Source organism: Stenella coeruleoalba, assembly GCF_951394435.1.
Source record: "Stenella coeruleoalba genome assembly, chromosome: 11".
In the NCBI taxonomy this organism is placed as follows: domain Eukaryota; kingdom Metazoa; phylum Chordata; class Mammalia; order Artiodactyla; family Delphinidae; genus Stenella; species Stenella coeruleoalba.
In genome coordinates this window covers 87,069,233-87,213,411 of record NC_137157.1, presented here as the reverse complement: position 1 = coordinate 87,213,411, position 144,179 = coordinate 87,069,233, and the positions used below count along the sequence as shown (strand labels likewise).

Below are 144,179 nucleotides of genomic sequence, written 5' to 3'. Positions count from 1 at the left end.
CAGGGAGACGGTAAAGGGATGAATTAAGAGAACAATTTGGCAGGGTTAGCCATGAAAAGAATGTGTTTCTTCTGCTGAGCTTGAAAGAAGGCAAAAAAAGATAACAGTTGAAAGTTAAATTAAGGTGCTGTCAGGGAGGAAATTAAAAGAGGCCACATTAATTAATTTAATCTTCTCAGAAAAGTAGAAGGAGAAGTCACCTGCTTAGAAATGGGGGCAGGGTTTTAACTATAGGCTTGCAGACAGTTAAGTGGTTTCAAATTGGAAATGTATCAATGAGAGAAAAATATAAAAGTTTCTAAGCTGCATTGCCTATAAGTCAATTACCCATTTTCAGTGGCATGACTATACCGAGAAATACACTTGACTTTAAGGGGTAGAAAAGGGTACAATGTCAGTTATTTATTGCCACAAAACTTCAGTGGCTTTTGTGAGTTTTTATCCCTGACATGTTTGGGAGTCAGCTGGCAGTTGGATGATCTCTATTAGTCTTGACCGGAACAACTGGAGAGACATGGTTTGGTTCGACATGTCTCTCATTTTCTAGCAGGAGAGCTTGAATAAGTTCCCATGGTGATGGCAGAGGCACCAGAGAGCAAACCCTAACACATAAGCCCATTTCAAGTCTCTTCACGTGCTATGTCTGTGAACATCCCATTGGCCAAAGCAAGCCACATGGCTGAACCCATTGTCAAAGAGTGGGAAAGGTGATCCCACCCATGGTAGAAGGGCACTGCAAAGATGTGGATTTACGGAGGGGTGACTAATTGTTCACTGTCACTGAACTTTTGCCTAGTAAATAAACAAAATGATGACTATATGTGTTTCATCACAGTAAACCCACATCTCAGGATTAAATATTTCAACATTTGTGTCTTTAAAAATAATACGTTCTCATATTGGGAGTAAGCTGCCAGCCAAGGTGCATGTTGTAGTTAAAGCAAAGATTTTTCAATTAATGTATTATGGTATTTTGGAAAATTTTGAGTATTACACAACTGTCCCAAAATTACCATAGTTACTCTGTGAAGAAAAATAAACGCAAAGGAGAAAATAATTAACTCAACAATACAGTACAATTACAAACAATATCACTCTGACATGGTGTGGGTATTACGTATTCTTGGTTGCATTGCAAACAAAACCAAGCAAAACAAAACAAAGTGGTAAGGGGGAAAAAGGGTATGATTTGGACAAATGAAAATAAGTTTATGTTTTAAAGTCTACACTAAATGACAAGCTTGTAACTAATTTTTTATAGAGCTTTGAAAAATGTTTTGTAAAATATAGAAGGCGTTAACAATCTGCTCCCACAAGCCATTTGCTCTCATGACTCCACAATGGGTAAAGACCCTTTGATGTCACCACTACCTCCCCACTGTTAAATCCCATCACTAGCACTTGACATATTTGATCACCCACTCCTCTTTAATACACTTTGTTCACTTGTCTTTTGTGATACTTTATTTTCTTGGTTTTCCTCCTACTTCACCAAGGTTTCCTTCTCAGTCTCTGCTGCTAGTTTCTCCTCTTCTCCCAACCTTTTTATATTGGAGGACCCCAGGGCTTAGTCCTTGGAATTCTTTTCTTTATCCATCCACATTTACTTTCCAGGTAATCTTATCCCATCCCATCACTTCGGGTCATGGGATGATTTCTATGCCTCCTACCCAGACTTCTCCTCTGAAGTCCAGCTTCCTTTATCCAGCTACCTACTATACAACATCTTTATTTGTATACCTAGTAGCCATTTCAAATTTAACACGTTCAAAATCAAACTCCTAATCTTTCAGTCCAAACCTGCAGAATTCCCACCTCAGTTGACAGCAATTCTGTCCTTGTAGATACTCTTGTCAAAACCTTAGAGTTATTCTTCTTTCTTTTTCACTCCACATTCTTTCTATCCATTCTATCAGAGAAACTTGTTGACTTCACTCATAAAATATATCCAGGATCCAATTGCTTCTCACCACCTCCACTGCTACGCTCTGCTCCAGCCATCATCTTTGACCTGGATTACTGTGTTAGCCTCCTTACCAATCTACGTGCTTTCACACTTGCCATTCCACAGTCTATTCTCAACAGTGAGCCTTTTAAAATCTAAGTTAGATCATGTCACTCCTCTGCTCAAAACACCCCAAAGGCCCCCTGAAGGCAAAAGCCTTACAATAGCCTATACGGTCCAGGTGCTATGGCCCCGGTTACCTTGCTGATATCATCTTCTACCCACCGTCTTGTTCACTCTTCTCCAATCATACTGGCCTCCATGCTGTTCCTTGAATGCACCAGGCAAGCTCCAACCTGAGGGCTTTGCACTGGCTGTTCTCTCTGCATGAAATGGTCTTTACCCCTCCTTCAAGTCTTTGATCAAATATCATCTCCTCATGAGGCCTTACCTAGTACAAAACTGTACTGCACAGCCTGCCTCTCCTCAGATACACACACTCCCTGACCCCCTCTCTGCTTGATTTTTACAGCACTTATCACTTTCTAATGTATTATGTTATTTCCCTATTTATTATGTTTATTTCTTCCACTAGTATAATGTAAGACATACATGAGCAGGGATTTTGTACCTTTGATTTACTTATACATCCCAAACACCTAAAACAATGCCTGGCACAGAACAGACCCTCAATAAATATGAGTTTAATATATGAATTTTAACAAGTGAAAAAATTAGTTCAATTACCAGGTGCATCTCTCTCATACGGCAAGATAGGTATTTTGTTAAATAAATGTCATTAGAGATCTTTCCATTCATATTTATTTTATTATTCTCCCTACTTTGGCTAGAATCTGCATCTCTTAATAGTGTTTTTAAACAGCAGTATTTAAAAATCTATCTGTATTTAAAATTTTCTTTCATACATAACACGTTTATGAAAAATACCTCCACTAAGTTTGCTTCCTCTTTTTGTATACAAATTGCAGCTAGAACATAGCTAAAATGTCTTCACTTCCGATATTTTTAAATGCAATTTATGTAGAAAAGTTTGCCGATCATACATTTTAATTATATGCTTTCCAATGTCTGATTTACTCTCTTTAATTGGAGGAATAGTGTCAAGAAAGAGTTGTCTTATCTAATAGTGACAACTGAGCTGTCATTGCTATCTTTCTGTTTGTGAGCTGAAAGTGATAGATGCTGGCCACTGAATGAACTCCGCCTGGCAGACAGACGACCTACACGTCACACACTCCAGTGACTCTCCTCCTGCAGTCCCCGCATGTCCAAGTTTTTCCCCCTTCCTCGCCTTTCTTTTTTTTTTTTTTAATTAATTAATTAATTTAATTTTTTGGCTGCGTTGGGTCTTCGCTGCTGCGCGCAGGCCCCCTCCAGCTGCGGCGGGCGGGGGCCACTCCTCGCCGCGGTGCACAGGCCTCTCACCGCGGTGGCCACTCCCGCCGCGGAGCACCAGCTCCAGGGACGCGGGCTCAGTAGTTGTGGCACTCAGGCTCAGTAGTTGTGGCTCACGGGCTCCAGAGTGCAGGCTCAGCAGTTGTGGCGCACGGGCCCAGCTGCTCCACAGCATGTGAGGTCTTCCCGGACCAGGGCCCGAACCCGCACCGCCCGCACTGGCAGGCGGACTCCCAACCACTGCACCACCGGGGAAACCCCCCTCGCCCTTCTAGTATCTTGCCTGGTTCCACTTTCAACAATGCCAATTGCCAGCTTTACATGCAGTCAGTGCATGGACTGCAACAGATTGGGTTGCATGCCTCATTCCTAAATGTCAGGTTCCCACCTTGAAAACTCTGCATGACCAGAAAGGATGGATGATGGCAGATGCAAAGGAACCTTAGGCCCATGAGGCAGTTGTCAGCAGCATTTTATCATCCCAGATCCTTATACCTCTTCTCTCTCTTTTCTCTGCTTCCAACATCTTGCTTTCCTCCTCTCTTTTGTTCATTTCACCCTCACCTTTCTCACTTCTTCCTTCTTCCTGTAGATAGTTGTTACTTTAAGGACATCTTATTCCCTCAGAATTTATAATGCTTGCCAAAAGTATTTCCTTTAAAATGTTTATAGCCTGTATTTTTATGCTAGGACTTAAAATCATTAGTATTCCCATCCACTGGAGGCAAATGTGAATGAAGTAAGTCCCCTACATAAAAACCTTCAAGTTGCCAGCTTTCAAAGATGCAAACGTGTTACTACCTAGACATCAATGGATCCTTTTTTCAAGAGGGTAGATAGAATTGATTCCAGCGAGGAACCAGACCCTGTGCCATCAGCGTCAGGCATGAGTGAAAGTGCAGCCTGCCCTCCGTCTCCTGTTGCTGACGATCCCTCAGCTCTACCATCTCCCACCTCCTCTCCCTCCTCCAGTCAGTAACTCTTCCTGCCTGTTCACTCGATGCCAGCCCCCGTATGCCAGCTGTTGTACTGTACTACTGTGCTTTTCAAGGTACTGTACTGTAAGATTAAAAGTGTTTTATTTTTTCTGTTTGTTTTTTATGTATTATTTGTGTGAAAAGTATTACAAACCTATTACAGTACAGTACCATATAGCCAATTGTGTTAGTTGGGTACCTAGGCTAACTTTGATGGACTTACGAATAAACTGGACTTACAAGTGTGCTTTCAGAACAGAACTCGTTCGTATGTAGGAGACTTATTGTACTAGCTAGGAAGGGGATCACCAAGACCATGGCCAAAGAGCTGTATTTCTAGATCTCCTTTGTCCACTATGGACCCCATCATGCACCGAAACAAAACAAAAAATGAAGACAGTTGAAAGCAGAAAAGAGTGATTTGATTCAGGGGATGAAATCCTAAGTACAAGGAACAGCCTTATTACTTTTCAATAGATGACTGTAGGCAATCTGTTCCAGTCCCATTATCTCCATATAAGATTGTAGCATCTACTTCCTGGGAGCATGTGTGACAATAAAGCTAACACCTTGGAAATAAGCCTATAGACCTTACAGTGTTTTAAGAACATACACAATTATTGCTAAAGATCCCAGAAATAATTAAGCCACCTGCTTTAAAACATGGATTTTAAAAAAATCAGCTGGGAAAAAAAGTGTCTATCTTATATATGATAAACAAAGAACCAATGATAAAGCTTAGCTGCAAGATTATTTATTTATTTTTTATTTTATTTATTTTTGGTTGTGTTGGGTCTTCATTGCTGCACGCAGGCTTTCTCCAGTTGCTGTGAGCAGGGGCTACTCTTCGTGCAGTGTGCAGGCTTCTCATTGCAGTGGCTTCTCTTGTTGCGGAGCATGGTCTCTAGGCGTGGTCTTCAGTAGTTGTGGCACTCGGGCTTAGATGCTCCGCGGCATGTGGGATCTTCCTGGACCAGGGATCGAACCCGTGTCCCCTGCATCTGCAGGCAGATTCTTATCCACTGCGCCACCAGGAAAACCCAGCTTCAAGATTTAAGAAAAACTGTACTACAGTACATATGTGAAGATATACCATCCCAGGATATTTCTTTAATCATGAAATACTTCAAACATCAAAAGTGTAGAAAATACTATAACAGTTACCTATTGACATATCACTAATACAAACAGATGTTAACATTTTCCATTATATGTTTTAGATATTTCCCTTTATATGAAAAAACAAAATGTTGCACCTAAAGTTAAAGACCTACTTCCCTTCTTTTCCTCTTTTCTTCCTCTCAAACAACCACTTTGCTGAAATTGTTGTGTATCATTTCATACAAGTTTGGGGACATTTACCTCCATAAAGAAAATTCACTAATATTAGTGTATTTTAAAACTTTACATACACACTAAACATAACCTTTTAATCTTTTTCCTCTAAAAAATATATTTCTGAGATTTATCTATGTTGGTACCTGCAGTTCTAGTTTGCTTATTCGTATGGCTCTATAACACGATGTTGAAAAACAATTATACATGTGTCTCCTTATACACCTGAATTTCTCCCTAAAAACGCATAATTGCTGGGTGACAGCACACAACAATCCTCATATTTATAACACCATTGTTAATACATAATTTCTCCAGCAGGTGTCATCAGAATTATTACATTGTACTTATTATATAAGTCTGATATAGTATGTCATAACTTTTAACTGAATACTAGCAACGTTGAAACCTTTTCAAATTTTCATTGGCATTCAGTTTTTTTTCTTCTGTGAATTGTCCATCATGGCCTTTGCCTATCTTTCTATTGGGCTGGTTTTCTTTTTATCATTAATTTGTAGAATCTCTTTATGTATTCTGGATACTAATACTTTGATGGTTATATGCATTACAAATTTCTGGCCGTTTTTATCTACTTTTTTCACGTTGTTCATGGTAACTTACAGAAGTTATTATGTAGTCAGATTTATTAGTATTTTCCCTATTAGTTTGTGCTTTTGCATCATATATAAGAAATGTAGACCTGTATAATTAAAATATTATTTTCCCACGTTTTCTTCTAATTATTTTATTATTTTACTTTTTTAATTCAGGCTTTTAGTCCATCTGGAATTCAATTTGTATATATGTACAGATATAAACTTTTTCCATATCAATTATTGTCAAAATACCATTTATTTAATAATCCACCTTGTTTCGGCCAAACTTTATTACCACAGTCCTCAAGTAAATAGGTTGGGCTCCAAACTTCTTTTTCTTTTCCATTCCATTCTTTTCCTGTGTCAACCCTCACAGATTTTATTCTTATGAATTTACAGAAGTTTTAATATCTAGTCAGGCAAATCCACCATTTTTCTTCTTCAAGATTGTGTTGACTACTCTTGGTCCTTTGTATTTCCACATAAATGTTAGGATTAGCTTGTGAAATCCCATTAAAAAGAAACTGATGACTTTTTATTTAAAATGCATTGAACTTATAGATTAATTTGGGATAAGCTTCCATCTTTATGACTTTGATTCTTCCCATTCGTAAATCATGGTATCACAATTATGCTACATCTCTCCAATATTTGTCTTCTTTTAATAAAGTTTTATAATTTTCTCAATAAAGGTCATAATAACCTTTCATAAGTTTCTTTTTCTAAATACCAGTCTGTTTTCCATTATAAATGATATATAAAGCTTTTATAGAACATTTTCTAAGGGAGACAGCCTACCAAATGATTAACAGGACAAGTTTGGATATTGAAACCAAGAGACTTGAGTTCAAATCCTGACTTTGCCATTTACAGGGTGTATCACCTAAAGCAAGTTATTTAAGTTGTTTTTGCCTGTGGGAGACAGTTCACTCATCTACAAAATCAAGTATTCTAATAATGGCTGCCTCATAGGATTGCTGTGATGATTACATAAATAAACAGGGGAGGGGGGATGAGATGGGATGCAAAGCCCTTAAAACAGTGCCTGGCACATATAAATGCTTAACAAACATTAATTTATTCACTCAGGATGGGCTAGGTTATTAACAAGTAACTAAAATCTCAGTGACTTAAAGCAACAAGTTTATTTCTTGTTTATGCTGTGTGTCTGGCAGGTATTAGGTGGGCCACTGCTCTCTTTTGTGCTCACCCCAGGGCCCAACTGAGAGAGCAGCTGTTATCAGGCAAATTGCCATGTTCTAAGGAACAATGAAAAACTGTAGCCAGTAATGTACTAGGCTCCCAAAGCTTACACCTGGAAGTCACAGGCATCACTGTGCTTACATTTCATTTGTCACAGACAGTCATATGATCAAAGCTAACTTTAAAGGGACAAGAAAGTAAAATCCTGCCGTGTACTAAGAATCAAAATGATTTATTGAACAGCGTTAATGGTTATCATAGTTACTATAAATTGTTTGATCACTGGTTGTAAAAATTGAATTTTTAAAAACTCTTAATCTTAAGTCCTATTAACTTGTTAAACTATCTTATTTGTTTTAATATTTGGAGTTTCTGTTGGATTTTCTTGGTAAATATTCCACTCTTTATAAATAATGACACTTTTGTGTCTTGTTTGCCATCCTTATGCGGTTTATCTCATATGTTTGTGTGTTGAGGTATGTTGTTGTGCTGGCTAGAACTTCTAGCATAAATGAAGAAATGTAGTGGAAGTAATAACTGACAATGAAAAGGTGTGTATTGTCAACCTTTTCAATTTTTGTGAATTTCGTCAACGTGAAGTATCTTTCTAATAGTTGGCATTTCCTCAATTACCAATGAAGTTGTGCTTTTTTTTAATGTTCCTGGCCATGTAACTTCTCCTTTGTGAATTGTCAATTTACACCCTTTGCTTATTTTTCTATTGCACTGTTTGCATTTTTCTTACTAAAATGTAAGAATACTTATATGTTCAGATAATAATGCTTTATTGGTTAAATGCATTTGAATACCTTCTTATAGTCTATAGCGGGTATATGATTTTTTTAAATTTTTGAATTTTATTTATTATTTTATACATCAGCTTCTTATTAGTCATCCATTTTATACACATCAGCGTATACATGTCAATCCCAATCGCCCAATTCATCACACCATCACCACCACCCCTCGTTGCTTTCCCCACTTGGTGTCCATACGTTTGTTCTCTACATCTGGGTCTCAATTTCTGCCCTGCAAACTGGTTCATCTGTACCATTTTTCTAGGATCCATATATATGAATTAATATACGATATTTGTTCTCTTTCTGCCTTACTTCACTCTGTATGACAGTCTCTATATCCACCACATCTCTACAAATACCCCAATTTCGTTCCTTTTTATGGCTAAGTAATATTCTATTGTATATATGTACCACATCTTCTTTAACCATTCGTCTGTTGATGGGCATTTACGTTGCTTCCATGACCTGGCTATTGTAAATACTGCTGCAATAAACATTGGGGTCCATGTGTCTTTTTTTTTTTTTTTTTTTTTTGCAGTATGCAGGCCTCTCACTGTTCTGGCCTCTCCCGTTGCAGAGCACAGGCTCCAGACGTGCAGGCTCAGCGGCCATGGCTCACGGGTCCAGCCGCTCCATGGCATGTGGGATCTTCCCGGACCAGGGCACGAACCCGCGTCCCCTACATCAGCAGACGGACTCTCAACCACTGCGCCACCAGGGAAGCCCCCATGTGTCTTTTTGAATTACGGTTTTCTCTGGGTATATGCCAGTACTGGGATTGCTGGATCATATGGTAATTCTATTTTTAGTTTTTTAAGAAACCTCCATACAGTTCTCCATAGTAGCTGTATCAATTTACATTCCTAGCAACAGTGCAAGAGGGTTCCCTTTTCTCCACACCCTCTCCAGCATTTGTTGTTTGTAGATTTTCTGATGATGCCCATTCTAACTGGTGTGAGGTGATGCCTCATGGTAGTTTTGATTTGCATTTCTCTAATAATTAGTGATGTTGAGCTGCTTTTCATGTGCTTCTTGGCCATCTGCATGTCTTCTTTGGAGAAATGTTTATTTAGGTCTTCTGCCCATTTTTGGATTAGGTTGCTTGTTTTTTTTTTAATATTGAGCTGCATGAGCTGTTCATATATTATGGAGATTAATCCTTTGTCCATTGATTCATTTGCAAATATTTTCTCCCATTCTGAGGGTTGTCTTTTCATCTTGTTTTTAGTTTCCTTTGCTTTACAAAAGCTTTTAAGTTTCATTAAGTCCCATTTGTTTATTTTTGTTTTTATTTCCATTATGCTAGGAGGTGGATCAAAAAATATCTTACTGTGATTTATGGCAAAGAGGGTTCTTCCTATGTTTTCCTCTACGACTTTTATAGTGAACAGTCTTACATTTAGGTCTCTAATCCATTTTGAGTTTATTTTTGTGTATGGTGTTAGGGAGTGTTCTAATTTCATTCTTTTACATGTAGCTGTCCAGTTTTCCCAGCACCACTTATTGAAGAGACTGTCTATTCTCTATTGTATATCCTTGCCTCCTTTGTCATAGGTTAGTTGACCATAGGTGCATGGATTTACCTCTGGGCTTTCTATCCTGCTCTGTTGAACTATATTTCTGTTTTTGTGCAGGTACAATACTATCTTGATTACTGTGGCTTTGTAGTATAGTCTGAAGTCAGGGAGTCTGATTCCTCCAGCTGCTTTTTTCCCTCAAGACTGCTTTGGCTATTCAGAGTATTTTGTGTCTCCATACAAACTTTAAGATTTTTGCTCTAGTCCTGAAAAAAATGCCATTGGTAATTTCATAGGGATTGTATTGAATCTGTAGATTGCTTTGGGTAGTATAGTCATTTTCACAATATTGATTCTTCCAATCCAAGAACATGGTATATCTCTCCATCTGTTGGTATCATCTTTAATTTCTTTCATCAGTGTCTTATAGTTCTCTGCATACAGATCTTTTGTTTCCCTAGGTAGGTATATTCCTAGATATTTTATTCTTTTTGTTGCAATGGTATATGGGAGTCTTCCCTTAATTTCTCTTTCAGATTTTTCATCATTAGTGTATAGAAATGTAAGGGATTTCTGTGCATTAATTTTGTAGCCTGCCACTTTACCAAATGCATTGATTAGCTCTAGGAATTTTTCTGGTGGCATCTTTAGGATTCTCTACGTGTAGTATCATGTCATCTGCAAACAGTGACAGTTTTACTTCTTCTTTTCCAATTTGTATTAGTTTTATTTCTTTTTCTTCTCTGATTGTCGTGGCTAGAACTTCCAAAAATATGTTAAATAATAGTTGTGAGAGGGTACATCCTTGTCTTGTTCCTGATCTTAGAGGAAATGCTTTCAGTTTTTCACCATTGAGAATGCTGTTTGCTGTGGGTTTGCTGTATATGGCCTTCATTATGTTGAGGTAGGTTCCTGCAATGCCCACTTTCTGGAGACTTCAATTTGTTAACATGGTGCATCACATAGATTGATTCGCATATACTGAAGAATCCTTGCATTCCTGGGATAAATCCCACCTGATCATGGTGTATGATCCTTTTAATGTGTTGTTGGATTCTGCTGGCTAGTATTTTGTTGAGGATTTTTGCATCTATATTCATCAGTGATACTGGTCTGTCTGTAATTTTCTTTGTTTGTAGTATCTTTGTCTGGTTTTGGTATCAGGGTGATGGTGGCCTCATAGAATGAGATTGGGAGTGTTCCTTCCTCTGCAATTTTTTGGAAGAGTTTGAGAAGGATGGCTGTTAGCTCTTCTCTAAATGTTTGATAGAATTCACCTGTGAAGCCATCTGGTCCTGGACTTTTGTTGGTTGGAAGATTTTTAATCATAGTTTCAATTTCATTACTTGTGATTGGTCTGTTCATATTTTCTATTTCTTCTTGGTTCAGTCTTGGAAGGTTATACCTTTCTAAGAATTTTCCATATCTTCCAGGTTGTCCATTTTATTGGCATAGAGTTGCTTGTAGTAGTCTCTTAGGATGCTGTGTATTTCTGCAGTGTCTGTTGTAACTTCTCCTTTTTCATTTCTAATTTTATTGATTTGAGTCCTCTCCCTCTTTTCCTTGATGGGTCTGGCTAATGGTTTATCAATTTTGTTTATCGTCTCAAGGAACCAGCTTTTAGTCTTACTGATATTTGCTACTGTTTTATTTGTTTCTATTTCATTTACTTCTGCTCTAATCTTTAGGATTTCTTTCCTTCTGCTAACTTTGGGTTTTGTTTGGTTTTTCTCTTCTTCCTTTAGGTGTAAGCTTAGATATTTTATGTGATATTTTTCTTGTTTCCTGAGGTAGGCTTGTATAGTTATAAACTTCCCTCTTAAAACTGCTTTTGTTGCATCCTATAGGTTTTGGATCATCGTGTTTTCATTGTCATTTGTCTCTAGGTATTTTTTGATTTCCTTTTGATTTCTTCAGTGATCTCTTGGTTATTGAGTAATGTATTGTTTAGCCTCCATGTGTTTGTGTTTTTTATGTTTTTTTCCCTGTAATTGATTTCTAATCTCATAGCGTTGTGGTCAGAAAAGATGTTTGATATGATTTCAATTTTCTTAAATTTACTGAGGCTTGACTTGTGACCCAAGATGTGATCTATCCTGGAGAACGTTCCATGCGCACTTGAGAAGAAAATGTAATTTGCTATTTTTGGATGTAATGTCCTATACACATAAATTAAGTCTCTCTGGTCTATTGTGTCATTTAAAGCTTGTGTTTCCTTATTAATTTTCTGTTTGGATGATCTCTCCATTGGTGTATGTGGGGTGTTAAAGTCCCCCATTATTATTGTGTTACTGTCGATTTCCTCTTTTAGAGCTGTTAGCAGTTGCCTTATGTATTCAGGTGCTCCTACGTTGGGTACATATATATTTATAATTGTTCTATCTTCTTGTATTGATCCCTTGATCATTATGTAGTGCCCTTCCTTGTCTCTTGTAACATTCTTTATTTTAAAGTCTATTTTATAGGATATCTGTATTGCTACTCCAGCTTTCTCTTGATTTCCATTTGCATGGAATATCTTTTTCCATCCCCTCACTTTCACTCTATATGTGTTCCCAGGTCTGAAGTGTTTCTCTTGTAGACAGCATATATATGGGTCTTGTTTTTGTATCCATTCAGCAAGCCTGTGTCTTTTTGTTGGAGCATTTAATCCTTCACGTTTAAGGTAATTATCGATGTGTATGTTCATATTACCATTCTCTTAATTGTTTTGGGTCTGTCATTGTAGGTCCTTTTCTTCTCCTGTGCTTTCCACTTAGAGAAGTTCTTTTAGCATTTGTTGTAGAGCTGGCTTGGTGGTGCTGAATTCTCTTAGCTTTTGCTTGTCTGTAAAGCTTTTGATTTCTCCATCGAATCTGAATGAGGTGCTTGCCGGGTAGAGTAATCTTGGTTATACATTCTTCCCTCTCATCACTTTAAGTATATCATGCCACTCCCTTCTGGCTTGTAGAGTTTCTGCTGAGAAATCAGCTGTTAACCTTATGGGAGTTCCCTTGTATGTTATTTGTCATATTTCCCTTGCTGCTTTCAATAATTTTTCTTTGTCTTTAATTTTTGCCAATTTGATTACTATGTGTCTCAGTGTGTTTCCCCTTGGGTTTATCCTGTATGGGACTCTCTGTGCTCCCAGACTTGGATGGCTATTTCCTTTCCCATGTTAGGGAAGTTTTCGACTATAATGTCTTCAAATATTTTCTCGGGTCCTTTCTCTCTCTCTCTTCTCCTTCTGGGACCCCTATAATGCAAATGTTGTTGCGTTTAATGTTTCCCCAGAGGTCTCTTAGGCTGTCTTCATTGCTTTTCATTCTTTTTTCTTTATTTTGTTCCGCAGCAGTGAATTCCACCATTCTGTCTTCCAGGTCACTTATCCATTCTTCTGCCTCAGTTATTCTGCTATTGATTCCTTCTACTGTAGTATGCATTTCAGTTATTGTATTGTTCATCTGTTTGCTTGTTCTTTAATTCTTCTAGGTCTTTGTTAAACATTTTTTGCATCTTCTCCATCTTTGCCTCCATTCTTTTTCCGAGGTCCTGGATCATCTTCACTATCATTATTCTGGATTCTTTTTCTGGAAGGTTGCCTATCTCCACTTCATTTAGTTGTTTTTCTGGGGTTTTATCTTGTTTCTTCATCTGGTACATAGCCCTCTGCCTTTTCATCTTGTCTATCTTTTTGTGAATGTGGTTTTTCATCCACAGGCTGCAGGATTATGGTTCTTCTTGCTTCTGCTGTCTGCCCTCTGGTGGATGAGGCTATGTAAGAGGCTTGTGCAAGTTTCTTGATGGGAGGGACTGGTGGTGGGTAGAGCTGGCTGTTGCTCTGGTGGGCAGAGCTCAGTAAAACTTTAATCCGCTTGTCTACTGACGGGTGGGGCTGGGTTTTCTCCCTTTTGGTTGTTTGGCCTGAGGCAACCCAACACTGAAGCCTACCTGGGCTCTTTTTGGGGGCTAATGGCGGACTCTGGGAGGGCTCACGCCAAGGAGTACTTCCCAGAACTTCTGCTGCCAGTGTCCTTGTCCTCACGGTGAGCCACAGCCTCCCCCACCTCTGCAGGAGACCTTCCAAGGCTAGCAGGTAGGTCTGGTTAAGTCTCCTATGGGGTCACTGCTCCTTCCCCTGGGTCCCGATGCACACAGTACTTTGTGTGTGCCCTCCAAGAGTGGAGTCTCTGTTTCCCCCAGTCTTGTTAATGTCCTGCAGTCAAATCCCACTAGACTCCCAAGTCTGATTCTCTAGGAATTCCTCCTCTCGTTGCCGGACCCCGAGTTTGGGAAGCCTGTTGTGGGGCTCAGAACCTTCACTCCAGTGGGTGGACTTCTGTGGTATAAGTGTTGTCCAGTCTGTGAGTCACCCACCCCGCAGTTATGGGATTTGATTTTATTGTGATTGTGCCCCTCATACTGTCTCATTGTGGCTTCTCCTTTGTCTTTGGATGTGGGGTATCTTTTTTGGTGAGTTACAGGTCTTCCTGTTGATGATTGTTCAGGAGTTAGTTGTGATTCCGGTGTTCTCGCAAGAGGGAGTGAGAGCACATCCTTCTACTCCGCCATCTTGCCAATAAGCTCTATAGCTGGTATATGATTTTTTAATAAAGTCTTTTGTATAGTCAATATAGTCAAAATATAGTCATAATGTCAAAATTCTTTCCTTCATGTTTTGAGTTTTTGTGTCTTTTTAAAGAAATCCTCACTATCAAAAGATCATATAAATATTTTTTCTGTATTTTCTTCTAAATGGCTTTAATTTTTAATTTACATTTAGTGTCTTAATACACTGAGCCCTATGTGGTGGAATATTTGGGGAGGGGGTCATAAGAATAAAGGAAAAACAGTGATTTACTTGATGCCAACATATCTGACCATTAAAAATGTTTTAATGAAGAACATTAATCACATCTCTCAGAACCCCTAATCTTCTGTGGAGCATAGTCTGGAAAATTCTGGAACAAATTAATTCTATCTAAAATGTCAAGAAAGGAAACCAACAATTCAGTGCCCTCTAAGGGGAAAGCTCTATTCTAGGCATGTCCCCATAACTCATTCATCCTAAAAAAAAAAAAAAAAAAGCCTAATATTAATCCTATTTTACAGATTCCTAAGATCATCTAACTGTGAGAATAAAATCTGAGGCCAGGTTTCTGAGTTCAGAGTTCATTTCCTTCCATTTTCTTCCCACCACAAAATCCTTGAGTATTTTCTGAAGCTGAAAGATAGTCTGATACATTGGGATTTTAAGACAAATTTAGACACTGGAAAAGAGAGGCAATGACTCTGGCAGAAAGTTTGCTTGCTTTTAAATATATATGTAATACATACAATGGAATATTACTCATCCATAAAAAGAAATGGAATTGAGCTATTTGTAATGAGGTGGATAGACCTAGAGTCTGTCATACAGAGTGAAGTAAGTCAGAAAGAGAAAGACAAATACCGTATGCTAACACATATATGGAATCTAAGAAAAAAAAATGTCATGAAGAACCTAGGGGTAAGACAGGAATAGACACAGACCTACTAGAGAATGGACTTAAGGATATGGGGAGGGGGAAGGGTAAGCTGTGACAAAGCGAGAGAGAGGCATGGACATATATACACTACCAAACGTAAGGTAAATAGCTAGTGGGAAGCAGCCGCATAGCACAGGGAGATCAGCTCGGTGCTTTGTGACCGCCTGGAGGGGAGGGATGGGGAGGGTGGGAGGGAGGGAGACGCAAGAGGGAAGAGATATGGGAACATATGTGTATGTATAACTGATGCACTTTTTTATAAAGCAGAAACTAACACACCATTGTAAAGCAATTATACTCCAATAAAGATGTAAAAATAAATAAATATATATATGTGTGTGTGTGTGTGTGTGTGTGTGTAAGCCACGGCTTTTTAAAGTATAACCCAGATTTTACAATTATTTTGAAGTTAAAAACATTTATCAGGATTCAAATCCTGTAGACCTCAGTTCAAACCTGTTATACCAAGCAAGCTATTTTCCTATCCTCAGTTAAAGGAGGATAATAACAGCTACTGCTCAGGACTGTTGGAGAGATTACATGAGTTATATAGAAAAAGCATCCAGTACTCTGTCTCGTACCTAACAGGCACTGAAGTATTAGTTCCATTAAATCTCAATTGCATTATACATATGAGCCCACAACACTCCCCCACACACACCAAAAGGTCCCTACAACCTAAGGAATGTTGGAAGCTATTATTGTCCTCTCTCCTTTTTCTTGCTTTCCTTTTCTTTTTCTTCAGCCATTGTCTCTTCTTCCCAGCCTCCCGCTCAGGCAGCACTGTGTTGGTAATACTGAACTTATTCTATAAACAGGTATCCTGTTATTAATTATGATGAGGTTCAGCTCAGTAGAGCTAAATTACTTTCAGAAGGCCAAGTCAGTGCCAGAATGAGTCACCAAGAAACTGAGACTCTTCTTCCTTCCCTCTGAGCTTTGTTCCCACAGTGGCCACAGCTGCCTACAGGTTCTTAGAGGCTGGAGTTACTGAAGAGGGACGGAGACAGTGACCTCTGATGTCTTGTTGCTTATCCTCCCCCACCATCCCAGCAATGAACAAGCTGGCATCCACAGGGAATTAGTGGGATCATATCAGGGCAAAGAAAGACGTCACATTGATTCTGTCTCTGGTTCTCCTCCGCAAACCTGTTTCTTTCCCATCAGTTTCACTCTCATTCTTTGTCTTTCTCTTTCTCTCTCATTTCTCCTTTGTTAAGTGCTTCTTCCCTCTCGCTGCTATTTTCCTCCTCTTTGTTCTCCATGTGACATCTACCATCTCCATCCTATCCTCGTTCTCCTCCTCATCTCCTCCCCCTTCCATATTCCATTCAAAAATAATGATAATGATAAAGATAACAACAGTAATAAACAGTTGTCTGCTGATTGTACTGCAAGAACATGAAGTACTTTCCGTTAGTGATCACAGGTGGCTTCCCAAGTCCTGCCAGGCTGGTGGTAGAATTGTTGGCCACAGTGAGGCAGGTGGGGGAGTGTGGGTGGTACCCAGTAAGCAGCCCACTTGAGTCACTCTACTGCCAATCCTTCTGACAAGGAAATGTCTAATGCAGGCAAATGCATGGTAGCTCATTAAGTCTGTGTTGCTAATGTACTCCAGTCAATCACAATGCAGTTTCCAATGGAAAATTCCCAGTCTATGAAAGTAAAACAAATAAATGAGACTGAATGGATGTTTTAACTAAGACTGTGACATCATCTCTTGATTTTATGTCTGTCCAGCTTTTGTTCTGTGAATGAGTAGGCTTGTGCTTTTCAGAGCAATGTTGTAACACACACATATGCTAACAAATTATACTGGAATGCCTGATGAAGCCTGCATCTACCCAGACAAATCATCTGGTAGAGATACCCAATGTAGTTAATTTAGTATAAGTTCTTACCTTCTCACATATAGCAATTTAAAAATGGACTCAGATGCATCATTACCTCAAACTCTTTACTTAATTCTGCCTATAATTTTGCCTTGATCTTCTAATTTATATTTACTCAATATTTTTATTTTAAAATCTTGTTGTTTTTAGCATACTTGTTTATCTTTTTTTGTATAAGCACTTCAAATCCCTTGTGGAACAGTTTGAGTTTAAAAATAAATAAATGAAGTAATGAACTCTGTCTTTACCCAATCATCAAAACTATACATCTTGATCTCTACTCTCACTTTTAGTTCATAGGTTTTTCTTTCATTTTTACTGCCTCATTTATTATTTGACCTCATGATGTAGACTGAATGTTTGTGTCCCCTCAAAATTCATATGTTGAAAACGAATTCCCAATGGGATGGTATTTGGAGGCGAGGCCTTTGGGAGGTCAATAGGTCATGAGGATTGAGCCTTTATGATGAGATTAGTGCCCTCATTAAAGAGACTCCAGACACTCCTTCACCCCTTCTGCCATGTGAGGACACAGGAACTGGGAAGCAGGCCCTCATCAGACATCAAATCTGCCAGCACCTTGGTCTTGGACTTCTCAGCCTCCAGACCCATGAGAAATAAATTTCCATTGTTTATAAGCACCTTGTCTATGGTACTTTGTTACAGAAGCTCAAACACACTAAGATACCTCATGAGAGTATTTGATTCAAAGATTTCATTAGAAGACAGACAAGCTTCATTTTATCAGGGTTATGTGAACCTTTTTAATCTACACTCATGTAAGTGAAGAATAGATTTGGAAAAATAGCAACACACACTAGCTATTCATTGGCTACTATTCTAAGCGAAATATCTGGGAAGTTCTGGCTTGAAAGTACTTGTTTTGATATGAATTATCCAGGTGAAGTATTTCAAGCCACATTGAGCTTAAAGGCAGGAATTCAGCAGACACTGTTGTCAGCCTTCCCTTTATTAGTTCAAGGCTCTATTAATAAACAAATTAATCACAAGGAAGAAAGTTTCCTCACAACCTATTGGAAGTTTCTATTGCATATTGAAGCTTTGATTTGGAAAATTAATTCATCGGTATTCATGGACTAAAGCTGAGAACTGTTATTTATATCTTTCTCTTCTACATTCTTGAGGGCTACAGCATCTTTTTCACCACTGAGTCCCCTGGAATAGGTCATGGGCTCTGTGGTATAGTGGTCAGATTACAACCCCAGCTCTGCCAGTTATAATCTGTACACTTTAGGGTAACCTGCTTAAACTGTCTATACATCAGATTTTTCATCAGTATAACAAAATAATAGTTCTTAGAAACTAAAACAATACCTGCATACAGAAAACGTTTGATAAATCATAAATATATGGATGGAACAGTTAAATTTCTTCATAAGTGAATAACATAATAGCTGAATTATATGTCTGTATCTCTAAAATTCTCGAATAGGGATGCATGAGGAAAGGTTCTAATTAGTGATTACTGGTTATCCCAGTTGGCATCATCAAGTGGTTGATGACACCTTCCCAGGCATAGACATGGTGCCCATAAAAAATGACTCAGTATCCAAAGCTGCCTTTTAGATTTAAGCCTGTTCCAGCCATGGCAAGCATCCCAACAGTAACAGCTTTTTATTGTATTTCATGATCAATTGAGCTGTGTATATGGACAATCCCTACGTGCACACGTGCAAACACACCACACACACACACACACACACACACACACACACACACACACACAGAATAGCAACATGGCCAAAAGACTAGATTTTGCCATCAGACCCAGACTGAGGTTTCTGTACTTCTACGTATTAGCTAAGTGGCCTTTGGCAAGTTAAACTCGCTAAACCTCAATTTTCACTTGTAAAATGGAGACAATACCTACTTTAAGGGCTGGTAAGTAGAAAAACAAATGAGACAATGTATGTTAATCATTTAACCTAGTGCCTAACACACATGAAGCATTCATCAGGTAGAAGCTGCTATTATTATTGTTGTTGTTGTTATCATTATTATTTTATCATCCCAAATTCTGAGAGATTTTTCATTAAGAGGTATATATAAGATTGGTTACAAAATAATTTTATTTTAGTTATGAAAAACAAGTTTAGCAATTTTAATCTTTTACAGAATTTGTGATGCTGCACTTGCCATCTTGCCTGCCCTAAAACCTAAAAAGTAGATAAATTCATATTAATTTGTATTGTGGATAAAAGCTTGAAGTGATAATTAGGTAAGAGGCTGCCATGATGTTTCTAGATGACTGGGTTGGAGTGACTGGTTGTTCAGGTGGCATTATTATTAATAATGGTGATAATTATTAAACCCTTTAATGTCCCATAATTACAAATGAAGTTGCCACTGAAATGCCACATCAAAAAATTTTTATTTTCGTTTATGAATTCCATTACTTTGTTCACCATTAAGCATGGTCCGTAGATGTCAGTACTCATAATGATCCTTCTTTTCATGCACATTTTGCTTTGAACAATTTCTTCCAGTACATTTGGTTGGAAGGTAATTGGCCTGTATCATATTTCTATGTGCCTTAGAAGGACGGGAAGGGACTTAGAGGGAGAGAGTGAAAGACCTCACTACATTCAACACAAAAGAAAGAGGGGTAAAGGAGACTTTATCAACAGACTAATATTTTAGAAAAGATTCATTTGCCTGAAAGTGTTGAAGAAAGAGACCTTGGTCCTTTAAGGGAATCTAACAGGCAAGTGTGAGGACAAGTCAAAAAGCACAACTGAATCTCATCCAGAGGAAAATATCTGAATATAAAGGAAGCCAAGCTGGGTTTGGAGAACTATATAAAGGAAATGTAATGTAATCAAGTCTACCTGGATATTTTCCAGGGTCAGTTCTGTGTTATTGTGGTAGCAATTTCATTAATCATTTGTATAGCTACAAACTTGATACTCACTCGGTGTACATTTATTTTTTAAGCCAACCTACACTAGCTCCTTGTTTCACTTTACAAAAAATTTTTAGGGCATTTTCAACTTCCGGTTTGCAGATTTAATCTCTGAATAAAATTCTGGAAGACACTTCAGATGATTTGACAGCAAAGAAAATGCTTTACTTTATATCTGGCTTCAAAGAAGCCAGTTATATCATCATCCTGTTTTCAGTGTGTAATAACTTCATTCAATAAATCTTTCATTCAATAAGCATTTCCTGAATATTTGCTAGTATCTTATGCATGTCATTATTCATGAAACCAAGTATAATCTGATCCCCTACACTACTATTCCAAGGCTAAAACCTTTCCCAAGAGTCTTGATATTTTCAGAAATGCAGAATGTCTTCTTGCCAACTACTTCAAACATTGTTCACCTGGTGTGAGTTGAAGACACTTCAGTCTATCTTTATCACCTGTACTCGGAGGGTCAGAATGAATAAAGCACAAGGGAAGAAACAACAGAAAGGGTGTTAGAAGCTGAAGCTCCAAAATGAGGATGAGAGAGAACTGAAGCACTGACACAGATAATTCAGTCACTGACTCCCTTCCTGTTGAGTACCCATGGGATCTGGAAGCTCTCCAAAGGCTTGAAATATCTTGTCTTAAAAGTGGTCCAGTAAAGTCATTCTCACCAGATGAAATGCAGAGAACACACAGTTGCTGGTGAAGAAGTAGAATTTCTGATGGCCTTACATTTCTCAGGGAATAAAAGGTAGAAACACCAAGTGTTTTGTGATCCTTTTAGGGTCTTCAAAACGTTTCATAAAGCTACTTCAGTTCCAAGTAAACGTTTCTTCTGATAGCAGATTAGAAGTCCATGAGTCATGCTTTGATGGTAAGCATACCATTCATTAATAATGTACATAGTACTCACTTCCTAAAACCATTTCCCTAGTGGCATAAAGATTTTTCTTAAGGGATTCATTCCAGGGTTCTCATTAGCATTATCTTTTATGACCTTAATGAACATCAGTGCCTACTTTATAGTGTGGAGGTTATTGTCAAATGCCCTATGTATGCAAGCAACTAAACTGAGAGAAATGTTTAATTTCTGAGGCTCTACTTACTACTCTGCGTAGGTGTTTAACAAATGCCTAAAGAAGATCTAGCATACAAAGCTCAGACTTCAGAGTGAGAAATAGTTTATAATTTTCAATTCCAAATTAAGCGTGAGCCTGATAAGACTGTTTCAAAATATAAATCTTTTGTTTTACAGGTAAAATACAAAAATTCCTGGGTAAATATCAGTTTTATAAATGCATTAGTAATTTGGTTATGTTTTCTCTGTGTTCCTGAAGTAGTCTACTTAATCATAGAACATTTTTTCAAGAATGTAAGATTCATTTTTCATATTTTAAATAATTGCAACCTTAATAAAGCCAATGTTTGTGCTTTACCTCATTTATGCTGAGGATTTTTAACAACTTATTGTGACTTAGAAAGGTCTCTCCAGAAAACACATGAAATTATTTTCAGGATTAAGTAAGGAATTCTCAACTATATTTACCCTTTTTCAGCCATGATGGCAAAAGTGTTTAGCTTGCAATTTCAAGCCCTATTGATCCCAAACCAATAGCGACTTGTATTTAAAGTAAGCATCTCAGAGGAATAAATTAGAAAAATATAAGGAAATATGACCTGAAAATACTTGGCACACACTTTTTTCCCTTCTTGGAAGCTGAGTGCACTATATGTATATGACCAAACAAATGAATTTAGATTAGCAGTTATTAAATTAGAATCAATGGTAACTCTGAAACTGTATGACAAAGTATGAGCGTGTGCATGCATGTTGGGTAGGGGGAAGGAGAGGAAGAGAGAATACACAGAGATGGAATAATTTCTACATATCAGGCCTTGTTCAAGGCACTGGAAATACAGTGTGAACAAGATAGGGTTCCTGACCTCAAGTAGCTTATATTCTTGTCAAGGAATACAGGCAGTAAGATATATAAACAAATAAATCAATTTCAGAAATGTATCCCTAATTTAGGATCTAATTTGACTTAAGTTCAAAATAATGAGACCTCAAAATCAAAAATGGCCAAAAAAGAGGCCATAGAATCCACTGTGAGGATGAGCAGAAAAGATAGACAACAGTGTTAGGGCATCAAAGACTCAGCTTTAGAATTATTAGATCCAACACATAAAAGAACATGTACAAATGTTACAATCTTTTAAAATGTATGGTCCAAAAAATGATCAAGGAAGAAGTAACAATCAGAAATCACCATAAAGAATTATGGGAGAATCAACATTTAGAAATAAAACATAAATAGGGTGAAGATGGAGTCTCAGTGAATGAGTGGGGCATCAGAACAGAGCAAGATGGTAAACTGGAAGAAAGATTAAAGATGTTACCTAGGGTGCTGTACAGAAAGAAAAAAAGAATTGTATGAAATAATAGAAAAAGGAGATATTCTAGCATGCATTCAACTGAGTCCCAGAAGGAAAGAACATTTTAAAATGCAGAAGAGATAGGTTTGAAGACACAATCAGTGCAAACATTTTCAGAATTGATAAAGGATATATATACAAGAAGTTCCACATACACCAAACAGGATAGATAAGTGAGATCCACATGGGGACATTTTTTATAAGGTTACAGAATGCCGAAAACAAGAAAAAAAAATTTGAAGCAGATGGAGAGAAAAGACAGGTCATTTACTAGGAATGATAATTATACTGATAACTAACACTGTTAGCAACAAAGGAAGCCAAAGACTGAGCATTACTATCTTCAAAGTCTAAGAGAATGTAACTGTCAATCCAGAATTGTAAATCCAGCAAAACTATCATTTTAAAATGGGAGTAAAATGAAGATATTTTCAAATGAACAAAAACTGAGGGAGCTTACCACCAACAGACCTTCACTGAAGGAAGTTATGTAAGTTATGTACTTCGTGAACAAGTTATGTAAGTTATGTAAGTTATGTACTTCGTGAACAAGAAAAATGATCCTATAAATGTTATACACAGTTAACATAGATTTTTGTGTTGATGGTTGCACAGCTCAGTGAATATATTGAAAATCATTTAATTGTACCCTTTAAAAGGGTGAATTGTATGGTGGAAGAATTATATCTCAGTAAAGGTGTTTTTAAAGATTCTTCTTTGCAACATAGACTGTGTGACTTGAAAACTTGGCAAAATGAGTATCCAGACTTCTCTTTTAAACCGTTAATCTTGCTGGGGTTTAATGCATAAAGACAGTTACACTGATGTGCATCTCAGTTTGATAGTGGAAACATACCTAGAGTTGCCTATGAATCAAGAATATTTTTTAGTGAAAGCTTATAAGGTTTTAAGCTCATACTTTACTAATTTAATTAATTAATATATATAACCGTTTTAAAAAACATAGACTAAAATAACTTCTTAACAGTACTGAAAAAATATTTCCAAAGACAAAACTGTAAAACAAGTTCAGATAAGTCCCAATTTTTCATTCCTGTTTCCCTAACTATTCCCTCCCTCCCACGTTGGTAATTAATATTTGACTTCTATTTCCCTCATTTCTCAAAAACTGGTATTTCAGAGGTAGAAGACTAATATATCCATATTTCATTTATTACACTGAAAAAGCACAGTGACTTTTAGGTGTCTGCATCCAGAACAAGTTTGAGAACTATCTTAAATCTAACCACAGACACTGGACATAAGTGTCTTCCAGAGCCTTCAGGAACCAGCTAAAGACAAAGCCCTTTTTTTTTTAAATTAAGACTTTATTTTTTGAATTACAATATGATCCTGCAATTCCATTCCTGAGCATATATCTAGAGAAAACTGTAATTTGAAAAGATACTTGCACCCCAACATTCATTGCAGCACTATTTACAATAGCCAAGACATGGAAGCAACCTAAGTGTCCATCAACAGATGAATGGATAAAGAAGATGTGGTATATATATACAATGGAATATTATTCAGCCATTAAAAAAGAATGAAATATTACAATTTGTGGCAACATGGATGGACCTAGAGAATATCATAGTAAGTGAAGTACGACAGACAAAGATAAATGTCATGTGATATCACTTATATGTGGAATCTAAAAAAAAAATGATACAAATGAACTTACCTACAAACAGAAATAGACTCGCAGACATAGAAAACAAACTTATGGTTACCAAAGAGAAAGGGGAGGGGAGGGATATATTAGGAGTTTGGGATTAACATATACACACTACTATATATAAAATAGATAAACAACAAGGACCTACTGTCTAGCACAGAGAACTATAGTCAATATTTTATAATAACCTATAAGGGAAAAGAATCTGAAAAAGACTATATATAGATGTATAAGTGAATCACTTTACTGTACACCTGAAACTAACATAACATTGTAAATGAACTATACTTCAATAAAAAATAATTATTTTTTGAAACAGTTTTAGATTCACAGGGAAAAAATGAGCACATAGCACAGAGAGTTCCCATATACCGCCTTCCCCTCACACAATGTCTCACTTTTTAACTGAAATATAGTTGACATACAATATTAGGTTCATTTCAGGTATACTACGTAATGATTTGACATTTGCATACATTATGAAAGGATCACCACTGTAAGTCTAGTAACCACCTGTCCCTGTACAGAAAGTTATTACAGTATTATTGTATGCTGTATTACATATTCTTTATGCTATATATTACATACCCGTGACTTATTTATTATATAACTGGAGTTTGTACCGCTTAATCCCTATCACCTATTTCGCCCCCACTACCCTCCCTTCCGGCAACCACTCATTTGTTCTCTGTACTGTATCTATGAATCTGTTTTCATTTTGGACAAAGCCTTTCTTTTGATTAAAGGAGAGTTTCTGGTCAGTTTGCCCATGACGAGAGACATTTGGGGGTCAGTGGTACTTTGAACTCCACCACCAACGCTTGCAACAGTGTGGAAGGAAAATACGTTTCAGAGGCAGGTATTTCCAAGCTGTGATACTTTGAGCAAGTTGCTTAACATATCCATGCTTATTTCCTTGTTTAAAAAAAAAAGGGATAATAGTGTTCACTGTTTCAGACTGTTCTAAGGATTGTATTACATGATGTAATGATTCAGAACCCACAAGAGAAGCAGCATGCTGTACACATGAGGTACTCTAAGACGGAGGCTAAAATTCTAATGCAGGACCACAGAGGCTGTCAACTTCATTTCAACTATGATCAGCAGGTCAAGGTGTGGAGGGAGAGTATCATCCCCTTCTGAGTTAGGCTCCTGCTGTATACAGAATTAAAAACTCAATCTCTCCACTTCTCTGAAAGCAGTGTTATCCCAGAGCATCAGGCTATGAAATCAGTTTAAAAAAGTGATGCAGGGGATGTGGCCAATTCACAGAGCAGCACAGACAAGGCTAAATGCAAATGGAAGACAAACACTTTTTAGCTGATTTGAATCTTTTCAGTGTTACTGTTGAAAAAATAAATGCGCACGGTTATTCTTCCTCATCTGCCGTTAAAATGCACTTGCTCCAAAAGGAAAGTCTCCCCTTGTTTAGCTCACAGAAAATGTTAGTTCTCTACTTAATCTTACTGTACAAAACCTTGGGCTTTCTTCAACAGCCAACTCTCAACGTGCATTGTAGCTAGCAAGGCACTCATGGAATAGCTCTATGAAATCTCCTGGGAAATGTATCAGTGGATTTTGCTGTACAACAGTAAAACTTGCTGCCACACATCAGGAAGGAACATTGGCCAATTATGGTCCTAAAATGAACTGCTCGCTGCTGCTTCTCCATTTCTTAAGTGAACTTCCTTTCCAGTTTATTTTCCATATGTGACAATTCTAGGCCACGGCAAGCTGTGCTCGTTCAGACCACATTTGTTGGAAAAGGTGCAACTGAACTTTGCAAATGGAATAAAAAGAGATCAACTATTAATCTGGGTTCGCATAGAAAAGAAACAGGCTATTTTTGCTTCTAAAAGCTTTTTAAAAAGACTTCACTCCCAGAAGCTGCTCTCTTTGTAAGCAAGTTGGCTGGCACAGGTAAAGAGACCAAAGGTAAGGATCCTGCCAGAGGGAGTCTGAGGAATGGAAAAAAGTACAGGGATTTACTCAGGACTGACTCCAAACCTCCCCTTCTTACCCTGTCTCTCCAGCCAAAGCTGAGAAAAGGTTTTGCAATCACCATAGTAATTCAGGCAAAAACAAGCCTTGCTGTCTATTTATGCGTGAGTTCTGCTAGGCAGGCTTGAAATAATATAGTCAAAAGTAGGCCAAAATTTCATAAAAATACAGAAAATGTAAAACTGGCTATCTGGCAGCCCCAGTACCTAGAAACACCAATTTGTGTGTTCTTCCGGATAATGTGACAAATTTGTGGTTTTTCACTTAAAGTCAGAAAAATCAAGGATGATCTCCTTGGACCAGTTCCACTATGGCAGAATCCCCCAATTACAGGAATAAGCCGGGACTTGTGGTAGGGGTTGCCATGAGAATCAGGAGCACAAGAGTCATCATCCAATGAGAGAGGACCTCCAACTCCAGAAAGGGCTTCTACTGGTGGGAAGCCAACAAGACTTACCCTGAGACCCCACATTCCATCCTGACAGCATCACACTGGTATCTGTATTTCCTTTTTATATGTGCTCCCATCACTAGCCACCACAGAGGAACTAAGGCAGCTCAGGAAACCACATTTCTTAAATTTATAATCAAAAAAGTTTTTAATAAATACATTATGATAGTGTTACCCAAACTGGTACTTGAGAAGATTTTAAGTGACATGCAAATTAACTTTTTTGAAATTTTACTTGTATTTTACGTACATTTTTAAAAATACAGCACATAGAACCTATGATTTCATAAGTACTAGTTATTTAGAACAAAGTTAACTATTTTTTAGAATTTCAAAATGAGTTTATTCACAGCAATAGTAAGTAAAGAGTAGCACAAGTATTAAATGTAAAATGGCAAAAATGTGAAGCTGGTACATGTATGCATAATGAGAAGTATTACGGGGAATGCATAATGAGAAGCTAGTATCATGAGGAGACTTTTACGTTTCTAGTCAAGCCATAAGGTCCTGGCCCATGAAAGAAGCGCCTTTGGTTTTCCTATCCCACAAAGTTTGCTGTGAACTATTTTTTTATGGGTTGACAGACCTTGTTTCCTCAGCTGTGCAAGGACTCTGGGAAGATGCTCCCCACGGCCTGGGAATCCCTGAGAGGAGGCTGCCACTCATCACTGAACTGGGAGGATACCCCTTCTCTGCCATAATGAATGCCACCGCCCTTGTCTCTCCCTGAAGGAAACACACTAGCCTCAACAACGTAAACAGTTCTTTACAGAAGGGATGCCCTCCAAGGTTCCAAAGCTCTAGAGATTGTATTTGGGTGGGGGGCAGGGGAAGAGCCTTCAAGTCAGAAATTAAGCCCTTAACGCAACCTTCTCGTTCTGGTTCTCTCATCCTGCATGAGAAACCAGACCTTCCAAGGTCCTGGCTCCTTAACTCTCCCTCCCATGAACCCTTCCCCCACCCAGTGTTCCCCACTTACATTCTCCCACCCTACCCACACACACCTTGCCCTCTCACACAATTCTGACAACGAAGAAAACCTAGTCCAAGTTGCTTCTTCCTAGACCCTGTGTGTGTGTGTTGAGTGGGGGCGGGGGGCGTTGGGGGTGGTGAAAGAGGGTGGAGGAGTTCTCAGATACCAAGCCTCACTATGAATTTCCTAAAATTGTGTTACAAATTTTGTGCTGGATTTCCTTTCCATCAAAGTGAAAGAGGGGGTGGAATTCACTGTGGTTCCACAGAGGAAGGTCTTCCTAGGCCTTCATCTAGCATGGCTTTCATATTGAGGACTTCGACAACATTCTCTACAAAGAATGCCACGTGGTTTTCCTTTTGCTGTTGCTTACACAAAATTCATCTGTGTAAGCTGAAGTGTGCTTACACACGTCACTGCAATTATGTGTTTGTATGTCTGTCTAGACTGTAATTTCTTGAGGGCAGGTCATAGGTCTCATACATTTTTCTTCTACCTTTAATGTCAAGAACCATACCAGGCTTTCAAAGTGTTTGCTAAGTGAATAAATAATCTTAAGAAGAGGAATGTTTGAAGATGAAGGAACTGAAATGATAGGTTGAAATAGGAAATACAGTTTTCTTTTTGAAATCAACAATTACATTATTTTCAGCTAGAAATCTGCTGTGGTGCCTTAAACAGCACATAGGAGTGCTTTTACCCAAGGTGCCCAGATAACTGTCCATGTCAATCAAAGTTATAATCTGTTTGTTCAGCTTTCCCCTATGTCACGCTGTACAAGTTCAGCTTCCACAGTTTCCATATGACTGTATTTATCCCTCTAATTCATTTTGGACACAATATGGGCCCAGGAACCTATAGGGAAAAAAGGAAATGAAACCATGAGGCAGGGTGACCTAGATTACTTTTTACCTAGGTTATCTTTGGGGACCCTCGGGTCTGCACTATATCTAGGCCACTCGGTCTGAGTGACAGGCAGACCAGTGGAAGTACTAGATTGTCTTTAGTTAGTAGTTATATATCTTAATAAATCAGTCTTTAAAAAAAAGAGGCTCTGGAGACGTGTGACTTGGAATATGGTCTGCTTAGTGACATGTGCTAAAAAAAGAAGTCAGGATGTTTGGTGTAAGTGGAGACACTGTTACATAAGGCTTTTTGAGGATAAAAGTATGAAAAATAATAGAATCTCCCTCTTTCCCTTCCCCTAGGATACATGCACAGCAGTAGGTTCTTATGTTAAATGGTTGGTATTAGTTTGCTAGGGCTGCCATAACAAAATACCATAGACTGGGTGGTTTAAACAACAGAAAATTATTTTTTCACATTCTAGGTGCTGAAAGTTCAAGATCAAGATGCCAGCAAGCTTGGTTTCTTCTGAGGCCTCTCCCCGTGGAGTGCAGACAGCTGCCTTCTCACCGTGACCCCACACGGTCTTTCCTCTGTGTGTGCACACCCATGTGTGTTCAAATTTCCTCTTATAAAGACCCAATCAGATTGGATTATGACCCACCCTAACAGCCTCATTTTAACTTAATCACCTCTTTAAAGACCCTGTCTCCAAATAGTCACATTCTGAGTTATCGAGGGTTAGGACTTCAACATACAGAACAAGGGGATGGGGGGGGGGGGACACACAGTTCAGCCCATAAGAGCATACTATAGTCTTTGAATTTAAAAGCCATAGTGCCATCCTAATTAGTAACTGACTTGACTCCTCACTGCCCAAACATTTAGGATTATATTGAAGTTTAGGGAGGAACTAAGCAATGAGGAAATTAAGAATCATTCCCCAAGGAAGCCAAAAAAGGTTGCAGATTGAGGATCAAAAGTTTGGATTGTTTTAAAAAACAAAAAATCTCAAGTTCACACTAGACCTGGGGCAACAAACTCAAATGCTTTCTGGTTGGAACAGATAATATCAATGTGGACTGCAGCCTAGTTTAAAAAGAAAGGGCAAATGGAAGACAGGGAAAAGAGCAAACTGGAGAGTCTAAGTCATAAAAAGAATCAAATTCAATTTTCCTCCCAATGCATCAGTCAGTTTGTGAGCCCTGAACAAGACACTCTTTGCTACACATTCAAATGTTCGCTAAACAGATGTCCTTCCCATATGTCCCATGACATTTCATCCTGTCCTTCTTGCTTTCCTCCAGCCCTGTCCAGATTAGTTCTTCAGTTTTGTGGCAGCCCAGGGCCTCAAGCTGCTGACCTGAAGGTGGAGTGTTACAGCTGCCAACTGTTCTGTTCCCAATCAGTGCTGGCCGTGAAGGCAGCTACTCTCCTATAAGCATGCTCTTGCCTCATTTCCATTCTCCTCAGGCTTGGTTGTCATAGGGACAGCAGTGTGCTTGAGGCCTGGGTGAAACTCCAGGACCAGAAAAGTAGAACATATGCAAACCTGCAGGGTCTATGAAGCGTTGAGTCAGAACCAAACGACCAACAGAAATTGAAGATTCATGAAAGCCATGGGGGAGGATAAATTGGCATATTTGCAATCTAAGTCAGTGGTTTCTAACAGAAGGTGGATGAGGGGATATTTTATTTTATTTTATTTATTTATTTATTTATGGCTGTGCTGGGTCTTCATTGCTGCATGAGGGCTTTCTCTAGTTGTGGTGAATGGGGGCTACTCTTTGTTTCAACGCCCAGGCTTCTCATTGCGGTGGCTTCTCTTGTTGTGGAGCACAGGCTCAAGCCCGTGGGCTTCAGTAGTTGTGGCTCACAGGCTCTACAGCACAGGCTCAGTAGTTGTGGCGCATGGGCTTAGTTGCTCTGCAGAGTGTGGGATCTTCCTGAACCAGGGCTTGAACCCATGCCCCCTGCATTGGCAGGAGAATTCTTAACCATTGCGCCACCAGGGAAGTCCAAGAGGATATTTTAGATTTAGGAACCATTTCCAAAATACACATGCCTACTACCCCCAGCCCCCAGTTAATTTTAATCACAGGTTAGCAGCCAATAGAGTCTCAGGGACTAAAGGAATCAGGCAAAAGTGTAGACTGAAGCAATTTGATGAGTCATAGCTACCTTTATAATCCTCTCAGTCTGATAGTATTAAGAGATAAAATTTTTCCCCTTTCCTTAGGTTTCTTTGTTAAGAGAACTGCTCAGTTAGTGTTCCTGGCCTAGCTTCACTCTTTTTTTTTTTTTTTAAACATCTTTATTGGAGTAAAATTGCTTTACAATGGTGTGTTAGTTTCTGCTTTATAACAAAGTGAATCATTTATACATACATATATCCCCATATCTCTTCCCTCTTGAGACTCCCTCCCTCCCACCCTCCCTATCCCACCCCTCTAGGTGGTCACAAAGCACTGAGCTGATCTCCCTGTGCTATGTGGCTGCTTCCCACTAGCTATCTATTTTACATTTGGTAGTGTATATATGTCTACGCCACTCACTCACTTTGTGCCAGCTTACCCTTCCCCCTCCCTGTATCCTCAAGTTCATTCTCTAGTAGGTCTGCGTCTTTATTCCCATCTTGCCCCTAGGTTCTTCATGACCATTTTTTGTTTGTTTTTAGATTCCATATATATGTGTTAGCATACGGTATTTGTTTTTATCTTTCTGACTTACTTCACTCTAGGTCCATCCATCTCACTATAAATAAGTCAATTTCATTTCTTTTTATGGCTGAGTAATATTCCATTGTATATATATGTGCCACATCTTCTTTATCCATTCATCTGTTGATGGACACATAGGTTGCTTCCATGTCCTGGCTATTGTAAATAGAGCTGCAATGAACATTGTGGTACATGATTCTTTTTGAATTATGGTTTTCTCAGGGTATATGCCCAGGAGTGCAATTGCTGGGTCATATGGTAGTTCTACTTATAGTTTTTTAACGAAAGTCCATACTGTTCTCCATAGTGGCTGTATCAATTTACATTCCCACCAACAGTGCAAGAGGGTTCCCTTTTCTCCACACCCTCTCCAGCATTTGTTGTTTCTGCATTTTTTGATGATGGCCATTCTGACTGGTGGGAGATGATACCTCATGGTAGTTTTGATTTGCATTTCTCTAATAATTAGTGATACTGGGCAGCTTTTCATGTGCTTCTTGGCCATCTGTATGTCTTCTATGGAGAAATGTCTATTTAGGACTTCTGCCCATTTTTGGATTGGGTTGTTTTTTTAATATTGAGCTGCATGAGCTGTTTATATATTTTGGAGATTAATCCTTTGTCCATTGATTCATTTGCAAATATTTTCTCCCATTCTGAGGGCTGTCTTTTGGTCTTGTTTATGGTTTCCTTTGCTGTGCAAAAGCTTTGAAGTTTCATTAGGTCCCATTTGTTTATTTTTGTTTTCATTTCCATTTCTCTAGGAGGTGGGCTAAAAAGGATCTTGCTGTGATTTATGTCATTGAGTGTTCTGCCTATGTTTCCCTCTAAGAGTTTGATAGTGTCTGGCCTTACATTTAGGTTTTTAATCCATTTTGAGTTTATTTTTGTGTAGGGTGTTAGGGAGGGTTCTAATTTCATTTTTTTACATGTAGCTGTCCAGTTTTCCCAACACCTCTTATTGAAGAGGCTGTCTTTTCTCCATTGTATATTCTTGCCTCCTTTATCAAAGATAAGGTGACCATATGTGCATGGGTTTATCTCCCGGCTTTCTATCCTGTTCCATTGATCTATATTTCTGTTTTTGTGCCAGTACCATACTGTCTTGATTACTGTAGCTTTGTAGTATAGTCTGAAGTCAGGGAGCTGTTTCACTCTTAATCACTCCACCTTAAGGGAGTTGGAAAGATTCAACTTATTGGTGAATTTGGGAGTAATAACCTGCGTGTGCTGAGCCCAGCTCTGTCTTTCTTCCTTTTTAGGAAGCAGCTCGTCCTAAGACAGCATAGAATCATCTGCCTTATGGTGGGGGTAAAGGCAGTGTGCCCGCCTTGGTCCAACATTGCACGCATCTGTTAGCATCAGCCTATCTATTTCTGGGGTTCACTACTAGTAAGGTCGCTTTGTTAAATAGAACTAGAGCCACATCCTCTGAGCCACATCCTCTAAACCACTGTCAATATCGAAGGTAATATTGTGTCCTACATCTGTCATTGTTTTCTTTTATTTATCATTTTGTTCAGAGCCCGAGGATATAAAACTCCCCAACAGTGAAATCAAATCTAGAGAGTCTTTTGTGGTAATAATGACAAAACACAAGATTGCTCTGTGGTGAACCAGAGTATAAGGAGTGGATTTAGTGCTGTTCCATAACAGGTAATTTCCCTTATACTGATATGAGTAAACACAAAGGTAAATACACACACACACACACACATACACACACACAATTACATACATAGCATGTCCTAGATCAAAATAGAGTCTGTATGGTTTCAAGTCACAAACTAGTGGTTCTGTTTACTAAAGTCTTCACAACATTATCACTTAATTCCATAATATCTACCATCAAACATCTTTGAAATTCATTTCAAATTACAAAACATACACTAATTTGAAAACTCATCCTCAAAGATCAAACCATACATCATACTTAAAGGTTTTTCTTACAGCCTTTAAAAGTTTTCCAAATGTTATCAAAGCCAATCAAATTTTTCTGAAGTTAGTATGCAAGAAATAAATGTAAAAATCCTAGGAAATCTATTTGAAACAGTGACTTTCTTGATTTAGTCAACAGACAAGATATTTATAACTATTTGCTAAAAGGCAGAGTGACTGGGAAATTCACTTATGTCTTTTTTTTTTTTTAAATCACAGATAAGAAAAGTAACCTTCCAATTTGGGGAAATCAAGGGAGTTGTTGACATTAGGAATGAGAAGACTATGTAGACAGCTCTATATAGACCTTTGTTTTGGAAGGTCACGTCTCTCAGAAGAATGAGGCTGAATTTCTCCCCCAAAGAAGACATTTTGGAGGTTATAGGTTCTAGGGGTAGAGAAGGGAGCTTTTTGACATGAATGAATCTGGGGAAGAGAAGTTATAGGCTCCCTGTAACAGAGAGAGAGCAGAACTCCTGCTAAGTACTGCCCCAAAGTCAAACAGTTATTCACATAGGAAAAACGTGTGGGATGCCTAAAGATGGCCACTAGGAAGATGACTGCCCCATGTCAAAGTCTGCACTGAGAGATGCCTGTCTCTCAATAAAATGGACCCTCCACTGAGAGCAGCCACACAGCTGACCACAATGGATATCTCTTTTTCAAGGACTGAGTAAAATCTCTAGGTTCCTGTAGTAAATAAGGGAGTGAGGAGTCTAAATTATAATTGGTGTTGCTCTTCTTGATAACTTTGATGAATGGGAACAAAATAAAGAAATATTACACTATATCTATTATACTAAATTACTTGTTAATTTGTAAAACTATGTCACAGAGTACCCGCATTCCACTGTGTCTATATGCCAGATTGTGTTTTGTCAACGTGGTGTTATCACTTCCCTCTGAGGCTGGGGATGACATCTCCCAGGATACCCTTCCCATAAACTCCTGGGTTAAAGCTGGCCACAGTGACAGAGGTGGTAAAAGTGCCTAAAGGGCTCCAGCTTTAAGCTCTTTTCCCAGCTTCTGGCTGTGTCAGCCAAGAGTAACCCAAGCCAACCACCAAATACTAGACTGCATTTCCCATAGAGGTGGCAGCTTCCACAGACCTCTCCACCAGCTCCGCCTTTACATTCCCCTTCAGTGTAATTCATTTTTGCAATTCTGCTTAAAGCAGATACTTGGGCAGATTTCCCGCTTGAAGGATTTTCCCACAAGTTTTGACCCACACATTAACACTAAAGCTTCTGGCTTTTGTATTACTTTTCCTGATCCTGATTCTTCTCATCCAGATTGCCAACTTCCTGGCTCCTCCCGCATGTATATAAACTCTAATTTCTGTGGTCAACCCCATGGTATTTTAGTGGTTGGTTTATTAAGCATCTGCTGATGGCCCCAGTTTAGTACTGAATGTGGTTTCAGAAGAACAGGGTCATAGGGAGGGGAATCTGACATTTTTTTCCTCTGGTCTGATTAGATATAAAGGCATTAATGACCTTGTTGCTCTTATTGAGACAATAATAGTCCATGATATCCAGTGGCAAAAGTCACTTACATTGTCACCTGAAGTCACCAGCAATTGAGTGCCTATAAAAGTCAAGGCTTTGGATGACCAAATTGCTGCAACCGTCAAACATCATAGCGGAAAGAAAGAGAATAAAGACTATGGAGTTCTTTGTCTACCAATGGAGCTCGGAGAAAGAAAATGATCATCTCTGAGCTTAAAAGTCCCTGATCATGATGCAGGTAAGGAGGCAAAAAGCATTTATGATGCTCCTGAAGGAAATGCTCATCTCCTGTATATACAGGATTATTTTCTGAAAACTAAACCCCAAATCTGAATCTGCAGGTGACTGAATTACAATGTAAATTAAATTCATAGCTTTAAGAGGTTCCTTATGTTAAAGTTAAGATGCTGATTGGGGAAATAATGGGGTCCTGAAAGATTGGGCAGATTGAAGGAAGCTGAGGACCTTGAACACCTGAATTCTGCTGAACTCCCCCTTCTAACAGAAGCGGCTCTTCATCTCCCCTCCAAGGGGAGTAGCCTTCCCTTATCTGAAGAGACTGATGACATGTTCTGATGGCGGGTCCTTGCAGGGGAATGATGATCTTCCTCAAGACCCACCTCCATGACCTCTCATTGCTTCTACACTTATAAGTAGCCTCAAATCCTAGTAGGACACAGGAGACTGAGTACAAAGCATGGCCCAGTAAGAGGTCCCACACATGCCAGAACAATTATCAGATTTTGCCAGTTTATAATGATGGAAACCTGGGGAATAAAAATATGTATGAAATGGATTTTATTGTAATGGCAGCAAAGCTAAACCATCAGAAAGTCCCCACGGCCCACCCCAAGTTCTTTGAATTAATCGTGCCGTCACTAGGACTGAAAGAGATGGGCAGACTACAGAAGTTTAATTTGATTTGTCTTGTGCTGGTGAGCAGAAGTGTGGCTTCAATCACCTTCATAAAGTTATGGCTCCTCAACCAATTTCCAGACTTCAGTTTCTTCCCAGACCCAGAGTCCACTGATGAAGAAAAGGCCAGGTCCCCTTTAAGAAGATCCCCTGCTACCCTTTTAAGATGTGTACTGTAAATCTTCCATTTACATTTTCCTAAAGGGACCAGCAGCCATTTACCTAATTAACCATTTTCCAGCATACTGTGCATTGGGCAAAGTAATTTCCCACATTTTTCAGAGATTTCTGTTCAGTAGCTCACATCCAACATGAATTCCAAGGGACCCAAACACAAATATGGTCTACCAGTCAGAGTGCAGAATTACAGAAATCAGGTGGAGGGAATTCTGGCTTGGATTCCTCCCAAAGTAGACCCAGTGATTCCCCATGGCTACTTCCCTAGTTCCAGAATGTAACTGACAGAATAACTCTTATGAACTGAACTGTGTCCCCTGCAAAATTCCTTTATTGAAGCCCTAACCCCCTGTACATCAGAATTTGACTGTATTTAGAGACAGAGCCTCTAAAGAGGTGATTAAGTTAAAATGAAGCCATTATAGAGGGCCCTAATCCAATCTGACTGGTATTCTTATAAGAAGAGGGGATTCGGACACACAGAGAGACACCAGGGATGACATGCACACAGAGGAAAGGCCATGTGAGGACAGAGCAAGAAGGTGGCCACCTGCAGGTCAAGAAGGGAGCCTTCAGGAGAAACCAACCAAAACCAACACCTTGATCTTGGACATCCAGCCTCCAGAACTGTGAGAAAATAAATTCCTACTGTTTAAGTCACCTAGTCTGTGGTGTTATGTTATGGTATGCCTAACAGACTAATACAATAACCATACTGATTCCCTAAGGATGATTAAAGGAAAGAGCAAGTGAAAACTTCTATAACAGCCTCTACCTACAGACAGAGTAAACCACATTCTCAGAAGGATCACAAAAATTAGTGTCACCATCAAGGACTTGAAGGATGAAGGATGATTATTCCTACAAAATCCCCATTTAACTCACCTCTCTGGACTGTACAGCAAATAAATGGATCTTAGGGAATAACAATGGGTTATTGTAAACTTATTCAGGTTTCAGCTGCCATTGCAACTGCTGTTCCAGATGTGATTCTTTTTCACCTGGAGCAAATAAACACAGACCTGAACTCCTGCTATTATTTCTAGGGGTTCAGTGGTCTGGGGCATGTTGAGATAAGCCCTCTAAGATGGGCATGTTGCTGATCTTGTACCTCCTGTTACTGAAAAAGAGGTACAACAACAAATGAGCCTTTTCAGATTTTGGAGTCAACGTACATACATCATTTGCACAGGCTGCTCTGACTAGTTTGCTAAGTAATCTATAAAATTATCTGTTTTGAGTGGGAGCCAGAGGAAGAGAAGGCTCTGCACCAGATGCAGCTTATCATGCAAGTTGCTCTACTGTTTGGTCCATATGATCCAATAGATCTAATGGTGCTTAAAGGGATGCTGTAGGAAGCCTGTGGCTGGTCATCATAGGCGAATCGCAATATAGGTCTTCAGTATTTTGAAGCAGTTAATCTTTGCTTCCACTTCTACATATAACTATTCTCCATTTAACTATTCTCCCTAGCTTGTTCACGGGCCCTAAAACAAACTGAATTCTTGAACATAAACCACCAATTAACTATTCATCTGAGCTACCCATCATGAACTAGGTATTTTCTAAACCACCAAAATTGTGAAAATAGGGACCAGGTAGCTGATAAATGAAAAATGTGAGCCTGCTCTACAGTTGGTTTTATATAAATACTGGTACAACCTACAAGTGGCTGGTTACAGCACTGTAGCCCATTCAGGGATGGACAGTGGTGAAAGGAAGCCGTCCCAGCAGGCAGATCTTTGAGCAGAGAACTGGATATATTCATTTTGCCTGGAAGGAAAGATTTCCAGAGGTATGGATCTACGCTCATTCATGATCAGTGGCTAACCATTTCTCTAGATGACTGGAGACTTGGAAAGAGCACAATTGTGACATTGATGACAACAAGGTCAGGGGAAGTTATTTGGCCAGACCTCTCAGAATTGGCAAATAGTGTGAGGATATTTGTGCCTCATGTAACTGCTCACAAAAGGAATTTTCCTCACAAAAAGGAATTTTGGCAGACAAGGCTCTTACCAATCAGATAGAAAACATGACCCAATCGTGAAGGTCAGTCACTTTTTCTCCAGTCACTTCTGTCATTGCCATATGGGCTCCTGCGCAAAATGGCAATAGCAACAGGAGTGGAGATTCGCAAGGGTTCAGCAACATGATTTTTCACTCAGCAAGGTCAATCTGAGACCATAATCTGCCATCCGCCGGAACCAACACTGACCCCTCAATATGGCAACTAAGAAGAACTGAAGGTACATTGATTAACTGAATATGACCCATCATGGAAGAGGCATCAATTTGCTTCATTTCTTCATGTGGATTTGCCGTGCCTTCCATACTTTTGGCAAAACTAGTTTCCGTAGATGCTTTATTCACCCTCATAGTATTCCAAATAGCATTAGTTGTAACCAAAGGACTCATTGCACAGTGAATGAAATGTGGTATTAGGCTCTTAATTAAGGGGTTCACTGCTCTCATCATGTTCTCCATCACTATGAAGCAGCTGGATTGATAGAATAGTGGAATGGCCTGAAGACTCAGTTATCATGCCAGGTTTTAGAGTGGGGATATTGCTTTTAGGAGCCAATATATGCTCTGATTCAGTGTCCAAACTATGATACTCTTTCTACCATAGCCAAAATTCATGACCTGGGAATCAAGAAATACATATGCGAGCAATTCCTCTCACCATTACACTTACTGATTCATTAGCAAAATTTTTACTTCCTCATCTCCACATTTTTGGGCTAAACTGCTTTAGGAGTCTTAGTTCCCAAGGGAGGACTGCTTCCACCGGAGGACACAGCTATAGTTTCACTGAACAGGAAGCTGAGACTGCTATCTGGACACCTGGGCTCTTTATTCCACTGAAATAACAGGCAAAGAAGGGGGTTACTGCACTGGTTGGGGTGGTTGACCCTGACTATTAAGGGGAAACTGGATTTCTCTTACTACTATGTAAGCAAGGAGGAGTATGCCTGGAACCCAGAAAATTCTCTGTAGTGACATTTAGCATCTCACATACTGTGGTAAAAGTTCATGGACCACAACAACCCAATACAAGCAAGACTACTGACGTCAGAGATCTTTCGGGATTAATGCACTGGATTATAGGGAAACTTGGCCAGCTCAGATTCTTTCTAAGGCAAAGAGAATATGAAATGAGGAGTAGAAGAGGGAACTTTTAAATACCACCATGTTACCAGTGGCAGAAACTAGAACTGTAATGGTTATAAATATTTTTTCCTTGCTTTGATATGAATATATTCAAATAGAGATGAACCAAGATTTTCCTCTCCCATTTACCTACTATCTAACTTAAAGTACTGATAATGACTTGCACTATATATCAGGATTTAATTACAGTTTCTCAAATGGGAAGAATGAGGCAGTTAGAAGAGGAATGAACATTCCCAAAATATGGATAAAATGGTACATGAGACTTTTCTCTTTTGAAGGCAGGATTACCATGTTTTTGTTTGTACAAGGGATAGTTTCATCACATATTACAGAAGCAAGATTCTTCTATGGTTTTTATTTGAAAGCTAAATATGGTTTAAAAATGTATATGTAATGCTAAATTGAAAAAGGAATAGAGTGTGCTAAACTATGTTTTGTCTATTAGTTTATTCCTTTCTTATCTATGACTTGGAACTAAGTATGTTCTGGATTAGAGTTGACCAAGAGGGAAGTTTGCAAAAAGTTTAGTAGTCAGAAGTGAAACAGGGACCATTACTTTCAACAAGCCATGGCAGTCAGACACAGTGACAGACAGACGTGGAGAAGTCCAGAGAGGTCCAGATTCCTGTGGTCTTCCTGACTCCTGGCCTGCCCACTGATGGGGGTCCCAAGCCAACTACCAAATGCTTGACTGCTGTTCCGATGAAGGCAGCAGCTTCCACAGTCTTCTCCATGAGCTCCCCTTTCACAATTCCATGCCAGTTACCAGACACACAGCTTTTGGGATTCTCCTACAAACTCCAACTTGCATATTTTCACCAAAGCTTCATGTTTGAGCTTCCAAACTGTTTGGTCTTAGAATTCTTTTATACTCCTAAAAACTACTGAAGACCCCAAAGAGTTTTAGTATACATGGGTTATATCTACAAATATTACAAATTAAAACTGAGACTTTTTTAAAACACAAAATACACACATTCCATCTCAATATGACCTCAAGCCATGTAACCTCTGAAATTCCCCACCATACACTAAAGAGAGACTGAAAGAGAAAAAGGAAAATACATCTCAGCACTGTTATTAAGATATTTTTGACCTTGCAGACTTCCTGAAAGGATCTTTATGACCACTGAAAAGGTCTCAGGGATGTCAGGGTGTCCCCAGACATCACTTTGAGAACCCACATTCTGGGCCATTGTGATTAGCGTCTTTCTGATCTTTCATTCTCCTCTTCAGTTCTTCCTTCCTCTCCCTGTCTCACATTTGTGTGAGTTCTAATTTCTATAGACAACCTCTACTTCCCTTAATTCTTTTATTAATTTCCTAGGGCTGCTTTAACAAAATATTATAGACTGGGTGGCTTAAATAACAGAATTTATTTTCTCACAGTCCTGGAGGCTGGAAGTCCAAGATCAAGATGCCAGCAGGATTGGTTTCTTCTGAGGCTTCTCTCCTTGGCTTGTAGATGGCTGCCCTCTTGCAGCTTCTTCACATGGTCTTTTCTCTGTGAGTGCACATTCCTGGGGACTCTCCTATGTGTCCGAATTTTCTCTTTTTTTTAGAACATCAGCCTTATTAGGTTAGGGCCTACCATAATTGCCACTTTTTTTTTTTTTTTTTTTGGCTGCATTGGGTCTTCATTGCTGTGCACGGGCTTTCTTCAGTTGTGGTGAGCAGGGGCTACTCTTCATTGTGGTGTGCAGGCTTCTCATTGTGGTGGCTTCTCTTGTTGTGGAGCACGGGCTCTAGACGTGTGGGTTTCAGTAGTTGTGCCATGCGGGCTCAGTAGTTGTGGCTCGTGGGCTCTAGACTGCAGGCTCAGTAGTTGTGGCTCACAGGCTTAGCTGCTCCATGGCATGTGGGATCTTCTTGGACCAGGGCTCGAACCCATGTCCCCTGCATTGGCAGGCGGATTCTTAACCGCTGTGCCACACAGGGAAGTCCCGCAGCCTCATTTTAACTTAATTACCTCTTTAAAGGCCCCATCTCTAAATACAGTCACATTCTGAGGTACTGAGGGTTACAGCCTTAATATATGAATTCGGGGGAATACAATTCAGGCCATAACACTACTTTTGGTCACCATGTGTTTCTGGCTACATTCTGACTGACACACTCCTAAAATCTTTGGCCAGAAAACCTATTTTATATGAACAGATTCACAGTTTAGCCAGACAGAATGAATGTTACAAGTCAGGACTCATGGCCCATTGTAAACACGCTTTGTCATAAAGAGGTCTTTTGTATACAAATAATCTCCAGACATAATAAATAAGGAACCAGAATCTAACTTAGAACTCCTTCTCTTCTCTCCTCATACTAATTTCTTCTCAACCCTTTTAAAATTCAAATGGTGAAGTGATATGGAAACTATGATCAAATATCAGCCCTGAAGCTTATAAGAAATACTTTGTTCATGTTATTAAATTGTGGATTATTGCTTCTCTGCATATTTATTTACCACTGAACCAAAGGTTAATTCTCTCTGTTTGTAAATTAAATGGATTTGTAATTAGAGCCTTTGTTTAATTTGCTTTAAAGATCATTCCTATTTATGTGTGGACCGCAATTCCATTTTTAAATGTAATTGCTTCTAAATCCCAGAGGATGCTAATGCAGATTCAGACCAATACATTCCAATACCAGAATTATGATTAAGGGTCAACAATGTAAAATCTTATAAAGAAAGCTTAGTGCAACTTTGTCTGTGGCTTTTAGGTTGGTGGCTTCTGACTACATGTTGCTGAGAAGTTAACCTCCAGAAGCCCTAGGACATTGTATACCTGCCACTGCTTCCCCAACCACATGCATCGTAGAGAGTGTCTAGAATACAAATTTTCAGTAAGTCAGTCTTTTCCCAGGCAGAACTCAGGAAGAAGGGAAAAATTAATTACAATCCAAGCAGCTTCAATTTTTCATCTCTGTATTGGACACCTCCAAAAAGTCATCTCCAAAGGTTAGAGGGAACTTAGATGGAGTCAAGGATATTTCAATTATGTTGTAGCACATGGCTCAGCCGTGTCCTGAAGCAAAACGTTTTATCCAAACTTTTCACATCGCAAATTCTGCCCTAAGCCAGTTCCCAGGCTGGGCAAATGTACATACTGCCCATTTCTGAAGTCACTGTATGTCACTGGAAAGGAATGAGATGAAGAAATTTGTTTTTATCTGGACTCTTCTCAGAGAAAACTGGTTATAGATGGAAAGAATAAGCTCGGAAGGTGGAAGGTTAGAGAGGGCTAGACATCGTAACAGCCTGCTAACCCTGCCTCCCTTCTAAGGAAACGATATCTGATTAACCACAGGGTTTTTTGTGTTTTGGTTTTTTTCTTTTGCTAAGAAGGGAATGCAAGTTTCAGGCCAAAACTGACTTTCTGAGGATTATTTTAGAAAAGCTAAGAACTGCCATAGCTAGTTCTCTTTCTTTATCCTTCTCTGACATCTTATTCAGTTATTTCTCAAAATAATAGTTAAAGGACCATTCAAAGAAAAGTAATTTGAAAAAGTCATTAAATTATTACAACCATCAAGGAGCTGCCATTTCTCAGTTGGGCTCTGCCTCTGCTGCCCTCCCCACAGCATGAAGAGATTAAAATAGGCCAAGTCATTCCCTAAAAACCATGTGCTATATATCAGTGTTTGTGCCTCCCCCCACCCAAAATTGATATGTTGAAATCCTAGTCCCCAAAGTGAAGATATTAGGAGGTGGGGCCTTTGGGAGGTGCTGAGGTCATGAGGGTGGAGTCCTCATGAATGGGATTAGTGCCCTTATAAGAGAGATCCCTGAGAACTCCCTTGCTCCTTCCACCATGTGAGGACACAGTGAGAAGTCTAAAGTCTGCCACTGGAAGAGGGTTCTCAGGAGAACCCTACCACGCTGGCACCCTAATCTTGGACTTCCAGCCTCCAGAACTATGAGAAATAAATTTCTGTTGTTTATAAGCCACCCAGGCCATGTTATTTGGTTACAGCAACCCAAACAGACTAAGACAATATGCAACCATCCCTACCTCAGCTTCATACATGTTAAAGACTCTGCTTAAAGACTCACAGCACATTAAACAAGCACTAAACTGAGATTTCAATGTCAAAAATACTTTATTAAAAAACAGCTATGTGACTAGACCATGTTAAGTGTTATGGAAGTTACAATGAGAAATATACAACATGGTCCTTTCTGTCAAAGAATAATACAGGACAATCCTGACAGGAAGAAAAGGTAAAGCAATATAATTAGTCAATAGGTTTTTAGTACCTGCTTTATGCCCAGCTGAAACCTGTTCAACAAGTGAAAAATGTATAGGACATGGTCCCTGTCTTAAGAAAGCTTATAGCTCATTGAAGAGATACAAGAAAACTCATTTAAAAAAATTCAGAACAGTTAGGCATGAAATTTTGTGCTTTGATTATAAGAACAACAGATATTCAGAGAAAAAGGAAAAGGGGGGAAAAGGCTGAATGACAATCATAAAAGGCTTCTGAAGGAGAGAAAGTTCAGGAAGGTCCAAGAAGGATGGGTATGGTTACCCATGTCTGGTTAGAAGACAAGGAGAGACTTTATTTCAGAAGATGGAAATTGATTGAATAAAGACAATAAGGCCATTAATTTACATTTGATGGGGGAAATGAAAGGCATGAGGAAGAAAGGAATGAGAACATCTGATGGGCAGAAGCAACGGAGTGAAGTGCAATAAAGTGAAGGTAAGAGGACAGGAACTATAAACCCATCTTCACTCTGCCAGGCACATGCAACTAAACATCCTGAGTCCATCCAATCTCCAGGCAAGGCTCCCCGGAGTCCCAGAGGAATTTATCATCAATTCAGAATATCAAATATCAGGCTTGGTATGGAGTGAACATGGGCAGATGGCTTGGACCTTGTGCTTAACACAAGGCTTCATGTTGAGACACTCCTCCAAAGGATTATTTTGTTTAAAATTTGGCTCCTCTGGAATCCTATTCCATTCCTCAACTCTCCTCGTCCTTCTTTGGGCTCTAATTCATGGATCTCAGGCTCATTAAGTAGAACAACACTTCTTGCTCTATCTTTGCTGTGGGATTTGAAGCTGACCTTTCTCATAGTTACATGCTACAAAAGTCAGATAATTTATAATTTGAAAATCTATGAATAGATAATGTGATACATAAATGCTACGTCTTTTTCAACTAGTTGTAGGAAGTTGGTATTCGATGCTTATGCAAATTTACTGAATTAAAACTGTGTAATTTATGAGAGGAAAGTTGAATCTAATCTTTTCTGCTTGGGAGTTTGAAAAGAATGAAGGAGAAATCATTGGAATGAATATGGATTTGTTTTGAACAACGGAGACTCATATGTGGAAATGATTTATAGGTCATTCAATTCAGATTCCTAACAATGTTGAATTGCTTCCTACCATAAGAGCTCAGAGGTTAAGTTCAGACTATGTTAAACTATGATTCAGCTGCTACCAAACATCAAGGAGAACTTGTATAAGTTCTGGGCAATATAGTTTAATATAAAGTGGTGACCTGACTATAGTCAACAATATTGTATTGTATATTTGAAAGGTGCTAAAAAAGTAGGTCTTAAAAGTTCTTATCACAAGTAAAAACAAAAATTATAATTATGTGAGGTTATAAATACTAACTAAACTTATTGTGATTATTTCACTATATATATATACATCAAATTATTATATTGTACACCTTCAAGTTATATGATGTTATATGTCAATTATATCTCAATAAAAATGGAAAATAAATAGATAAATAAACATATGGCCTTCTTCTGTAAACTACTACCTATCCACATCTAAACATATTTTCTGCTTGCAATTACATATAAAGTCCCTGCCTTAGTCTGGCTTACTGAATCAGTATTTTAGGATACAGCCTGTCCCTGGGGGAATATATTTAAAAGATAAGGCTTGTATAGCACAGGGAGATCAGCTCGGTGCTTTGTGACCACCTAGAGGGGTGGGATAGGGGCGGTGGGAGGGAGATGCAAGGGGTAGGAGATATGGGGATATACGTATATGTATAGCTGATTCACTTTGTTATAAAGCAGAAACTAACACACCATTGTAAAGCAATTATACTCCAATAAAGATGTTAAGAAAAGACAAGGCTTACTATTATCTGTCTTAGCCTTGGTCCAATAAATTCAGATAACCTCATCCCTACCCCATGCCCTACACTTTAGCTGCCACATCAAAGCAAGCTACAGATGATTAAGCTTGTTGGAGACAATTCCCCTGCCCTTCCTCTGGCTTCTGTAAAGGTAAACCCAGCTGATGCAACACCTTGTTATGTAATCCCCACGTGAAAGCTGAATGAATGAATAAATAAATGAACAATCTTAAATCCAGTCGTAAGCCCAAATCTCATGGTGTCAATAGCCAGCCTTAGATATCCATCTTTCAGTGGATTTCCATAACTTTTAAAATAATAACCAAATCTTCAACTTGGCATACAGGCCCTATTAGTTTGGTCCTGGCTACTTGTTCAGTCTGATCATATACCATCCACTCACTTCTGTGCTCCACCTTACACAAGCCTTCTTTTTCTTTCTCCAATATGTCCTGCTTCCTCCAGCCTCAGATTCCTCATAAGTATAGCACTACTTACTCAGCAGAAACTCTTGGTTCCCAACCCCCTCCCATCATTTTCCTGGCCAAATGCAACTCTCAGCTCTCAGCTCTCAACTCCAATGTTGCTTCCTCAAGAACACCTTCCTGATGCCCCCAAATAGATCAATTCTCCTTGATACATGCCTTTATATTTCCCCTGCAATTTTTATTCAGAGCACTTATCACTGATTATGATTAGCCATGGCCGTAGTGCATATTAGGGCATTAATAATTTTATAAGACTGAATGAAGAGCATGCTGTGTGTGCCATTCTAGACCTGAAGTTTCTGTTGAACACAGATACAGCAACCACATTGGTATGGGAAAATGCTCTTGGTTTTGGTCTTGGATCATTGGAATTCCTGAGGTTTCAATCTTAGAATAATCAGATGACTTATCAAAAGAGAGAAATAAAGTATGTGTGTTTAACTATGTATGTATCATTTGAGAAATATGAAGATTTGAGGAAAATGGAGACTACCAGCACCCAGACCCATTGTGGCACAAAGGGATTGTCCACCCCACTCAACTTCTTTTCATTCCATCCACACTCGCTCAGATGGAAAGGGAGCTTTGAAAGACCAAGGAAAGAAGCAAAGACATCATAAGTTTTTTTTTAAACCAAAGAGTGTGTGGAGATTAGTAAGACATTTATTTTGTATCTCTTAGATGTTCTTAACAATCTAGAACAGCTAATCCACTATTAAAGAGAATTGTGTCCGTCAGTATGAGCTAGGTTATGCTTCAGTAAAAATCACCCCCAAATCTCAGTGACTAAACACAGCACAGATCTGTTTCTCACTCCCTCTTTCATGCCCAGTGTGAATCGACCTCGGAATCCTGCTCATTATAATCACTCGAGGACTGAGACTAAACAGAGGTCCATCTTAATACACATTTCCTTGATGAACCACAGCATGGCACGGGGCAACAAAAATCATGCACTAGCTGGTAAAGTTACCCCTGGAAGTGACACACATCACTTTAGCTCACATTTCATTAGCCGAAACAAGTCATGGCCATGCCTAACTACAAAATTAAGACAGTGTAATCCTACCACCTGCCAATATTGAGATGAAAAAATTCTAATGACTAACACAGCAACCATAAGAATTGATAACAGCCATTCCAGTACAAAACAAAGGTTACCATGACCTTGGTTTTTCTTTGCACCAGCAGAACTGGGACTTGTGCAGGGTAGAAGAGACCACGGAGAGAAAGAACTCGCAGAAATCCAAATAAGATTAACTCAGAAGTGGCAACTCAACAGGAAAAGGAAAGAAGTAAAATGGTTGCTCACATCCACCTGCTTCCTCTGGATGACATATGTGTTTATGACCAACTAATGTAAAATTGTTTCTTTTCTAGAAATACATTGCATGGGCACACACATAACGGAGGAGTTAAAATAAACTATTATAGTGCGATTATCATTATTCAAGGAAAGGTATTTAGGGGGAGAAATGACAATGTTTTTTTAGTAGAGATCTGAAACTTCAGATCTTCAAAATGCTTCAAAATGTTGAAAACATTGAGGCTGTATAAAAAATATTGAAGGTAAGGGAACCCAGTAAAGAAAAAATTTTAGAAGAGAAAGTGGGTCTCACTAAGAATCCTACTTCCTTCAGTGAGAATGAGGCAAGATATTTTACTGATATTTAATCATATCAGACCACCCTTCCGTTTTCTTTCCATGTTACCAAGCAGGTAGCCAGATCCTTTAGCTCTCTCGATTCAAGTGTTTTGCTGTGCAGACATCACAGGACTGACTTCACTGAAGATATCATGCCAGTGTCTTAGAGGATAAGGCAAAAAAGACCCATGACTTGAGAACAGTGTAAAGGGAAGTATATGGATAACAGAGGCACACCTCTCCCAAGAATAGCCCTGCTCGATAGCAGTAAGCTGAGAAGGTAATGAAACTCAGACCACTGCTATGTAGTCACTCAGGGACACTGAGCCCTAAGTCAAAAGTAATGATCCCCAAGTTTGGAACAAAAGCAACACAGTTGTTAGACTTGGAAGGACTGTGGACAACAGGCATCACAGAGGTTATCAATGAGACAGGAGGAGCTTCCTTGATATTCTGGTGCAGCCTAAAATGCCTCAGAATCGTGTACAACCTGGTGGTGTAGAGTGCAGATGATACTAACAATCAAATTTTCTACCAGCCCCAACAGGATGGGAGCTCAAATGCAGAGTTAAGTTGATTTAAGGGAAAAAGAAATGTGTCCATTCTTATATGCTAGAGTAGATAGCTTAAAAACCTATACTCATCAGTAAAAGGAAAGATTATGGACTTGGACCAGACTTATGTAGGCCACTAGTGAAAGAGAGCTCATTCTACTTCTCACCATATATTTTTGTCTAACTTGAGATTTGAAAAAAAAAAAAAATAGAGGTGGACAGGGATATCTCACAGATACGATGGTGTTAGTTCTGATCTTAGGATAAGTGTCTAATGCAATACCTAATGCCTGAAGGCTATCTACCCCAAAAGCTGCCAGGGCTTATATCCAAAGTGCTAGAGAGCCCAGAGAACAGGGATCACCATCTCTGGGAGAAGGAAGACAGGAAAGTAAACAAACAGTTGAATAATAAATGATACCCCAGGTTGGACCCTGGAATTAGTATGTCACCTATCACATTCTCTCTAGGATTTTAACATTTATGTTGCCTTATTAATAAAGATTTTATTTTGCCTATGGACTGGTAATCTCAGATATTCTTAGTAACTACCAAAGGCTAACTACTATTCCTAAAAATCAGAGCTCGGTCTTGTCCTTACAAACTGTCCATGGTCACAATCACTTCTTCCAAGTCCTATCTAATGGAAATAAAATGACATAACCCATCTACTTGGAGTTGGTTAAAGATTTACAGATGTGAAGCAAATGGTACAGGGGAAAAAGCACTTTAAATTTAGAGACGGAGTTGTCAATCTGTGAAGCTTTTCATTAGAAGTTTTAGAGCACTTTCATCACTAATTAACAAATAAATGATATGTCAGACAAGCAAATTTAATACTGACAGAACTAACAGATACACATACCAAAAGCTATTTAACACTGACTTCATCTCACTTGAGCACCACTATTTCAGTGTTCTGTTCAATGAAAACTGACACTTGATGTATTAGATCAATTATCAAATAGAAAATAGCATGAAAAATAATTACAGCCAAGGGCTCACAGTCAGTCCCCTAGCCTTCCTTTTGCAACTTCCTTCTTCCCAAAACAAATCATTTGCTCCAGCCCTATTCTCTGAACATCTTGCCAATCCTCGCTGCCTCCCTTATGCTTTTGCTCATGCAATTTCTTCTGGAATTGTCCCTCCTTACTTGTGATTGCTTTGAGGACAGAAACCAACACTTGGTCATCCTTGAACCCCTAGAGGCCCTAGTATGGCATCTGCATATAAAAAGTTGTATGATAAACACTCACTCAAGTGAACTGAATTTTGACTGCTGACTTCAGTTATTATTATAGTGATCATATCACAGGGCAAACACGGGTTTACCAAACTATACTGCAGTTCTTTCTTAATCTGACGAGAAAAACCAGATTTTCAGGAAAAGAAAAGGAGTGAAAGCAAGTAGGCAGGCTAAGACAATAAAAAACTGGACTATAAAAGTCAATTCCATGGAAGAACAATTTTCATACTCTCCTTATTGAGTGTGGTGGTCAAATGTACAAATGTTAAGGAAATATTCCTATTTAGTTAATAGTGCATGATGGACCTCACCAGAATTTGTCTTCATTCTTTTGAGGACTTTGTAGAGGATTTTTTAGCTTCTATTTTAGAAAATTTGGGCTCCTTTCTGTTGAGACTGCTCCCTTTCTTTTAGATTTCACAGATCTCCAAGGCATACTAGAAGAGTGAATCAGTTCTGCTTAGAGTGAAAGGACCTGGGTAATCAGGCAAACCATTCCATTTATTTGAAGGCATTCCTTAGATGTGTGAAATAATTTCAATAAGCCCATGTTCATGCCAAGATTGATACGGGCATTAAGCTCTTATGTTAGTAACGGTAAGGACAATTTAAGTATTCCATGTATAGTCCTCTCAGTCTTAGTGTTTTTAAAAGATGTAAATGCTTTATGCTTAAATAATAATGATGTTGATAATGATTATTAAATGCCTCCTGTGTGCCAGCCCCTATGATGAGCACTTACTTACCCCCCCAATTCAATTTAAAACTCATTAATACTAACAAGTATTAAGATCCTCTGTCACAGATGGGAACACTGAAGTACAGAGAGGCTAAATAACTTAGCTGGTGCCACATAGTCCACTAACAGAACTGAAATTGGACCCAAAACAAATTCCATAGTGCCCATTCTTTATTAGATTACTTTAAATCCCAAGTTAACTAAATGCCCTACCAATTAGTTGACACCTGAGATGGTAGCAGAGTTTGGAAAAAGCTGGCTAATTTACTATTTAAAATCCCCATCAAGAGGATTTTAACTGAAGGTAAGAAAGCAAATGGGAAGTTTAGGCAAAATTTTCTACAACTGGAAAATCTGAGAACACACAGCCACCATTCTGCCAGGTCGCATTAGCACAGCTGGGTAAGGAGGGGGCTCTTGCCAGGCTGCTGGAACCAGACACGCCCAGCTGAGATGGGAAGAACAGCTGTGATAGGAAGAAATCTGTAACTCACGAAAATCTTACTATCTGCTACCCAAGTGTGCGCACAGAGCTGCTGGCTGGCATCATATTGAAAAGTCTTTATTCTGCTTTCCAGATCTGTGTTAATTTGATCCCAGACTACATAGAAAAAAAGCAAAGCAGAAAGTTGATGATTAACCAGCTCTTCTCCACTGGGTAAGCATCCAACTGTTCAACATTTTTAGCAGTGATTTGAAAACATAAATAACACCCCAAGCATAGTTTCAGATGCCCCAAAACTGAATGAGAGAGCTAATATAATTAAGACAATATATTGAGATATAAAATTATGTTAACAAATCAGAACACTAGGGAAAACAGCAAGATTTAACAGAATTAATTACAAAGTTGCATATTTGAGTCCAAAACTTGCAGAAATTGAATAGAGAGTGAGGGAAAGGGAGGCTTGGATAAACTTTCTGTGTGAAAAAGCATTGCACGGGAGGTAGGTTGCAGCTCATAATTAGCCAGAATGTGCAAACAGACTTAAGTAAATGAGTACTAGCCCAGGGTCTGTATCAAAGGAGGTAATGGTGATGGAAGACTGTGTTCAGTTTAGATGCCACTATTTAAAATCAAGTCTATCCAGAGTAGAGTAACCAGTATAATGAAGGCTTTGAAAACCTGTGAACATAAGGCAAGGCTAGAGAAACAGAGGAAGTTTAGCCTGAAGAGGAAAACACTAGAGGTAAATTTGCTAACACTCTTCATGGTGTAATGGGAAGTAAATGGTCTAGAGACCAAGGCAGAATTCATTCCCAACCCTAATAACTGAGAATCAGGGAAACGATTTAATCTCAACCTCGCAGCATCCTCAGCGCATATGGTTTGCTTATTCCTAAATTATTTAGGCTTAATACATTGGGTACTAAAAACAGAATAAAAAGCAAGCTTTTGACCTTAGAGAGCTAACAACTTTGTGCCCAAGATAGACAAGTTTCAGTCCATTAACATACAGAGTAATGATGCTCTGGGAGTTCAGAGGACAGGCAACTCACCCTGAAACAGGACATTTTGACCAGGACTTCTTGATACAATTGTTTTTCATGGTGTATTATTTTCCTGGGACTGCTATAATGAAGGACCACAAACCGGGCAGCTAAAACAACAGAAATTTATTGTCTCACAGTTCCGGAGGCTAGAAGTCCAAGATCAAGGTGTCCACAGGGTTGGTTCTTTCTGAAGGCTGTGAGGGACAATCTGTTCCGTGAATCTCTCTTATCTTCTGGTTATTTACTAGCAATTCTTAGTGTTCCTTGGCTTGTAGATACATCACCCTGACCTCTGTTTTCATCTTCACACGGTGTTCTCCCTGTGTCTCTCCATGTAGTCTCTCCTCTATGTATGCTGTCTCTGTAGCTAAATTTCCCTTTTTTATAAGGATAGTCATATTGGATTAGGGCCCACCCTAATGACCTCATCTTAACATGGTCATATGCAAAGACTCTATTTCCAAATACGGTCATATTCACAGGTACTGGGGGTTAGGACTTCAACACCTTTTGGGGGGATGGGGACACAGTTCAACCCATAACACATGGCTAATTTAAAATAGGCATGTCAAAATACCTTTTTCTTTTTTCATTTTATAAGTATCTAAGCAGAAGTTGTAACAAAAGTTACACTCCCATATTCGCAGGAGCCTCTGATCCTTCACCCTGACCCCAATCCTTGCTCCATCATGGACCCATCCTCCATCTCTGACTCTATTCCAGTCCACACTCTCATCTTCACCCCATCCCTAAACCATATCCCCTCTCTCTCCCCACCCCCAGAGGGGGAGGTCAGCAATGCTTGTAAAGGTCACTAATGGAGTAAGAATAAATGTTTTTCCTTGGGATTCTTTTAAGTCAAGAATTTAATGGTTCACTTTTTTAGGCTCCATCAAAGTGAATTCAAATCAAATGATAGTGTATAAAAATGTTCCTGGAATCAAAATGTCCTCAGGGTGGGCTTCTCTGGTGGTGCAGTGGTTGAGAGTCCGCCTGCCGATGCAGGGGACATGGGTTCGTGCCCCGGTCCGGGAAGATCCCACATGCCACGGAGCGGCTGGGCCCGTGAGCCATGGCCGCTGAGCCTGCGCGTCCGAAGCCTGTGCTCCGCAACGGGAGAGGCCACAGCAGTGAGAAGCCTGCGTACCGCAAAAAAAAAAAAAAAAAAAAAAAAATGTCCTCAGGGTAGAATTTACCAGAATAGCCAAGTCAAAATATTGCGTAACGAATTATGTGGTGCAAGAGAGTCTGGGATTAGCTTATTTGTGAAGGCCATACCAAAGCTGAGTGTAGAAGGACAAACAGGAGATTAATCAGCCAAGGAAAGGAACATTCCTGGCTGAAGGAAGAACGCAAAGGTACGATGCTGAGAAAGCAGGAAGCATCAGAGAACCTCAAAAGGTGTCGCATGGCCAGGGCACAGCGGGTGAAGGAAGGCAGGAAGAGGCCTCACTGCCAAAGGCCTAATACATCGTTCGTTGCCTATTTATTTTAGTATTATTTCACTTATCATTGCCGTGGACAGTGAGCACAGGATTGGAGGCAAGGAGCACCAGGCTCATACGTGTAGTTTTAAAAGAGCACTTTGGCAACTGTGGGGAGGTTGGCTTAAAAGGGTGAAAAACTGGAGATGGGAAGCCCAGTGGGAAGTCTGTGTAATAATACAGGTAGACGATGATGAAAACTGGCTAGAAGATGGCAAGCATGGTGAGGAGGGCAAGCCTTGCCAGCTGTTTATAGAAATAATCCGGCAGGTAGAATTGACAGGAGTTTTTAAAAATTGGTATACAATTTTTAAAGGTTGCTTTCCATTTACAGCTATTACAAAATACTGGCTCTATTCCCCGTGTTGCACAACACATCCTTGAGCCTATCTTACACCCAATAATTTGTACCTCCTGCTCTCCCACCCCTATATTGCCGCTCCCCCCGCAACTGGTAACCACTACTAGTTTGTTCTCTATATTTGTGAGTCTGCTCCTTTTCTGTTATATTCACTAGTTTGCTGGATTTTAATGAAGGAAACTACAAGAGTGGTTTCCAACTCTAGCTGCACATGCCAGGCATCTTGAGAGTCTTTCTAAATGCAGACTCTCTGGCCCTGTCTCGGACTTAGTGAATCAGAGTTTCTGCTGTTTAAGCCTTGAGAATTTGAAGATCCCTCCAGCCAGTCTCTGTGACTAACAATTTAAGGGCTGGCCCCCAGGAGAAAGAGAAAACACTCCCTGTCGGTTCAGAATCAGGTTTTAGTGCCACATAACAAAACTATATCACAGTTAAACTGTTTAAAGATAGAACCATTACCTCTGAACCTTGTCGCTGAATATATTTCAGCAGGAACCAGTAAACCAGTTAAGGAGAGGTAATGGAAGAGTTTTTTTGCTTGCCAGAAGTATGAGAGTGCCTTTAAGGCACTCCAGGGCCAGAGAGCTCTCCAATGCACTGAGAGGAACCAAAGGCAGTCAGAGCAGCAGACAGGCACTCAGAGGGAATCTGTGCATCCTGGCCCTTTGCGAGCTCCCTTTTTGCTCCAGCTGTGGCTTCAGTCACTGTCTCGCTCTGCCCTGGTTTGGATTCCAGGTTCTGGCCTTTGGATCTGTCTCTGTTTCCATGACAACCCAGTCCTGTTTGAGCCATGCTTGCTAGCTGGCTGCTACATCTGGATTCACCCAGGAAACCCCACCCCGTGGTGTCAACTTGTCACCATCTCTGAGGCTCCATTTCGGTCTGCCCACCCCACACCTGGTTTCCAGCTCCATTCAACCCTCCTTAGCTTCCACCATACTCATGCCCACACTCAGGACCCTGCTTCAAGCTTGGGGTACAGACCACCCTTCCCACCCGATTCCAATGCTGGTCTGCTGGACACATTTCTACGTGAGACGATGAAGATCCAGTAGCTTCCCAGTGAGTCTTGGAGGAGGGAAAGTACAGCCATTAAAAGTACAAGCTCTGAATTCAAATCTAGACTGTGTGACAATAAGCCAGTTACCTAATCTCTCCAAGTTTCCAAAACAATTTAAACATGATAAATACATCTAACCCACCCCATAAGTTATAAAGTATAAGCAGCAGGTCAGCTTCACCAACTCAGGATAAACACATGGCCAAGACTCTTTTCATTTAGAGTTAATAACTCAAGCACCCAGATGCTCTTACCAACTGGATGTTCAATGTCTCCCTCTTGTTGCTTAACTCATCTCCAATGCCAAGTAGTCCAAGAATGCTGAGGACGTAGTCAGTCCAAAGAGGACAAATCTAGGTTAATCAGAGAGACAGCTGGAGCTGCCCGTTGGTCCACGCACCTGCTTCTGTCACACGGTATGACATAAAGGCTACTCCTGTGTTCTCTGATGGACGCTTATTTACCATCTCAGTAATGGCATTGCTGGATCCAATTTCTGCCCAGGACTAATGATGTCTCACTCTTGGGCTAACAGGTTACTCTGCTGCAACCAATCCTTCCTCAGACTCTTGCATCTGGGCCTGGGCACTAACCCAGCTACCATGTCCCCTCCGGGAGCTCCTTTTCAAGGCCTTAGGGCTTATATTAGTTTCCTGGGGTTGCCATAACAAATTATCACAAAGTGGGTGGCTTAAAACAACAGAAATGTATTCTCTCACAGTTTAGGAGGCTAGAAGCATAAAATCAAGGTGCCAGCAGGGCTGGTTCCTTCTGGAGGCTGTAAGGGAGAAACTGTCTCATGCCTCCTAGCTTTGGGTGGCTCCCAGCAATCTTTGGTATTCTTTGATTTGCAGCTGCATCACTCCACCTCTACCTCCATCTATACATGTTTTCTTCATTCTGTTATTCCTGTGAGTTCTCTCTTCTTCTTATAAGTCATTGGATTTAGGGCCCATGAGTGAGGACAACCTCATCTTAACTAATACCTGCAAAGACTCTATTGCCAAAGCTCACGTTCTGGGGTTCCAGTGAACATGAATTTGGGGGGGGGGCACTATTCAACGCACTACAGGGCCCCTTCTTGATAGCAAAGCTTGAAGACCCATTTCCCGAATTTCAAATCTCTGAAAGAAGAGTTCTGATACCCCTTCCTCCAAGAAAGTCCACTGGACTCCCTATGTACATTTTTCTTTTATCCTCCCTGCTATACTGAGGAACAGCAAACAGGTCTTATACTTCCAATGTTTCACTTAATAAGAAAAATCTGCCCAAGAAGTCTTACCAGACCCCTCCTAGGATTTAAAAGGGAGTGGCCTAATTTTTATCTCACTTCGAGTGTGAAGTACGTACAACGTCTGGCACACAGACAGCCCTCAATTACTGGCAATTATTTATTTTCCCTGAAGGTAACCGAAAATGCCCTAAAGATACGGAGCATCAGAATAAAACTTACTTCTCTGGAGGCAAAATATCTGCCCTCTTTAGTTTAGGGCAATTTGAGTGGAACTCTCGATGAGGTATGGCAGGCTCTGTATCCTTTATATAACATCTAGCTATATTTTACATATCGTTGGCTCAGGGATCAGACTGATTGTGTGTTTCAGAGCTCTCTGATACTATGAACATTTAAGGGCTCTTACTAGTGCTAAACTAGGATAGACAGGATGTGTTCAGAGTGGAGAGAAGTGCACATCAAGGGCCTTTGTCTTGTGAAGACTGTATGTTCGCATCTACAGGCTCTATGGAACCACAGGCTGGTTGCAACAGCAGCATCTTGGGGTCCTTCTGTTAGCAAACAAGCTCTCACTTAAGACTCCAGTGTAAATCTAGATCTATACCATAAGTCTTCCACATTCTCTCCACATATACTCCCCAGCCTACTACCCTGCTCCCTGCCCCAAGACCTAACATTAAGTTCTTTTATCCTAAGCCTTCCAGTTGGATTTAGAATAACAACTGGAAGTCCCAGCAGGAGATCCGAAGGAAGAGTGAGATGGAGTGATTTGTTCCCCTGGCCCCTACTCTGTGAGATCTCCTAGGGTTGGCTATGTCCTTGACCCAAGGTCATGGTTCCTCTTGAAGTGGCCTCCACAAGACTCTTTCTGTATTGCCCACCCCACCCCACCTTCAGGCCTAGAAGGGGTAACTGCCTCACTGTTTTTATAATATGAGCACTGCACAGTTGTAAATAGTTCCTTTATAAATAAAACATCTTAAAACTCATTCCTGACCTTTACAAGGTCACTACTTAGATTTGGATGAAATACATAGGTTGATTCTCAGTTATTTTCATCTTAAATATTTCATCAAGAATTTTAGGACTGGAAGAGATCACCTAAATGAGCTCTTCAGTTAATAAATGGTGGATCAGAGGCCCAGTGGGGTTCAGTGATTTGCCCAAGGCCATGCTACTTAGTGGGAGAGCTGAGCCTAAAACCCAAGCCGCCTAAACCCCAATCCAGTGGTCTTTCAACCCATCTACCTGTGAGCCTAGAAGGAGGATAACTATTTTCCTAGACAATACCAGCTTTCTGTAGTTAATAGATACTCAAAATCAGCACCACCCCCAGTCACTTTATGAACTTCATCTTCCATTGTTTTCTTCCTTTTTTCCTTAGCATTTCCCTCACACTTTTTGTTTCCAGTACTTTCCCTCTGCCCTGGGAGAGAAATAAACATTTACTGAGTACTCACTATGCACTAGACACCATGAAATACACAAGTAACACATGCTAAATCATTTGTTGTCTCACTTAACACTCTCAGCAACTATGAGGTATTAAACCAATTTTACATATTAGGAAACTGAGGCTTAAAGAACTTAAGTGTCCAAGGAGGCACAACTAATACGCAAGCTTCCAGTCCGGTGTGTTGACTCCAGAATCTGTACTCTCCCCATGACGCCACAATGCATCCTGCAGGTAACTGAAGCCCTCGTGCTGCCTGGTGCCTTCCGGCCCTCCTCCTTCCCCTGTCCTGCCCTCCTCCCTCTCCTGTTCTCACTGAAGCAGCATTCCTCCGGTTTTCAGATCAACACAGCCATCTTGTGTTTGATTCCATTAACCAATAACAGAAAACTAGGAATTTCAAGAAATCAGTTCCCCATCTCTTTTTCAGGTTTTATATTTTTTAAAGGATGCCTAGAATCAAAACCTAACGCGGTCTCTACAAATGCAGAAAATAGTCAAATTGTAACTGATGCCATGTACTAGCATCAATTCTTATTAGGAAAGAAGAAGCTTTTGTTGAAAAGAATATTTAAATGGAAAGATTAGAAAAAGATCTTTTCTTACACATTCATTTAATTAGAAGTTCACACATTCTTTCTCAGGGCCGTGCTAGAAACTGGAAGAAACAAGCAAGTGTTACTTAGAATCCAGATTCTGCAAATGGAGGCCTCCAAGACAAAGAACACTGCAATCACGGTGTGAGAGGGGCAAGTGAGGAGGTGAGGTTTGCGACCGGCTCTCAAGTCTGAAAAGAGGGAAGGGCTGAATTTGTAAGAAAGTATTATATCCCACTGCATTCATTTGTATGACTTATTTTCAGCACAACGAGTAATTATTTTTACAGTTTTCTCTCCTTTGTCTTCTGCATGCTTCACGAGGGCGGGTACTGTGTCTTACCCATCTTTGCACCTTCCACATCCCAGAGTCATTATTTTATATATAGAAGATACTCAGTAAATGTTTTCATTGAATAAGCACTCTACCTTTTCAAGTAACAGACTCACTTAATGAGGCCACTCATAATTTTACCTCTTACGTTGTGCATATTTCAGAACCATATTTTCAAAGGTAGAGGTGAAAATTAGATTTCACAGTAGAATCAGAGGTATAATGGGAGGCTATTGTCAAAAATAATGAAAATAAGTGTCAAAGTTCATCAGCTTCTGAATTCTCTTCTCAATGACTTTTTCCTCTTTTGCGTGGGAGAACCTTGGACCTTAGCTGTTATTTTTTCTTTTTTTTCTTCAAATACCTTTAATATAAAACATATTTTTGAGGCACAGTACTATTCTTGATGCATTCAGATGACTTATTTGTCAGACAAGAAAGGGCTCCTCAGGCTGCTATGAGGCTATTGTACACACCTGTACATTTTAAGTAGATTTCAACACAATGGATATTAACAGCTGTTCTCAGAAGCACTCACTGTTTGAGGGGTACTTATTCCTGCTCCTTTATAGGATTTTGTTTCCTTCTTTTGACATTGTATCTACAATAATACCTCCAGTGGTTGGCAAATTAGGGAGGAAATTCAGCATTAAAATTGTTTATAGTTTGTTTCTCAGAAAAAGAAAACCAATAAAGAAAGAAGCAAATTTCAAAGCACGAAGAGCTTATAATGCCATCTTTTTAAACAGCACAAGTACACCCTAAATCGTTACCTAGCTCTTTAGAAATAAGCGTCTATAAGTGATTCAGTTGTTTTTGTGTTTTTATCTTTTTTATATTTTTACTATCAGTTTAAATAAAAGCAAGCTGATCTTTTCTGAGCTCTATATTCCCACTAACTGAGCATTAAAGGCAGTCTGTACCATGGCTTACTTTGTTGAACCCACTGTATCAAAAACAAGATTCCTCTGTGGACTCCATCAAATAGAGTAAAACGGGGTACAGAAAGATTAGTGAGTTAAGCTGAACAAGGCATGGTTCTGATAGGCCTTTTTGGCCCTTTTGAAGTTAGGAATCAGAACCAGTTTTCTACAAACAGTAGGCTACCCTCAATGAGATGATGTTCAAACATCTGCAACATGTAAGAGTTCTAATTCATAATGGCGCTTGTAAATTTGGCCCTGGCAAATAGAAGGGCCAGCCGCCCACTCCCTCAGGACATGTAGGCCACTGTAACTGATTATGATGACTCAGCAGGGTTCCAGATGTCATTTCTCCACTCACTGGCTAGAATCATGGCACCCAACTTTTTTTTCTGTAACTCTAAATTGGACCCCAAGGAGGCTTTGCCACCCTTCTGTCTTACAGTTAAACTAATTAGGAGCTAGTATACTTCATAACCACTGAGTGAAATTTGTACATTCCTATAGTTATCATTATATGAAAGCAATCTTCTAATATTTAGGCTCAGCAGGTGAGACACCTCAGGTTGGCCTGCGGTCTCTGACCACCAGAGGAAAAAGAGGAAGTGGGAGAAGCCAACATACCCTCAGCGTGTGGCAAACAACGTCCCAGACTGCTGTGGTCCTCCTCCCCACTTAGGATGGGGATGGAGAAAGGAGGGCAGGAAGAGGTCTGCAAAGGACTCTCCTGCCATCCTTCACTCTCTACCTAAAAAGCCTCCCACCCCCCACACCCCCACCTTTGGAGACACATCTATAGACTCTAGACAGAGCTAATTTTCAGTTTCTGAGCCAGAAAACAGGGCAGACAATCCAAAAATATGAGTTATGTATAATATAATCATATTTTCTGAATCAAAATTGAAACATACTGGTCAGACACATTGGTCTAGCTGCACATGGTCAAACAAGAACACAGCATAGAGTATTTTTTAATCAGTTCTAATATACACATAGTTTTATTATTCTAACATCACTGAAATAAGGATAAGGATGTGTCTTGCAATCAATAACATGTTGGTTTAACGTTTTTTCTTGATTAGTGGTACAAAAAATAATGGTGTGTCTTACAATCAATAGAATCTTAGATGTGATCAAATTGACACCAGGATAATCCCAGAAAACCCAGGAAAAACAATCTGTTTTTACACATGTTCAAACCTTGCAGTTCTTTAATCCCAACTGGATTTCAGAGGCAGAGTGTAATGGTCTGTTTCATGTGTCAACTTGCCTGGACTCTAGTCTCCAGTTATTCAATCAAACATTAATCTAGGTGCTGCTGTAAAGGTATTTTGTACATATGAGGTTAACATCCTCCATCAATGGACTTTAAGTAAAGGAGATTATGCTCCATAAATCTGGGTTGGCCTCATTATATCAGTTAAGGTTTTGAGAGTAGAGCTGAAGTTTCCCTGAGGAAGAAGAAATTCGCCCCCATCAGCTCCTCCCAGAGTTTCCATCCAGTCCTTCCTGTCAGCCTGATGTACAGATTTTGAACTTGCCTAACCAGCTCTTGCAGTCACATAAGCCAACTTTTTGCAATCAAACCTTTTATATATATTCTACAGTTCTGCTTCTCTGTTGGAACCCTGACTGATACAGAGGATCGGTGGTATTTTTTTTTCTCCTAATATTTTCTCCCTTTTTGACATTTACTTAACTGAAAAGGTAATATATTTCCCTATTCCTTATATTTATATAAAAGTACACAGTGAAAAGATTTCTTCCAGCTCCCTTCCCCATCCTGCCAGCTCCTAATCTACCAGCTGTCACATGTAACCACTATAATTATTTCTTTGTAATTCTAGAGTTTTTTATGCATAAGCAAATAAATACAGATATACATCTCCTCCAACTCCCACAAATCTACAAAAGAGAAAAAAGGGTAGCCTGCTACATACAATGTTCTGCACTCTGCTTTTTTTTTCCTTAATATTCCTGAAAGGTATTTCCATTTCAGTATGCAAAGAACTTTATACTTTTTCCTCAGCTGTATTATATTCTATTGCATGTCTATACCATGATTTGTTTTTTGTTTTTGTTTTGTAGTACGCGGGCCTCTCACTATTGTGGCCTCTCCCCTTGCAGAGCACAGGCTCTGGACGCACAGGCTCAGCAGCCGTGGCTCACGGGCCCAGCCGCTCCGCGGCATGTGGGATGTTCCCGGACCGGGGCACGAATCCGTGTCCCCTGCATCAGCAGGCGGACTCTCAACCACTGCGCCACCAGGGAAGCCCTATACCATGATTTGTTTAATCAGTCACCTATTGGTGAACATTCAGCTTATTTCAACACATTTGCTAATATTCACAAGGGAATATCCTTAAAAATATTTTAAAATATAAATGGGCAGACAGCTAAACAGATAGATAAATAGATAGAACTGTACATAGTGACTTATGTCTGTATAATCATTGTGTACTTTGAGCAAGAGTACGTGTAGAAGAACACACAAGTGGAATTACTTAAAGGGTTAGAGGGTACATGCATTTTCAATTCTGAGAGATTGTCCTAAATTGTCCTAAATTGCCCACCATCATCAAAGAAAGTATTTGGTTAGAAAGTGCTTGTTTTTCCACAGCCTCAGCAACCCAAGTGTGTCATTGATCTTTGGAATTCTTGCCAATTCAATAAATTACAAAGGTACGTTTCAGTGGATATATAATTTATATTTCACTTAATAAGAGTGATATAGAATATCTTTGTAATATGTTTGAGTCCTTTCTACTTCCTTTGCTGTACAACCTCTGTGCATATTTTTGGACTAGTTTTCTACTGAGTTGGTCTTTCTGTATCATCCAAGGGTCCTTAGATATTAAGGAGGTTACTTTTCTATATGTGACATGAGAATACTAATATTTTCACCAGGTTGTCTTTTGGCCCTCTTGATGGTCCCACCATATAGAATTTATTTTTATGCATTTTGATTTATCAATCTTTTCTTTTTATAGACTTCAGATTTTGTGTCATACTCAAAAAGGTCTTCTCCACACCAAGGTTCTAAAGACAGTCACTATTTTTTCTTTCTATAGAATGTTTAGGGTTTCTTTTTTTACATTTAACTCTTTATTATTTTTTTGATGGCTGACCAGTTGTCTCAACATCATTTATTAAATAGGCTACTTTTTCCCTACTTATTGAAGATGACTTTATCATAGAATTTCTATATATATTTGGATTTAGGATGTTCCATTGGTTTATATGTCTATGAACCAGTACCACATCTTTTAGTTAGTAAAGCTTTATAATATATTTTAACATCTTGGCAGGGTTAATTCTTCCTCACCTTCCTCCACCCCACCATTGCTCTTCTTTCAGAGGGTTTTCTTGACTATTCTATTTGTGGCTGCACAAGAACTTCAGAAACAGTTCTCTGTTCATCCCACCTTGGCCCCCTCCCAGATATTTCCATACTGGTTTGTCTTATCACAGTCCTAAAATTCCCCCATTAGATATAATGACTCAAAAAGCCATAAGCATTAGACAACGGTCTCTTACCTTGTGCTGTGAACTGGGACAGCCACCACATCTCTTAGGGTTTTAGTTTCCCCCCTGACAGAAAAGGGACACAGATAAGGAGAAAAAGTTTTACATAGATGCTCTCTAAAATACCTTCCAGTTCTAAAGTTCTTCAGTTCAATGTCAAACCTCTTGTTGGGTGTTTTAATTAGCAGTATGCTCATTTCTCATAAAAAATGCTTGCCTTACAATTTTATATCACAAACCATTGGAATTTTTGGAATCATTTGCCATAATTTGCAGTAGAGTAGAAGACTGAAATGAAATGACTTATTTCTCCTACAGATCAAAATTTAAACAGTAGAACTTCCACTGAGTCCTTTTTTCTAAGCCATTTACCTCTTCTAAGTGCAACATAGTATAAGCAAAGGATCCGGCACCCAAAAAAGTACCAACAAACAACAGAAGTTTCAGAAGTTCTGCTTCTATTTTTGTTTTTGCTTCTTTTTCTCTTTTTACCATATCTGTAAATTGATAGCTAACCAGACATTGTAAGATCAAAGACTCTAAATGCAGTTTAGTCTCCCACATGACTGAGTGGCCACTGAGCACATTGATTACACATCACCGGTGAGTAACTGGGACAATACTCCACTCTAAATTGCATGTCATGGATGAGGCTGAAAAAAGGAACCAATAAAAACTTTAGTTGGTTGCGTTACTCTGAAAGGTACATTCTTTTTTTAATCTTGCCAACAGGTTGGCACACTACTGGTCTGTGACACCTAAATAGCACCGTAGTTAAATGTTTGGTGGCTTCTGATCAACTACCTGATCTATGAACCACCTAGATCCATGAATTAAGAAGCTGAGAAGCCTCTCTCTGTCTACCTCAATGCTATTCATGACTGTTTTATTAACAGGTTTTTCCTTCTCCCTTTTCCTCAATGGCTCTGTTAGGTGGACTCTCTTAGAATGTGGGCTATAAAGCACAAAACCAAAGAGAATAGTTTATTTTCAGGATAGTATTTTTATCCTTTCTGCAGAATAGTGCCTTACATATGTAATATGCCTCCTTCCGAAAATGATGCATTCTTAAAGTGATTGACCTACATAAAAGTCTCATCTCAGCTTTAAAAAATTCCTGTGCAAAAACATAAAGCTAGGATAGAAGGATCTGCATTTATTTCAATAAGTCAGAAGTTACTTGGGCACTAATCCTCATGGGAGCTGCATACAAATACCTGGACATCAAAATATCCTTGACTGGGCTGACTTTTAATTTGGGAGTTTACTAGAGCCTGCAGCTATACTGCTGGAGTCTGTGATAGTGTCAGATTCCATAAATGAAGCATGGAGGACTTGGTTAGCGGCCTGGGTAGAATGCCAAAGAATGCCCTGGGGACATGCTAATTCAGTACTCAAGGTAGCCTACCCTTCTGTGAGCCAGTACTGAACAAGCGCCCTGTAAAGGTGTTTGAAGTACTGCAGGGCAGTCTCAAGTTTTTGCTGTCAGCTCCTCGCACTTATTTACAAAGCTCTTTTCTCTGGCATTTGCAGGGCAGCTGCAAGGATAATAAGTTATAACTGCCACATCAAATTTCCCTGCAAGCAGAGACTGCCTGGCACCCCACCACCAGCCAGGGTTTCCTTGAACCCCCTTCCTGATTGGTAAGGGAGGCTGGTGAGAGAACGAATGTCCAGGGAGAGGACCCCTCCAACACTTCCAATGGGTACATGACAGGAATAACTAGAGAAAAGAATAATGCACTATGACCATCTCTTACATCTTTTCATCTCTTCCCAAGATTCTGCTGAAGGATGAAGATGTTTAGAAGTGCCACCCTGCCACCATCCAGGCATTGCCACCACTCTAAGAGTGGAGAGCTGGGGGATTACTGTAGGCAGGGAATCTCATCAATGGCCGCAGCTTTCTCTTTAGTAGGTGGTGGCAGGAAACTATTCAAGAACCTAAGGGAACCCAGCCACTGCCATCGTCATGCTCATCATCTTAGGAGCCCCAGGTCCTGAACTCATGCATGTGCATTCCTCACAAACCTGTTTCTGAGAAATATTATTTTCTCCTTTTTACAGAAGTAAGAACTGAAGCTGAAAGAAATTAAGATACCTGTCCAAGGTTGCTCAGTTACAAGCAAGAGAGCTCCCATTCAAACCTATGACCATCTAACGCCAAAGCACAGGAGATGGGAGGTAAAATTACCCATATCTCAGTTTCAGCTGAGTTTCCAAAGACCAAGAATAATACAAGTGGCAAGTACTGCCCAAATCCTCAAGTGAGATTCTAGAGCACCAATAAATGTAGGGCGTGCTGGGAAAGTATTAAACCAGTGCTGTCAGTGTTAGCCTACCTCACACCCCAAGGGTTTAATGAATGAAGACACTAGAGAAAATGTTTCTTTTAGAGAGACTTGCTGGGCTACCATGGCACCTCTCCTCTCCTTTCCTGGGGACTGAGGAGGAGGGTGGGTCCCCATTACCTCAAGCTGAAGAGAGGAACATCACAAGACACTGGAAAAGTCAGATGTGTGTCCCCTTTGACTTTGAAAAATAATAGCTCATTTCCACTAGGGAAAACTAAAGGAAAAAGATGGCAGTTGTTAGAAAAGGGCTATACTGGGAGTGAGCTGTTCTGCTACAGATGCAGGAAAGGGGTAGGTTTATCTGAAGAAGAGCTGTTTATATTTCCTCATAAAACGGCCCCTTTGCTCCGGATCTGCTCTCTGGCTGGGCCAGCTCTGGAGGGGTCAGAGCAGCTGCTTTCCAGGGGAAGGAAATGTATCAAGAGCCAGAAGCTGACCACAGCTGCTCTCCCACTGCTGGCTGACAAGCCTGAAGCAGCCTTGAGCTGGGTAAGTGAATCTGAAATACATTGGGCTTATTTTTTATTTTTGTACAACAGTGGACTAGACAGGAATCATCTGATTATTAGACTGATCTGGGCTTTTAGCACTAAAACAAGGGGATAATTGATTCATCTAAAAGTGGCTTTAGAACTATGAAACCTGCTTGAAATGTCATACGGGAACCAGGGAGAGGGAAGAGCCACCGAGCCTGTATAAGAGGCATTTCTGAAGCGAGTCAAAGTTACTTTATGCTTTTCAGCTGCTCTGAGCCCAGCTCATTCCACGGGTAGCTTATACACGCTCAATGCTGCCTCTTATGAATTATGGAATGCCCTCTTCCTTGGCATGCTCTTTGGGGGGATTAAGTTTCTAAAGGTCTGCCGGGTGATGTATGGCATGCACTGTTTACCCTACAGCCCTCCATCATTTTGTTCATAGCTATCTGGCCACCCTACCCCACCCCACCTCCACTTACAAGAAACTAGCAACTCCCAGTTTTGCACACCTGATGAGTATATAACTCGGTACATTGGGTTGGGCATCACAAAACACTTTTTGCATTTCTTGGTTGCGCACTGGTCATCACATCTTTGCTTCCTATGTTTCAAATCAATCTTCTGGTGCCTCAGTCGCAAGTCCTATGACTACTTGAGAAACAGCCAGAAGAACTCATTAGGTCTGAGTACTCTGAAATCCCGAAGCAATTATTTCTTAAGCGCTACTCCAGACAAGCAATGGAGGCCCAGGATAGGAAGCAATTTGTCTCTCAGGAGCACTCATGCAGATGACACTTCTGCAGTTGTGAGAGAACAAACAGGGAGCGGAGGCAGGGAGGAAAGGGAACCGTCCTCATAATAAAGTACGTACAAACTACATCTGGACTTCAGTGTGCATTTTGCATTTTTTAAATATGGGATGCACTCTAAGCTTACAGATTCAAAACTGTATCTAGATATAGCCATAAAAATACGTTTGTCAACATTCTGTCATGCTTTTTAATTTCCAAAAATTGTCATTAAAGAGTATAACTTGCCTTCTCATTTGAAGATGAAACTCCTGATGGCACCTAAAGAATGGTTTTAATAATATTTTGGGTAAAATGACCATACTCACTGTATACAATGTTAAGTGATAAAAAGCTACAAAATTGGACATGCAGCATGTATATGTATATGGCAGCATCTAGCCATGTCCCAGCTTGAGGATCTCAAACATGCTGAGTTCAGACACCCCCAAATACACATGTGACCCACAAGCCCACAAGGCATCCAGGGTTCTCTGCTGAGTCACTGGGACCCAGAGCAGACACTGTCAGCACCCCAGCAGCTTTCCTCAGGTCATATAAGGCAGGTTACACTGCTTGGCTTCCAACTGCCTTTGGGCTTTCTCTGGCATCCAGAGTCTGCTCTGCCTGCACCTAGAACAGGCTGGGAGTGACCGACAGTTCACATTTCCATCTCTACCAGTGTTCCACCAATGACTGTAGAGTGGTGATACAAATAAGCCAACTCTCTCACCCCTCCAGAGAGACAACTCTGAGACACATGTTATGTCCTGACTGTTTGTGTTCTCCCAGCAGAATTAAACTCCAGTTACCCACAAAGCTAACTGCCTTGATAACGCAACATTATTGGTGTTTCCTTAAGATCAACCCCAAAGATTGTACCAAGTCTTCATCTCAGGTTGTACTTCTGCGGAAACCCATACTGAAACAGCTCGTGACAGAAATGGTTCTAGGAAGCAGATCCTTATCATGGACTCTGGAATTAGATACTGATAAATTGTAGGGAGTGATAACTTAGCTGTGGAATCTTAATAAGGAAGACTCTCAACAGTGGTGAATTGGGATGAGATTAAGGTGTACTCACTTATGCAATATCCACAGAATTAGAGAGAACTTATAAAGACTGTGAGGTTTTTTGATTAGTTAGTTGTTGTGAAACATCATTGATGCAGTAAAGGAAAAGTATTGACAGGCTCAGGTCAACCAATCAGAGCACACTGAGGAAACGAAAAGATGGCCTCCGTGACAGCCTTTAGAGACACTTAACTCTTGCAGCTAAAAGAGCAGCTGCTGAACATCAAGCCTAGAATCTGAGATTAGCCATTACAGTGAGAGACTGAATTCAGAGTCCAGCAAGTCTAGAGAAGACCCTAGATATTGAAGGAGTGGGATTCAGAAAACTGAAACAGGGACATCTGGTTAGACGCACTTGAGAAACTTGAACCCCTAGGTTCCCCTAAATCTTCTGGGCTGGCAGAAATTGTCTAATCCCCCTGCTAAGATAGCAGCTTTCTCTTGTCTACAGATCATGCAAAATCCACACCTATGGCGGATGTCCCACAAGATAACACTTGCCTCCTGAAGATTTGCTCCCACCTTCTCTGATTACTTCCAGGCCAATAACTAGGGTTAAGTCTCAGCATTATTAACCGTGGGTCTCTCTGATTGGAGGAAAGGGATTATCTATGAAAAGAACTGTAGGACCTGGCTACTATGTCATGCCAGGAATGGGAGAACATGCCTGGGAATGGATCTTAATGGTACTGAACCAAAGGAAGCAGAAAATACTATTGAGTAAAGGAAATATTTATAATATAGGAGTACTCTCCTGTGACTCAGGATTGAACATCTGGAAGAGATAGATACCTGTAACCTATTCTAATACCTTGCTGGAATAGCTACTTGAAGCTAGGAACAAAATGATGGTCTACAGTAAAGGAGATGGAAGTCAGAACTTCCTTGGCAGATGTTTAAGGAAGGGGGTCCAAGGTTGGTCCAAAGGTGGACATGCCAGGATGTGTCTATTATATATAAAATCAGAGGACTCATCAGTTGTATATGTTCCCCAGGAGGCCAGAGAACACTCTTCATTAAAGAAACAGTAATATGCTACTGAGGTGTACAAGACATTTTTGAAAATTTCAGTGCTGGATGTTCTCTGTAAACCAGGATTGATGATAGGGTTAATGGTATGCAACTGGACTCCGTGGTATCAATGCGGATGAATGGATTCTAGAAGTGCAGAGGCCAAGTAGCAACACTAACAATAACCATTACAGCAACAAGTCTAAAATGGCATCAGAGAATCCTGACCCACAAAGATCTGTGGCCATGGCTAATATATCACAGTATTCCTTGGATGAGACTGATTCCAGATCCAAGTCAATTCTCAGACCCAAAGCCCACTGGTTGAAGAAGAGTCTGACTTCTTGAGGAAGGACACCGTGATACCATAGCAATTATAAACATAACAGATTCCCCAATCCTTCTAAAAAGGGACCTATGGATATTCATTACAATAAAGATAATGCCCACAGGACTTCCCTGGTGGCGCAAGTGTTAAGAATCCACCTGCAAATGCAGGGGAAACGGGTTTGAGCCCTGGTCTGGGAAGATCCCACATGTCGCGGAGCAACTAAGCCCGTGAGCCACAACTACGAAGCCTGCGCTCTAGAGCCCATGAGCTACAACTACTGAAGCCCACACACCTAGAGCCTGTGCTCTGCAACAAGAGAATCCACCACAATGAAAAGTAACCCCTGCCCGCCGCAACTAGAGAAAGCCCGTGCACAGCAGCGAAGACCCAACACAGCCAAAAATAAATAAATAAATTTATTTTTTTAAAAAAAGATAACGCCCAGATTATTTGAGAACAGTTGGCTACATGGTCTGAGCTGACACTCTTGAGATATTAGGAGATTCAAAACATCGCCATAGTCCCAGTGTTAGAAGGGGAACTTACAGAGGCAAAGCAATAATTGGAGATCTGGACCAAGAATCCTCTTGTGGTCATTTTCCCAGTCTGAGTGCATAATTATGGTAGATACATTTTAGCAGCTGGTATAACCCTCACCTCTGTTCTCTAACCTATGGAATAAGAGCTACAGTAGTAAGAAAGGCAATCTGTAAGTCTCTAAATCTGTCCCTTCCCCATCCAGGACTGTGAATCAAAGTAATACTACATCCCGGAAAGAACGGCAAATTAGAGTCACCCTCAAAGTCCTAAAGGAGGCAGGATGGCGGTCTACAACTAATCTCCCTTTAATTTACCAGTTTAGTCCACACAGAACCCCCATGGGTCACAGAAAATGATAACGGATAATGTAAACTTAACTAAATGGCAATCTTAGTCACTAGAGCAGTGCTGGATGTGGTATCTTTACTAGAAGAAATTAGCACAGACTCTGGAATGAAGCTACAGATTTGAAGGAGTTCTTTTCGATTCCTTGCAGGAAAGAGTATCTGAAGTAGTTTGCATTTGCTTGGATTGGAGAGCAGCTCACATTCATTCCTACCATATACTTCACGCCAAAAGCTATTGGCCTTTCAGGATGTTTGAACAACATCTTAAAGGCACAGCTGAGCTGCCTGCTATGGGATAATAGCCTATGAGGTTAGGATGCAGTACATATTTTGAACGAATGGCCATTATCTGCTGCTCTGTGTCAACAGTTAGGATTGAAGTAGGTCCGGGCACCAAGGAATGAGAGTAAACGTGGCCCTTCTCACCATTAGTCCCAGTAAATTATTCAAGGAGTTTGTGCTTACTGCTCCTTCAGCTTTAAGGTCAACTGGACTAAAGATCCCGGTTCCTGGGTGAATGGAAATACAGTAAAGGACAAAGTAAGGGTCCACTAAACCTAAAGCTATGACTGCCTCCCAGGCATTTTCATCATTCATGCTAATAGATCAGCAGACAAAGTGAGTTATTGTACAAGCAAGAGTGACCGACTCTCATGGGGAGCTGGGATTTCTTCTACAAAACAGGCACAGGGGTTAAGTATGTTGGGGACTCAAGGGATTTAGAGGGCACCTGCTGAAAAAAGAAGTTTAAGAATTGGTGACTGGTCGCCACCTTGAAGAATGAATGACAGAATGGAATGCACTCATCATGGAGCATGAGTGGATCTGAGCAGTGCCAAGGGGCAGACTGTAGCAGAGATTGTCAGTGTACCACCCATACACCCTCAAACTTTACCACTGTAGTGCACAAAGCTGACTTCCAACTGTCTAATGACCCTCTCTGGTGGCCAGAGCCTCTCTGTCCACACACATGGCAGGTCGGAAGTGTCAGAGAATTAACAACCCCCAGGAGAAGCATTCAACCAATGACTGAAGGGAATTGGGGTATAAATGCCACAGTTCCTTTCCCATGGGGGGAGGAGAACTCTGAGGCACACGTTCTGCAGTTTCCTGGAGTTCTTCAGTGAGTTTCCAGTTATCTACAGGGGTTACTTGCTTGACTATGATCCCTTTCTTGGCTGTCATCTCTCCCCTATTTCATCTTCCCACCCTCTTACCAGGGTTTCCTGGAGTCATCCTCATATAAATTACTTGTACTCCAGTCTTCATCTCCGGATTTACTTCTAGAAGAAGACAAACTAAGAAAGACTCCCAGGTCCCTGTTGGAGGGATGTCCACACATGATACTCAAACAGGGACCAAGCGAAGTCTTGTGTCATGGACAGGATCACTTCTGCTGGGCAATGAGTGATAACGCTAGCTACAGACAGAATGCAAACCCTTCTCTGGCCCTGCTGGAAAGGGTTGAAATGCTGTGGGAGGCTACAGGAGGCTGGGTTATCAATGGGCAGAGACTCAGGTCCAGTGCACGTCCTGGTAAGTTCAATAACGCCCCTTACAGCATTCCTTTGTCAGGTTCACTCAGCTGAGACTTCCCAGAAGTCAGGCCCTCTCCTTCCTTGGACAAAATTTCCCACCTTAATAGGTACATCTCTGTTACTCTTCACATCTCCACCACCATCCCATGCCACACATCCCCACAGCCCACCTTTTCTCTTCAGGCTTTCTTGAGCAGCACTTCATCCCTCCTCAAAACTTACACTCCTCTTCTCTTTTATAATATGCCCAGAAGCCCCATTAAACCTGCAATTCATATCTTTAACTATTAAGCAATTAACAAAATTAAACAATTAAAAGCTATTTAACTATATTTAAAAATAGCTTGCCTTTTCTTGAGTGTAGGGAAAGTTTCATCTTCAGCCCCTTCCAGAAGATAAGAAGAAATTGTTGTGCACCATCTTTCATTTGCAGCAAAGAAAAAAGAAATAAATCAGGACAGTCTAAATGGCCACGTTCTGTTACATATGTGTAAACAAAACACACCACAACATTAATAGGTTCTATTTCTTAGTAGTAAATTTACAAAGGGTTCTTATTTCCTTTATTCTTTTCTCTGTTTCCCCAATCTTCTGAAAGATACTACATGTACAATCTCAAGAAAATGCAATCATGTGTATCATTTTAGAGTCCATAGATTGTGGACTCTGTGGTTTTTCAAATAATTTGTCTATATTAGGAGGAAGGAACTAACAGGCCCTTGTTAACTTCGATTTCAATTTATTTCCCATTGACAGTTTTTCAAATTTAAAACACGTACACACAAGTAACTATAACTCAAATTCCGTGAATTAGAATACTACTTACCTATTTACAACTATAACAAAACTTGAAATTCTTTTTCTCATGTGTATGCATGCAAACATAAAATCAATATCTAATCTTACTGAGTATTGAATCTATACACAATTTTTTAAATTACTATCTGGCAGCCCCAAAACAATTCCAGCTTCAGTTAAATTTAAAGATAAAACTTATAGGTGGAGTCTAATACATGACACAAATGAACCGATCTACAAAACAGAAACAGACATAGAGAACAGACTTGCAGTTGCCAAGAGGGTTGGGTGGGGGAGGGATGGACTGGGAGTTTGGGGTTAGCAGATGCAAACTATTATATATAGAATGGATAAACAACAAGTTCTTACTATATAGCACAGGGAACTGTATTCAATATCCTGTGATAAACCATAATGGAAAAGAATATGAAAAAGAATGTATGTATATGTATAACTGAATCACTTTGCTGTACAGCACAAATTAACACAACATTGTAAATCAACTATACTTCAATAAAAAATCTTTAAAGATAAATTCAGCAATATGAGAGCTGATTCTGACCAAGAATGAAAGACCTTATTAGAGGACCATGGTTAAGCACTGGAAATTTGCTCCCTTATAAAATTTCTCATAAAATAGCTAAAGATCATCTTGCTTGAGAAGAGCAATAAAATAAAAGCTACTATCCTTCAAGACAGCCAAAGGTATCTTTCTGAGCTGTTGCCTTCACTGCTCAAGAACATACTAGACTATAGCTCTGAGGCACAGGATGAGCTTCTATGAAATCTCAACCATTTACATCCTAGGCATAAGGAAAGGACTAGAAAAGAATGAGTAAAACTTGAAAGCTTTTCACTACATTCTGGATTAAGTTCCTTCCTTAGAACTGTCTGAAACCATTTAACAAAGAAAGTATGTAAGGAGATAAAAATTCAAAATAAAATAAATTAAATTGAGTACAAGTTAATTTACCATAGCTCACAGTAACTAAGAGAGACTATTTGAACAACAAAAACAAAGAGCCATTTCCGGGATAAGCTGCTAGACACATGTCAAGTATCAGGTTGAACTACATGAAATTGCCCAGGTTTGGCCATTTTTTCATCAAATGACAATTTCATATAATTTCACCTAGTATTTTCTCTTACATTTTGCACAACTACAAAACTCAGAAAAGTAATATTTGGTTGTTATGCTGATTTGAAAAACGACATGCAAAACAAAAAATGACCATACTTTATAATCTTATCTTCATAAAGTATGGTAAGCTAGCTGAGAGTAGAAGGACTCAAGAGAAGTTGATATTCAATTTTCAACTAATGTTCAGATGCACATGGTCAAAGACTTATCTGATTCATATAAATTCACATAAAATCAGTCAGAAAACTTGAGTTAAAAACGAACGTCCTTTTCCCCTACTACTTGTATTAACTATTTCAGTTGTTCTCAGTCTGGTCCAGAGCACCATATTAGACACGAATAGGAGGAGAAATTTCTCTCTTTGAGAAATTCTCCAATGGTATTGTCTTCACAACAATTTTTCAAGTAATATGTTAGCATAATATTTGTTGAGATTATGATGCAGTGATGTTTGAGGTGGGAAGCAGTGTGGAGGAGGGGGAGGCACTAGATAAGCCAGATCCTTGACACACATTTCTTTGCTTGGTCTCCCATTAACTAGTGACGCACACCACCAAGACCGCCTGCCCAGCTCCACTCCCAGAATCTCTCCCGGGCTTTAGAATGTGGTTTCATCTCTGTCTGAATCCTTTACAGGAAAAAGGTAATATGGATCCTTGAACATACAAGGTATTAGGAATATTTTAAAGGGGTAACCATTTATATCCTCCTTCTTAAAATACTCTATTTTCTTGGAAACCTTGACATCAACTCATTTGATTTTCCTTCGACCTCTTTGGCTCTTTTCAAATTCTCAGAGCAGCTTCCCCTCTCTATCCAACCTCTGAATGTTGAGGTTCCTTGGGGTTTAGTCGTGTGGTTTTTCTCTTTTTCTTTTTCTCCCTGATACCTTCCACTCCTGTGGCATTAAATAATATCTATATGAAGACAATTCCCAAATTTATATCTCTAGCCAAGATCTCTCTTCTGAGATCCAGATCCACTGACTTCTTAGCATTTCTACTTGGATTTGTCTCCCTCCCAAGTAAAAATTAGAAACTGAACTCTTAATTTTTCTCCCCAAAATTCATCCTTATTCTATATCCTTCATCTCAGTAAATGGCACTTCAATCCCACCAGTTGCCCAAATCAGAAACCTGGAAGTTATTCAGCTTCCCTTTAAGCCTATCACAACCATCACTAAGTTCTATCAATTCAATACAATGTGTGAGTGTGTGTGTGTGTCTCCAATTTTATCTACCTTTTTCAATGGCCATGGCCATTTTCTAGCCATGTCACCATCAGCTCTCACCTATACTACTGCAGTAGTACCACCTTACCAAATTGTTCTTCACAAAGCTAAAAAGAGCAAACCTTTAAAAGTACAGACAAGGTCAAATCAATGCCAAGGGTAAAACCTTTTGACAGCTTTTAGGGTATTAATCCAAGACTCTGCAGGATTTTGATTTGGTCTCTGCCCTTCTCTCCAGCCTCATCTTGGGCCTCTCTCCCCCATTCTTGGCCCATTCCTAGCCCACCAAGCAACTGACCTGCTGTTCCATCACCTCCAATACTCCCCTTGCTATTCTGTTAGCTAATATCTTAGGCTTCTGCTTAAATGTCACTTTCCAAAGAGGATTTTTCCTGATCCTCCAAACTAAATTAGGCTCCTCCTACTATGCTTCCTCATAGTAACCTACATTTTTCCTTTAAAAGACCACAATTTTATTTAGACTTATGTGTATTTAATATCTCTCACACTATTCCACAAACGCCTTGAGGGCATTTTATTCACCAATACACCCAGAGTCTAATAGAGTGCATAAAACGTAACTATTGTTTGATAGATATTTGGAATATCTGAATCAGCTTTTGACATTAATAATTTATTTTCTGACACAATAGCTGTGTTAAAAAATATTAAATTTCTTGCTCTTGCCAGGAATTGCATCAATTCAGTTTGATGTCATAGTTTACTTTTGCTGATTGGAAGCTCTGTTTGGCCCTTAGAAATAATGATTTTTTAAGGGGAAAAATACGTTTTTATCATCACAGTTAATTTATTATCATAAACGCAGTTTGAGAAATGAAGATCTTTCAAATGTCCATAAGGAAAGCAATAACAAAGTAAGGGTCCTGGCAATTTATTTATTTTTTTAACATCTTTATTGGAGTATAATTGCTTTACAATGGTGTGTTAGTTTCTGCTCGATAACAAAGTGAGTTGCCCGCCAGTGCAAGATGGTAGATTGAATACATATATTTACCATCCCTTCCTGCAAAGATCTAACTGAAATGACAATAATTTATGCCAAAAACAAAGAGAACAAATTCATAGCAGCCCCAAGAAGAAGGAGTGACATTAACAGATTTGAATGACTTCTAGAAAACAGAAAGCAGGTGGAATTATGCAGATGGAAAAGAGGGGCTGGGGGACAGACTGCGGTCAAGAACATGCGGAGGAGAAGGCAGCAGGGGAAGGGGAAGCCACTCTTCCCAGCTCAGCTCCAGAGAAGCTCCAAACCCCGAACTGAGTGGGAAGGGGGCAGAAATCAGGTGATCAATCAAAGGACTGTCTCTAGAGCATGATACAGCCCCCTCCCCCAACTTGCCTCCACGCCCACGTGTGCAAAGTGACTGGCAGCAGCAGCATTTTGCCCTAGACTAAAATCAAAGAAATGCTCTCTAAAGAAATTGAACAACATGCCTGGAAAGGGCAGGGTTCCTAGAGTGGATGGGATACCACAGAATTAGGTGCTTCTTATTTAATCATCCAGTGGCTATATACTTCCTGCTCACACATTCCAGCTGACGCCTACACCCACATACTATACACTCACAGCCAGCCTTCCAAAGCAGGGGAGAGCCTTGTAGGAAGAACCACCCTACAAAACATACCAGCTAGCTGAATTCATCCATTGAATCCTTTACTTAATTCTTATCACGTCCAAGCACAAATTATATAGTATTATGCTGGGCACTGTATAAACATTTCTGGAATGGGGTAAACAAATTAACGAAAGATAAAATAAATCCCTCAAAGAGATTGTTGCCTAGCTTTGGGCTTACAATCATCATTCTCCTAAAACTTTGTTTTGCAGTTGACAAAACTTGCAGCATTTGCATGTTTACTACCTGTTCTTTCCCACAGCTTCAGGAACATTACTTTCTCCTCCTTTGATCCTTTTCATTTTATTCTCTAGTTGTGCTTCCTCTTTACATCAACTATGGAAATTCCTCCAAAACATATGGTTATTCTCTCTCTCTCTCTCTCTCCCCCCTCTCCAACCCTCCTCATTCATTCTTTATCAATTTATTCTCTTTCTTTCATTTGCCTAAGCTCCTCTCTAATGCCCCATCTTCTGGGTATTTCACTCAGATGTCCCTTGTTCACTTGAAAACCATCACCTGCCATCTGTGAGATGGTGACGTCTCACAGCAATGCCACCTTCTTATAGTCATTTATGTGAGATTTTGACTCACTTCTAATTAACTTCTCTCCTTCATTTTCTATACCCAGCCAATCTTTCAGGTCTGTCAACATATCATGGAAGTATTATATGATTTAAACTTGGCCTAATTCCACAGAAATATTTGAGATGGCATGTAGAAAGCACATGAACAAAATAGTTCATCATAAATTTAAAAAATCAGAACTAAAGAAAGTAGAAATTAGAATACAAATACAATATTGGGGAGGGCTAAAACACAGATATGTAGATTATAAAAGCATATACAATTGTTCTAATTTAGTAAAAAATTGGTTTTGAACAATATGATGAAGAAAATGAAATGAAAGATGTACATTCATAGTTTTCAATGTCCAAATATGAACGTTGTTTTCATAAGATGATGGGGTGTGGAAGAAATTCGACAAATAGCAACCCTCTCTCCTACCCAGGTTTTCTATCAGCTGAGAAATTAGAAGAAAGGAACAAGCCAGTGAAGCTAAAATAACAAGATTACCACTGATAAAGCTGCAGTTTGAGAATGTGACCTATATCTTTAGACGAATAGGCTTAACACACTGAACCCAGAATTAGGTCGACTCCCTCTGCCAGTCCCTGCCGTGGCCCCCAGTAAAGGCAGCAGGGCCCCCCTTTACCATTCAGCTTCCAGAACAGCGGAGGACAGTTGAGAGCACACTCTGTGGACAGACACACTCCCAAAAAGAAGAGCGGAGAGAGGGAATGAGCTACCCTTGCCCAGTTCTTCCTTCCAAAATCACCCATCCGATTAACTCACACCTCCCCAAAGGAGGAGCAGGTGAGGGGCAAAGAGATATATAGTTTGCAGCTTCCTCCATGTGGAATCAAGAACATGGGAGAAAAATTCCTTGTTCCCAACATCAGGGTCCCTGAGGGATGTGGCAAGCAAGGTGTTTGACAACTTCCCTGCAGTGAATACAGTTAAAATATATATATATATATATAAAATATGTATATATGTATACGTATATATATGTATATATGTCTTATTGAAACCTGTGATTGTAACACAAAAAACCCGATTCACTGAAAGGAGTTCTGATGGCGGCCTCAACAATAAAAAGTAGAGCATGAAGATTTTCAAAAAGAAAGCTTCATCATGCGCACCTCTGATAAATATAACCTTAGTTTATTTTTTCTTGTAATTTTTTCTATTACAAGAAATTCCACCTTAGAATTTATATCTTCCAATCCAACTCATCGCACTATTAAACACCCTTTCTGTACAAATCCTTTCTATCAGGCTGCATCATTGATCCATGAACACAAAATACTCATGTGTCACAACTTATATTGTTTCCATCTGCAATGTCCTTTCCTAAACTTTCAAATCTTAACCATCTTTCAAAGAGATTCTAAGATTGCCTTCCTCACGAAACATTCTCTAATTACCCCAGACCACATCGGTATCTGTCTTTTCACTTCTTAGAGCACTTAGAGTCTGCATCAAAATTCTGCTCATATATTTGTGTTGGTGTTGGTCATTCTTGTTTGTCATGTATCATCATGTCTACTTAACCAGACTCTAAACTCTTTAAAAGATAGATATTTTGAACTCTTGAACTTTTCTGTATTAGCTACATCGACCACAGGACTGAATGTAGAGTAGGTGATTAATAAATACTCGTTGAATGACAATCAGTCAAATTGAGCACATATCAGAAAACAGATACAAAATAGGATTACAAGTCAGCTGCTCCAAGGTCCAAACTGAATATAATCTTTAAAACTATTCAACTGAAGCTACGAGAGAATTATGACATTTCAGTCGGTTTACATATTATATGTTGTTCCTGCTTCCTCATATAAAATGATACATATGCCTGAGAATGGAGAGATTACATACAAGATGGCAGTAGCTGGGCACTTAAGTATATGAGTTTGCGTGTTAGATTTGCATTTGACTCCCAACTCTTACCAGTTGTGTAACCTTCCTTTTAATTTTGAAATTTTTTATTCCCACAGTAAATTTGAAAGAAAAGTACAATGAGCAGCACAGTTAATAGCTTGCCATCCTGATAATATAGAGAGATGGATACCGATACACACACACACACAGAGACACACACTGCCCTTTGACCAAACCATCTGAAAAGAGGCTGCAGACCCCATGACACTTTGGCACATAAACTGTGTAATCTTGAGCAACTTACTACAACCTCGATAAGCCTTGGTTTCCTCATAAGTGAAACCTGGGGAGGGGGTGATTATTAGGCACTCTTAATAAAGTTACTGTGAGGATTACACCTTTAAATACTTGGCATATAACTGTTATTAAGTCCCATAAAATCTGTACATTTACTATTTCAGTCCAGTACTTCCCACACTTGTAATTGTTCATTTAATGGCCTTGTCCACTGGACTCTTAGACTCCACGAAGGTAGAACTGTGATAACTTACTCATCGTTGTATCCACAGCAAGAAGCATTTGGTCTGTGTTAGGGCCACAATTTAAAGATTAAAGACAACACTTATTCCCTACCTAAAAGGGCCATTGTAATTGCTTGTTGAATACTTAAACAATAATAATCCATTTTAATGATTATTAACAGGTAATTTATGTTCATTACAGAAACTATGTTTTAAACAGACAAAAAAAGAAAGTAAAATTCACACATGATCATCCCACCACCCAGAAGTAACCACTCAGCTAATACTTTTGTATACTCTTTCAAACCTCATTTAAATGTAGGCTTTATAAAGCTATATATATGTTTATTTACATATATGTTTATTAACTGGGTCTTATCGTGTCAAGTGCACAAATACAAACCAGAAAGCACCTTCTTTGCCCCTAATGTGTCATAAAATTTGCAGCTTAATTGCTTCTTTGTGATTTGCCGGATTGTAAGCAAACAAAAGGCAGAGGACGTGTCTTATTTACCTTGGAATTCCTTGGGACCTAGCACATGGTTTTTACACAACTGTTACTGTCAAATAAAAATGAGACCCATTAAAATCTAAAAACCAGCTACAGAATGGTGATTAGCGCTTTGGAAAGACCACTTCTGGCAGGTTGTGCCATAATTCTTCTCAAGAACTAAGGCCTCGATACATTTTGAGAATTTGTTTTGGGTGAAAGAAAAACTACATTTTAGACTCCTAGATTATGAGCCTTCTCTTTTCATACCAATGCATGGTTTCATTGTGATTTTTCTTTTTTGATTTTATTGAGTATAATAGAAAATTTAACTTCAGTAGAAAGAAGATTTTTATTTTAAAGCCTTATGGAGGTGATTATTTTATAGGAACTGATGATATTTTGTAAATATTCAAATATAAAATACTTTAGTAGTTTTACTGAAGTTTTCAATCTGCCATTTGATGTGAGCTGGCTTGATTCCCAGAATGAAGTCTATGTGTATTTATTCAGTCGAGTGAGCCCGGACCCATCTCTGAGGACACTGCCCATTCCCTCGAGTTGGTCTCAGAATTCACTATATTCTTGAACTTACCCAGTTCATTGGGTGGCTCAGTGCCTTGGAAATATACCTGGGTGTGTGTAGGGGGTTCTTCTTTTTATACATATAATCCAAGCCTTCTTGTGATCCTCAGTTTCATCTAATAATCTTATCTTCCTATTTCCAGATGTTCCCTTTCCTCCTTAATGTCATTTTATGTAATAAGTCCTCACCCAAAGCACTGCAAAATACTCGTAAACAATCGGGCTGAGCACGTTAAAGTTTTCTGTGAGGTCACTGACAAACAATTCTTTCTACATCTCCTTTCAATACCATGTACCCATTTTTTTAGGTAAATGAAATATCTGGTATATACAAAAGAATATAAATAAGTTATGACACAAAATAATAAAACAAATATTTACTTTTGAAACCTGACTGTTTCAGATTTAACAGATAATATTATCATTTAAAACATTAATAAAACAGTGAGAGAGATAATAGATAGAAAGAAAGAAAGATAGGTAGATACATAGATAGATGTCATTTATTTAACATATACTCCTCCAAACAACTATATATACTCACGAATGATAAGGCAAAACATGCTCAGGTTGCTTGTGAAGTGTGTGTATACATGACAAGTAATAACAGGTTTCTGCTTCCAGCGATATGCCTGACTAGAAGGTTCAAGGAAACATCCCTCTATAGAACAACTGAAGTTTGGAAACAACATATTGTGTGAAATATTGCTAACCTCAAAGGAATAGGAACACTTCCCAGGGACATACTCTCTTTTTAAAAAGTCACTGGATCCAGACTGGTAGCAGACATCCAGGAGGAGCAGAGTTCCCAGAAGGCAGCTGCTATACTAGCAACGCTGTCTGGAAACTCAGCCTTATGCCAGCCTTGGGCCAGTACGAGTCTCAGAACAAGGACCTACAACTCACATGCAGAGCTTAGGTAGTTCCAGGTTGGAGGGTACCACCAGCAGGAAAAAAAAAGGAAATTCTCTACAGAACAGTTTCTCAAATTTTCAATTTACGCACAAAGGATCAAGCAAGAAACTCACAATATTTGATGCCAAACATAGTTGAAAACATGCCACCAGTGAGAGAGAGGGGAAAGAACAGATCCAGAGGCTGCAGAGATTACAAATGTAGCTACAGAATACAGAACAATGACATACAAAATGATTAAAGAAATAGAGGATAAAATCAGAGATCACCTATCAAAATGAGACTGTTAAAGACTGACAGATATATCTGCAATAAAACTTGTAGAAAGGAAACATATAATGTTGAAGTCAAGATCTCAGTCAATGGGCTAAACTGAAAATAAAACACAGCTGAAGAGAAAATTAATAACTAATATACACACAGACACGCACACACAAAGAAATTACCCAGAATGAAGCAGAGAAGACAGAGAGATGCAAAATATGCAGACACTAAGACATATGGAAAGCCGAATAATGACTAACATAATTCTAATTAAAATTACTGAAGAAGAGAATAGAAAACGAATAAAAATATTGTGCCTGACCTAGAAAACAATCTGGTGAAATTGATTCTAAAAATAAAAGCCTTTGGGAAAAAAAGTGTGTTAATACTGATGTATAGTCACATGCTTTAAAGCTTTAAACATGCAATACTCAGCTGAGGCACATTTTACATTTTTTCAGAGATCATTTTCCATGATGCACAGTGTTGAGTATAAAAATTACCTAATAGAATTCTGGTATTTTTAGATTTAAAAAAATTGGCATTCCTGAGAGCAAAATTTAGTTGTCCAAATTTGTGACTGATTTCAAGTTCTCAAAGTCAAAATCTGCAGGGGAACCGTATCAATAGGGGAAGAGGAGAACAGATTGGTTATTGTGATGGACAGGAAAAAGAAAGGGAGGTAAATGACATGAAAGCAGCCTTAGCACTTTATGCTATAGTCCTAGAAAGAAATCTGCTGAAACTCTGTCTCCTACTAAAATTTTAAATTGCTTAGACCTGAAACTTGGAGCATTTAACAAATCTTTAAATTAAAATCTAACAGCATAAAGATTCAGCACCTTTTTGTTTATTTAAAAGGTCATACTTTTTTGTTACTCTTCTCTATCTTGTAAATCTTTAAATCATGTATTATATTTATATTTAATATGCACAAGTACCACTATACGCATGTTTTATAACTTAGTTCATCTTCCCCAACATCCTATGAAGTAGGTGCTATTTTTATAAATGAGGAGACTAAAGCCAAGTGAGTTAAGTATCTTGCCCAGAATCACAATGTTAGCAAAACGAACGTTGTCTGCTAACATTTTTGAGTAGTGTGATTTTTTTTAAAATGGGTCATTGTGAAAAATACTCTTCTTATGTGAACATTCAAAGCTAATCCTGCAATGCCAATGGTAGATGAAATCAAATGTAAATTTCTAGTTTCTGGATCATTTCTAAAACTTCCTCTCCATCAACCTTTTCCAAAACTCCCCAGATATTAAAATCAGCCTGCCTTCGTTCGGCCACCTATGTGTTCCTCAAGTCTGAGTCTGCTGAGGCCCTAACGCAACAGGGGAGCTGGAAAAGTCAGGCAGAAACAAAGAGGAAGGGTAGCCGCTACAGGATTCACTTGAAGTCACAGGGCCATCAATAACCGAGCCACCTCTTATTAGCGGTTAGGATATCCAACCCTACTGACTTGGCATTTTTAGAAAATTCTGAGGAGCGGTTAGGGCTCTATTGACGTGGAAGCAAATAAATTATGATCTAAGACTGTTGGGTAAATCTGACAGATTTTGAATGTGGTCTGGCATGTTTCAGGCAATAGATTGCTAACTGAAATTGGGAAATAAATTGATAAAAAAAGAGATGAGTTTACATTGAATTGTCAGGCACATCACTGGCCAAAATAACTGGTTTCAATAAATGGGATTTGATGCAGGATCGTCTCCATTCATTTTCATCTAGGTTTCAAAGGCTATAGTCCCACTAAATAATATTATATCTCACCGCAAACACCAATGTTAATGTGATCCTTTCCTTCTGGATGACCTGTTCCAAGTACCATACAAAAAATACACCACTGAGTACTAAAAATAAATCCAGCATGAGGCAGAGTTCTTCCCTTTCATCTTCCACATTGGGGTATTATTACAATTTTAATGATCTGCCTAGGATTTTTCATACATTCTGCTTCTTTTGAAGGAAGGACAGGACACCTATTGAAAAACACCAATCTCCTTGAAATGTCTGCAGCAATGGAGCAGTGGGAATATATGCTTTGCTATATATAAAGAAAGAAAAAGACTAAAGCAATCAGAAGTGTATCACTTTGGTCTTTTATGATACACTGATTTTCCTTTAGAGAGAACAGGTACTGTTGTTCTAATATTGTATTTTCAGTTACTACATTATTCCTTTAAGGTACTCAGAGTATTAACATCCCCACCAAAACAAAAGTCTTCTCTCTAAATATTATTTCTGCTTTAGAATCTTGTAGTCAACCCAATGCAATCATTTGATTATATATCTGGTCAAGCTTCTTTCATTTCTTCCCAAAGGGAAATTTAACAATTTTTTTAAATGATTGAAACCTCATCTATACACTTAGGAAGTCTTCTATGCTTACTTAAAATACAAGTTTTGCTGATAAGTACTTAGAAATGCTAGGAGTTGGGGTAGGAATAACGAAGGAACTAATAATGTTTGAGCAATTACTATACAGTAGGTGTTCCATAGTGGGTGTATTACTGTATAGTGGGTACCTTCAAATGTTAGCACATTTAAACTTCTCAACAAACTCCAAATCTCAGCTAACCCTGTGTGGAAGGAAAATATTACAAACATTAGGGTCAAATCAATTCACTTTTCTTACAATTCATGAATTACTCAAAGCCATATCACATTTTAGTTTGCTCAACATTTGGATTATGATTTAAAAAAACAAAAACAAAAAACAGTTCCTTTGCCCAGAGCTGCTAATTGTCCCTCCTTCTTGTGATTGGTAAAACAAATCATTCTCTTATCAACAAGATGACATAACTTCTTGATAAAATTTTGTAGTATAATTTGCTTTCTTCTTGAAGACACCCTTTCTGAATACCTTGGGCTTCATCTTAATTTGGATCATCCAAGGATTTTATCATATTACTAGATTAGTTTTATTGTTTCGTGGATCCCATATCCTCTTTTCTCTTAGATTCATTTTTACTTCTCTTGACATATCTGCAAATACATTTTTCAGGAAAAGTTAATAAGAGACAAAATTTCAGGACCTCTTGCTAGAATTTCTGGAAATGGCTTTTTGGCCGGGTCTAGAATTCTAGAATAAAATCTTTCCCTTCAGAACTTGAAATCATTGAACCATTATCTTCCTGCATCTAGTGCTGTTGATGAAAAGTCTGAAAACAATGTAACTCCTTTTCCTTTGACGGTAAATAGCTTTTCCTCTGAATAATTTTCAGAATGTCCATTTTATTCATCTGAATAAATCTAGTCTTCTGAAATTTATCAGGGATATAGCTAATGTAAGATGCTAAAAACTATTATTCAGTATGGCACTCCATAGGCCCTTTCAATCTGATCACTCATATATTTCATCTATCCTGAGATATATTTATATTGTTTTCTCCTTTCTTTTTTTTCCCCTCAATTTTCTATTTTTAGAAGCCCTATTAGATGTTTGTGGAGCTGATGGATGGATTCTCCATTTGTCTTAATTTGTCCCTAATCAGCAACCATATTTGTAACTACCAAAAACTTCTTTTTCTCTAATAGCTCCTTTCCTAGGGTAGCTTATTAGTTTCAGTTTTTCTTGTCTCTGGCCACTCACCATGGTTCTGACATGCCACTCCCACCCCTATATATGCTCCAACCTGAGCAGGTCTGACCACCCCCCAACACAGGGTGGGAGGGAGGCTTCCTTGGCAGCAATACTGGCATCCTTCAAGTAAATGACAAGTTCCTACCTGGGCCCCCAGGGCTATGACCAACTGCCACCAGGCAGGTGTTGCCCTTAGAAGATTGCTGTGGGGTCTATACCTCCATAGGACTTTGGTTCTGAGAGCACAGAGGAGAGAAGGAGAGAGCAGATATGTAGGTAATGAGACCATTTTGCACAAAATGGCTGAGTGCTTTGGCTCTGGTGGCCTGGCTTCGAGAGGAGAAAATGGAAAGAGCCTGAAGGCAGTTTGGGGCCAGGAAACACCTGGAATACATGAAGGTTACCCTTTTCAGCACCTCAATTAAATTTCACCTTCATTTAGTGGGATAAGTTCATTAAAATGGACTAAATGCCCGCTTGTCACAAGAGTTACAAGCATTAAAATTTTTAGCAAAAATGACAGCATGTCTGAAGCACATAACAATAATACTGAAAAGAAAAAAAGCTAGACATATACATCCTGTTTGATTTCAGTGATATAAAATTCTAAATCAGACATAAATGGTGGTGCAGAATTACATGAGAAGAAATGGTGAAACTCTACAGAAAGGTGAGTAAAAGATTATTAAGTCAGGAGAAGGGTTTCCTCAATCTGGAGAGAGGCAACTAGGAGTTTCTGAGGTGCTGATCATGTCCCATTTCTTGACCTGGGTAGTGGTTTCATGGGTATTTACTACAAATTAGTTATTAAACTATACATTTATGTTTCCGTACTTTTTTGGATGTATGCTATATTAAACAGTATTTTTTTTAAAAGAAAAAGATTTCATTAGAATAGGTTGGAAGCCAGTTTCTGGTATAGAGTGATATATGTAAAAACATGAGATGTCCCCTTCTAACCACTGAAGAAGGACAGCCACTGAAGTAAACAACCATTGCCATGTTCTGTTGAGTGGCTGTTAGCTACCTGTGGTACAGATATGACAGACATAATAACCTCAACACATAGGTGATACTGAATTGCAGAAGTATCATTAGGAAGTGATGGGTTTTGAGTATTTATTACCTCTGTTTTTTCTTTTTTTTTTTTTTTTTTTTTGCAGTATGCAGGCCTCTCACTGTTGTGGCCTCTCCCGTTGTGGAGCACAGGCTCCGGACACGCAGGCTCAGCGGCCATGGCTCACGGGCCCAGCCGCTCCGCGGCATGTGGGATCTTCCTGGACCGAGGCATGAACCCGTGTCCCCTGGATCGGCAGGCGGACTCTCAACCACTGCGCCACCAGGGAAGCCCTATTACCTCTGTTTTAAAAATAAATTATTTATCTTAAGTTCCTAGAACTTAATCCTTAATTATGGCCTCGTTTAATAACCAGCTCACAAAAACCCTGAAAATTTCACAAGTTACTGGTAAGCCAGTGCAAGCCAGCTTCAGCACACCACTGACTACAGTTCACAACACAGGACTTAATGAGGGTGAAAAGGAGTGTAAGCAAACCAAAGCCTGGTCTCGGAAACCGAGTACATGTAGGGCACAATTTATTTATTTATACATTTAGGAATAGCATAGCACTTACTACCCGCCAGGTGCTGTTCTCAGCACTGTACAAATATTCACTCTGATGGCTGTGGCTGTGCCTGAAGCAGAGGCATGCACTGGAATTAACTACTCAAGGTCTTCAAAGACGAACAGCATCACAAGCTCATCCAGAAATGGGTCAAGACTCACACACTGGCCAATGACAGAGGAAGTTGAACATCATGGAGGGAAATTGCTGTGATTAAGCATGGCCATTAATGAAGCATTTACAAAAGAGTTAATGAATGGCTCCAGTTGGGAACAGGAAGAAAAGGGGTCAAGTGAAAGAAACAAGAGGAAGTAACCAAGGAGAACGGGAGGGCGTGGTTAAGTGTCTTTATGTAAGACTAAGAACAAGGAGACAATCAAATGTGAGGAGGAAAGGGTGATACAGACAAGCAGTCCTACCTAGACTGCTTTGGAGCCCAACAGATGGCCCTAAAGCCACAAGAAACTCTTCAGAGCTTCCAACACAACCTGAAAAGCAAGCGTGAAGGATAAAATTGCCGCTAACTGTAATTAAAAGTATCATGTTCTTGGAAGGGCTTTATATTACAATGTGATGTAGAGACGAAACCAGTTTCATACAGAAAACAGTAAATGGATGAATGATACAGGCAGTTGTCAGTTCTATTCAATATAATATTAAAACTTTTAAATTACTGTGTAATTTTAAATGATGTTATGAATGCCTGCACCTGCCAGATACTAGAATTCTAGAACTAGGTAATTATGAGTGCTTATTTTTTTCCAGTTTTATTGAGATAACTGACATATGGCACTGTATAGGTTTAAGGCATACAACATAATGATTTGACTTCCATACCTCATGAAATAATGACAGTAAGTTTAGTGAACGTTTATCATCCCATAAAGACGGAGTAGATACCAGCAGTACTGGGTAGGAAGCTACAGGTGTTGAAAACTAATTGGACACAGGTGTCAAATGATAGGTGTTGGTCAAAGTCTAGAAGCTACTGCCACATTTTTTTTTTTTTGCGGTACGCGGGCCTTTCACTGACGCGGCCTCTCCCGTTGCGGAGCACAGGCTCCGGACGCGCAGGCTCAGCGGCCGTGGCTCACGGGCCCAGCCGCTCCGCGGCATGTGGGATCTTCCCGGACCGGGGCACGAACCCGTGTCCCCTGCATCGGCAGGCGGACTCTCAACCACTGAGACACCAGGGAAGCCCTACTGCCACATTTTTATTCTGAGCTAAGCAGTAGTCTACTAGAATGACACATTAATTTAAAACGAGAGGTTCATAGGGTGTTTTATTTTTGTGTTTCAATTTTAAATTCACTTACGGAGTTAAGCAGGATTTTTCTTAAATTTCTCAATTTTTTATATATAGTGGTTGAGGTGACACATTAAATCATATACTATATTAAATCATATCAAATATTAAATCATATACTAAATCACATATTTGTGGTTTCTCAAGGGCCCATACTGAGTTTGAAGTAATATAAAACAGAAGAGAAGACCTAGCCCGTGCCCTGGAGGTTTGTAATCTCAGCACGACAGGCAGCTGTAATGGTCTGACTAATACGATTCAGGGATGACTGGGTTACCACTGTGGCTTTGGTTTGCTCTAGGAACTCTTCCAATTATACAAAGAATCATGGAACCAAGAGAAAACTGGCATTTTGAAAAGATGGATGCTTAATGCCTTTACCTCCACCCCACTCTCAATCTCGCCTGGGGAAGGAGAGGAGGAAAATGCAGAATGGCAAGGTTGTCTTACCCCTTGGGAGGTGGTGGTTTTTGCTCTCCAAGGTATGCGTGTCACGTGCATCTACAGTAGTGCACTAATGCAAAGTGAAATCGAAGCTGGGAAAGCTTCCTTTTACTCTGTTCCGAAAGTGAAGCTCAGAATAGTATACAGCTTATTGTTTGGATAAGATCTAGCCTCAGAACAGTGCCTTGATTGGAGAACCAATAAAAGTATATCGAGACTCTTGCGAAGACTCTTGACACACGTGCTGGCCTCCTCACCTGTCAGCACTCACATCTGTTTGTAGAAGTGCTGGAACCTGTTATCATAACATCAAAACCTACCCATACATAAGCAGTCTTACTTTTCTGAAACCTTGTTAAAGTCACAGCCGCCATGCATCTCAGTTCCTTCATCTGCCAAAAAAAGATCATAAAGTTGCCTCTTCCCTGTCTTTCCAAACCTATCCTTTCATAATCCCTGAAGCTGACCTCACCTGGGTTCTTCCATCCCTCACAATGCCACGTTGGTCTCTTTCTAAGTCCCACCACCCTTTTCCCCTCTTTAAAATAATTATTGCTGCAGATTTCCTGAGAGATGACTCCATCATTGCTGTTCAGAAGCCTCTCTCTGTCTTTTCCACATTCCAGTATCATGGGATGACTTCAAGTGGCATTTCTGCCCCTCTCCTTTCTCCTATCAAGCCGAGAAGGCAAAGAACCAGAGTAAAGACAGGGGCCTGTGCGTCTTGGAAATCAGGGGTCAGTCACATTTGAATTTTGAGAAATCAAGTAATAGCTCAGTCGCTCCTGCTGCCTTTTCTGTCCTGGCACACAGCCAGGAGAGGCAGAGCAGGGGACAGCAGAAGTGAGTTTTCAAGGGTGTCAGCTCTTGGGACTGTTCCAGCCTGCCTGGCCATATCCCCAGGAGAGGGGACAGAGCCTTCAAACTCTGCTTTCATTGCCTGGACTCTACTGTGTCAGTCATCAGCTCTCCAACCTGAGAAGAAGGCAAGTGATAATAAAATCAAATTCTTTTATTTTTTCAGACAGAATCTGAAATTAGAGTTGAAATAATTTTGTGTGCACCTTCTTAATGAAGCACTGTTTCCTGCAGAGAGTTTCTGAATTTAGAACTCTTACCTCCTTGCCATCTTTATCACGTCAGCTCTGTGGCACTTAACTTCTTGTTTTTCCCCTTTGGGAGGGGTAAAAAAACGAATGAATAAAATTACAGGTCACTGTTGTTTGCAGGCTGCAAACAAACGATGGTAGAAGAAAACCCATAGTTGTTTGAAGCTGAAAATAATACCAATTGTACTGGCTGTGACACACTCGCATGTTGCAGCTTTCAGATCTGCAGGACTATCATACTTTTTCAATCAGTTCCTTTCACCACAGGCTCTAACTCGTGAGCACGGTAGGCCTAAGGGACCTCGTGAGGAAAGGATTATTATTAGAAATATTCATTTCTGCACCAGGGCTTAAGGAAATATGCAGTGACATATGGATCAGCACTGAAATTTTAAACCTTTAATTGACTTTTTACGGGTCCATACACTGAATATTAAACACATGGATTTTTTTCTGTTATATTTCCAAACTAATTTTGCATTCTGTTTAGTTCAGTAACATTATCTCTTTGTTTTTAAATTTGTTTTCCGCTAACTAATTTTATCACGCTGCTTTAGACCAAGCTACCATCATCACCCAAATCTGCCATTTCACACTGTGTCATCTTGCTGTGTCCTGACATGGTAACGCATACACGGCACATTTCCAATTATCTACGGTAGTGCATGATTGGAAGGGCGTAGATAAGCAAAGCCCGCAAATAATCCTAAAATCTCTTTGTAGCCAGCACTACATTTTCAGGACTTTTCTTCACAAAACATTCCAAAAAATTTGCTAATAAAATTGACTGGATTTCCAATTTCTGCTCCTGACCGTGTTAACTCATTGGTGAAAGTGAGGATAATAAGTAGATAAATTATTAAATGACAACAACGGGAGAGTCAAAATCGACATACAAATTAGCCTGTTCTCCACTGCAGCAATGAGAGTTGGCTAAATCTCAATAGGCCTTTTTAAAAGAAATAATGCTCTGCAGTGGGGGAAGGAGGTTTCCGAACTTGAGTCTGTGGTTTTGGCTAGGACTCAAACAGTTGGCCTGCCTGGAGGTGGTAGAGCAACTTTGGGAGCCTGGAGCAGCAATTAGCTCTCTGGATGCCAGTCACTGGCAGCTAGTAGCAATGGCCAGTGCACCTCGTCCAGCGTGGTGGGCAGGCAAGACTTCTGCATCAGACATTACTGAGAGCAGCCAATGCAGCAACTAGGGAAATGGACTGCCCAACGCATGAAAGCAGAGAGAATCTGAATCTGAGTGTGCATGAGCTGCACCAGGAGTGGATCTGAGTGGATAAGAACCAGGGAAATATTACTACCCTTAATATCACTCTTAAAAACATTACTCACAGCGAAGTGAGAGAGTGGCATGGACATATATACACTACCAAATGTAAAATAGATAGCTAGTGGGAAGCAGCCACATAGCACAGGGAGATCAGCTCGGTGCTTTGTGTCCACCTAGAGGGGTGGGATAGGGAGGGTGGGAGGGAGACGCAAGAGGGAGGAGATATGGGGATATATGTATACGTATAACTGATTCACTTTGTTATAAAGCAGAAACTAACACACCATTGTAAAGCAACTATACTCCAATAAAGATGTTAAAAATATATATTACTCCCAGGAAAATGTGAGAAAGAGGAATTACAGATACATGGGTGATCACACACTTTTTTAAAGATGTAATTGTAGTGTGTAACTATGTGTTTGACTTTTTAACTTTTGTGGCCAAACATATTTCCTCTTTTCCTACCTCTAGGGTCTCTTCTGTTTCCCAGGTTCTTGGGAAATCTCTTCATTCATGTAACAGTAGTCAGGTGGGTACTATGTTTTCTCTGATAAAAGACTGGGGTGATCTGTCTAGATTGACTCAACCCAGAGTTGTAACATACTGAAACAGTGGCTTTATAAACACCAAAAATTTGCTCAGAAAACAGAGTATCTCAGATGGGGATTGACACATACACACTACTATATATAAAATAGATAATTAATAAGGACCTACTGTATAGCACAAGGAACTCTACCCAGTGCTCTGTAATGACCTATATGGGAAAAGAATCTAAAAAACAGTGGATATATGTATTTGTATAACAGATTCACTGTGCTGTACACCTGAAACTAACACAACTTTGTAAATCAATTATACCCCAATAAAAATTAAAAAAAGAAAACAGAGTATCTCGTAAGTCTTGCTTTGTTTCTAGGCCACAAGGGGATGTATTCAAACAAGAGGATAAAACAAGAAGGAAATGTATTCTTTTTTCCTATCTTGCCAACCCTTCTCCCTTCCCCTGATGGGCAACATACATGTTTTGTGCTTTGTGAAAGGAGGGGCAGATAGAGCAGCAGTGGTGGGCTACCCCTGAAACTCTGCCCAAAGGCCTGGCAGAGTGGGAATTTACATGTCCTGCTCTGTAGACATAGTTCGTTCCTGTTAGAAGTAGTTCAAACCATGTTCAGTGATCTTTAAGAATCCAGGAAAAAGGGGGAAAGGCTGAGAGACTGGAGACAGAAAACAAAAAATTGACATTTTTTCTAAATCCAAGCTGGATACTGTAAGGTGCAGACTAGCAATTACATTTGTTAGGCCAATTGTGGCCACCAATAGCAGAGAGCAACTTGAGCTTCTTAAACAAATAATGGAAATTCACTATAAAGCTGACCTGAAGTCAAATTCCAATACAGTCATGTTCAAGTCTCAGTTCTGTGGCTTCTTAACTCCGTGACTTTACGCCAATCACTTAACATCTCTAAGCCTCAGGGTTTTATCTGTGACATGAAGATCATGGTGGCACCTGACATGCAGGTTTACTGTGATGGTTAAGTGAGATGATGCCTGTAAAGTACTAACCACAGGGCCTGGCTATTTGTAAATGGCAGCTATCGTTATTATTATTAAAAGACTCACGTGAGGTTATGAATGGTGTCAGCGAACATGTAAAGAGTGGCCATGTGGAAGACAGAAAATAGGTAGAACTCAGAAACAGTTTTCAGCTCAGTTGGGGGAAAAGCTCTTGAACAATCTGAGTCATTCACGAGGAGAATGATTTGTTGCAAGAACTGGGAGGCTGCTTCCAGCTCCCTGGAGCAAGATAAATACCAGCAGGGCAACTTGGTGGGATGTAAAAGTTTCTCCAGCATTAAAGAGATGGTTGGACAACGAGACAACCATTAAGATTCTTTCAAGCCCATAAGATCCTATGATTCTATTAGTCCTTTCCCTTTGAATTACAATAGAAATGAGAAGAAAGTCACATTTAAGGAATGGCAGAGAGGAGAAGAAAACAGAAGAAGACTGCTGCTCCATACTTACTGAATAGCCACCATTTCTCCAGAAAAGACGTCATCCCCATTACCATGAATGACGATAATTTCCAGAGCTCCAGAAGGTGGGTATTATGGATGTTCATTTTGCAGTTTGTAAAAACATACTTGTGTTTCCAGCATTTTACTATATACAAGGGCCTGCTTAGGACTGTAAGAGGGTTTCAAAATGACTCTTTCTGCACCTTCTAAAATTTAGTGGCCATCTCATCAAATTGGTACTTACCCCACACTGAACAGAAACTGCCCCAGTTGGGTTGCCTCAAGGAGACATTCTGAGAATAGAGGTGTGCTTACAGAGCCACTTGTCATCCTGCATCAGAAAAGAATGCTCTTGCCTACTAACTATTCAAGGCAACTGCAGACCGCAGTAAAGGATGCTGCTTTTTAAAAAGTTTCTCACTATTGACTCAAGGTTCTTTAGTCATGGGATGGTAGCACAATTCCACTTAGAATTAACTAGGAAGTCTATGGCCACCCCACTCTGTGGAGCATAGATGCACTGGAACTTGGAGAGCAAAGGTGGAAATACTTGTGTAAAAACCCCTGCTTAAAATCAGATTCTAAATAGTGCCCCATTTGGGTGACCAAGGATTCAGAATCTTAGAGGAAGAAGAGATTTTCAGTTCAGATGTTTAATAAAGTCTCCAAAAAAAAAAGTCTCCACATGTCTGCTTGTCAGAGGCCCTGACTATTTTTATCCTATTATGGGCTCTGGCTTTAACTTGAACTCTTCAAAGCCAGAGAAAGTTTAGAGAGTTTCAATACACAGACCATTACTTTCCCTGCTCCCATGAGTGAAAAAGAAAGAAAAGGAAAATTTTCTGATACCAAGAATCTAGAGATGAAAGGACTATAAAAAGTAAAATAGCCATCGCTGATAGAGTGCGGAACCCACAACGCTGAGGTAGTGATTGCTGTCAACTACTGTCAATTCCGCTTCAGGACTGGAGTGTAAGGTAGGACAGCTAGGGCAGTGTCCATAGTCATGAAACGATTTCCTCTTGGGCGAAAGTAGTTGCCATCAGGTAGTGAGTCTGGAACCAGAGAGAAAATATTTTATGCTATCTTTCGACTCACTGTCAAAGAACAAAGATGTGTCCCTCGAGGTGCACACAGTGGACAGTGGCGCAGTCAAGAGGTTAAGAAGCCACTGGGTGGTGATCGGCAGCCACCCCGTCTAGCACTTGGAATGGAGGATGCTGCCTTGCCCTTTAGCACAGTGGATGAAGTCTCTCACTGTGCAGTGTTTTTCAAACTCCCCTGATGATAAGAAGCACCTAGAGTCCTTGTTAAACACACAGAGCCCCAAGCCCCACCTTGAACCAATGAATCAGAACCTCTAGGCGAGGGGGCTGGAAAGTTAAATATTGAATAAGTGGCCCCGGGGGAGTCTTATTTTCGAAGAGGCTAGGGAACAGTACAGTTTAAGCCCTTGTTCATAATTCTCTGAAACTTCTGGGCTCTAACCAATGGGATGGCAGGCCCTGTGCACTGGCCTGATTGGCACCTTGCCACCAAGCTTCCAGAGGCATCACGAACCCTTCATATTAGTCAACACTTTCAGCAGCTCAGCCTACATGTCACAGAATAACAGAACTTCTATGATATAAACCAAATTATACAATTAAGCAGCACAGAAGGAAACAGTGTTTCATTAGAGAAGTTTTTTCCATTAAGTCTCTCAAAGTGTTTTTGGATTCAAAAGTCAAAACATTGTATATATGTGCCACATCTTCTCAGCCATAAAAAGGAACAAAACTGAGTTATTTGTAGTGAGGTGGATGAACCTAGAATCTGTCATACAGAGTGAAGTAAGTCAGAAAGAAAAACATATACCATATGCTAACGCACACATATAGAATCTAAAAAAAAACAGTACTGATGAACCTAGTGGCAGGGCAGGAATAAAGACGCAGACGTAGAGAACGGACTTGAAGGCACGGGGGTAAGGGGAAGCTGGGATGAAGTGAGAGAGTAGCATGGACATATATACACTACCAAATGTAAAATAGATAGCTAGTGGGAAGCAGCTGCATAGTACAGGGAGATCAGCTCCGTGCTTCGTGTCCACCTAGAGGGGTGGGATAGGGAAGGTGGGAGGGAGACGCAAGAGGGAGGGGATATGGGGATATAATGTATACATGTAGCTGATTCACTTTGTTGTACAGCAGAAACTAACGTAACATTGTAAAGCATTTATACTCCAATAAAGATGTGAAATAAAAGTCAAAACAAATGCTTTAGTTGGCATAATATTTGAAAACTACTTTCAGTATCAGAATTCTGAAAACAGAAAGTTCCACATTAAATCATAAATCCAATAGAAACATAAGCATGTAAACCCCCATCTAGGATTAAACCTAGATATTAGCTTATTTTCCATTTACGGTGACAATTATACTTTTCTAACAATTATACTTTTCTAACTCCATCCTACATGGAGTTCATAATTACTGCAAAAATATCCAGATGAACAGATACTATTTATAATGTTACATAGTAAGAATTAATTTTATTATTACCTTAAGTGAAAGTTAATCAAGATAAGATTATTTTATTAGAAAGTAAAAGACATTAAAACAAAAAGGAGTTTCTGCTTAAAAAAAACTCATTGCTTATTTTGTCAACACCTGTTAGTTAAATAAATCAGAAAACAACACTTTGAGATGGCCCCAGATATTTCACAGTGTGACTAGTGTGACCATTTGATTGTGACTAGTGTGACCATTTGATTAAGTTCTGTTCAGTGGAACGTCAGCAAAAATAATGTGTGTCCCTTCTGGGTCTTGCTCTCAACACATTTGAACATGAATCTCCTGGTTCCTTTGTTCCTTTCCACTGGTTGAGAGAAACAGCCAGCTTGGACCCAAACATGGAGGCTACAGGTTGAGAAAAGGAAAAGTGCCTGCCAGTCCAGGACATTTAGGCCTGTGTGTGTGTGCGTGTGTGTCTGTGTGCATGTGTGTCTGTGTGTGTGTCTGTGTGTGTGTGTGTGTGTCTGTGTGAGAGAATGAAAGAGACCTCTGTTTTGTTTAAGTCACTTTAATTTTGAGTCTATTTGTTAGAGCAGCCTAGCCTGTACCCTAATTAGTGCCACAAACCAAAAAACAACGACCTTGAATATAGGAAAATAATAGGACTTTCAGAAAAGACAGAAACAAAAACAACCACTTTGCAATACATATTAACCCTGATTGAACTCCCTTTTTTTAATTTCCAAATTTTTTAAATCAATGGATTGTTTTATAAGTAATTGTCAACTCTTATACTCTCAGTATCTACTCTTTGGATGTTATTGTAGAATACTGAATGACCTTTTAGGTTATTTATGATGTAAAACGAACTATCCTTAAAATTGTAATCTTTTAACTGTCAGCAAATCCTTGCAAAGTTCAACAGATTCATAAATAATGGAAGTTAATATTCTGCTACAATATTTATGAAAAATTTAAGGCAGAGGTATATAGATTTAAAAATAAAAGCATAATATTTTTGCATTAGCAATTCAGATCGATAGAGACTGTATTTCTAAGGCTAAAGTTTTCAAGGCACTATTTCTATTTTCATATCTCTCTATGGGAAAAGTATTTTCTGTCATTTTATATAAATCCACAGAGTCTTAGTTCAGAATTTTTCAACATAGAATATTAGAACTCAGGAGATAGAACTGTTAACATCAGAATTGCCTGGATGCTCTTCTCATAGGTTTCCTGTTTTGTTTGCTTAAGCGTTAACTTTGGGTAAATCCTTCTTATACAAATCACACCTGTTTTGAGCAATAACCAAGAACATGGGTAATATCCCAGGGGTCTCTGTTCCCAAACCTCTGTTGAAAAATGTCCAAGATCTCCAAGCTCCTCAGACCACTCTCTCTCTGTTGAAGCCAGGCCTCCCAGTCTTACCCTGCCTATCTCCCCCATCTCTACTTTCCAATGCAGGGTTCTCAGCTTTGGGTAAGAAACTGATTATGACAGCCAACTCTCCAAATTTTGAGCTTGGGTTTCTAAAACTCTTTTGTAGAGGGATTTTGGCTAAAGGAAACCTTACAGAAAAAAAAAAAAAAAAAAAAAACTGGATCAACATCCATCATGATCATAAAAAGCTTCTTAAATATTTTATAATCATGAAAATAAGGTAATAAAGACTAGAGTTGCCAGATCTAGCAAATTAAAATACAGAACACCTAGTTCAATTTGAATTTCAGATAAACAACAAATACTTTTTAGTATAAGTATGTCCCATGCAACATTTGGAACATACTTACACTTTAAAAATATTTGTGGTTCATCTGAAATTTTAATTTAACTGGGCATCCTGTATTTTATCTGGCAACTCTAAATATAGACCGCATAGTTGAATGAATATAGCAACGAAACACATTGTTAGTATAGCAGGGGTCCCAAATGCTAAAATTTTACTGGTCAAGGCATATACATGAGAAAAGGGGGCAGGTGGTCAGCAAGCATCTATTTGCAAGAATTGATCTACATGTGGGGAAAAGACACATACAGAGAGGGAGAAGATGGGGAAAAGAGAAGAACACAGCATCTGTAGCCGGTTGGATTCCCAGGCCTGGCCCCAGGGACTCACAATGAGCCATTTTATAGGGACTGACTATAGGCCCCAGGCTGAATGAGAGATTCTACAAATCACCCAGTAGAAGCCTACACTGCACTTGTATCCAAGTAACATGTAACAGTGAGTAACAGTGTGACTTAGAGGACGGGACAGAAGCCTCCCTCCACTTCTCACCTTGCTGTTTGAAGACTTCAGAGGTAGCCCTCTGGGAGCACTGAATGCCCCTCACTGACCATGCCTGGAGCACCCTCGCTGATTCTAGCCACAGCAGCCAGACAGCAGTGACCCCCCACGGTGATCACAATGAGCAAAAGGACCAGAGAGAGAAAGAAGAATACAGTAAGTCCCCTATATACGAGCCTTCAAGTTGCGAACTTTCAAAGATACGAACATGCATTCTCATGTCCAATCACGAAAGCTAGTTCACGTGTCTGGTGTACATTGTCACATATGTGTGTGAATCCTCGGTAAGCGATTGTGCTGTTGTGTACTTTACTGTATAGTATGGTATAGAATACAGTAGTACAGTATCTTTATTTCAAGCCAGGATGTCTGGAAGCAAGCGTAAAAGCAGCAGTGATGTAGCTGGTGCTGCTAAGAAGTGCCAGGAATTGGAGGCCCACAGAAAGGATGAAGAGAGACAAAAGGAAGAAGAAGTAACTGAAAGACCGAAGAGATTCAAGACACAGGAAATGGCAAGGGGATTTTCTTTATTTGAGGAGGCACTGTTAGTATTTGAGGCACAGGACCCAAACACAGAACTGTACATGAAGGTTGCAGCAGCCGTTCAGAATGCAATCCAGTGCTACTGTGTCATCTATGACGAGAAAAAAAGAGCTACTACCCAGACATCACTGGATCCTTTTTTCAAGAGGGTAGATAGAATTGATTCCAGCGAGGAACCAGACCCTGTGCCATCAGCGTCAGGCGTGAGTGAAAGTGCAGCCTGCCCTCCGTCTCCTGTTGCTAATGATCCTTCAGCTCTACCATCTCCCACCTCCTCTCCCTCCTCCAGTCAGTAACTCTTCTTGCCTGTTCACTCGATGCCAGCCCCTGTATGCCAGCTGTTGGACTGTACTGCTGTACTTTTCAAGGTACTGTACTGTAAGATTAAAAATGTTTTATTTTTTGTGTTTGTTTTTTATGTATTATTTGTGTGAAAAGTATTATAAACCTATTACAGTACAGTACTATATAGTCGATTGTGTTAGTTGGGTACCTAGGCTAACTTTGGTGGACTTAGGAACAAATTGGATTTACGAACGTGCTCTCGGAACAGAACTCGTTCGTATGTAGGGGACTTACTGTATGGCAGATTTGGCAACATCTTTAGCCAACAGAATTGCTCTTAAGCACAAGAGATACATGTCAGATATGGCCGGAAATAAGTGGATGAGTAGTTGAGGAGCACCAGAGAGCTGGCCGTGGCCCAGTGAAGGCAAGAACCAGAGAACCAGAGACAAGACCGCCAGCCTGAGCCCATGTGTGTGCACAGGTAGAGAGGCCCAGGGAACATGTGTCCAGTGTATCAGTAAAGACAGGGATGCCCTCTGCTCTACCACCAACGCCTTGCTCATCAGAAACTAATGAGAATCTCTCTAGGGAAGAGTTCATTCTCAGATCGTATTTTTTCTTCTGCAACCTTCTTTTCTCCAAATATTACATGATTTTTATGAGCAGGGATTCTCAACTCTCCATGCTCCCAGCAAGTCCTCAAGGTTATCAGGAAGGTATTCAGAAATGGATTTACATATTCTATAATTTTATGTCAGGTGACCTTTCAATGGGGAAGGTATTTATTCTACTGCCCTTCATTTGTTTGCCTTTTATCTCCTGAGAAACCCTTCATGGTTTTCAAACTCTGCTCCTGCCAAACCACGAACTGGAGGCTGACACAGAGCACCTGTGCCCTTCTTTGCAGCCTCGTGCCACTGCAAGCACTGCTGCCAGACGCTGGGGCCACAGTGAGTCCCTTCTCCTTAGAACTTCTCCATCCTGCTGTTCCCAAGGCCTTGCCTTCAGCCTCCGAGGTCTTTGCATCTGTTCTCCCAGGAGGCCTGGAGGCTTCAATGCAAGCAAGCCTCTTGGGTAACTTGTTCTGACATCATAGAAGCAGATGAGGCTTCCACCTTTATTTTCACGCCCTTTTAAGTAAATAAATGAAAAAGAAAAAAGAAACCCCTCACACTCTGGGCTCCCTAAAAGCCTAAATAAGACGTTTAGGATTTGGGAGGTGGCAGATATGTCGAGAGTTTATCTTTCCATCAGAAAAATATCAAAGGTAGTAATATCTTAGATTACAGATCAGAGAACTTGAGCGAATTGCCTAAAGTCAAGTGGTGGCAAGTAGCAGGAGGGGAACAAGTTGCCTGCCTTTCAGCTGCATCCTCTCTGTAGTCACCCCAGTGCCTTAGTTAAGAGGGTCACACAAATGCCGACAGCCAGCATTTCAGAAGTGAGGTCTAATCCACTAATATCAGTCTGTGCAGAGTGCAAGGAAAAAGCAAGTACAGAACGATTCATGGTTATTAGGAAACGCTCACCATCTCTAAACTGTGCTCTTGGAAGGGAGACAAATCTTAAAGACACATTGAAGGATTTGCTGTCCCACAAGGCAGCAGGGCCAGAGCCTCCTGGGAGAGTAGGGACACTTGCCATCTCTCTTGCCATCTGTCTCTCTGGCTCCATCTTCTAGGAGCTGGTGAGTATGTTAACGGGCCTTTTATTATATAGCAGGAAGATTCAAGGTTTGAGTGTAGGCTGAAGGAGAGGAAAGCTCCGTGGTCCTCCAGCTTCAGCCACCAAGTCCACCCTCCCTCACCAGTTTCTCTCCTAGCATAAGTGAGAAAAGCATTTTCTTCCTTTACTTTGCAATGCTTCCATTCTCCTTTGGGAACTTGGAGAAAAAGGGTGCCGGAAAGCCTGGCAGGATTCAAGTATTACTGTGTTCCTAACCATAATATCATCTTAACACCAACTAAGACTTATCATAACTGGTAGAAGGGGTAATTCAGGAATAGAGCACACTGTGAGAGTAGAGCTAGACAGGGAGCGAATAATGAGACCCTTTGGAGCCCCAGAGGGATAGCACTCAGGGAATGAGCTGTGCAGAAACTTGACCAGAAAGAACAGGAACAGGAGGCAAGGAAGGAATCCCAAAAGGTAACTGAGCAAGTACCAAGGACCGGCCGGCTTTGCCACCCCATGTTTCTGGTGATGGCAACAACCATGAATCTCCAATTTTTACTGAGCAAAAGCTGTTATGCAACAGATTTCTGAGAGACTTAGAGAACTAATATTCTAGAAACACTTATCTTATCCTAGATAACAAATAACACATACCAACATTCCCAAACTATTTACTATAATGTGCCACACAGTGGGCTTTTGTATTTAAGATTTGTTCAACCAATGAATGGTTTCTCTTTCACTGTCTCTTTTGTCTTTGATCTTAAAGGACATTTTGCTTTAAAAAGTTGCTAATATAACCTATATTTTTTAGTCTGCTAAAAATATTTTAAAACCTCCACAACTTTTCAGTGAAAGGTACTCAAATATAATCACTCTATCATTGCAACTACTGATAATAAAGTTTTTTTTGGAAGGGAGGTTAATACATACTCAAGGAAGTAAAGTCACAAAATTTTTATTGGAAACATCACTGGAAAACTCTAGCAAAACTGATGCTTTTAATTTTGGAAAGAAATCAATTTCCAAAGACCACTTATCACTTCAAACAGATCCTTTAAGGAAGGACTGGGCGTAAAAGCAAATGAAATAATGATTTACTCATTATTTGGGAGTGGAGCAAGCCCTAAAGAGACATGTTAGACTACCAGATATAAAATAACGAAGTTACAGGGATGTAAAGTACAGCATAGGGAATACAGTCAATAATATAATAACGTTGTATGGTGCATAATCTATAAAAATGTCAAATCACTCTACTGTACACCTGAAACTAATATAATACTGTAAGTCAACTATACTCCAATTTAAAAAAAAAAAAGAAGAGGCTTGTTATAGTTGCCCTGGAAGCCATGTCCTTCTTCTGTTCAATTGCAATGGAAAATGAGAAGCATGGTCAATTTGAGCTTTGATTTTTAGCTGTCAATGTACAGGAAATTTCCAGGAAAATGCCACACCAGGGTTGTGTATACATTTTTATTTTTTTAATTTTTTTTCACATCTTTATTCGAGTATAAATGTTTTACAATGTTGTGTTAGTTTCTACTGTACAACAAAGTGAATCAGCTATATGTATACATATATCCCCATATCCTCTCCCTCTTGAGCCTCCCTCTCACCCGCACTATCCCGTCCCTCTAGGTCGTCTCAAAGCACCGAGCTGATCTCCCTGTGCTATGCAGCAGCTTCCCACGAGTGATCCATTTTACATTTGGTAGTGTATATACGTCAATGCTACTCTCTCACTTCATCCCAGATTCCCCTCCCCTCCCGCATGCCCTCAAGTCCGTTCTCTACGTCTGCATGTTTATTCCTGCCTTGACATGAGGTTCATTAGCACCACTTTTTGAAATTCCATATATATGTGTTAGCATACGGTATTTGTTTTTCTCTTTCTGACTTACTTCACTCTGTATGACAGATTCTAGGTCAATCCACTTACTACAAATAACTCAATGTTCCTTTTTATGGCTGAGTAATATTCCATTGTATATATGTGCCACATCTTCTTTATCCATTCATCTGTTGATGGACATTTAGGTTGCTTCCATGTCCTGGTTATTGTAAATAGAGCTGCAATGAACATTTTGGTACATGTCTCTTTTTGAATTATGGTTTTCCCAGGGTATATGCCCAGTAGTGGGACTGTTGGGTCATATGGTAGTTCTATTTTTAGGTTTTTTGTTTGTTTGTTGTTTGTTTTTTTGCTGTACGTGGGCCTCTCACTGCTGTGGCCTCTCCCGTTGCCAAACACAGGCTCCGGATGCACAGGCTCAGCAGCCATGGCTCATGGGCCCAGCCGCTCCGCGGCATGTGGGATCTTCCCGGACCGGGGCACGAACCCGTGTCCCCTGCATCGGCAGGCGGACTCTCAACAACTGCACCACCAGGGAAGCCCTATTTTTAGTCTTTTAAGGAACCTCTATACTGTTCTCCATAGGGCTGTATCAAGTTACATTCCCACCAACAGTGCAAGAGGGTTCCCTTTTCTCCACACGCTCTCCACTATGTATTGTTTGTAGATTTTTTGATGATGGCCATTCTGACCAGTGTGAGGTGATACCTCATTGTGGTTTTGATTTGTATTTCTCTAATGATTAGTGATGTTGAGCATCCTTTCATGTGTTTGTTGGCAATCTGTATGCCTTATTTGGAGAAATGTCTATTTAGGTCTTCTGCCCATTTTTGGATTGGGCTGTTAGTTTTTCTGATATTGAGCTGCATGGGCTGCTTGTATATTTTGGAAATTAATCCTTTGTCCGTTGCTTCGTTTGCAAATACTTTCTCCCATTCTGAGGGTTGTCTTTTCATCTTGTTTATGGTTTCCTTTGCTGTGCAAAAACTTTGAAGTTTCATTAGGTCCCATTTGTTTATTTTTGTTTTTATTTCTCTTACTCTAGGAGGTGGGTCAAAAAGGATCTTGCTGTGATTTATGTCATAGCGTGTTCTGCCTATGTTTTCCTCTAAGAGTTTTAGAGTGTCTGGCCTTACATTTAGATCTTTAATCCATTTTGAGTTTGTTTTTGTGTATGGTGTTAGGGTGTGTTCTAGTTTCATCCTTTTACATGTAGCTGTCCAGTTTTTCCAGCACCACTTATTGAAGAGGCTGTCTTTTCTCCATTGTATATTCTTGCCTCCTCTGTCACAGATATGGTGACCATATGTGCGTGGGTTTATCTCTGGGCTTTCTATCCTGTTTCATTGATCTATATTTCTGTTTTTGTGTCAGTACCATACTGTCTTGATTACTGTAGCTTTGTAGTATAGTCTGAAGTCAGGGCGCCTCATTCCTCCAGCTCCGTTTTTCTTTCTCAAGATTGCTTTGGCTATTCGGGATCTTTTGTGTTTCCATACAAATAGTGAAACTTTTTGCTCTAGTTCTGTGAAAAATGTCATTGGTAGTTTGATAGGGATTGCATTGAATTTGTAGATAGCTTTGGGTATTATAGTCATTTTCACAATGTTGATTCTTCCAATCCAAGAACATGGTATATCTCTCCATCTGTTGGTATCGTCTTCGATTTCTTTCATCAGTGTCTTAAAGCTTTCTGAGTACAGGTCTTTTGCCTCCTTAGGTAGATTTATTCCTAGGTATTCTATTCTTTTAGTTACAATGATAAATGGGATTGTCTCCTTAATTTCTCTTTCTGATCTTTTGCTGTTAGTATATAGGAATGCAAGAGATTTCTGTGCATTAATTTTGTATCCTGCAACCTTACTGAATTCATTGATTAGTTCTAGTAGTTTTCTGGTGGTATCTTTAGGACTTTCTATGTATAGTATGTCATCTGCAAACAGTGACAGTTTTACTTCTTCTTTTCCAGTTTGTATTCCTTTTATTTCTTTTTCTTCTCTGATTGCTGTGGCTAAGACTTCCAAAACTATGTTGAATAATAGTGACAAGAGTGGACATCCTTGTCTCATTCCTGATCTTAGAGGAAATGCTTTCAGTTTTTCACCATTGACGGTGATGTTTGCTGTGGGTTTGTCGTATATGGCTTTTATTATGTTGAGGTAGCTTCCCTCTATGCCCACTTTCTGTAGAGCTTTTATCATAAATGGGTGTTGAATTTTGTCAAAAGCTTTTTCTGCATCTATTGAGATGAATCATATGGTTTTTATTCTTTAATTTGTTAATATGGTGTATCACACTGATTGTTTTGCATATATTGAAGAATCCTTGCATCCCTGGGATAAATCCCACTTGATCATGGTTTATGACCCTTTTAATGTGTTGTTGGATTCTGTTTGCTAGTATTGTGTTGAGGATTTTTGCACCTATATTCATCAGTGATACTGGTCTGTAATTTTCTTTTTTTGTAGTATCTTTGTCTGGTTTTGGTATCAGGGTGATGGTGGCCTCATAAAATGAGTTTGGGATTGTTCCACCCTCTTTTATATTTTGGAAGAGTTTGAGAAGGATAGGTGTTAGCTCTTCTCTAAATGTTTGATAGAATTCGCCTATGAAGCCATCTGGTCATGGACTTTTGTTTGTTGGAAGATATTTAATTATAGTTTCAATTTCATTACCTGTGATTGGTCTGTTTATTTTTTCTAATTCTTCCTGGTTCAATCTTGGAAGGTTGTACTTTTTCAGGAATTTGTCCATTTCTTCCAGGTTTTCCATTTTATTGGCATATAGTTGCTTGTAGTAATCTCTCATGGTCTTTTGTATTTCTGCGGTGTCAGTTGTAATCTCTCCTTTTTCATTTCTAATTTTATTGATTTGAGTCTTCTCTCTTTTTCTCTTGATGAGTCTGGCTAAAGGTTTATCAATTTTGTTTATCTTCTCAAAGAACCAGCTTTTAGTTTTATTGAGCTTTGCTTTTGTTTTCTTTGTCTCTATTTCATTTATTTCTGCTCTCATCTTTATGATTTCTTTCCTTCTACTAATTTTTCTAGTTGCTTTAGGTATAAGGTTACATTGTTTACTTGAGAATTTTCTTGTTTCTTGAGGTAAGCTTGAATTGCTATGAAATTCCCTCTTAGAACTGTTTTTGCTGAATCCCATAGGTTTTGGATCATCGTGTTTCATTGTCATTTGTTTCTAGGTACTTTTTGATTTCCTCTTTGATTTCTTCAGTGATCTCTTGGTTATTTAGCAACACACTGTTTAGCCTCCATGTATTTGTGTTTTTTACTGGTTTTTTTTCCTGTAATTCATTTCTAATCTCATAGCTTTATGGTCAGAAAAGATGCTTGATACAATTTCAATTTTCTTAAATTTTCCAAGGCTTGATTTGTGACCCAAGATGTGATCTATTCTGGAGAACGTTGCATGTGCACTTGAGAAGAAAGTGTATTCTTCTGCTTTTGGGTGGAGTGTCCTAAAAATATCAATTAAGTCTATCTGGTCTCTTGTGTCATTAAAGCTTGTGTTTCCTTATTTATTTTCTGTCTGGATGAGCTGTCTATTGGTGTACATGAGGTGTTAAAGTCCCCCACTATTATTGTGTTGCTGTCGATTTCTCCTTTTATGGCTGTTAGCATTTGCCTTATGTATTGAGGTGCTCCTATGTTGGGTGCATAAATATTTATAATTGTTATGTTTTCTTCTTGGATTGATCCCTTGATCATTATGTAGTGTCCTTCCTTATCTCTTATAATTATCTTTATTTTAAAGTCTATTTTATCTGATATGAGTATTGCTACTCCAGCCTTCTTGTGATTTCCATTTGCATGGATTATCTTTTTCCATCCCCTCACTTTCAGTCTGTATGTGTCACTAGGTCTGAAGTGGGTTTCTTGTAGACAGAATATATAAGAGTCTTGTTTTGTATCCATTCAGCCAGTCTGTGTCTTTGGGTTGGAGCATTTAATCCATTTACATTCAAGGTGATTATTGATATGTATGTTCCTATTACCATTTTCTTAATTGATTTGGGTTTGTTTTTGTGGGTCTTTTTCTTCTCTTGTGTTTCCCACTTAGAGAAGTTGCTTTAGCATTTGTTGTAAAGCTGGTTTGGTGGTACTGAATTCTTGTAGTGTTTGCTTGTCTCTAAAGCTTTTGATTTCTCCATTGAATCTGAACGAGATCCTTGCTGTAAAGTAATCTTGGTTGTAGGTTTTTCCCTTTCATCATTTTAAATATGTCCTGCCACTCCCTTCTGGCTTGCAGAGTTTCTGCTGAAAGATCAGCTGTTAACCTTATGCGGATTCCCCTGTATGTAATTTGTTGCTTTTCCCTTGCTGCTTTTAATATTTTTTATTGTTATTTAATTTTTGATAGTTTGATTAATATGTGTCTTGGCATGTTTGTCTTTGAGTTTATCCTATATGGGACTCTCTGTGCTTCCTGGACTTGATTATTTCCTTTCCCATGTTAGGGAAGTTTTCAAGTATAATGTCTTCAAAGATTTTCTCAGACCCTTTCTTTTTCTCTTCTTCTTCTTGGGTGCCTATAATCCGAATATTGGTGTTTTTAATGTTGTCCCAGAGGTCTCTGAGACTGTCCTCAATTCTTCTCATTCTTTTTTCTTTATTCTGTTTCCTGTCAGTTATTTCCACCATTTTATCTTCCAGTTCATTTATCTGTTCTTCTGCCTCAGTTATTCTACTATTGATTCCTTCTAGAGTATTTTTAATTTCAGTTATTGTGTTGTTCATCACTGTTTGTTTGCTCTTTAGTTCTTCTAGATCCTTGCTAAATGTTTATTGTATTTTCTCCATTCTGTTTCCGAGATTTTGGATCATCTTTACTATCATTACTCTGAATTCTTTTTCAGGTGGCTTGCCTATTTCGTCTTCATTTATTTGGTCTTGTAGGTTTTTACCTTGCTCCTTCATCTGTAACATTTTTGTTGTTGTTGTTGTTGTTGTTGTTGTTTTTTGGTGGGTGGGGCCGTATTCCTGTCTTACTGGTTGTTTACCCTGAGGTGTCCAGCACTGGAGTTTGCAGGCAGTTGGTTAGAGCCTGGTTCTGGTGCCAACCTGAGGACCTCCAGGAGGCCTCACTATGATTAAGATTCCCTGGGGTCTGAGGTTCTGTGTTAGTCCAGTGGTTTGGACTCAGAGCTCCCACCACAGGAGCTTGGACCCGACCTCCAGACTGGGAACGCAAGACATGTGGTGAGGCAAAAGAAAAAAAAAAAAAAAAAGGAGCACTATGACAACAAAGAATAAAAAATAAAATTAAATTAAAAAGACAAAAAATATATTAGGAGAAATAAAAATATAATTGAAACAACTGCAGCAAGTTAAAATGAAACCCTAACAGAAGAAAGAAAAAAAGCGGGGGGGGGGGGGGCGGACAGGGCAAAAGGAGCAGAACAATAAGAAAGAATAAAATAAAGTTAGAAAAATAAAAGATTTATTAGAAAAAATGAAAATATAAATGAATCAATAACAATGAATCAACAAGGTAAAACAGAACCCCAATCTAAAAGAGATAAAAAGGAGGAAAAAAAGGCCTTGGCTATGGAGGTGGAGTTTAGGCAGGGGTGGAACTTAGGCAAGGGCAGGGTTTAGGGTGAGGTGGGATTTTGGCAGGTGGGAGGTGACATTTGAGCATGGGCGGGGCCTAGGCTCAGGACCCAGCAGCCAGAAAAGGCCTTGGGGGTGGGGCCTAGTTAGGGGGACGTTCAAGCTTGGGGTGTGGCCTCTTCTTAGGACCTGCATGGAAGGGGAGAGGCAGCACGTCCAAATGAGGGCCTCTGGAGTGTGGAGTTCCAGAGCTTGCAGGGAAGGCCCTGGGTGAGTTTCAAAGCTTGCAGGAAAGGGCCTGGGTCTCCTAGTGTAGAGGTAGGGCCCTGGGTGGGGGTGTAGGGGCAGGGCTTGGGTTCTGCGTGGCAGGAGGGAGTTGTGTGGAGACGCAAATTCCACATCCTCCTAGTACACCAACTTGACTCCGCCCTCCTACATTTTTAATGTATTAAGTATTTTACAATACTTAACTTTATCTGTAATATTTTAAGCAGTTAATCTTACAATTTATGCAAAGTCTTAAATATGGCACAAAATAACAGGAAAGTAATAATGACAGTGTGTGACAGTACAGTAGTGACCGACCTAAATCACTTTCTCCCCAGCTCTAGATCTCTCTCCCCATGCCCTTTTCTTATATCACCACTCTTTTCTTTGAAGAATCCTGCCTCTCCTCTCCAGGAGGTGCACGTGACTGCCAGTCACTTATCATAAAACACCACCACCTGGGCAGGCAGGTGACTCATGCTGGCCAATCACTGCCTTCCCTGAGAATGAAGCAGCAGTCAGGGAAGTGGAATCCACACATTATTTAAGCCCTTGAATCTTTCCAGTATTTGTCAGCCAGTAGATCCCACCCCCCAAATTATTTTGCTTAAACTAGTGTGAGCTGGTCTCTGGTCACATGCATCTGAAAAAGTCCTGAATAATATGTGTACTATCCTTTATTTTACTTGAACTCCATTTACTCCAATTTATTTTTTCTCACACAGTCTGGTATTTACACCTACCTTTAAACAAACTCTCCTTGATGATTTTTTTGTTGTTGTTAAACTCTTTTTCTAACATCTATTTAAAATACATGTCTCTGTTAGATTCTGGGAGTTGAGAATACTGATCCATCCTTTTTAAGCAATGTTTTCTAAACTTGCCTGATCATAGACTAAACTAAACTCTTGGGAGGAGGAGTCCTTGTTAAAATACAGATTGCTGGGTCCCACGTAAACCTTGCTGAATCAGATTCTCTAAGGGGGAAGGCTAAGAATCTATATTTTTTAACCAAGCGTCACAAGTGAGCCTTCTAATAAGGTAGATTTAGGCCACACTTCCCTACAGCAACATTTGTCCTAAACTTAAATCCTTACTTTTGAAGGAAAGCCTCCTTCCTATGGGTCTTTGAACTTCTGAACCCTTTGAATTTTTCCATGGAGTAAATCTGTTTTCTTCTGAACACCTCTGATGAAGCAAGTCTCTTTGACTACTTTTCTTTTTATAAGTGTTCTGTAGTAAAAGTCATTCAGCTTAGCTAATTCCAATATAATCAATGAAGCTAAAGTTGTGTGAGCTCATTATTTAGGAAATTCATGGAAAGAATGCCAGCCTTGGAATTAGGTAAACTTGAGTTTAAATTTCCCATTTAGACAAGCCTGGGTATAATCCCCTCAATATACTTAATAACTACATAACCTTGAGTGAATTCCCTAAACCCACTTACCCTCAATTTTGTTAACCTGTAAAGTTGGAACAGAACATATGGTATAATGCCAACCCTACAATGATTGCTAATAGAATACAGAGTAGAATGAACACTTTTGCTTAGTACTTTACTTTCATATAGTATTTTTTAAATATTTTTCTTATTTTTTATGAATGATGCAAAGCATATCAAGGTTACATAGAAAATTTTGCTCAAGTGGAACTTCAAGACAGTTTGTGATGTTGCTCCCATTAAAAAGATATAGTAATGCTTCATAAGTAGTAGCTTTACTTATTTTAAAATACAGTTTGGCTTTAATGAGCCCTTAATTACTACTTTCATGCAAAAACAACAGGGAAAAAGAACGTTAACACCAAGCTGTCAAAGGAAGGAGAATCAAGTTGAGTCATTGCTCTTCCTACTTTAGTCTCCTATGTAAATAGTAAGAGCTTTTTTTTTTTTTTCCAATTTCATTCTTTTCTTAGTTCATGAACCACAAACCTAAAGACAGGATCAATAAATCCCCAAAACTGAAGCGATAAAAGAAGATTGCTTTTTACCTGTTGTATTGCTTTTTATCACTCAGTCATAGTCGCCTAAAAACCATTTTGTTGATCTTATTAATTACTTTGATCCTCTGCTTTCTCTGGCCTACCGAGGCTCTTTCCCAAATGTTCTGGCTTGCAAGAAGTAGCAGGGACTCTTCTAGGGGAGGATGTGTTTAGCTACTGGAATCCAAGCTCATCACCACCGTAGGTCCCCCTTTTGCCCACCATGACAGCCCTGAAAGGTTCTTCAATGCCCAGTCGAGCGTTCTGGAAAATATCTAACCTACTCATACAGAGGGTAAGAATTTACGACAAGAATGTTGAACCATTTGACTCAGATTATCATTATAGAGGAGTAGATAAAATTCTCCTGAGAAGTAGAAAATAATTTTTGTATTGCTATAACATTTTAATATTCAAGGCACCAATTGTGAAACCTGGAATCGTAAACTGTTTTCAACCTTGCTTCCAATTTTAAAATCCCTCCTTGTCTGCAGATTCCTGTATATCCCAGAGCACGTCTATATACGAGCTTTGCAATCTCTTTCTGAGAGGTAGTCTGAATATATAGCTTACTATATTATATTATTATATAATTACACAGATTTAGAGAGAATATTTTTACATAAAGTGTTTATATAATTATCTTGGTTGCTATGCTTCTTGCTGGTGAATGGTAAAAAGCATCTCAAGATAACATCAAAACCTTGCTCAAGTAGAAATGCTAGATATTTTATGCTGGCCCTCCAATTAAGAACACAAGTATAATTCTAGCTGGAGAAAAGCCTCCATATCCTATGAAGGAAGTTGACTGGTGCGAATTGAGAGAACCATAGGAAGTACAAAGAAAACTGCACTTAACAACAAGAACAAAATGTTTACTATGTACAGAGGGTTTAGCTCTACCCACCCCAGAAATTTTATCTTGATGTAACACATCATAAAGCTCTGTGTAACCAGTTGTCTTATTTCCAACTTAAACAGGATACTTAAAAGACAAATGCCTACATTTTTTTTGAGTTTACTGCAAATTTCTATTCACTGGTACTTCCCTGTCTAAAATTGTTCTGTTCTGACTGATATTGACAACTGTTGTTTCTTTAGCATTGTGTTTAGAGGCATGTTGGATTTTTTACTGTTACTGCAATTTCCATCTTTCCCTGGGAGTTTCAAACCATGCTGACAGCTAGTCTCTAAACACCTTTTTAGTCACAGTTGGCTAACATAATGTCTTAGAGTCAAGGTGGGAAGTTTTATGTGGTGTCTCACAGAACCGCGTGGTGAATGACGTGTTCAAAACATACAGCACAAGCACAAATTATCATAGTGCAAGAGTACCCTAAAGTTTTCAGGCTTGAGTTAAAAGTAGGCAGCTTTTAATCCATGTGGTGAGCAGAACAACAATCTAGAAAACAAAAGCCACAACAAGACAGGATCCATATACAGTATTTACAGACCTTTAGATAAGTAAGGCAGCACAATGTGGGATGTATAAACTAAATGGGTGGGTCAGAGAGGTAGGTACATTATAAATCAGGGTTAAATTATCTCATTGAGAGATATCACACCAGCCATTCATTCCAAAAGATGAATATGAACATTTTCTCTGCAAGCATTTATTCCTGAAAAATTAAACTTAGTTATGCCTTACTTTATTACATTACCAAAATGATACATATTTTGACCACAGGAGTTCTGCACCTCCCAGCATTGCTTTGATTGAAATATGCTTTAATGATGCCTTAAGCTTCTATGCAATGTTGTAATAAGAAACATTCAAAAGAAATTTGCCTTTGCATTTGTTGTTTAAAAAAATAATTGGGTAGATAATCGAACCTATCATTCAATGTCTCCTATAAAGAAAAGCCCTTAGGGCTTCCCTGGTGGCGCAGTGGTTGAGTGTCTGCCTGCCGAAGCAGGGGACACGGGTTCGTGCCCTGGTCCGGGAAGATCCCACAGGCCGCAGAGCAGCTGGGCCCGTGAGCCATGGCCGCTGAGCCTGCGCGTCCGGAGCCTATGCTCCGCAACGGGAGGGGCCACAGCAGTGAGAGGCCCGCCTACCGCAAAAAATAAAAAGAAAAGAAAAGCCCTTGGACAAAATTTATTCTAGAAAATGCTACCAGGAAAAACTGTATCTTTTCTAAGACCTGTGCTTTTTGCTTTTAAATAAGAAGAAACAGGTAGTTTATCTTATTTCCCCTTTTGCACTGACTGTCAGGAATCTCACAAGTAAGTATGAAGCTCAATATGGTAATAAGTTAATCCATATGGCATCATTTTGCATTCTCCATTTTTCCATAGTTCTGATTTTCTATTTTATTATGTTTGTATTAACGCTGCAAAAGCTACTTCATATTCTTCTGGGGAAAGGACTGGAATCAGCATATTAAATTATCCAGAGAGCACATACATGGCAACACTGACTCTCTAAAACACCGTTCTGATCATCAAAGAAAGTAAAATAAAAAAAAACTCTAAACAATTTGAATCCAGTTACAAAAGCTCTGCACCAAAGACCACACATGTTGCACCAGGAGAATGCCTCTGTCCCTCACTTAAAGATTGTTTTAATTCATTTATACACAATGCTAACAAATTTGGTTATCATGTTCCTTAGGGCACAGAAAATATGAAGCAGGAGTGAGAAGCTGCTAGAAGCCGTTACACTGTTAACAACAATTTGCAATGACAGCAAGGGAAAAAGGTACACAATTATAACATGCCGTCAAAAGAGATGAAACCCTAGGTAATCCAGAGCGATTTCACGAGTTTCTCAAAGTAATGAAGCACTTACATTAGAATCACCTGGGGAGCTATTAAACCGGTAAGGTCCTAAGCCCCGTATTAGCATCTTTGGTGGTGTGGGAAAGTGCAATGTTCACAAGCGTTTCGGGTGATTCTTTCCTAAAGGTAAGTTTGAGAATCACAGGTGTAGACACAGACAACCCTACCTAACTCAGTAGGCCTTCAGGGCCGGACCGTACACCAACCCCCCAAAAGTCAAAGATTATTTCAGAACCTCTTGTAGAAGGTGGTAAGGTATGTGATCAAATGAGAAAGGTTATCCTCGAAAATTGTTAATATACAAACATTTTAGCGTTTTGTTATCTTCGTGTGTGGCAGGATAATTATCAGTACATCCAGATAATGGAAGAACTGTGACTGTCCCAAACTGTGAATGGCCTGAGGTTTTAGCCTAGTTGCAACTGCTACAGTTTCATGCTGGCAGAAGACTGGAGATTCCTGGGTCAGAGAAAAAGAACCTGTTAGTCACAGCACAGCAGGAAGTATGAGCTTCTTATTTGTGTCAGTTTCCTTCTATCCCAAGTCCCTTGAGGGCTGGGCAAAGGGGGCCTAGATGGGTTTGTGTCATAGTTGAGGAAACTTAAGCATAGGAATCCCCAACCTTTCATAATGAGAGTTAGCAAACTGGCCTGAACTTAGCTCTGGAAGGAGGAGGCATTATCCCTGTTATACTGGACAGTAAATAAAACTGTTCTCTGCTCCAGAGGGAGACACCGTATCTTCCAAAGCTGTTCACTCCACAAATATCTTTATAAACACAGCCCGGAATAAAGACCGTCAGTGCCTCTGCTCACAAAACGTACAAAAACAAAAGACTCGTGGAGATGTGTCCCCCAAATGTCCCCTCTCTCCTTGGGTTCTGGAGTAGTGTGTGTTTTTTTAAATACAAGGGTTTATTGTCACTTGGACAAGAAAATGTTTTCTTTTCCTCCTATCTCACTCGTGTTTCTTCTTCGTTTTCATCTGTGGTCCCTCTTCTCCCAGACCTTTGAACATCGGTGTGCTCCAGGTCTTAATACTTCTCTTCCCTGCCTGCCATGACCCCATCAGCGATCTCATCCAATCTCATCACTTAAATAGCATTTATATTGCCAACAACTCCCAAATTTGTTTTTCCATCCCAGGACATCCTCGGAACTCCAAACTTGTATATTTTAGTGCCCATTCAATATTTCCACTTGGGTGTCTAATCCAGACTCAAACTTTAGATCCACGTTCTACCTGTGGCTTCCTCCGCATAGTCGACTGGCAATTCTATCCTTCCAATTGCTCAGGCCAAGTATCTTGGAGCCATCCTTGACCCTTCTCTGTCTCTCATATCCAACACCCAATCTGTCAGGACGTATTGTTGGAATTATCTTTAAAGCAAATCTCACCACTTCCACTGCTCCTTCCCTGATCTGACCCACCGTCATCTCTCTGCTTGACTACTGAACTAGGCTACTAAACTGGTCTCCTTCTACCACCTTAGGCTCCCCTAACCTCCTTCCAACACACACACACACACACACACACACACACACACACGAGTCTATTGTAAAAGACAGATCACTTCACCCCTCTGAACAAAACCGCAGTTAAACTCATGAGAGCTGCCCCACCCCGTTATCTCTCTAGCCTTTCCTACTACTATTCTCTCTCTCCAGTCACACTGCCCTTTCTGTTGCTTGAACAATCACTGGCACACTCACACTGCATTAATCTCCTTTGCCACTGTAACGAATTACCACAAATGTAGTGGCTTAAAACAACACAAATTCATTCTCTTACAGTCTAGAGGTCAAAAGTGTGAAATCAGTTTCACTGGGCTAAAGCCAAGTTGTCAGCAGTACTGGTTCCTTCTGGAAGCTCTGAGGGAAAAGTCAATTTCCTTATCTTTTTCAGCTTCTAAGTGGTCACTTGTGTTTCTTGGCTCATGGCCCCTTCCTCCAACTTTAAATTGCATCACTCCAACCTCTGCTCCCCTCATCACTTCACCTCTGACTCTGACTCCTCAGTGTGCTTCTTGTAAGAAGAGTTGTGATTACATTGGGTCCATTTTAATAATCCAGATAAGTTCCCCATTTCATGATCCTTAATCACATCTGCAAAGTCCCTTTTGCCATATAAGGTAACATTCACAGACTTGGGGCATTGTGACATGAACATATTTGGGGGGTGCATTATTTAGCCTACCATGCTGACCAGGACCTTTGCACTGGCTATTGTCTCTGCATGGAACACACTTCTTCTAGATAATTACATGGCAGATTCCCTCACCCCCTTCAAGTTTCTTCTCAGGTGTCCCCTTCTCAACAAGGCCAACCCTGATTACCCTATTTAAACTAAAGCAGTGAACAACTCCTCACCCCTGTATTCCTGATTCCCTTTACCTCCCCCTTACCTCACCTGCTCTACCTTTTCCTCATAGCATTTATCACCTTCCAACATACTACATAATTTACTGTCTGTCTCATGAGGTGAGCCACTGTGCCTGCTTTGTTCATGGGTGTATCTCAAACACATAAACAGTACCTGGCACACATCAGGAGGTCAATAAATGTTTGGTGAATAAGTAAATATGTCATAGACCTCACAAACCTAGCACACCAGAAGCAGGTCACGTTTTTCAATGTCAAGTAATAATAGCTCATGCTCCCACAAGTCTCAGTTTCAGAAATTAAATCCTCACCACGTCTGGTTCAACCATAGGTGCCAATTCCTCAATGAGAAGGCTGCTCTGCGGGACACATCTGTCCCCCACTGTGACTATGATACTTCTGTCCCTCCTTCCTAAGCACAGTTCTCCACAGTTCAAAACCAGACCAACATATTTAACAGAGACTTAGAATAACTAAGGGACAAACCAAACAAAGAGTGGCTTAAACTGCTACCAGCAGTGCCCACTCTTCTTAGAACCTAAAAACACAAACTCAGGTTCAGAATCTCTTGCCTAGTTTCCGTAACTCCTCCAGGTAACAGGGGCCAGTTCACCCCTGCCGCCACATGGGAGGTTTAGGAACTCTGTTTATAACCCAGAGTCCAAACAAAACTGTTGCTTGACTCAGAGAGAGCAGGAACCTAAAATTTGCCTCCAAGAATTTTTATTTCTCTGCCCTAGAACTGGCTTCGTCCCACAGTAAATTATAAGGGATATAAGGTCTCCAACCAATATGCCCTAAGAGTTGTAACAGAACAATGCACTACTGTTCAATAATTGCACATTTTCTAAAGTCTATAGCTATTCAATTTTTAATAACATCCATTGTGGGGCTTCAACAGAACAGTCCATAATAATAAGCTTCAACAACTTCAGTCAACTCATTTTTAGGGTCCCCCTCCCCCAGTTTGTGGTGTCCATTTGCATCCTTTCTCCTATAATTGTATGTTCCCTCTAATCTTTGGCAAATGCTTGGACAAAGCATTTGGACAAAGCATGAATGAGGATATACACTCAATCCTCACAAGAAAAAATAATTTTCAGAGACTATGGGGTCTACATGTAGAGGAGAAAAAATTCTCGAAAGAAAACATGAAGGATACTCTTGATTTTTATGACTATACAGAACTCTCACCATCTCCCTCTGAAACATCTGCTTCCAGTTACTGCACCACCTTTAGGCCTTCCCAGACACTAACAGGGGAGAAAAAAGAACAACTTTTGAAAGAAGCCTTTCATTTGCATATCTAAAAGCCTTAGTCAAGAGATTTTCTTAAAACAAAAGAGCAGTTTACCCTCAAAGCTGAGTTCAAATTGCTCCCCGCTCCAAGGCTCTGAGGCTTTGAGATTGGCAGGTTTTTTTAGCTCAAGGAAAAAAAAAAAAAAAGTTGAGGTTGAGGTCCAGCTACAGAGATCAAGTTTTACTAAAAGATGAGTAGTACCCTTTGCAAGGTGTCAAAACAACGTTTCAAAAGGCAACAAGAATTCTGAAATAGCAGAACCTTTCTGAAAGGTGTTAAAGTCATTTCCTGCAGAACTCTGAGCACCTATCTGATGAAATGGGTACCCAGAGAATAGCCACCTCTGAAGGAATATGTTCCACGTGCAGAAATGACAAATAGAAGAGGGATCCAGAAGCAGTCTAAACCTGAAGGTAGTTAAATGTCACCTTCTAGCTGAGGCCTTCTGTAGCCACCTTATCAAAGCATCTCAACCACCACTCTCCACTTACACACACATACACACACACACACACACACACACTTCCTAACCTCATTCTTTGTAGTTTTTTTCTCCTTTACACACATCACTATCTAATCTTTTATATATTTTACGTAGGCATTTTCTTTTAAGGCCTTAGCCATCAGAATGTGAGCACCATAGGAGCAGGGCTTTTTCTATTTTATTCACGACTTGTATCATGAGGGCCCAGAACAGTACTTAGTACATGGAAGTCACTGAATAAATATTTGTTAATTAAATGGATGGATGGATGGATGGATGGATGGAAAATCCTGAAGTTCTAAAGAGCAAACTGTCAGATTCTAAATAAATTGACTATGCTATAATAACAGCACATTTTATAGCAGGTGGATACACAACACATGATATTTGCCCATTTAAAGGTTTTTCACAATTTTTCCTTATAATGCACAACATATAACAGTAATGAAACATTTCAAAATAACACCATCACAGATGTCTATCGGTCTCTCCATGCTAGTTCCTAAGACCCCGGTAGCAAAAACTGGGTCTCAAGCCTTGGTGACACAGTGCTTAGTAAGCATTAAGTTCTTCATGTGCAGCTAATGAATAAATGAAGTAAAGTAAGATTTCCAGTTCCCACTATGGGGCTTACAGTTTTCTACAAATTTCCCTACAAAGCATCTGCTTCAGTTTCTTGGATATAAAATAGTCTTTAAGGTAAGTCATTATTTGTTAGAATTTTAAGTTTTTTGAAGACAGGAAAAAAAAAACTGTCATGGGGGTATTTCTTATTTCCAGGGAATGTATACTTTGGGACAAGTGACCTATAAGCTAGGTTTTTTAATAACTGCAAATTATATAATAGTTTTTAAACTCTTATGAGAAACAAATAAACATTTTGAGACATTTACTTTTAGACCTGATGTTCCTTCCCTATCAGATGAGATAAGGTGAGACAAAGTGCTTTGTAAAATACCGACCCTATAAACATAGTATATGATATTGTTGTCATTTTTTTACAGTGTTAAAGGCCATAAAGCAAAGAAGTCTGTGCCTTTTCTTTTTGGCCCCTTCCACTAGCTTCCATGCAGAATTTAACAGAATTTCAAGCCATCCTTTCCTCCTCCTCTAAGAGGGAGTATTATATGAGAAGCCTTAAAAGCATATAGGAAAAGGCTCACTGCTGAAAGACTTCACTGCTTGAACTTGCTCCAAAATTCCACTTCTCCCTCCCTCCTTCACCCTCCAACCCCTTCCAAAACAAGGGGGGGGGGGAAATCAATGTTTTATTTTTTAATGCTGTCAAAGGCTATAATTAAATAGCTAAAAGCAGATGAGAGTGATATGGACATATATTGCCTCTTGAAATAGTAATCCAGAGATCTTTTCCTACATGAGTTTGTAATGGTCAAATAGTACAGTGTAAGCAACAGACTGTCTTCTTGAGGGTTTAAGAATTCTACAGGTAGGACAGGAATAAAGACGCAGACGTAGAGAATGGACTTGAGAACACGGGGAGCGGGAAGGGTAAGCTGGGACGAAGTGAGAGAGTGGCACGGACATGTATACACTACCAAAAGTAAAATAGATGGCTAGTGGGAAGCAGCCACATAGCACAGTGAGATCAGCTCTGTGCTTTGTGACCACCTAGAGGGGTGGGATAGGGAGGGTGGGAGGGAGACGCAAGAGGGAAGAGATATGGGGATATATGTATAGCTGATTCACTTTGTTATAAAGCAAAAACTAACACACCATTGTAAAGCAATTATACTCCAATAAACATGTTAAAAAAAAGAATTCTACAGTATTAGAAAAATGATTTAACATTAAAATTGAGATGAAAAATCTACGGAAATCTATGAATTCCCCCCAAAAAATGGAAGGAAAAGTGAGATCTCAAAGTTAAATACTCTGTTCCTAGGAAAAAAAACATAATCTAGCAGTTTTTCACCACCCTAGTCGAGTTTTCATTAAGTGCTGGCGATATTTCTAACGGAAAAAGCTGGACCGACAAGGTTTCTAAAATACCACTCTAAAAGAAGCTTTAAAATGAAGGTTAGTTTGTCTTATCCTTCCCCAAATCTCCTTCTTTGGGCTACATAGCTAACAAGAGTGGTTCAGAGCTATTGTATTCACTTATCCTTTCACTAATGTCTTCCTTCTGAGAATAAAATACCAGAAAACTATGTGTATAGAGCTGTAACCTTAACTCTCTAGCTGACATGCACACTCTGGAAGGAATAAACAAGCATTTTATGACCCCAGTGTAATGTAGCTACCATACAGAAATTTTAGTAATAACCACTATGGCTGAATAGTGCCCTGTGGGCAAAAAGACAAGAAAACATTTCCCAAAGGAGCAGGGAAATTTTTTAAGAAAAATGTAGGATTTAGCTAGACAAACAAGTTTAAGGGAAGCCCCTTGGAAAAAGGAAGCCAGAATCATAAGGCAGAGGCCAAGCCACGCAGAGCCTTTCTGGCTGTGCGAAATAGTTTAAACCTCATCCTACCAGAACGGACCTCGTAGGGCCATTCTGAAGAGTTTATCACCAGGGTAGACAATGAGTTAATTGCATAGTATCACCTTTTCTGAAATTCGTATATATTTCAGCCAAACTGTACAAGTTATTTTAAAGTGAGATATTTCTCACTAGAAACTTGACAAATATGAACATCAGATAATTATGCTGTAAACGATTGCTCTGTGGCTTATTACACGCAGACCTGCTTGCTCTGTTTTATATAGATGCTTAACTGTTTTTGCCTTTGTTGTTTTGTATGCCTGTTTATGTTTAGCAGTCCAGAGTTACCCTCTGTTAAGTTACTACATTTATAAAAACCGATCTGGGAGCTAATCATCTGACACCAATTATCTTGTTTGTGCCATACAGATTATTCATTATGTACAGATGTTGTTTTCATCCAAATAAATTTTAGCCAGATACAAGTTATGGCTTTAAAAAGTGGCCTTCTATAAACAGGAAGCAGCTACATAGGTAAACAAAAACACCAAAGCTTCTTCCTTAATACAAAGAGCCGGAAATTGATTACAATCTAGATATATGCTGGGAATCTGACCAGTCTTGGTTCCTAGGTCAACTGATGATATTTGCTCAACAATTATTTAGAAGAGGGTGAATCATCAACCACAACTGGCCCAGCCTCTTAAGGTGTACTCTAGCATAGTTCTAATCACATTTAGACCATAGCAGGGCCCGAGCTCTAGTTTAAGAGTTTCTGATTATGTGAAAGTCTTGCTAACAGAATTACTCCGGAACCAACATTTACCTCATGTAAATTGTTCCTACTTCATCGCAAGACTGTTTTACTCTAAACTTTCAGTCCAAAAGCTACCTTAAGGAAAAGAGAAAATGCTCAGAAGCTCTCTCATTTATGAGATAAAGCAAAGTCTAACTACATACTCTATTGCACCTGCAAATTTTGGTTTTATTTTGATCACAAAACAAAGAAGTCATAGTTTCACTACTTGAAAGTGCCTCAAAGATGAATTCCCATTAAAGTCACAGAAACAATCCACTCCTGACATTCTCTTAAACAACATTCATTAGGTAATAAACTCATTCATTTGCGCTTGTTACCCAAAGAACTATTATTTTTCTTTATCTTACTCTTCTTACACTGAGCTATAACATCTCACTGCAAATACAGGTGTATTAGCAGTGTTTCACTGAAATTTAGAAGTGAGTTCTAAGGAAAGAAAAGACAAAGACCTCACTATTTTCAGCGAAAACTACTGTTCGGGCAAAGCCTTTTATGCTAAGCTCTTTTAGATTTGCTTTTTAGACTTTTTGTCATCCGCCAGTTCTAAGTGGAGTCAATACCAGCCAGTAGAGATTTCAGGCGGGAAGGTCTTTTGTGGTCAAATTTTGACTCTTCCCCTTTAAATCATAAGCTTTCTTCCTAATACTCTTTTGATGCACTTAGTATAAAGGATACAGTATTAAAAGTTATGAAGCTTTGTCTGATTTCATTTTCCTCTTAAGCTTATTTCAGCATTTTATTTGCAATTAGTTTAGCAACTTCTCATTTTTCTACACTGAACACTGACTACTTTTATAATCAGGAAAAATAAACTAATAACAAAGAAATTATAGTCAAGGCAGTGTAGTTATCAAACTCTTCTTAAACTGCTCATTATAGGAAACAAGGAAAGACATTCATCTTCCTGGCTGTATTTCAAAGTTTTCACCAAAACTTCTTTTCAAGATTACTTTCTGCCAATTATTTTAATGTCATTGAGACTGCATGACCCCTTTTAAATGTTTTCACTCAATAGCCTAGACTGACCTTTTCCCCCAAGGCCTGGGCTTAATGAACATTTTCCTATCACAAATTTCTCAGACTTGTTAAAAGGGCCCTTGGATATACAAGTTCATACTTCAGAAATAGCGATGATGCCCTCAGAGCTCCCCATTCAGAACAAAATTACTTCAAATACATCAATTCTCAATCTTTCAAGTACATGAGGAGAAAATTGGCAATTATTATCCTAAAGCAAAATTAATGCTATGTCAAATTTAGACATGTATTCCCAGTTCCACCTTAAATCAGTAGTAACAAGGTGGCTATATATAAATAAACAAACTAATGTATCCATGATAAATATTTAAAATTTCAACTGAGGATATTAGTTAATGAGCTGTTTCAGGACAATGATATAAATATAGTTTGAAATACACAGGAGGCAAATAAATAATAGAAGGTTTTTTTCAAATCCATTTAACTCAGACCAGGTGCCTGGTCCCTTATGTGGGCTTCTACCCTCTGACTTGGTGGTAAGTTGTGATTTGGCCCTCTGACAGCTCTGGACTGTCTCCCATGAATAGACAAAGCAATAGATTACAGACAAGTCAGCCATGGCCCTCCGCATCAGGTACCTTCCTAGCCCAGAGCATGAGCTCATTAACTTTAAAGCACTGCCATGTTAATACTATCACAAAGTCCCCCAGCAAAGCCGCTCTTCACAGTTGTGGCTCAAGACTGGCCCCAAGCCAACATGACCAAGCTGCAGCTGCTTTCAAGTTTGCCCCACCGAAAGCTTGCAAGTTAGGGCTTTGGAGAAGTTTCTTGCTGCACTGGACCACTTTGGGGCATTTAGGCAGTTTCTTCAAAAATTTTAAAGTCCCACTGAATAGTTGTCTGGCATTTTTTGAAGTGGGCAAAGTGCAAAACATCACATGAAGGTGTCTTTCTTATGTATTTCAAAGGCTCAATCTGCTCCATTGCTTTTAATTAGCCTATTCTGACCCAATTAAATTCATTCATTCATTCATTCAAAATTGCATTTATTAATTCCACTGTTCAATTTAAACCAGTTGTCCAAGCTCAATAGGCAACTAATTTTCATCTCTGCCATATACAAAGGGAAAAACATGAGCCTGGTTAAAACTTATCTATATTTTTGTCTTTGTGGACAATTTAGAGCGTTGGGCCAGAAAGCCCAACTGATTAGAACAAGGTGCTAATGAGGCCATGGTTGTGGATTCAATCTCTGCATGAGCCAATTAACTTCACTTACACAAAACCACCATTCCACAGATACAGATTAAACCTCTAAACCCAGCCAGCCATGTGAAAAACATGCCAGTGAGCTCAAGAGACTATTAAGAGAAAGAGTGCGCTAGCTCAAGGAAAGTCACGATCACTGCTTAGAGAATGGGGAGAAATTAGTGGGTCATTCATTCAGCAATAAATATCCCACATCTGCCCTGTGCAATGTAATATGCCAGGTAAGTGGTGGATCGGAAGAAAACTAAGGTGGGTAGAGCAGTTTACAATCTGCCACTCAATTTCAGAAGAGGTTCTGCCCAACAAAGAAATAAAGTCAAATATTGAGGCTGAGACATATAAAAAGAAACTACAATACAAGCAAGAAGTAATTAATAGGCATAATAAGGTATATGATAAACCATGAAATTTGAAAAGCTTCATAGTCTTACAAAAGACAGAGAGTTCATATTCAGCTAGCATGACCAAAAGTGACTTAATGAAAAAAATAAAATTTGGTCTGGGGCTTACAGGAAAAATTGAGAGAAAAGTCTAGAAAATAGGTCAAAACTAGATACTAGAGGGCCTTGAATACCAAATAAATAATTTACACTCTATCTTCTAAGAAACAGAAATATTAGAATTTTTTTAATATAGCAACAACCTGATTAGAACTCTGAGACTACATTGGTGGTGGCATGGGACACCTTGGATAGAGGGGATTGGGACAAAAGCAGGGAAAATGAGGCTTTTTTGACTGTTGTATCCAAGATCTTAGTGAGAATGGAAACAGATTCAGAAAATACTAGGAAAATAGAAATAGCCAGGATTTGGCAATGGATCAGATGGAAGAAATAAATGAAGGAAAGGAAATTAAAAATATATGAGGATTCAAAATCCAGTGATGGGGGAATGGTAGTACCACAAACAGAAATAAAGAATAGAAATAAAAAGGATGGAATTAGCCAGGAAGAGTCAGAAAGGCGAATGATGATGATGAATTTGTGCCTATATATACTGAGCTTGAAGTACTGGGAAAACAGTCGGATTCGTACAGCAGGCTTTAAATATGCCCCCAACTTACGATATTTTTCTACTTTATGATGGTGCGGAAGCAGTTTGCATCAATCGAGACCGTACTTTGAATTTTCATTATCGATCTTCTCCCAGGCTAGCGACATGCGGTATGATACTCTCTCGTGATGCTGGGCAGCGGCGGCGAACCTCAGCTGCCAGTCAGCCATGTGATCACAAGGATAAATAACTGATACATTTATAACCCTCTGTACCCAGACAATCATTCTGTTTCTCACTTTCAGTAGAGTATTCAATAAATTACATGAAATATCCAACACTTTATTATGAAATGGGCTTTGTGTTAGATTTTGCCCAACTGCAGGCTGATGTAAGTGCTGAACACATTTAAGGTAGGCTAGCTAAGCCATGATGTCCGGTAGATTAGGTGTATTAAAATGCATTTTCAACTTAAAATATTTTCAATTTATGATGAATTTATCGGGAGGTAATCCCTTCGTAAGTTGAGGAAGATCCATAATTGTAAGAAGGGGTAAGTCAATAATATCAAATGCTGCAGAAAAAAAGGAGAACGAAGAAAGAGAAAAATCTATTTGATTTGATAATAAGGAGACCTGGTAGTTCACTGAATACATTTCCATTCTTCCTTCTGAGCACATGTGAGTTTGTACTTCCTCAATTGACCCCTTTAGTTAGATGGGGCCATGTGACTAGTTCTGGCCAATCAGTTTGAGCAAAAGTGACGTCTCATTTCCAGGTGAGAAAATGTAATTTGCAAGTACAAAACCCTGTAGAATTCTCTTCCTTTGCCAAGGCAACCTGCAACGTTCCAGATACCGGCTGCTTCATCAGCCTGGATCTCAGAGTGAAGCTGTCATGGGGCAGCATCCCCAGGCCACCCCCAATGTTGCAGCAGTCATCGGAGGCTAACCTTTGTGGTTTTAAGTGGCTAAGATTGAGCCCATACTGACTGATAGACCAGGATTCTGGGGAACCATCAAGAAAGCAGCTTCGGGGACTTCCTTGGTGGTCCAGTGGTTAAGACTTTGCCTTCCAATGCAAGGAGTGTGGGTTTGATCCCTGGTGGGGGGCTAAGATCCCACATGTCTCGTGGCCAAAAAACCAAAACATAAAAACAGAAGCAATATTGTAACAAATTCAATAAAGACTTTAAAAATGGTCCACATCAAAAAAAAAAAAAAAAGAAAGAAAGAAAGAAAGCAGCTTCAACAAAGTGGTGAGGAAAACAATCTGTCTTGCAAGGTGCCGTATTCTGCAAGATCACTGTGTTAGTAAATCTGGTCATGAAAAGACAGAAAGTATTCAGCAACTTTGAAGGTAATAGAAGAGAGAACTAGATTGTGAGAGCTTTTGTTGTTGTTTTAGTACAGGAAAGCAGTCCCAAGGAAAAAAGAATATAGGCGAGAAACAGATTAATAGAATAACATTTCAAAAAAGTTGGAAGAGGGTCAAGGTAAAAAGAGTCGCACTTCTTTCTCTGAGGCAAGAATAATGAGAAGAAAGATTAGCCTTCAGGAAATATTGTGATGGGGAGGGAAGAAACTGAACATGCTTATGTCAGATGGTTTCAATCAGTCAATGACAGCACAAAAGCTGTCATATTTTAACATTATCCTGGGTATTATCGTTACTTATGAAATACTAAATAAAAGCAGTCTTTCATGAATTTCATCCTCCTTTTAAGACATCGTGAATGACTACAATGTTCTGAACACAGTGCTAAATAAGCAAGAGGAGGGATACAGGCGTCTGGGGCATGCATTGTAGTCTCTTCAGTAAACAATGAAATTTAATATATATTTAAAATTAGTGAAGACCAGAAACCTGTATATAACCTAGGGCTAAGATGTGAACTATAGAGGAGAGAATGATTATTCAGGTCTAGGAAAGTCAGGAAAAAAATCTCTTTGAAACAGTGGAGCATGGAGGTATGCAAGATTTAAACAGAGACACAGGAAAATGGAGGAATTCCTAGTGATTACAATGACCCCGGCAGAGCAGGCAGACCAGGAGGAGCCTAGCATGCTCTTGGGATGGGAAGATTGACCTGTCTAGGGTAGAGTATGTTATATGTGTTCAGTCAAAATTCTTAGCCATATGCAGTGAAAAAAACAAATTTGGCTATTTTAAGGATTCAGACACATCACAAAAATCTACAGAGCTAGGTTTAGAGGTTAAGTGGCCAGAATCAATGACCAAAATTGTAATGCAGGACTGGTCTACAAGATTCTAGTGCAGCCACTGATGGACACAGACACCTCAGTTTGCATTGTTGACCCCAGATACTGTCACTGATGCCTCTGGAAAGTGGGTGGGTGCTGCCACTACCATGACATATCACAGTGCATTCTGTGAGGGCCCTATCACTCTGTGTCTCTATCTTATGATTCAAAGTCTGGGAGAAGTGTGTCCAAAGGAGAGAACCTAGATCGTATGCTATGACATATGATGACACTGCAAGGAAGTCAGGAAAAGTGACTGTCTGGCATCTGCAGTTTCTACAGCAGGGGTATAGCCCTGCTTCATAAGGTGGGGGATTGCCCATAGTTAAGAGCGTTCCACTAGTGGTTGGCCAAAAGTCTACCACAGTGTTTATGACAAGCAGAAATATGACTGGAATGATTAATGGAGGATGAAGAAGTGAATATAGAGGATCCTGAAATCCCAAAGAATTTAGCTTCCTATTGAAGGAAAATTGGAACTATTAAAGATTTCAGAACAGAATAGAGATGCATATCAGAAGCACATAGGTGTTTTATAAAAATTTGTTGAATGACAAAACAATTAAAGCAGTAAGACTAGATGGACTGAAAAATGGACTAAAAGGATTAGAGACCAGAATGTTAGGCTATAGCAGTAATCTAGACACAAGAGTATGATACCTTGAACTAGGGAAGGAGAAATAGAAATAAAGAGACAAGGGCCCATAAGAAAAATATTGTAAAGAAAAGATCAATAGGCCCTAGAGACTGACTGAGTACAATTAATAAAAGAGTAAATTACCTCCAAAAAATTCCAAACTTTTTAGCATAGATCACTGAGGAAATTTCAACCAAAGCTGATTTGGGTAAATTTTCATTTTGAAGATAAACTTTCTTCTGCCATCTCCAATCTGCTGCTAAGACCATCCAGTGAATTTTCCATTGAAAATTTAGTTTTCAGTTCAAGAATTTCCATTTGGTTCCTCTTTAAGTTTAAAATCCTCTGCTAAGATTTCCTATCTGCTGTTAATAAGATAATATTTTCCCTTCCTTGTTTGAATATATTCATAATAATCAATTTAAAGTCTTTGTCTATTAAATTCAACATATGAGCCATCTTGGAGTTGGCTTTTATTAAACTTTTTTCCTGGTTATGGACCACATTTGGGGTTTTTTTTAAAATTTATAATAATGGGGTTTTTTTATCACTCGATATTGTGGATAAATCACTGTAAAGACTCTGAATTGTCATCGTCCCTTGAAGAGTTGACTTGTTTTCTTAGGCAGTTCAATTACTTAATGATTACCTTGAACCTTATATGAAAACCTTGTGGGCTTTGGTTTTATGCTTCATTAGGAAGGATCTGTAGAAGGCACAAGGTGTTTTTCAAGCCCCTTTAAGTTGGCAAAATTCAACTTCCAAACACTGTCTCCCATAGGTTTTACTCTAGGATGTGGTCCTTAGGGGTTTTCTAGTATCTTAACTGGATTTTAACAAATATTAGTGAGATGTTAACTAGATTTCTCCCCACAGCTGGGTTGGAATTCCAATGTTTCCAGCACTGCTCAACCTCCAGCATCTCTGTTCCACTTTCATCCCCACAACTGCAAGTCTCAGCTCTTTCGTAAGCCTTGAGTAGTCTCTCCTGACACAGATGCAGCCCAGTCCTCAGCCGAGGTATGTATGGGGAACTTCCGTACGCATTTTAAGGTTCACTTTTTCCTCTCCAGTACCCACATATTCTACCTGCTTCTGCTGTCTTGAACTCTAATCTTTATCTCTTCAGCAAATAACCACTGCGAATTCCAGCATCCTCTGCTGTGACTGGGAAATGTTTCCCAGGCAGACATCCAGGTCAAGCACGGGGCTTATCTTGTGAGTGTCCCTTCTTTCAGGGATCATGGTCTTGCATTACCTGTTGTCCAAAGCCTAAAAAGCAATGGCATATAGATCTTGTCCGGTTTCATGACTGTTTATGGCATGAGGCTATCCTTGTACCAATAACTCTACCACAGCCAGAAGCAGAAAACTAAAGACATTAACCTTAAAGGGATGCTGAAACAACAAAGTGAAAATTCAATACACTCCCGACATCTGCTTTGTCTCAGACCCTTATTATGAGGCCAGGTACCCACATTCATTCCTCAAGAAGCCCATACGTGCTGGCTGCAGCCAACCCCCTCTCTCTGGCACTTGTCCAGACTGCCAGTTGGACATTTAACCTCTCTCCTCAATCCTTCAACTTCATTCTCATTGGGCTGGAGAGAGGGGAAGGCAGTTTCTCCCCCTAGCTGTACACTTTTGCCAGCCTTGAAACTGGGAGCTGTTACACTGACTGAATTTTAAGGAGAAATTTCTTCCCTTCTCTCTACCTCTCACTGGCTTCTCCACATAGGAAGAAAAGTGACACAACTAGGGGTTCCGACTGCAAGAGGAGGTATTCTAAGTAGGTAGGTGGCCTGTCCTCCTCTGTGCATCTTGTTCTCTTATAATCAGCCTGTTTCCAGGCTGCATGAAGTACAGGGGTTGCCCTGCAGGTAGGTCCCCAGCTGCTCTGCCTGCCCTAAACCGAACCAGTCTGATTCACTGGGAGAAAGAGCAGGAAGCTACTTAGACCTTGGGGACAGTCACATTTCAGGTTCATATTTACTAGTAAAACTGAACCCAGAGTAGAAAGGTGTGTGGTTCATTGACCCCCTCAAACTTCAACAATGCCCTGGCTTAAGCCCTTCTCCTCATGTTGGTGACTCACTTAGACTTTTTCCTTTAACTTTGAAGCTCAGCTCTTGAGTTGTGCCTGCTTCCTCAGTTTTATCAAACCTAACTCTACATAAGAGAGAATCTTTCTGCCAGTTCCTGCCCTATGGGACATACAACTACCCTGATTCCCCCTCCCTATTTCTTGCTGAAGATAGGAGATTAGAATCCCCAAGAAAAATATCACTTTTGTTTCTAAAATAAGCTTTATTTGGTGCTCATCTTTGTCTGTTGATTAAAGTACGATATAAATCATACCAAGAACAAGGGATCAGTCCCCACGTGGGCTAATTTAACCTGGCTCGTCATCACCTTAGCTAACATCTTACTTCTCCTAGCTCTCCAACCAAGTGGAACCTAAAGGGAAAACATAATGATTAACAGGACTCCAAGACCTTTAGTGGGACAACAGCCTAAGATTCGTGCTGAACTACTGATCAGTAGCAGACTTTTTTGTGTATCAAGGACAGCATTATCATTACATATATTATCACTAGAAGACTCCTCAAAACCAAAGAAATTTCCTTCTTTGATGTTAGACACATGGATGAAAAGGTTAAATGCTGGAAGAAAGCATAGTATAAATTTTTTATCCTCAGAGCAGTCAGGTCAATAATTATGAATTATTCTTTATTATTAACATCATAAAAAAATTTACCCAGCAAATATTATGTGGAATGCATAAATCCAGGTACCATAGTAGAGAATAGACAATGAACATCTTCAAGGAATATACAAAATACTTGTGAAAGCAAGACGCATTCATATGAAAGTATTGCCAACAATAAAAAATAGTATACAAGAAGTGTCCAAATAAATGGTACAGGTAATGTGGCATGAAAAAATGTCTGTGTCCCGAGGGCTTTCCTTCTCTAATCTCACACTGGTTGTTAGGATCTTAGTTGGACTTTATAGTCTGAGTAGAATTATAAGATAGGATCATATGAAACTGTCGTTTTTTTAATAGGTCAAAAGTGTAGAATATCAGCAGTTTCATACGGTTCAACCTAATACCTGGGAAGTCTCTTTTATTATGTGAAAAAGAAAGTTTGGACTCCATAGCAACAGGGCACATGGGGAATAGAAATCCATGAACAAGGTTCCAGTGCTGGCACAAAGTAGGCTGTTTAATTAAAGCTTCTGCTAAGTCAAGTTATTTAGCATTTCTGTTTTCAGTTATTTACTTTAAAAGGAAATAAATGCTCACCAACATGGTGAGCTTTGAGTCAGGAGCCACACATCTGTTTTCTCATTTACTCTTCACAACCATCCTGTGAGATGCACATTTCCTCATTTTTTACATGTAGAAACTGATGGTCAGAAAAGAACCTTGCCAGGTCACAGCGTAGTAAAGAGGGTACCTGATGTCCTTACTAACAATTTCCTGCACCAGTGTAGCATACTGGAGGAAAAAGCCAATCCCTGCCTCCCTGTCAAAATAATTAAGTGATTAATTGATATTTTAAGATATCTGTCATCTCTGTCTGATAGGGCAATGCAAATGTTTCCGAATTAAGTATACTCAAAATCCTGTAGATTTTGGACTGCAAATTCATGGGGAATGACATTTTTCATATCTATTCAGTGCTTTGAATTAGTCCTTAGAGAAAAAAAAAGATTAATATGAGTACTATAGCTTTCTCACATGCTATAAAGTTCAAGAGTGAGACTATTTTTGCTTTAAAATTGTTCTTGAAGGATTCTCAGACTGCTTCCAGCTAGGTTCTCTCTCCATGTGATGTCAGTCTAAAAAAATAGTCTTGCCCTCTGCAACGCTTGACCTACTCTTAATTGCAGTATTAGAATTCACGAGGAGGATTTTAAAGACATCAAAACTAGTTCACTAAAATCAATATTCCCTATACATGAGGTTGATATGTGTTCCTATGTTTTAAATTAGTTTATATTTTTCCTAGAGCTATGTTAAGTGTCTTCTAACTAATTATGACAAATTAGATTCTTCTCATCAAGTTATATTTGCAATTCAACTTGAAGACCTAGAAGAACAGCTAAACATTTAGGACTTTTTTCTTTTTCTAATTAAGTTTCTTTTACATTAGTCTTCTCATTGTTTCCAGAAATCTAAGGTATTTGAGAAAAAAAAAAAAGACCTCATTTATACCAAGATCTATTTCTTAATAAGTGTTAAGACCTTGGAAACCTACTCTCTAAAATATAATTCTGGAAAAGGAATAGTTTAGCTAGCTGATTTGGGATTAAGGAACTGGATATCAAAACTACCTTTTTATCCCTGTTATAATATAAAATTACTTTCCCCTAAAGGTATAGCACATACCTTTGAGATCTCAGAGCAATTCAGATAAGGCACATACAGGATCAAGACACCATTGCCTCATTTTTTAAAAATGTTCTGCATACATTGATCACTACTTGACCTTACACAAATTATTTAACCTTTCTCTCTCCACACAAAGAATTCTGACTCCAACTGTCTTCTGATACACAAATTATTGTTTACAGCTTTTAAGAACCTTTTTAATTGCACCCCTTGCTTCACTGGTGAGCTTTGAAATATAGATAATACAAACTTTTAACATCCGCCTTCATACAAGATATTCATTCTTGCAACAATCCTTTTGAAATCTGCACTCACTCCTTCTACTTCCTTTCTATTCATCACTCCTTATTCCAACCCAATCTGGTTCCATTTTCCCATCCACTCTTCCGATACCAATAACCTCCTTGTCATCAAGTCAAATGGACTTTCCTGAACACTCATCCCTTTGAACTTCTCAGCCACATTTCACACAATCGATTCCTTCCCTCTTCTCTCTCTCTTTTCTCATTTGGCTTTGGTAAAACTTTATTTGTTCTTTTATGTTTCAGTTGTAGCTTTTCTTCCTCTTCTAACCCGCTAAACATAACGGTCAAGCCCCTTCTCTGCGGTAACACCATCCACTATTCTAATCAGAGCTCGGGTTTCACCATATTCAGTAACACCAAATCCACGCCTCTGGCTCAGAACACTCTTTTGATCTCCATACTCAAACATTTAGATGCCGTCCTGTATCTCCACCAATCTGTCCCTTCATTCCTTCAACTCAACACTTCCCTAGTGGAGATCCTCTTGCTCTCCCCCCAGACACCGACTCACTAACTATTAGCAACATCACTAACTTTCAGATCAACCTGATACAAAACTTTAGAGTTGTTTTAATTACTCCTTCCCCTTGACCCGTACTTCAAATCAGTCAAGCTCACAACATTTTCAAATCTCTGCCTTCTTTTTCAACACTGTTCCTAGCATACAACAGAAGTTAACAAGGGTTACTTTCTGATTTTATTTTAGCTATTTCAGCTGTATTTCACCTGTCATTTCTTTCTTCTAAATTATTTGTTCCTGAAAGGAAGGGGCTGTGTTTTATTCATACCGTGTAATCCTTTAGCTGTGCCATTGAATGCTGGAAGGGCAAGAGCAGTAGGCTCCAGAATTTCTATAAAGAAGGGGTTTAGAAATCTGGCTGTGGGCGCAGGGAGGACATAGGAGACTTCGTTGGAAGCAGCATTTGCATGGTTAGCACACTGTTTTCACTTAGGCTGCTTAGGTGGCTTTGGGATCCTGATGGACATTTTGATGGCTCGAAAGACCCCTAAGATCCCTTAGCACTGTCTCAGCTGATAAGCACATTGCCCCAAAATAAATTGTATTAAGGAAAGAGCAGGAATAAACCCAGCTTCTAGAGATGGTGAAAAGAGCCTTTTACATTTCCCTGGAGTCACAGCCTGTCCCTACTGAGTCCAGCTCAGAAGAATGTCAAGCAGTCCCTTTTTCTTGCCTCCTTCTCCCCTTCTCTCTTCCTCCCATGATTCCTTACCCACCTGCCCCTCCTCTCTAATTCCACTTCTCCATCCCCTCAGCCTGGTCTTGTGTGCAGAAAGAAGGAACAAAGGGAAATTATCTCTCTCTCTGACTAGAATCAGATGAAGCCACTTCATCTGATTGCATAGCTCTGATTCTAAAGAATTTCTGTCTTTTTTTCCCATTTTTACCATTTCCTATTATTCTAGTATGGAATAAACCAGAACCCCCAGGAAGGAAGGGTAAGCACTCTACCTATGAAAGGGTGAGGATTTTAAAATCCCATCCTGCAATTCACATAGTCCTACAAAACTCAACACAGAGACTAGCACAAATAAATATTTGGTAAGTAAACTAATAAATGTGTTCTCTGTAAGATTCATAGATGAAATGGAAGTAGTCTCAAAACCAAACATACTAAATTCTGATTAATGTGTAATGCTTTATAAAATACAATAAAAGGATTTAATCTTTTTTATTTTCCTTGGATTAATGGTGCCTTCCTAATGAATCCAGGCTGTTAATGAATTTGGCTCAGCGCTAGTAAAATCAGTGAAGCATTTCTATCAAATCAGTATTCAGAGTATGTCTCCACTGATTGCAGCATAATAGTTAATAAGTGAACTACCAAAACACAGTTGTTTACAATCCAGTACTCAGAGATCCCTCCCTTGAAAAAAATAAGAAAAACGCTGATGTTATAGAGGTACCCCAAAATACAGAGTTCTAAATGTCATCAAACAGGATGTGAAGCCACATTTTGGTAAATCATGTTCTATATTTCCACTAAATAACTAGAATAAATGTTACATAGCTGAGATCAGATGTGTTCGGTTGGCAACACCCATCCCTACACCGCCCAGCTTCAGCATCCATTTGTGGGAGCCAGATGGAAAATAGGGATAGAAAAGAATGGTTTTATATGTGGATTCCAGGGTCCAGAGGGGAACAAAGACACAGGATAATATCTAGTCCTTTTTACAGCCTGCCCCCAAGATTCAGTCTGAGCTATCATAGAGAAAAGGGCTGCAGAGAAAAGTTGAAGTGGCTGTTTGCAGAAGGAATTTCATGAGATTGGTGCCAGGTTAACAATGTCCAAGGCAGAGCTGGGGAAAGGGCATTTTATCATTTCTGTAAATAACACAACATGGCTCCAATGTGGCCGTAAAAATGGAAAGGAATTCAGTCAGATTTGGCAGAGATGTTACAGCTTTGGGAGCACAGTAAGAAAGTATGCTGGGTAGAGAAGCAGCCTTCCCACAGAGGCCACTGGAAAGCATCTTGCAACCAGCGGCTCTCAACAGGGAGAATTAAATGGAATAGCACCAGAGGGGTGTTAGGAACACAAGTGAATCCCAAGAATGACTGGGGAGTTTTAGAGGTTGTGCAAATGGAAATCACCTAGCTAACAAAATAAATATATAAGCAAGCATGGCCTCATTTAGAACCAAAAACACTGAAGTTTGGGGATATTTGGTCTATAGTCATAATGTATAAATTGATGTCCTTCTTATTCAAAGTTAACCATTCTAGTATGTGTGAGTGTGTGTGTGTATTTCACTTATCAGTCTGAAGTTTTCAGCTACTTGGACACCAGAATATAATCCTTAATTTAATCCAACTCTCTTTTCTCTTGATTATTCATTTTACCCAAATAGAAAACAGCAATATGCTTTTTTTTTTTTTTTTTTTTTGCTAAAGTACATTGAGCAGTGTGGAAAAAAAATTTTAATAGTCTTCCATTAATGAACACAAAATGTATTTGGGGACATGAAATGACACATAAAGAACAATTAAGAAATAGATCAAGAATATATGCTAACGTGCTCACAGAATAATTCTGGAAGAATACATAAAGACAGTGGTTTCTTCTGCAGAGGCGGACTGAAAGATAGGCATGGTTGGGGCACCTTCATTTCATGCTTAGCCATTTGTACAGTTTGAACTTTTTACCGTGTGTGTATTGCCCTTTCAAAAACAAAATAAATGAATTGTCTTTTTCTAAAGAAGTACAGAATAAAGTATTATAACCTAGTTATAATCTGTACAAGAGCATAAGTCATTGGAGTCAGACAAACCTGGCATTGCTAACTGATCTAAGCCTGTTAAGACTTTCAGAATTCTCTGGTTCTTTATGGTAGATGTCTATAATATTTGGAAATTAATAGTAGATGAGAGCTCTACCTACAGCCTTGTTAACAGGTAGGATACTATAATGAAAGTAAATCTTGGGCCAAATATTGTAACAAATACAAATATTTATTAGTAAGTAGGCACTAAAAATGCCATACAATCTTGGAGCTTGGTGGAAGTCCTTTAGACATTCACACATGTATCTCACAAGCATTACAGACATGAAAATATTTTAGCAACAGAATCAGCTAATCTTCTACTTGGAGCAGACAACAGAATCTTCCCTTAAGTGGTAGAGTGCTGAACTAAATGGACTGAGTGCTTTTTTAAAGAGTTTTAGGTTGATGGGCTTCCTAATTCTTATTAATATATAATATTATGATATAATATTCTTATGTAACATTTATAGAGGTATCTGCGTATCATTTCTAGTCAACAAACATATCTTAAATACTGCTTATTTCGCCAACAAAAATTTACTTCTAACAGATGCAGCACAGTATAGTCTTAGAGGATGTAGGCTCTGGAGTCAGACCGCCTGGGCTCAAATCTGGCTGTGCCACTTGCTAGCCACATAACCTTGAGCAAGTTATTTAAGTTCTCTGTGCCTCTTTTCCTTCATCTATAAAATAGGGATGCTAAATATGCCTACCTTGAAGGTCATTATGAGAAATAAATGAGTTCATGTTTACAAAGTGCTAAAATCAGTGTCTGGCAACTAATAAGGGCTATATTAGTACTTACTAAATATATTAAATTGGCACCTTTTAGGCTAATTAATGAACTCTCTAATGATGGGTTAGGATTGGTTAGGGTCAGGGTTACGGTTAGGGATTTCTTGCAGCCTTGGAAGATACAGATAGTGATTCCCTCTGGAACAAAGGGCAGGTATGATTACCACTCAAGAAAAAATGTTTGGATTTCCTAAAACTGGTGTTTGATTCCTGTAATACAACACATTGCATGTGCAAGTGTCATCCAGCCTTCTTTACGTCACCCTATGGGAACTAGATTTTAGAAACTGGTAAAGAAGTATTAATACTCTAATTACTGCTACTGCTATAACTAATAAACTATCCTTCATCTCTGACCCAAGGGTCTTGTGTCTTCTGCCAGCATCCATGCAGCTGTAGCAGGCAACTCATTAACTTACAAGTAGAGTACAAGCTTAGCCCTTCACAGTTTTTAATGATATTAAAGATGTATTTTCAGCAACCTTAGGCCAATAAACCTGAAAACTTAGATGAAATCAACAAATGTCTTGAAAGACACAACTTACCAGACCTCTTCATGACATTGGTGAAGGCAAATTTTTCTTAGGCCGGACACAAAAAACACTACCTATAAGAAGAAAATAAATAAATTAGATTTCAACAAATTAAAGTTTTTGCTCTTTGGAAAATATCATTGAGAAAATTAAAAGGTAAGCCACAGTCTGGGAGAAAATATTCATAATTGATATATCTTACAAAGTACTTGTACCAGAATATATAAAGAACTCTTCCAGCTCAATATGAAGTCAAACAACTTAGTTTTTTTAACGAGCCAAATATTTAAACAGAAACTTCTAAAAACAAGATATAGAAATGGTCAAGAAGCATATAAAAAATTCTCCACATCACTAGACAGCAGGAAAATGAAAAATAAAACTATAATGAGATATCACAACATACCCACTACATGATGGCTAAAATTTAAAAGACTGGCAATACCAAGTGTTGACAAGGATGTGGAACAACTACAACTTTGGTATGTTGTTGGTGGAAATGTGAAATAGTATACTGTAAACACTTTGGAAAGTAGTTTGGCAGTTTCTTATTGAGTTCAATGTATACTTATCATATGACCAAGCGTTTCTACTCCTAGATATTTCCCCAAGAGAAAAATATATGTAAACACAAATACTTCAATAAAAATTTTCATAGCAGCTATGTTCAAAATAGTCAAAAATGAGGCCATATATGACAAACCCATAGCAAACATCATTCTCAATGGTAAAAAGTTGAAAGCATCCCCTCTAAGACCAGGAACAAGACAAGGATGTTCACTGTCACCACTTTTACTTAACATAGTTTTGGAAGTCCTAGCCATGGCAGTCAGAGAAGAAAAAGAAATAAAAGAAATCCAAAATGGTAAAGAAGAAGTAAAACTGTCACTGTTTGCAGATGACATGATACTATACATAGAAAATCCTAAAGATGCTACCAGAAAACTACTAGAGCTCATCAATGAATTCAGTAGTTGCAGGATACAAAATTAATACACAGAAATCTCTTGCATTCCTATACACTAACAACGAAAGATCAGAAGGAGAAATTAAGGAAACAATCCAATTTACCATCACATCAAAAAGAATAAAATATTTAGGAATAAATCTACCTAAGGAGACAAAAGACTGGTACTCTGAAAACTATAAGACACTGATGAAAGAAATCAAAGATGACACAAATAGACAGAAAGGTATACCATGCTCTTGGATAGGAAGAATCAATATTGTCAAAATGACTATACTACCCAAAGCAATCTACAGGTTCAATGCAATCCCTATCAAATTACCACTGGCATTTTTCACACAACTAGAACAACAAATCTGTAAATTTATATGGAAACACAAAAGACCCCAAATAGTCAAAGCAATTCTGAGGAATAAAAATGGAGCTGGAGGAATCAGACACCCTGGCTTCAGACTATACTACACAGCTATGGTAATAAAAACAGTATGGTACTGGCACAAAAACAGAAATAAAGATCAGTGGAGCAGGATAGAAACCATAGAAATAAACCCACACACCTATGGTCAATTAATCTACAACAAAAGAAGCAAGAATATACAATGGAGAAAAGACAGTCTCTTCAATAAGTGGTGCTGGGAAAACTGGACAACTACATGTAAAAGAATTAAATTAGAACGTTCTCTAACACCATACACAAAGATAAACTCAAAATTGCTTAAAGACCTAAATGTAAGACTGGATACTATAAAACTCGTAGAGGAAAATATAGGCAAAACACTCTTTGACATAAATCACAGGAATATCTTTTTTGATACACCTCCTAGAGTAACGAAAATAAAAATAAACAAATGGGACCTAATTAAACTTAAAAGCTTCTGCACAGCAAAGGAAAGCATAAACAAGATGAAAAGACAACCCTCAGAATGGGAGAAAATATTTGCAAACAATGCAACCAACAAGCAATTAATCCCCAAAGTATAAAAACGGCTCATGCAGCTCTATGTCAAAAAAAAAAAAAAAATCAAAAATATCGGCATAAGATCTAAACAAACATTCCTCCAAAGAAGACATACAGGTAGCCCAAAAGCACATGAAAAGATGCTGAACATCACTAATTATCAGAGAAATGCAAATCAAAACTACAATGTGGTGTTACCTCACACCGGTCAGAATAGCCATCATCAAAAAGTCTACAAACAATAAATGCTGGAGAGGGTGTGGAGAAAAGGGAATCCTTCTACACTGTTGGTGGGAATGTAAATTGGTACAACAACTATAAGAACAGTATGGAGGTTCCTTAAAAAACTAAAAATAGAGCTACCATATGATCCAGCAATCCCACTCCTGGGCATGTATCCAGAGAAAACCATAATCCAAAAAGATACATGCACGCCAATATTCATTTCAGCACTACTTACAATAGCCAAGACATGGAAGTAGCCTAAATGTCCATCGACAGAGGAATGGATAAAGAAGATGTGGTATACATATATACAATGGAATATTAGCCATAAAAAATAATGAAATAAGGCCATTTGCACCAACATGGATGGACCTAGAAATTATCATACTAAGTGAAGTAAGTCAGAGAAAGACAAATACCACATGGTATCACTCATATATGGCATCTAATTTTAAAAAATGATACAAATGAACACATATACAAAACAGAAACAGACTTACAGATATAGAAAACAAAGGTATGGTTACCAAAGGGGAAATGTGAAGGGGGGATAAATCAGGAGCTTGGGATGCACATACTCACACTACTATATATAAGATAGATAACCAACAAGGACCTACCATATAGCACAGGGAACTCTACTCAATGTTCTATGATAACCTATATCAGAAAAGAATCTGAAAAAGAATGAATAAATGTATAACTGAATCACTTTGCTGAACACCTGAAACTAACACAACATTGTAAATCAACTATACTCCAATAAAAGTCAAATTTTAAAAAATAATCAAAAATGGAAACAAAAGCATTCAACAGGTGAATGAGTAAAGAAATTGTGGCATGTCATATAATGGAACGTTACTCATCATTAAAAGGAAAAAACTACTAATGCATACACAAAATGAATGAATCTTAAAACCATAACACTGAGCAAAAGAAGCCAAAAACTGAAGTGAATATACTGCATGGTTCCATTTACATGCAGTTCTAGAAAAAGCAAAACTAACCAATAGTGACAGAAATCAGATCATGAGCCTGGAGATGGAGAATTGGATTCAAAGCAGTATGAGAAAAGCATTTGAGGCTATAAAAATATTCTATATATTGTTTGGAGTGATGATTATAGGGAATATACACACACATATGCCAAAGCTCATCAAACCATACTGTTAAAATTGGTGCATTTTATTTTATGTAAATTATAGCTGAAGTGAGTTTTTTTAAATCATGACCACTTTCACTAGTTATAAAAGATTCAGTGGGTTTCAACCTCACTGAAACTTTGTCTAAAAGATATGAATGATACTATCTAATGTACTGGCAAGAAAATTATATTAAATAATTCATATAGACCATTTAGCACCATGCTTGGATCAAAGTAATAATAATAATATACCCCAAATAACTGCTGAGAAGGTTAAGAGTAGTATCGATGGTATTATCCATTAAGTTTCCCTGGGGAGATGATTTCTGAGAAAACCATTAATGAAAGACATGAATTATTGGGGAGAACATTCCATATAGAAAATGTCAGACAAAAGCACTGAGGTAAAATTGCCAAGATGAATATAGTAATGGGTATCCATCAGGTATATTCTTCTGGGTTAGACAGAAAATTGAGAAAGAAGTTATGGAGGAAGAGAAGGTAATAAGTTATAAGTCCAGAGATGTAAAAACTAGACTAGGAAATAACGGGACACATTAGACCAAGTACAGCAATGATATAGAGAGACTGGTGTTCAAAGTAGGCTATTCTGAAAACTATATGTAAAGTGAATAGAAGTAGGGCATGACTTCAGACAAGTAGAGGTAGAAACCTATCACTTCTCCATGCAAGAGGCAACAAGGCTTAGGTTAAAAGAGAGAAAACTAAGAATGTGCAAGAAACACTGTGGAGAAATATTTTCAGAAACTGATTCTAATTAGAAGCAAAAAAGAAAAAGGAGTTGCAAATAACTTCAAAGTCTTAAATTGGAAAAATGGGTTGTTCATTAATACTAATGCCCAAGTGCACAATATGTGCAGAAGGAAAACAAAAAGGAAAACTCAGAAGAGAAAGTTAGTATTTTAAAGAGAAAATAGAGGCTTCCAGGAAGATGGCGGAAGAGTAAAACGCGGAGATCACCTTCCTCCCCACAGATACACCAGAAATACATCTACACGTGGAACAACTCCTACAGAACACCTACTGAACGCTGGCAGAAGACCTCAGACCTCCCAAAAGGCAAGAAACCCCCCACGTACCTGGGTAGGGCAAAAGAAAAAGGAATAAACAGAGACAAAAGGATAGGGACGGGACCTGCACCAGTGGGAGGGAGCTGTGAAGGAGGAACGGTTTCCACACACTAGGAAGCCCCTTCACGGGCGGAGACTGCAGGTGACGGAGGGGGAAGCTTCGGGACTGCGGAGGAGAGCACAGCAACAGGGGTGCGGAGGGCAAAGCGGAGAGATTCCCGCACAGAGAATCAGGGCCGAACGGCACTCACCAGTCCGAGAGGCTTGTCTGCTCACCCGCCGGGGTGGGCGAGGCTGGGAGCTGAGGCTGGGAGCTGAGGCTCGGGCTTCGGTCCGGATGGGGGCGTGAATATAGCCTGCAGGGGGTTAGTGCGCCACGGCTAGCCGGGAGGGAGTCCGGGGAAAAGTCTGTATCTGCCAAAGAGGCAGGAGACTTTTTCTTCCCTTTGTTTCCTGGTGCGCGAGGAGACGGGATTAAGAGCGCTGCTTAAAGGAGCTCCAGAGACAGGCGCGAGCCGCGGCTAAAAGCGCAGACTCCAGAGACGGGCATGAGACGCTCAGGCTGCTGCTGCCGCCAACAAAAAGCTTTTGTGCGACCACAGGTCACCATCCACACCGCCCCTCCCGAGAACCTGTGCAGCCCGCCACTGCCAGGGTCTCGGGATCCAGGGACAGCTCCCCCCGGGAAAACGCACGGCGCGCCTCAGGATGGTGCAACGTCACGCTGGCGTCTGCCGCCGCAGGCTCCTCCCGCACTACGTGCCCCGCCCCCCCACCGGCCTGAGTGAGCCAGAGCCCCCGAATCAGCGGCTCCTTTAACCCAGTCCTGTCAGAGAGAAGAACAGACGCCCTCTGGCGACCTACACGGAGAGATGGGGCCAAATCCAAAGCTGAGCCCCGGCAGCTGTGAGAACAAAGAAGAGAAAGGGAAATCTCTCCCAGCAGCCGCAGAAGCAGCGGATTAAAGCTCCACAATCAACTTGATGTACCCTGCCTCTGTGGAATACATGAATAGACAACGAATCATCCCAAATTAAGGAGGTGGACTTTGAGAGCGAGGTTTATGATTTTTTCCCCTTTTGCTCTTTTTGTGTGTATGTGTATGCTTCTGTGTGAGATTTTGTGTGTATAGTTTTGCTTCCACCATTTGTCCTAGGGTTCTATCCATCCGTTTTTTTAATAATTTTTTTCTTAATAATTATTTTTTTATTTTAATAACTTTATTATATTTTAACTTATTTTATTTTATTTTACTTTATCTTCGTTCTTTCTGTTTTCCTTCCTTCCCTCCTTCCTTCCTCCCTCCCTCCTTTCTTTCTTTCTATCCTTTCTTTCTTTCTTCTTCTACTAATTCTTTCTTTCTACTTTTTCTCCCTTTTACTCTGAGCCGTGTGAATGAAAGGCTCTTGGTGCTGCAGCCAGGAGTCAGTGCTGTGCCTCTGAGGTGGGAGAGCCAACTTCAGGACACCAGTCCAGAAGAGAACATCCAGCTCCACATAATATCAAATGGCGAAAATCTCCCAGAGATCTCCATCTCAACACCAGCACCCAGCTTCATTCAACAAACAGCAAGCTACAGTGCTGGACATCCTATGCCAAACAACTAGCAAGACAGGAACACAACCCCACCCATTAGCAGAGAGGCTGCCTAAAATCATAAGTCCACAGACACCCCAAAACACACCACCAGACGTGGACCTGCCCACCAGAAAGACAAGATCCAGCCTCATCCACCAAAACACAGGCACTAGTCCCCTCCACCAGGAATCCTACACAACCCACTGAACCAACCTTAGCCACTGGGGACAGACACCAAAAACAACGGGAACTACGAACCTGCAGCCTGCAAAAAGGAGACCCTAAACACAGTAAGATAAGCAAAATGAGAAGACAGAAAAACACACAGCAGATGAAGGAGCAAGATAAAAACCCACCAGACCTAACAAATGAAGAGGAAATAGGCAGTCTACCTGAAAAAGAATTCAGAATAATGACAGTAAAGATGATCCAAAATCTTGGAAATAGAATAGACAAAATGCAAGAAACATTTAACAAGGACCTAGAAGAACTAAAGATGAAACAAACAACGATGAACAACACAATAAATGAAATTAAAAATACTCTAGATGGGATCAATAGCAGAATAACTGAGGCAGGAGAACGGATAAGTGACCTGGAAGATAAAATAGTGGAAATAACTACTGCAGAGCACAATAAAGAAAAAAGAATGAAAAGAACTGAGGACAGTCTCAGAGACCTCTGGGACAACATTAAACGCACCAACATTCGAATTATAGGGGTTCAAGAAGAATAAGAGAAAAAGAAAGGGACTCAGAAAATATTTGAAGAGATTATAGTTGAAAACTTCCCTAATATGGGAAAGAAAATAGTTAATCAAGTCCAGGAAGCACAGAGAGTCCCATACAGGATAAATCCAAGGAGAAATACGCCAAGACACATATTAATCAAATTGTCAAAAATTAAATACAAAGAAAACATATTAAAAGCAGCAACGGAAAAACAACAAATAACACACAAGGGAATCCCCATAAGGTTAACAGCTGATCTTTCAGCAGAAACTCTGCAAGCCAGAAGGGACTGGCAGGACATATTTAAAGTGATGAAGGAGAAAAACCTGCAGCCAAAATTACTCTACCCAGGAAGGATCTCATTCAGATTTGATGGAGAAATTAAAACCTTTAAAGACAAGCAAAAGCTGAGAGAGTTCAGCACCACCAAACCAGCTTTCCAACAACTGCTAAAGGAACTTCTCTAGGCAAGAAACACAAGAGAAGGAAAAGACCTACAATAACGAACCCAAAACAATTAAGAAAATGGGAATAGGAACAAACATATCGATAATTACCTTAAATGTAAACGGACTAAATGCTCCCACCAAAAGACACCGATTGGCTGAATGGATACAAAAACAAGACCCATATATTTGCTGTATACAACAGACCCGCTTCAGACCTAGAGACACATACAGACAGAAAGTAAGGGGATGGAAAAATATATTTCATGCAAATGGAAACCGAAAGAAAGCTGGAGTAACAATTCTCATATCAGACAAAATAGACTTTAAAATAAAGAATGTTACAAGAGACAAGGAAGGACACTCCATAATGATAAAGGGATCAATCCAAGAAGAAGATATAACAATTATAAATATATATGCACCCAACGTAGGACCACCTCAATACATAAGGCAACTGCTAACAGCTCTAAAAGAGGAAATTGACGGTAACACAATAATAGTGGGGGACTTTAACACCTCACTTACACCAATGGACAGATCATCCAAATAGAAAATTACTAAGGAAACACAAGCTTTACATGACACAAGAGACCAGATAGATTTAATTGATATTTATAGGACATTCCATCCAAAAACAGCATATTATACTTTCTTCTCAAGTGTGCACAGAATATTCTCCAGGATAGATCATATCTTGGGTCACAAATCAAGCCTCAGTAAATTTAAGAATATTGAAATCATATCAAGCATTTTTCTGACCACAACATTATGAGATTAGAAATGAATTACAGGGGAATAACCATAACAAACACAAACACATGGAGACAAAACAATACATTACTAAATAAACAAGAGATCACTAAAGAAATCGAAGTGGAAATCAAAAAATACCTGGAGACAAATGACAATGAAAACACGATGATCCAAAACCTATGATATGCAGCAAAAGCAGTTCTAAGAGGGAAGTTTATAGCTATACAACCTACCTCAAGAAACAAGAAAAATTTCAAATAAAAAATCTAACCTTATACCTAAAGGAACTATAGAAAGAAGAACAAACAAAACCCAAAGTTAGCAGAAGGAAATAAATCATCAAGATCAGAGCAGAAATAAATGAAATAGAAACAAGGAAAACAAGAGCAAGGATCAATAATACTAAAACTGGTTCTTTGAGAAGATAAACAAAATAGATAAATCATTAGCCAGACTCATCAAGAAAAAGAGGGAGAGGACTCAAATCAATACAGTTAGAAAAGAAAAAGAAGAAGTTACAACAGACACTGCAGAAATACAAAGCATCCTAAGAGACTACTACAAGAAACTCTATGCCAATAAAATTGACAACCTAGAAGAAATGGACAAATTCTTAGAAAGTTATAACCTTCCAAGACTGAACCAGGAAGAAATAGAAAATATGAACAGACCAATCACAAGTAATGAAATTGAAACTGTGATTAAAAATATTCCAACAGGGCTTCCCTGGTGGCGCAGTGGTTGAGAGTCCGCCTGCCGATGCAGGGGACACGGGTTCGTGCCCTGGTCCGGGAAGATCCCACATGCCGCAGAGTAGCTGGGCTCGTGAGCCATGGCCACTTAGTCTGCATGTTTGGAGCCTGTGCTCCGCAACGGGAGAGGCCACAACAGTGAGAGGCCCGCGTACCGAGAAAAAAAAAAAAAAAAACTTCCAACAAACAAAAGTTCAGGACCAGATGGCTTCACAGGTGAATTCTATCAAACATTTAGAGAAGAGCTAACACCCATCCTTCTCAAACTCTTCCAAAAAATTGCAGAGGAAGGAAAACTCCCAAAACTCATTCTATGAGGCCACCATCACCCTGATACCAAAACCAGACAATGATACTGCAAAAATAGAAAATTCCAGACCAATATCACGGATGAATATACATGCAAAAATCCTCAACAAAATACTAGCAAACAGAATCCAACAACACGTTAGAAGCATCATACACCATGATCAAGTGGGATTTATCCCAGGGATGCAATGATTCTTCACTACACACAAATCAATCAATATGATACACCATATTAACAACTTGAAGAATACAAACCATATGATCATCTCAATAGATGCAGAAAAAGCTTTTGACAAAATTCAACACCCATTTATGGTAAACAGTCTCCAGAAAGTGGGCATAGAGGGAGCCTACCTCAACATAATAAAGGCCATATATGACAAACCCACAGCAAACATCATTCTTAACAGTGAAAAACTGAAAGCATCTCCTCTAAGATCAGTAACAAGACAAGGATGTCCACTATCACCACTATTATTCAACATAGTTTTGGAAGTCCTAGCCACAGCAATCAGAGGAGAAAAAGAAATAAAAGGA

The 144,179-nt window shown here is 39.3% G+C and overlaps 1 long non-coding RNA gene across 1 annotated transcript; it reads right to left on the bottom strand.

Annotated features, from left to right (window-relative positions):
• Window positions 1-70,996: 70,996 nt before the first annotated feature.
• On the bottom strand, window positions 70,997-139,602 carry LOC307194672. The gene is made up of 3 exons (XR_013830605.1): window positions 139,322-139,602; window positions 134,698-134,759; window positions 70,997-71,069 (listed from the first exon to the last, which is right to left on the bottom strand). It is a non-coding gene; the product is annotated as an uncharacterized lncRNA (long non-coding RNA).
• Between the last annotated feature and the right edge of the window lie 4,577 nt (window positions 139,603-144,179).